Genomic DNA, 144,179 nt, shown 5'->3' on the forward strand with positions numbered 1-144,179 from the left:
CATTCAGTGCAATGTTCAGGCCACATACCAGTGTGCACTGCCCACTACAGAGATCACTCAGCTTAATAAATTCTGTTCTCTGTAGCAGAGAACCAATATTATTTGCTTCCATAAATCTTGTTGAGTGTTTAATTCCCACCAGACTCATCAGCCTAAATCCTGCAGGCTGATGGGGTTGGGCACCAGCACCCCTTGGTGGCTGCAGACAGGTATGGCTGGGAATGTGCCCCAAGAGAGAAGGAGCAGGGGAAGGTGAGGAAAACTTGACAGACTTTGTTTAAACAAATCGTTTTCTCTTGGCTCCTGAGATCCCATTGTATGGTCCCAGTGGTGGCAGGGGGAGTGCAGGACGATCTTCCACATTCTCTATGAGGTTCACGTTGACTGTCTAGCCACAGGGGCTGTGCAACTCCAGTAACACACACCCTTCCTCGGCAACTTTAGCAATTACATAAATCTGAACTCCAGAATATGAAAACTTTTCCCCTTTCTGCATTTTAGTTTTCTGAATTAACAGAGATAAGAACTGCCAGCCCATTATCTTCTTTTCTTCCCATCTTTTTTATTTGTTTTTCCCCAGTGGCACATGTTGCTGCTTCCACGTACATTGCATGGCATACCTTATTTCCTGTGCTGACTCCACCAACCACCTGTCTGCTTCCTGTCACGCTTTCCTGCTCCCCAGTTAAAATCATTCCTCCTCATATCTCCCTCTACCAGTCATCCCTTTGAATGCATCAAGTAAATACTGACTACCCCCTCAAGTTTTTGGAAGGCAGAACTGCTTGAAAATGAAAACAAGCGGTTTGTGTATGCAGGCACACATTGACAAAGAAAACAGGAAACTGTAATGTTTCGGTCTGTTTTAGCTAGCTAAAAGAGTTGGTTGAACTCTGTTTTCCTCATCCCCTTCTCTTTCCTAAGAGATTTCCTCTAAGACCATTTTTGTCTCTTTCTTAGATATTCTTTTCACTCCCACAGAACAGTTGCTCTTTTCCCCTCAATGTGTTCCACTCCTGGCCCTCATCTAAACATGCTGTATAATCCTACATATATAAAGACCACCTTCTGTGTAGTCTTTTCACTCATACCTCACCCCTTTTCTTGCTACTTTTCTCCATAGCACTCTGCCCTGAAATACCACTTTACCTGTATCATAAACACAGCTGTTTATATTGGTTTGTTGCTGGAGCAATTGCTACTCACAAGCTCAGCTACCAATGCAAGCTGAGTGGCTGTATATCAGGGGTTCAGAGAAGCCTTTTTTTTTTCCTTCCCATTTTACTTGTAACAAAACACAGGTTTCTCCTGAGCATTGCCAGGAGAGGATAGCAGCAGAGGACTTTGTGTCTTTGACCCAGCTGGAAAGCCAGGCTCTTTGCCCACACTCTTCAGACAATGGTAATACCAGAGGAGAAATTATTTTGTTCTCCCTGTACACAACAACAGGACAGTACATAAATGTTAGGGAATGGATGTATGGTCTATTTGGCTTCTTGAATTCAGACCAGCAAAATTATTCATATGGTGTGCTAAACCTATGGTTGCCATGGGGCATCTGGAGGCAGATTGCTAGTCACTCAATTTGTGATAATAATTTTTCTTTGTGCAACATTACTACATATGCAGTGTAGAAATACTTGGTAAGATTGAAGTTGAAAAGTGGAAACCCATTATCTTTCAGGAAAAGTTGAATCAAGCCTCAGTATTACCTTAGCCCAGTTAAAAACATTTCTTTACACAAATCTTTATCTGATGACAGAACGCAAGGTGATGGATGAAATAAGGTGTATTTTAGTATCTATTTCTAAGTAATGCATTGAAGGCCAGAAGGTGGTTCAGGTAGCAAAACCAAGTCTTGTAGAAGAGATGGCTTTGACGTAGTTTACAGCTTTCAGGTGGTAAGACTCTGAGCTATGCCTAGTTGCAAATGATCCTATCTATAAGCTTTACAGTCCAAACCAGTTTAAGAAAGACCCTGCTTGCAGTAATTAAATGACAAGGTTTTCCTCAAGGACGGCTGGGCCACAAACACCAGTGGTTGCACAGAGTCAGCCTTTGAGGTTGATTTAGCAGTAGCCAGGGATAGCAGGGCTGATGGTGCCACAATCGTCCTCTATGGCTCTGATGGACTTCCGCGGACGGACAAGCCTGGGGCAACGCAAGTGGACAGCTGCTGCTGGGCACCGTGCTAACGCCACGACCCATGACGGATCAGTCAGAACTTGCAAAACACCTCAGGACCGGCCGCACAGGTGGCGCAAGGAGCTGCAGCCGGAGCCCGAAACCGAGGTGCCCGGCCCCGCCACGCCCCTCCAACACCCCCCACAGGCCAAAGGCCCTACCAACCCGGGAGCTCCAGCACGCCCCGACTCTGCTTATGCTTCAGCTCACGCTTCTGCTCACGCCCCTGCGTGCGCTCCTGCCCGCACCCGTACACGTCACGGGCCCGCGAAACATGATTGGCAGAGAATCTGAAGAGACCTTTCATTGGCTTATGGACTGCCACTGACTCCGCCGCCTTTACCCTCTCCCGTCGGCGAGGCAGAGCTGTCAGAGATGTTTACACAGTGTTTACACTATGGAGATTGTCCCCGCCTCCCGGCAGCCCTCATTGGCTGAAGAATGGGGACATTGCGACCCCATTGGCTGACAGAGGACAGTCTAATTTCTCATTATCAAGGTTGTCGCCGGCGTGTCCTCATTGGTGAAGGAGGACAGACCGCGTTGTTCTGACTGGTGGAATAGAGAGGCCCGCCCCCCTCCCGCGCAGGGCAGAGGACGTAGGTGCTAGCGCTGGCGGTGCTTGGCAGTTGTTGGTGGTCGGTTGCTGTTGCGGCATGTCGGCGCTGACGCTCCTGTGCGCGGTAGTGGCGCTGCTTCTGGCGGTCGGCAGGGCCATCCCGCCGCCGGAGGAGGCAGCGCGCATGGCGCGCTTCGTGCTGCACAACTGCGACTGGGGCGCGCTGGCCACGCTCTCCGCGCAGGAGGGGCTGCGCGGCCGCCCGTTCGCTAACATCTTCTCCCTCAGCGACGGGCCCCCCGGGCCATTCAGCGGCAGCGGCGTCCCCTACCTTTACCTGACCGATATGGAGATCTCCGTGCAGGACCTGGAGGTGAGCGGCAGCAGCCGGACCGCGGGCAGCGCCGCCTCAGGCAACTGCGAGGAGGGGTTTCTCCCCTTAAGCAAGCTCATGGGGGCTGGGGGCGGCGAGGGGAGGAGGGGTGCGACGCTGCAAAATCGGTTCTAGTCTCTAATAAAAGAGACGTGTAACTTGCAAGTAAGCAGGTTACTCATGTAATGTCCTGTTTTTCATGGTTGCCTACACGTTCTTTTCCCAGTAGAAAGTGGTGGTTGGAATTTCCTTTTGTAGGAGTCAGGATTTACACCAGCTTTTTCTGAATGCAGTGTTATGGCATTAACTGACTGTTCCATGGGCATTAGATCACTTGTGAGCTCTGAAGACAGTTATTGGACCTTGAGCATCTAAACATAGGCATTGCTGTCTGTGTTGACGCTCCGTAGGCCTCTGTCCTGGTTTAAGACGCCCGTTCTCACGAGCAAGCCCCTCTCTACACAGACAGGAGGAGAAGTAACACAAGAAAACCCACAAATCCTGGTTTGAGACAAGGAGTGTTTAATGAAATCATAGGAGTACAGATACCTTGGCCTGTTTCTCAGAAAAGCATAGTAAAAGCAGCAGCAGCAGCACATGTCAGCAATAAAACAACTACAAACTGATGGGCAGCCCAGCAGAAAAGACCGACTAGGAAGTTCCTGCTGGTCATGACCTGAAAAATTGCTAAACAGCACTTTGAGGAAGTGGCTGAAGCTTCCAGACACACTGACCAGAGAAATGAGGAGCCACAGAATATTTAAGCAGGGGGGAAAAAATCACTTAAAAAAAAACCACTAAAAATATTAAAAGGACTAGAAAGTGACAGTGTGAGATGTGAGCAAAGAGGGCTTCTGCACAGGTGACTGAAGGAATAGTATTTGACTTTCCAGAGTTTACCATAAACACAAGAGTGTAACGAAGCAGCAGACTGGTAAACTGAGGCTCTGAGTATGTGTAATTGGTTGTGTCTCAGATCTTTTGCTTGGTGTGGTAAAAAGAGAGTTGGCTAAAAAGTCAGGGAAATAGTAATTGTATGCCTTCTTTATTAGAATGTTTTGTTGTCGTTCTAGTACCTATTACAATAGTAGTAGAGCAAACACAAGACTTAAATAATGGATTTTTTTTCAGGCTTTATTTTATGGTAAATGGTTTTTATTTGTTTCCTGCCAGAGTTTAGGTTGTTACATTAAAATACTTCAATTATGTATCCAACTGCTGCAGAAAGGTGAATATATCTTGTACAGTATCTCTTTCTTCACTCCAGCTACAGCCTTTTGTTTCAGGAGTAATGTAAAAATTCTAGTATAAACTGCTAATTAGCATTTTCCTTCAGAAGATTCTTCAACAGATTCTTACTCTGCTGTTTCAGGGCAGAAACATTGGACTGTGATAGTCACATGCAAAGGAGACATCTGATAAGAGATGGTGCTGAATAATCATGAGTCAGCTTTTTTTTTTTTTTTTTTTTTTTTTTTTTTTTTTTTTTTTTAGTTAAGCAGCTTCCTATCTGTCAGGTGGTTCCTGTTTCATCAGTTCAGTGGTACTCTGTGTAGTGTTTTAGGTGACTTTTGGGAGTTTCTTTTTGAGATGAACTTTTCTTGTGACGTTTCTCAAGCACATGAATCTTGTTTACTGAACTTCAGTCTGTGATGTTCAGCAGTAGGTAATCCTGCTTCGCACCAATACTTTTAAGGCTATGTTCACCAAATTAGTTTGGAAAAACAATTTGCTACACATTATTTAATTCTTAAAGTTAGGTGACTTACTTAAATAATCATATAATCATAATCAAATAAAACCTAACTTTAAAAATTAGCTTTAAACTTCAAAAGAGCTGATAATTTTGTGGGCAGCCAGGAGGCTTGTTTTGATGGTGAGAGCATGTGGATTTTAAGTAATTTGAATGTGAAATACCTAGGCCACATATTGAATTCAGAGGAGTGCTGTTTTGTGAGGTGGCCTTTTATGCTAACAGACTTCAGCATACTTGTAAACTGGGCTTGCTTTCATATTCAGAGCTCATCTAAATACGCTTTCAGATGTAGCTAGAAAAAGATGATGACAGCTTTTTTCTTTTTATCAGTAATACTGAGCTGAATAAAGTACCAAGAGCTGAAAATACAGTAGGCATGACTTTTTTTTGCAGAAGTATGTAAAGCTGTTATGTTACTTGCATTTCAGATCAATTCCAGTGCCTCCTTGACTGTGTCTTTGGCACAGACTCCTTACTGCAAGAAGCACAAATATGATCCCCAGAATCCCCTCTGTGCTCACATAATCTTCTGTGGGAGTATTGTAAAGGTAAGTAGCTGAAATTTGACTGTCATGGTTTAGCCCCAGCTGCAGTGTGGCATATGTGCTTCCAAAACGTTATTGAAGTAAATATTAACCTGAGCTATAAAGTTACAGGTAGTAGAGAGAGAAAAAGTGCATTGTTATTACCTGCAGGTGCAGAGGAGGTAAAATTGCACCTAAAACATTGCCTGGTAGTAATTCATCAAGAATCCATCCTGTGTTTTGAGTTGTTGAAAGACTTAATCTTCTGTTGATAAAACACATTTTAGCTCATGCTTGCTATAAAAGCATCCTTTTGATTTAATATTAAAATCAACTACCTTGTAGTTTTGTCTCTCATGACTGAAGATGCGTAGACTACTACAGTAATGAGTCCTTTGAGACAAGACATGGCTAAACTGGAAAGAGCACACTATAGTCAGCAGGGCTTTTTTTTTTTTTTTTGCTAAAATATAGTTAAGTGACAAGATATCTTACTGTAATATTTTGCTGTTCATTGTTTAGGTGAATGATTCAGAAGCAGACTTGGCAAAAAAAGCGTTATTCAGTCGCCACCCTGAGATGGAAAGTTGGCCTAAGGATCATAATTGGTTCTTTGCCAAATTCAACATCACCAATATTTGGGTCCTGGACTACTTCGGTGGATTGAAAATTGTGACACCAGAAGAATATTACAGTGTCAAGCCTTAGTAAGTACTTCAGTTTTGCATGCTTAACTCTCCTTATATTCAGAACTTGTAAAACTTCTTATTGCTATCAGTATATATTATCTGTCTTTGTTTTCTGTACACATTTTTGTTTTTTCCCTAAGTAGTATCCTGGATGCAGTGTCTGAAATCATAAGATATGTCTGAGTAGCAGATACATCTATTTAACAATATCAAGTATAGTATCTGTAGAACCATCTGTGGTTAACTGCTTAAATATTTTTTGGGGGGAGAAAGGACTCCTATACAGTGGACACAGACACTGTCCTCTGAATTAATTGAGACGGATTATAGTTTGTCTTAATAGTTACAAGTAGTGACACTATTCAGCATCTATGAAGCTGTATTGATGGGATTGCAACAGTACTACTTATTTTCAAAACAAAGTTGCTTTTGAATCTGTCATTATAATATTGAAGTATAGATAATTTGTGTTCTATTGTCTATATAAAACTGTCTCCAAATTCCCAAATAGATTTTAGTGCAGTCAACACTTAACATTCAATTTCACTTTTATTCTTACTCTTTGTAGGTGGAAGATCCTTGGTGATGCTGAGATACGAACAAATTGCACTGCCTGTTTCATGAAAGATTTATTTTCAGTGTGTCGTAGAGCTGAATTAATAATGCAAAAAAAAAAATCAAACACTTTGCATTTTTAATGAGCTTGTAAAACCCTTCTGAAGCAAATGTAAGTTCTGACTAAATGGCACTACTTCAATCATGTCATAGTAAAAAACCTTTGTGCATAAGCCTAACAAAATTTTAGTCATTGGACATGATTCTGGAAAGATGTCTCTCTTGACAGTCTGCATTCAGAAACACTGTTTACTGGAAACTAAATTAGTCCAGTTCTAAACCTTTCAATGCCTTAATGAAATAACACTTGTGTAAACACTCTCCAGTTGTATTTCTAATACCATTTTAGTTTAGATCTTTATGGCAAAATATTACAGGACTGTGGAATGTAAAGCATTGATTGTGTTGCCATGGCAAATAATATGCTGAGTTCCCAAATTCTGTTAAGAATTTTCTTTGCATGCCAATACACTCCCTTGTTTGAAATACTTTTTTGTTGCTACCTGTATTGAATGTGGTACCAAATATGATTGTGTTTCTTCAAACTGTACCTATACCTTGTAAGTTCTGTACTTGTACCTCATGGTATATCTTCAGCTGGCAGTGGTTCCATACTATGAGTCTTTAATAGAAGCTGTGTGGTAATACTTAAAGTATTTGACTTCAGTGTAAGAATAGCAGCTTATAGATTCAATGAGAATGTTGTAAAGGGTTAATGTTTTCTGAGTAGGATTCTGAAATCTTCAGCTTTGTTAGTCTGATCAAATGGCAATACATCAGATTTTATCAACCTCAGCACTAGAATCAAGCAGATTTTTGGATTTAGAAGCCTTAAACAGCAGTTTGGGGTTAGTAATCCAAAGGTGGTAAAGAATCAATAGTGCATGACAGTATGATTGTTGACTTGTAGAGAATGCAGATTAATGAAAAGTGTGCATAATTATTTCTGTTAAGTCACACACAACCAGAAAAAACAAACACCTTTTTATAACCTCTCTCATCTCCCTTGTGCTAAGTTCACAAATATCCAAAAGCAGTTGTGAACAAGCTGATTTTTTACAATGGACAAATTGTAACTTTTGTCCAAATATTACAAATTCCAATTGCAATAGTATGTGAGACTTCATATTCCTTAGAAGCAGATCCAAATATAGAACAGTGGAATTCGTTGTATCAAATTATCTCTGCATCTCGACATCATTATTATATCACTGCTTTTCTTAAACACTGGAATGATTTATAAAAGTATTTTCATGTATCTTACCAAGTTGACCTCTGCAAGAGGGGAAGAAAGGTACTTGATACTTTATCAAACCCATTCTGTTCTACTATTTGAAAATTAATTTAGGATCAAAAATGTACAGTATGGGAACAATTTATGTTGAACAGATGACATTAAATATGAAAATGGAAGATATTTAAGGCATAAATATTAAATGTCACTCTAATTTCTAATGTGTGAGACTGATGCTGGGGTTTTGTTACAATAAAAGTATTTTTTGACAAGTGCTGTTGTGTTATTTATTGCTTGCTCAAGAATATTTCTTTTCCCTCACACTGTTTCACACAAGCCTTTTCTTTTCAGAGTTCCTATTTTATTGTTCATTGCCCTGGAGTCTGTCATGCTTGCTAGAATAAATGGTGAAAAACTCCCTCCCTGGATGAAATAGACATCTTTGTGTTTCACTTTCTTTTCTAATGAAATAAAACATAAAATAATAACAGGGCAGTTTATGACTAGGACTTCTGTATTGCTAAATAACTGTATGATCAGGAGTCAGGTGTTCAGCCATTCCCAGCAAATTACGCCTCCATCTTGTGTTAATGGTTACTGAGGAAAACAAACATCATTCTGAATGTCCCTCCCTTCCTTCTTCCCTCAGCTCTTATTGCTGAGAATGAGGTCCTAGGGTCTGGGATATCTCTTTGGTCAGTTGGGGCTGTCTGGCTCTGTTCTATCCCAAATCCTAGCGCACCCCCAGACTCCTTGCTTGTAGGGCAGGGTGAAAAGCCGAACAGGTCTTGACATTGTGTAAACAATAAATAAAACGTTGGTGTGTTATCAACACTGTTTTTGTCAAAAATGCAAAACACAGCCACAAACAAGCTACTATAAAAAAAATTATCCCAGTCAATACACCACCTTCAAAAGAATCATTTGAATGTTTGGTAGAGAATAAAGCTATTTTTTTTTGGTTTGTTTCTGGTTGTCTTGTTGGATTTTATGTTCCCGTTAGTACCAGTTCCCAAGACCTTACTGATTGGATGTCGAAGGGCTTATTTTGTTAACAATTAACCTTAAATATATTTGTAATAATGCTGTTGCAATGTATTGAGAACAGTTTTAGATATCCAAATCTTTTTTACATTTGAAATTTGAGAGGACCCCTCCATGTGTTTCTTTTGGAAAGTGGCAAACAACAGAACGGTTAAACACAGCTGGATTTGAGGGTTAATGGGAGAAGAATTACCTGGAGTTGTGTCTATGCATCTTATTGAACTCACAGATAAAGAAATTTTTATATGTAGAAATGGAATGTAAAGCACACTAGGGTATCAATCATACTAAACATCTGTCAGTTTTTCTCCCTTAGTAATAGGTGTAAATGTTAATACCACTAACTGAAGAAAGTCATCAGCTTTTGTCCTGTTTTTCTTCACACCTTTTCTTCTCCCTGGTCTCACTTTTGTTGTATCAGGCTCATTCATTAGGAATTCACTTAGGAGCATGTTTCCTTTTTTCTGCTACCTAGAAGAAAGACTGTACCATGGAATATGAGAGGCCGAGTATAAGAAATTAAACCAGCTGTAAACAATGAATCAATGTTTTGACATCTGCTTATGTGTATTCTCTATCATGGCATGCTTGACATATCTAAGCATATAAACAGTAATTAAGGTGCTCTCCGTACCCAGGAAGTTAAGTGTCTCCCTTCACAGATGTGTCTGAGACACAGGATAAGCTTGGGCACCTCAAGTCACATCTGTTAGCTGGAAATCCAATTAGGATAATCTCAGCCTGTCTCTGTAATGATATGGTCATGTTCTTCCTTTGTCTACTAATTTTGCTCATTGGCATCTTTGTGTTTCTACTTCTTTATTTTCAGTTTCTTGTGTTTTAATGTAAGACTTCTGTCCAGTAGGTTTCTTCTGACATGCTGCATCATTACGTATATCAGGTATTACTTCCATCCTTTATTCAATTGTCTGTAATTAATTTCTTAGCTATCTAATGTTACATCTGTGATGCTTGCAATAAAATAGAGGTAACTCGATTAGAATATTAGATTAGTACAAAAAGTATTGGTCATAACTTAATGGATTGGTTTGCTTTAAACATTTTTTTTCCTGAACGACAACAATCTGAAGATTCAAAACCCAATAAACTGTTATATTATTGTTGAACACAAGAGGGTGCCATAAACTTATGTTTGGGTTAATTGTTAACTGTTTAAGACAAAATTGGTTACTGAGTTCATCATAATGCAAAGATGCTGGACAATCATACAACAGGGGCTACGATATGAACAAATTATTTCTATGTAGTGCTTTACATTATGAATGCTCTGCTCCATAAACACAGCAGCCTGCTAGCTGCTGAGAAAGAAGCATTCGTTATTTTTTTGTGTTTTGTAATCGTTTTGGGCTATGGAGTGCTCAGAAGTAATAGCCATGAAAATGAGTTAAAGGTTTTTAAATTAGTATACTCTAGTAAAGGAAATGGAGACAGATACAAAACACCTCAGAACATCAGCTGCAAGCAGCTTCCTCCAGACCCGATAACAAGGTTTTTTTCTCTCAGTATTTACTGTAAGAATTCAAAGTGAGGGTGTTCTTATCACGATGGTGCTTTGGCTTGGTTTTAGCTGAATTTAACCACCTGGCTCTGCTTTCTAACATCCAGCAGCTAATTGACCTTGTTCTAGTTGGATTGTGTGCCCCCCAGCCCTTCCTCAGTCGTTTGGGTTGTCTGTGCAGAAGGACAGCCCTGCAGGTGTTTGGGTAGCGAAGCAGAGCTGAGAAAAACCTGCTTTAAAGTTTCTTCTGTTTGCCGAAGGGTTGTGCTAGAGCTCAAGCCCTTGCTGCTTGCCTAGTCTCATTGACTTGACCTTAAACCTGCCTTAACTATGATTGACCTTGATTGCTGTCACCCAGCTTGCTCTTCTTGTCCAGGTACTGTGGGAATGTGTATCTTGGTGGCAAAGCCACTGCCCTGCTGACCCTGCTGGCTCCTCTGCTCTGGTGGAGCATCTGCTCGTTGGTGCTCCCCAACAATTGTATTTTCCCTGCTGAGAAGCTTTTCATACAAAACTGTAACTGCTCCCAGGGCTTTTTGACGTAAGAACTGCTGTGTCTAGGGGCTTCTTCAGTGTTTCTGTGTTGAGTGTTATACTGTAATAAGATTAGAGTGTGAGACTCAGATTCTGGCTCCAGTGCTACTGCCACTGACTCAGGTTGCAACCTTACTCGTTTTGCACCCTTTCTTCTCCCTCTCCCCCCTCCCCCACTCTATAAAAATGTAAGTAGGTACCCCTTTGCAGGATTCATATAAAATACTTGTAAATCATCTTGATACCTTTACACAGGAGGAATGCTTTTCTAAAACCAAGGTGACTTCTGGTTGCTTCAGAGTATCTTGACAAAGCCATGCAGAGGTATGTGTGTGCAAACATGGAGAAAGGCAGATTTTGAGAAGTACTAGGTAGAATGTATGTAAATGACATTATTGATGTTTATAAATATGTAAAGGGTGAATGCCAAGAGGATGGAGCCAGGCTGTCCTTGGTGATGCCCAGTGATGGAACAGGGAGCAATGGGTAGAAGTTGAGGCATGGGAAGTTCCATGTAAATATAAGGAAAAATTTTTTCACTGTGAGGGAGATGGAACACTGGAACAGGCTGCGCAGGGAAGTTGTGGAGTCTCCCTCTCTGGAGATACTCAAAACCCGCCTGGATGCATTCCTTTGTGATCTGGTATAGGTGATCCCGCTCTGGCAGAGGGGTTGGACTAGATGATCTTTTGAGGTCCCTTCCAGCCCCTAACATTCTGTGATTCTGTGAAATGCATATGTAAGCGTGTATTTATGTGAAAACGTTGGCGATGCTTTGTATGTTTTATGGAATCTATTAAACATCACCCAGTATTAAAAAGTAACTGTTTCTAGATTGAAATGAAGAGATGGTTTAGAGAGAAGAAATAGAAAAGCAAAAGCAGCAGTATATGATTATATGATTACATGATTATATGAACCTATCATGGTTTTTCCTGTTGTCATTTAGCCAAAACCAGTTTCCTAATCAGGCCTGAACTGGATTTTTAAATTTCGTTGTAAATGCTTAAATGAACCTCAGTTCATTTCATTAAGGTTTTCCCTAGATGAGCATTTGAAAAACACAGAATAGTTATGTGTTAAGGATGAAGAGGGAAAGAAAATAAAGGAAATCAATACCTCTGGCAAGTATTTTAAAGTCTGGCTTCACAATACTTCTATATTCATGAAAGATGTAACTTTACCAATCAATTATAGTCTTTACCATGCAAGAAAGTACTAAAAGTGTTCTGTAATTAAAAGTGTCATGTCCAGAATGTGTGTTTAGTGCCAAAGTCCCAGATTTTTTTGTCCCTATGCTGTAATGTTGTCAAGGAAATTCACCCACAATTAACAGGTGAAAATCTTAAATATGGGAGAGTGATTAGCTTGACTTGAAAAGAACTATTGTGCTTTCTTCTTAAGACATGATATAAGCATCCTGAACTTTAAAAATAAATTAGGTCCAGAGAAGATCATAAAAAGGCTCCACTGGGCATGAAAGAATTGGACATTACAGATTCGGTAGCCCCAGAAGCGAGGGTGCTTCTGCTAACCTCTCCTTCATACATTTCCGAAACCCATGCTGCACTGAAAATTTTAAGACCACAGTGGGAATAGGGAACTGCTAGTCACAACCCCCCCACCCCATAAAGTAATGAATACGAATTGACTGCATCAGAGGCTGTTTATCATCTCCCATAGGGAACATACACTCATGGCTGTGTTTGCCTTTATGGTACTGCACAGCTGTCTGTTATTTTGATTTTTTGGGGGTTTTTTTGGGGGCTTTTTGGACGTGTTTGCTTTTGGTTTTTTGTGATGTTTGTTCGCTTGTTTGGGTTTGTGTGGGAGGGGTTTTTTGTGTTGTTTTTTTGGTGGATATGGCAGGGTTTCTATTAGCACAATGCACCTGCAAGGAGTGGCTTGAAAAAGTAGTATTTTCACAAACGGGAACAGTTGTAGCAAGACCTTCTCTTGTCTCCGTGATGGGAGTTGCAAAGCAAGACCAGTAGCTAAACACTGTTGTCTTTACAGCTCTCCAATTGCAGTGCTGGCAAAAGTGCAGGGCAGGGACTAATCCTCTAGGAATGCAGCAATTATCACTAAATAAGTATTAATTGCTGCATTCCAGGGGATTAGCACAGCTGAACCAAATTACAGCATAGTGAAGCTTCACTGTAAGGCACTACAGAGCACTGAAATGCATTGAAGAAATACAGAACTGTCAGTCCACAACATTTTGCCAGTAAAAATTATGGGCTTACACTCTGTAAACAGCAGACTTGTTCTTTTCAGTGTATTAGTCTACTGCATAAGCAGCATGCCTTGCTGGGGGCTACAGGTTGCTCACCAGAGAAAATTGTTGCTTACTTAACACCCATTATCTTTATGTGAACATCTCCTGAAAGTTATTTTAGTACTTGCTAAATTCTGGCATTAGAACTGTCACTCCCTACTGGATCAGGGGCATAACTCTGCAGCCTGTCTGGATTCTCCTATCACTGAAGCTGACTGGCTCTTTTATCAGGTGATGTAGAAATTAATTTGCTTGCAAGAACTAACTGAATCAAATAGGCTTAGGCAAACTGACGTGTTCTCAGCAGTGATAACTGCAAGCAAAGCTCTCTGTGGTAGCAATACATGAGCCAGAGGGCAGTGTGTATTTGCTTTTTAACCCTCTGCTTGACTATGGTGTATGTTTACTTTTAAAAAAAATTATTTCCTGTTAAAGCTGCAAACCCTGGTTTTTTTTCCTTTTTTTTTTTTTCCCAATAGTGCAGTCAAAGCATAACCAGTATGCATGAAAAGGGGATGTTCTGGGGCTGAATCAGCCCCTTGCATTACAGCTGTTTCAGGAGTTCTTGTGTCCAGAGAAAGAATGGTGTATTGATGCACAGAACCAATTGAATGCATACCTTGTCTATTTTATGAGAGATGTTATCTTTACAGATAATGAGCTGCACCTTAGCCAGAGTTAAACACAGCTGAGTTGTTCTTGGGGACCACTTCAATTCCCTGACCTATTCTCTTTCAGAAACCATAGATCAAATCTTGCAGTCTTACCAGTGCAGGTAATTTTTGAAATGCACTTTCCTCCACCTGTATGTTTAGATAAAGACTCAAGTTTAGCTGAGAGCTTTTCTTAACCCAGCAGGGAGGGTTTTATGTCTCCGTTGTGGCCTTGTCTGTATTGAGAAAAATAGCTGCTGGTTCAGCTGAGCTAGTGTTGGCATTCATTTCTAATCCAGTGTTAACAAAGTCCTTGTGATCTGACTGAAGGGAGTAAACTGAAACATCACTATGGTTTAAACCATTGGTAAAAATGCACATATGAGGTTGCCTAATGCACAAAGTGGGCAAGAACTGTGAAAGTCTTTACTGTGCTATGTAGTTTCTAGAGATGCAAAAGACCAAATAGGCTGGAAAGAAAGTGACATTCTAAGAAAATCATGTAATTGCAAGCTGTATGAGCATAGGAAAGTTTTTTCCTAGAGAAGGGACCAATTCCTTTCCATCTTTTTCTGTACTCCTTAAATGCATGTGATTTGCATCTCCCATGTGGTGTTTATTGTGAGAATAACTCATAATACAAGCATGACTGCTCTTTGGTATGCTTTCATTGTATTTAGATTGTAATTATAAGCTTGCCTTGTTTCAAAAACTGAGGGATGGGGAGGAGAGAATTTCTAGGGGCACTGTCATGCAAAGTCTTTTTCTGACTCTACCCATACTTCTAAATGAAGTCCATATACTCTATTTCTCTGACCTTTCCCTATCTAGACATCAAAACACACTGGCCCAACTGCTGTTCTCCCTGTGTGCCTACTCTTGCCATTAATCTCCTTTCCTTATACAGCTCTTCATTCTTTCTCCTTACCTTTGGCCTCAGCTCTTTATTCAAAGTGATAATTTGCTGGCTTTCTGCCGGAGGGAGAAGCTATGATCAATAACAGGAGGAGACAGGGGTCAGTGGAATAATGATGATCAGTACCATTTTTTCCTTGGAAAATACTGTTACCCAAAAATACCAGTAACTAGTGTGATATTATTTCTGCTTTTGAATAAGGTGTCAGTGAGATTTAGACAGCTCTCAATGGGAGAAGGGGTCTTTTTCCTCTTACAAATTCCTTATTTTAGCCAGCCTTCTGGTACACAGGGAGGTGGACAGAAAGGGCTTTATCCATTTTGTGTTGGAATATAAACTGTGTGCTTGACTACAGCCATTTCTGGAATTGATGACATCTCTTTCAGGTTCAATGCACCGTGGCTGTCATGGGCTGCGCTCTGTCTCCTGCCTGGTGGTGAGTCAAAGCCCACCACCAGGTAGAAGAGGGACAAAGGAAACCCTTTCCAAGGCTGTGGGAGAGTAGAGATTCAGCAGTACTATCTAGACATCACAGAATGGCATGCAGCACTAGGTGTTTGGCACTGGAGTAATACTAGTGTCTAATAATTTTGGTATTGACTGGCACAATATATAGTAATTATTAAATAAAAGGATAATACTATTTTATCAATGTATTAGCCTTCACTGCTCCAGACAGGAAGGTGACAAATTTCTTGGTCTCCTTCTTCCAAGAACTTCAATTTACTTTGCTTTCAAAAGGCTATAAATTCATACTTCTTGTATGAACAATAATTCTCACCCTGCCAGTTGTCTTCATAGTATTGGGAAATAGTTATCACCAATTACTTGTTGGGGATGCACATTCTTTTTTTTCTTTTTTCTTTCTTTCTTCCCCCCCCCCCCACCCTAGAATTAGTAATGGAAGAAAAATTAAATTACTCATTGACATAGTTGTGCTTCCTCTCAGCGTAAGTTCTGATCCTAAAGTGTATTAATAATATTACTATTGTGAATACTCATCAATCTTCTGTAGAGCTAGTTGTATTTTGATGGGAGGGACGCTGGTTTAGGCTCCAAGGTGTACCTAAGTATGTTTTCAAACATTTTTTAGTTCATGGTTGCCTAAAGGTACTTGCTGTTTCTATTAATAAAAGTGAAAAGTTTTATTCACATTTGAAAAGAGCACAATAATATGAGATTTCTTATAAAGAATGAGAGTTGGCATAACTCTGTCAAGTGGCATGATTTTCATATAAATGCTGTAATACTTTGCTGGAGAAATTATTCCTGTCTGGTATCTTCTTCTCAGGAAAATCTTCTTAAAAACTCCAGATTTCACCTTTCTTATGTTCATTATGTTGGATTTCTTTTCCCCTTTATTTGCTGTAAGTGGATCCTTTTATTAGCCGCTACTGCCTCTTAATAATAATAATAATGCAATTAGAAATGTTGAGGAGAAATTATCCCTAACCACACCTTGGCTCTCCTTTGCCTTTTTATGTGGTGGTTGGTTTGGTTTCTGTTTCATTGCTTTTAATAAAGAAAACGAACACACCAAAAAAAAAAACCCCAAACAACCCCCAGAACAAACAACTCCCAAATGTCCCTGGCTCCCATGGGTCTCTTTGAGTTCTAGTGCCTTGTTTTCCCTGTCTTCCTTAAGACTTAATTTCTTTATCTGTAAAAGCTTAACTACCCTGGCTTTAGCAAGACTAATTTGAAAAGCATTTTGAGGTCTTCAGGTAAAAGCAAAATTAAATTATTTAATATGGTTAACAGAAATCAGTTTCTTGTGTTTTTCCAGCTCATTTTATGAAGTGGTCTCCTGAGTGACATTTGCTCAGTTACTGCTAAAGAGTGCTTATTTTGTTGCCTGTGTGGATGTCCACCACTGCCTACGGAGCACTGCTTTAATGACACCTGATTTGATCACTAGCTTGGCTTCATAAGGAAACAAGTACTGTAATTCTTCTGGCTCAGCCTGCTGCTCACCACCACCCCAACCACTTTTGACCTGGGGGGTCAACATCAATTCAGCTAAACAAAGGAGCCTTAAACATAACCTGTTCTTACTCATGATTTTCTGTAGCTAGCTGCAGCAATCTTATTAGTTCCCTCAGAGCTGCAGAAAAACTGGGGCATTTTCACTTCGTACTGGGCTGCTGAGTTAGAGCGTACACATGCTACCTGGGGCCGTGTGCCCAGCTACCTGGCCTCACATAAATGGGCATAGGAGAACCAAGGGGGTGGCAGCAGTTTAGGGCAACATGAGAGGCACTGCAGTCATCATGCTGGATGGAGAATTTGGACCTGTGGGAAACCACGTTTCACCAGTACAGCTGCTGGTCAGACCTGCTTTGTTTTGAGTCACTCTGAAGATCATTTTAATGGGCACACCTACAATGTGGGGCTGAAAAGCTTTGCTAGCTCCCAGATCACAACTGCTTCCAAATCGCTCATTCAAGTCCTGAAGCGTGCTTGTCTGTCTCAGAATCTGTTACTAGAGGACAACTTCAAGCAGCAGGAAGGTTGAATCCTGTGGCTCACTCAGCAGGTAGGAGTGGCTTGAGTAGCTAGAAGCTGCCCAGCTTTGTTTCATGCAGTGTGAGGAGGAGGCACATGCTGTGGTATCCTGCAGAGATGACACAGGCCCTCCTTATGGGCTCTGGTGGCTCGAAGGCTCCAAATGGAGCTCCAAAATGGCTCCAGAGCACTACACATGCTGACGCTTTTCAAAACAGATAGCAATACATTCACTTCAAAAGACATCTCCATTTCATAGACAGGTACAACTGAAATGAGCCAGGCACGGCCAGCTTTGCTGGTGTTTTATGTCCTGTGGACAGTATCTGCAAGGGTGGGCAGAGCCCATCTCTCCATGATGCTGGCCAGCCTCATAATCCTGAGAGTGCAACCGCTTTCAATTGCTGATAGTAAGGACAAATTTCAATTAGATTTAGAAATGAACTTTATATCTTTACCAGTTTAACCAGCTACTTGTTCTAGAGTGACTATAACTTACAATTTTAAACTTTAAATTCATGCCACACTGTACACTGGGCGTAGTTTATATAGTAACTCTTTTGAAGTCATGCCAAATTTGATACCAGATATGTTTTTCTAGACCCCTTGTAGAGATCAGCATCTGCTGACTGGGATGGCCTAGGAATCATCAGACAAACAAAAAATACTCCACCAAAAAAAAAAAACGTCTTGCAGAGAGGAAAAGAAAAAAGTACAAAAGGAAACCCCAAACATCAATACCAAGAACATAAACCCCAACCCTCGGAGGCTTCTCGGCAGAGGAAGGCACGTGCTTTGGTGCCACTGCCAGCAGGTGGACTCCCAAAGCCCTCACAGGGGTTGGGCTTCCTGTGGGGCCAGCAGATGAGCAAAGTCCGTGGAGGTGACTCTTCTCCTAGCCTTCTGGCCTTCCACTCCCCAGCACCACCCGGGTTAGCAAGATGAAGTGCAGGAGGATTGCGATCTTTGCTGTCTGGCAGGCACAGCTCCCAGTCACAGGTAAGGCAGGCTTTTATTTTATGAGGAGCTGTTTTAAAGCTCTTTTGAGGAAAGCACACAGTATCTCTATTGTGGTTTCCCCACCATTTTGGTAGCTGGAGAGTATCTGTATGAGGACCTCAGCCATGTCTGTTCTCCTAATCACAGCTGGAATCATGGCTGCCTATGGACAAGGCAGCAGGACTCATTGTGTTTCATTGCCCTACAATAAAGAGACCATGTGGAGGGCTGGGAGGAGGTGACAGGGACAGCCGTCGGTGTCAGTATGGCCTCCTCTTCCCCTGCCAGACTGACTGCTGCAGCTGAACAACAACTCATCATTAAATAAGGCTCTCAGCCCTCACCTGGGAGGCTTTCATTGCAATTTAAAATTTAGAATAATGAAAATGTAGCCACTTGGAGTTATCTGTACAGAAAGACCTTTTAGTTAGGTAAAATCAGAGATGTGTTGTTCATAACAGCAAGTTGGTTTGCTGTAAACAGCATGCCCAGCAGGTTGGAAATAGGGGGCCGTAGGTTATGAGAAAATGGGTAGAGCCCTTTCCGTGATGTCTCTGCCTTCAGGCTTGCCTCTTCTAGGCAGTGTAAAATGAAATCATGTTTACTTTTACATACTTACTTGTGGTGATGTATACTCTGGTCCCACCTGGGCAGAAAGTGAAGTGGCTTTGGTATGCACTTATCTTCAAAAGTGATGTTAGTTTTAGGGGAGAGGAACGTTCATTTTAGTAGTATATCAAAAGAGCAACAAGATTCACATCCAGAGAAGACCCCAAACAAGGCCTGGATTTGGAGAAGTTAGTCAATACTAGTAGACCACACTTCAGCATGCATTAAAGCAAAATCCCTCTACAGCATACACCCTAACTGTAATTAAACACACCATCCTTACACTGAAGGGCTTTGGTGACGGTCACAGACTTTTTATTTGAAAGGTTTATGGAGAGTAGAGAAAGGGTTTTGCAGCCACATGCTAATGCTATAGAATAAGTTTTGTGCGTGTTGTTTCTGGAGGATTTTAAGCAGAGCTGTATTTTTTTGGTGGACATTCCTTCTGTTCATCTTCCATTCTTCCCCTTCTGATATATTGTGTACTAAAGTACAATATTTCTGGTACTTATATTTTTGTACTCTTACGTATACAGTGCTACAAAATTATGAAAATTACTTTACATAAAGGTATGTCCACAAAAAAATCTTTTTGCATTTTCTTCTTTTAATCTATCACACTTCAGGCTTCTATTTGTACTTTTTTAGCTGAAAATGTCCTTTGAAAATTACTTAATGCACTTTGCAGAGGAGCAAAGCTAGCCTTATAGGGGTCTCTGGTACAAAGCTCTTAAGGGTATTCACACACAGAAAGAATACATGGGATCAAATCTTGAACAGGCTACTCTGACTGTTGATTTGGAGATGCTTGCCTGTTGGTTTGAGGCAAAGTATTTTCTTATGGGATACCTGTAATAGTTCAAAGAATAGCAGTACTTAGCCTAAGAGTACAGATAGAGTAGAAGAAATGTAGCACAGAAGTTTCAGAATGATAAGGATGCAAAATACACAGTAAGAAAAATGGAGGATCACCATGAATTTAGTTCAAAGATGAGACCAAACAGATGGGGTTTTCAGCTCAGTAAGTAGTTTTAGAGATGGGCTACAAATTTTGATGTGGATTTTGAGTTATTGACACCAGACTACAAATTTCAGCATGCAAAACTTGGCCATCAAGCAGTTGCAGAGGGGAAGCCATGTCATACGTACATTGAGCTTTCTGAGTTCTCCTCTTCAAAGGTGCAAGTGTGTACATCTGAAAGTTTAGCTGAGGTCCTCCTATAAGTCCTCTGCTAAAAAGTGTGTAAAAATAATCTGAATTTCTGTGTAGATGTCTTTATTAATTATGTTATTTGTTGAGACATCAGAAGAATATTAAAAGACTTCCATTCAAATATTCACAATTAAAATGGCAAAAATCTCCATACTGTTTACAGTGCTTTTAATCTGAAGTATGACAGACTTCGATAGCAGTAAAACAGTACTGTGGGCAATACTGTAGAATTGCTCCATGTATATAAATAGATGTGTAAGAGTTCAAGGACAGCCTTCCTTGTTTTTCTCTTTTTCACAAAATCACTTTTCTCAGAATAGTCTGCTAAACAGAATTGGACAGTGTCCTGGTTTTTGCTAGCTGTGTGGAAGCTTAAATGTGTCGGCCTTTGACAAGATACTACTTGTGCAGTTTATTTTCACAATATTTTGCTGCTCTGCATACCTGTGTCTTCTGCCCATGGGGTGCCATGATGCCAGGAGCCTTTTTTTTATGGACAGGAAGATAAAATGATCAGGTCATGGGTCTTAGGGTTCATTTGTTCCTTGTTTGCCATCAGATAACTTTTCAGGTCCACAAACTACGAGATACATAAACTAAATGTTGTTTACAATCCTATTGGTGAAAACCAACAAAATACAGGCTATTTGGCTACCATCCTGATGTTCTCATATACTGTATTTAGTTCTCCTAGTTGAATTATTTGTAAACCTAGAGGGAAAAAAAAAAATCAGGACTTCATTTTATGTGTTTGGGGTTTTGGTTTTTTTTCCCCTTTTCTCCTGCCTGTTCACAATGTTTCATTAATAATTCATGAAAAAATTTTATGAACTGGCACATTAGTGAATGGAACAAAATGCAGGCAAGTGTAGCCTTTCTTTGTAAAGGGACATTTGCTGAGCTCTTGCAGCAATATATTCAATTATCTCATGCTTGTTATAGAGTAAGTGCTGTCTATCTGAACCCTTCCAAACAAAATTCCTAATGAGTGAAGTAACAATGATCACATTCAGTTTAGTTTTTCATCTGCATTAGATGAGAATTGTATACAAAATAGCGAAAGCTGTCTGAAAATAAATTTCTCCTGCACAAGTGTGTTCTTCTTAAGTAAGTCTATGTGGATAAAAATTCCAAAAGTGGTGGAAAAATAAGAGTTTCACTAGCAGTTTAAAGGGGATGAGAACTTGATTTATGAATGAATGTTTGTGAGGAATGCTTTTGTGAGGAATGCTTTTGAGAGCCATTTTATGTAATTCACACAAATTTGAATTGTGACTAGCATGAGTAAAACAATAAACAAGGAAAATTACATATATATATGTATGTACCTATATTTAAAAATATAAACAAACTAGTTGTTTCCTAACTATCTCCAAACTGTAACAAATCTCCCTTTAAAAAAAAGAAATAAAAACATATTGTTTGTGCAATTGTCAATATCCATCAAGTCCCCTTTCCCTCCTCTAGTTCATCCTATATTTGAATATCTATATTTTCTGTAGAACTATCAGCTATTCAAACAAGAAAACAGTACATTTTTAGGATGGCGTGAACAGAAGATACAAGTTCTTAAAAAGGCTTAAAATATGTATCCTGTTAAAGGTATCTACTTTTTCCATGTGCATGGGTACTCATAGGCGTATTGCTGATTTTCACTGTTCTTCTGATATGACTTCAGTCAGCTTCACTGCTGTCTCTTTTTTAGCATTAGGAGAACAATTTATGCTTTCACAGTCTGCAAGAAGCTGAAATTTTGCAGATTTTTCTCATTTGTACTGTTGTATAATAGAATATTTTGAGACTGGTTTTTAATATTATTTTTATTAATTAAATCCATTTCTTTAAAAAATATGTAGTATTTTTAGCTTTTAAAATATGACAGTCCAAATCAGATAATTTTTTTCCCAGAAAGCAATAAAGGCCTTTAAATCCACTTTGTTCTATGCAACTGATTTATAACTTCATATATAGCAGATAAAATGAGCAGGGAAATGAAAAGCTTAGTTTGCAGTTCTTCAGTCTACTCACTCAAATGCACAGGAGACAGTGGAAATGCATGTATTAGGTCACGTACAATGGATATATCCATCTTTGGAAAAGTTACAGTTACTGATGTGTAGTTCTTTCAGTCCTTCAACAATTTTTAGTTATTAAAAATAGAAGTGAAAACATCTAGCTCCTGAGCCTCAGAAAACACGAGCACTGCTGTCTATGGAAGTTCTGTTTAAGGGACTGAATCCATCTCAAGTTTTGAAACATATAGACTGGAAATATTTGAATCTCTACAAGTTTCCTCGGACTAAACTGTCGACCTTTAGAAGCCTTTTATGCATTTTCTTAATACTTCTTTACATGTCTGTTGAGTCTTACGAGAAGAACAGCAAGCCTGAAGTTTTCCATTTTCATGTGCTTTTGGTATGTATGTTAAATATGGCAAGCAGATTATGAAGCACAATGAATTGCTCCTCCTATTTGGCATATTTTTTCCATGGAATGTAATTGTAGTGAAAACTTCATCTGTAACCTGGCTTCTGAGTATCAGAACACTTTTTTCTTTGTTTCATTTTTAATTGAAGAAGAAGCCATAATGATAGCACAACTTACTGAAAGCTCAGATGGTACCAAATTAGAGTTTGGTGGAAACTGACAAAGGAAGAAGGTTGGAGAATTTTCAAGAAATGATTGCATAAACTGTAGTAGGACACATTGTATAAGTCTAGAGGCTGGCTAGTTGTCAACACTTGTGGGTTGTTGGTTTTTTGAGAAATCTTTCCATATATGAATTGTTTAAATTTACTGTTAATAAACTTTCCGATTTTCCTAGTCTGATTTTCTAGCTTGTAAAGGAAACCTTGAAAATGCAAGCCTGCACAGCTCCAGAAACAGAACAAACCAGCTACATAACTTATCTGTTACATTTGTTTCTTTTTAAGGCAGTTGCTATTTTGAGGGTATGATAGGCCAGCCTGTCTCAGGATGCTGCAGTGCTCATGGTTGGTGAGCACTGAAAATAGTCTCCTGGTCAAAGAGAAAAGCACACTTAGAAATAGACAACACAGAGAAGCTTTCCTAAAAGCATCAAAGTTGTAATTGTAAAAGCAAATCAATATATTTTTTATTATTTTATAATGAAATAAGATGCAATATCCAGGAAATTAGGGAATAATTTGGGTGGTGCTTTATTTAAAGTAATGTACACTGAACATTGAATAAAGGAAAGAGCTATGTGACTAAAACCCTCTTTTTCTTCTTAGAATTATAGAATCATAGAATCAGTCAGGGTTGGAAGGGACCACAAGGATCATCTAGTTCCACCCTCCTGCCATGGGTAGGGACACCTCACGCTAGATCATGCTGGCCAGAGCCTCATCCAGCCTGGCCTTAAACACCTCCAGGGATGGGGCCTCAACCACCTCCCTGGACAACCCATTCCAGACTCTCACCACTCTCATGGTGAAGAACTTCTTCCTCACCATCCAGTCTGAATCTCCCCACTTCCAGCTTTATTCCATTCCCCCTAGTCCTATCACTACCTATCATCCAAGTTTTATAATCAGTTTATTCCAACCAGGAGCATGGGTGTTTTGCATTCCTTTCCCTTAGAATGTTGTTCTCATTGACATGATGTATAAGCCTCAAATGAACAAACCCAAATAGCTATAAATATGCTTCCCAAATATTCAGTGTGTAAGTACACACTGTAAATTTATTCCAGTTCTCCATGGTGTATATCTCCTCAGAAAACAAACTGAGGCTCAGCAGGGACAAAACAGAAAAATGTCCAGTTTGGGTGGGAGCAAACCCTCATACTTGCACAGATGCTGCAAGTGAATTGAGGTTCTTTGTGGAAGCATCTGCAGTAGCAAGGCTCGAACTAATTAGGTATTTTGTTTGAAAAACATTTTGTATCCGTTAATAGAGAAATTCAGCTCAAAATAAAAGGTAACTTATGAAAATTTATTATTTATCAGATGATCTGAAGCAAGAGTTTGTTACAGTGTGCCAATGTCACTTTTTAAATGCTCTGGGCAAACATTCCCATGGAAGAGATTAACTGCCTCATGTTAGATACTGCATATTCCTAGTTTTCATCTGTTTGTTTTGTCATTCAGCGATAGCTCAGTTTTTGAATTACATCTTTTAAAAGCATAGATATAAAATTGGTTTCCTGGCCTGGAACATTACAGCTCATGATTAATACAGCTGTATTTTAAATCCTTATAAAGCCATAGAATTGCTGTAATATTAGACAATATTTTTAGTCTTATATTGGCAGGCTTCAGTCAGAGAATTCCACATCAGATCTTTGCTAGAAGTCTCTGCTGTGTTGGGATTTTTATTGCTTTCCATCCAGCCACATAAAACCAATTGCAAAGAAAGAGGTCTTACCAGAATTACATGGAGTCATCTCCTTTTCATTTTTTTCTCTCTCTCTCTCTTTCTCCCTCAGTGATGCAAATTTGCACGGTATCATCACTTTGTGCAAACAGGCAGGTGCGTTTCTGAAGATTGTAAAAGTAGAAGAAGGTCTTGCAAGTTGTATTAGGAATCATATTCTGAAGAAAGAAAGTTACAGAGAGAGAAAAATATATAATTAGTATCTTGCAAAAAAAAGTCTGACTTGCTTCAAGTATAGTTACTCTCCTCATAAAAGGTCTTGTAGCAAATTATTTTCTTCTGATATTTTTTAAAGGCTATTTGAATTCTACAGTTCTTTACGTAATAACTTACTGATAATTTTCAGAATTCATTTGCTATTTTATGTTATTTTATGATTTATTACTTGAAGGTATGATACATGACTGAGTTAGCGTGCACAGGTGAATTCATTCTGAAGGTTTTAGTCATTGCAAACATGAACTTGCTAAGGGAATTTACAATAAGAGATTTTCAGGACAAGGTGTATGGGAGTGGTGCTGTGTGAAGTAATGTAAGTATGTATTTCCCTGTTTATTTATTATCCCTTTTTCATATTTATTGGGAAATGTAAATATTCTTGCTATTAGTATTGGTTCAGCACTTAAGAGTCTATAGGCGTTTGAAGAGTTATATATGCAACATAACCAATGTAATCCATGTGCTAATTAACTGACTTTGGGGCTTATGCTAGCAATAGATTTGACCTTATGCCTGTTTATTATCTGCAATTTTTTCTTCTCATTTACTTGTAACATGCTTTTCATTGCAATGGGCTTCTAGTTCTTTCAGTCTCTCTCTGGACAGATAAATTTTCTGCCTAAGTTTTGCTAGGAGATTATTCTGATAAAGTGTAAAAATTAGATCTTTGCAAGTAAGCTTAAAGAGGAAAGTAAATGAGATAAACCCATCATTTTCAACAACTGTGCTCTGATTTCCCTTTTCCTGAGAAGGGGAGGGAGTAATACCCCCTATCATAAGCTGCCCAAAATTTAACTCCTTTAAACTATTGATCTTTTACATGTAAAACCAAACATTTGTGTGTTACGTGTGTGGCTATACCCAGCGGACCAGACAAGATAAGCAAAGTTAACCTATCAGGATCTCCAGCAGAAAGTCAAACACCATTCCAGTTCCTCTAAAAAATTATCATCCAATATATGCCATAAAGGCTTTCTGGAATTTAGTTTCTCAGAATTGGCGTCTAAAATGAAAAGAAAATATCTCTCTAAATCTCTTTCAATAAGTTTAGTTTAAATCATGCTTTGAGAAGGACCCAATCTCTCTTCTGTCTGAATAGGGAGATGGTGGGAGTTTTGCCTACACATGCACACCATGCTGTGTATGAGCAGTGAGCATTAGCAGCCATAGCACAGTGCCATAACCTGGTCGATGTGGGTCAAGGCACACATGGGAGGTTGTGGACAGCAGGCAAGTCATAAAATGCACTCACTTGAAAGCTTAAACCACTCATGGAGTAATTGCTTTTCTATCCCTAATTTTGGCAGCTATCTTTCTGCATCAAGCTCCATGTACTTTGCTGAGAATACGGATTTCTTTCTCCATTGCAAAATAGAAACACTTTTATTGAAAATAGCTTAACATTCTCCATTTTCTTTACACAGAATGTTTGCGAGAGAACTTGGAGTAACTTTTTTTAAAGCGACTGCTTCACAATGCTGTCTTAGATGTGCTCTAAAGTTCTGATGAAGACTGCTTGTAACTTCAAAATTATGGCCTATCCCCAAAAGTCTGGAAATAACTATGGATCTTCAAGTTCTTTTTTGGAGGAGTTTTGCTTAAATAGAATGAAATATGAACAGTTATATGTAGTGGATTCAATACTGTTTTTCCTGAGGATGCATTTTGATAACATCTCCAATTGTTTCTCCTTGACTTAAATGTTAAAAATAAGGGAGTCTCTCACAAAATTACTTCTCTCTTTACTTTGCTTTGAATTCTCTCTAAATTTCAAATGTCTGTACTATTGATGTGAACTAGGCAGAACTGGAATTTTTCCTCTCCTGTCTATTCATGCAGCTAAATTAATCTCTTTCTTCCGATAACTCAGATGCTATTTTACTACTTGCCTTAAAACCCAGCAGCACTATAATGCATATATACAGTTGCTGCTGTTGGCTGTGTCTTCTGGCAGAAGAGCAGCAGCAGATTTTCAGGCTTGAGACAACTTTTTTCTTTCTTTCTTTTTTTTTTAATATATATATAACTTTCTTAAAGAAGTTACAGATATGAACCTACAGCCCTATCTTAATGTGACATCTTTTCCATGGTGTTTTTATCTGATTTTATCTTTCTCAGCTGCAAAGAAGTAGCTAACAGGTTTGCTGCCTTTCTCTCTTGCTCTTCTTTTTATGTCTTGGGCCATCTGTCTGTCTGTTAGGTATGATGGCTTTAGTAGAGCAACTACCAGGTTTTAAATAGAGCTTAAAGGGAAGCAACTTTCTGGAAAACTTTGCAAGACTTTAATTTTTTTTTCCTTCTTGTGTCCTACTAGGGCAAACGAAACCCCTTCCAAAGTATTTCTGTGAGACACTAAAGTCTGTGAGCAATTAGTGTTTTGTCTATGAAAAGAGAGAAACCCAGAGTCAAGTCCTTATTCTATCTGACTCAGAACAGGAGTTTGAACAAGACTTCTACATGCTAAGCCATTTGAGAGGCTCTCACTGGGTTTCAGGAGAAATTCTAGTAGGAGTCTAGAAGCATTCCCTAATTAATGTGCCATCAGAAATTGTACTGGGAAGTGTTTCTGAAAAAACGAGTAAAACATATGCAGCAAACAAATCAACAACAAAAAAAACCCCCAAAACCAGCAACAAAAAAACCCCAACCAAAATCAAAAAAACAACAGAAAGCCCCAAACCAAAGAAAACAAAAATAAAAATAAAACCCCCAAAACCACCACCACCAAAATTCTCAACTTCAGTTGTAATATTTTATAGAGTCCAGGTAACCCTTTACAGTAAATTAATGAATTACATGTATCTAAGATTTTTCTGCTTCCACTCTTTCAAAAACTGTTGTACTCCTGTGTGCAGTTTAGTAACAACTGTGTGAGACTGTCTGCAAAATGAGGCATAGAGGTGGTGCTGTTTTCTTGTGGATATGGGTACATAAGAATAACATCAATATGACTATTTACAGTATGTGCTTATATAGTGGTGATTCTGCCACTTTTGATACTATATGTAATTGTACAGGAATGGAAAATTTAGAAGGTCCTAGGCTACTAAATCTTACAGGTATGCAGGGATTTGAGGGAGTCACCAACATAAAATACAATCAGAAGAGGCAATCTGAGAAAGCTCAGCACATGCACCAACCTTTCTTGAAGAGAAGGATTATCTGAAGCCAGAAAGAAGGTATTTAAAAAGATTTGGCAAGTAGCTTCACCTCTATACATGTTGTCTACATGCTGTAATTGTAATGTGGGGATGGTATTTCATTTCTGTCAAACTTTCCCCTTCTAACTAGGTCATGTCAGTTTTTCAGTAAAGGCTACTTGTTTAAACGGACCTAAATTAGATTTAAATTAGTGATCTTGTTTAGGCAGCTCCCCAGCACTGTCAGCAGGAGTTTTACTTCAGGCAAGCTGCTTGGGCATCTAACAAAGTGCTCAGCCAGATTTTTGTAGTTCACACAATTATCTGTGCAAGAGGAATATGCTGTTGTCAGTCATATGAAAACCAATTTACTGATGGTTTTTGTGAGCTGCTGCTGCTGCTTTCTTAATGACTGCAGTATATACAAACATTTTAGAAAGAAAATGTTTCTACTTCCATGTCTTTGAGTTCAGTGAGGTCCTCGCCTCCTTTGAATGTTCAAGGTCATACTGTAATTAAAACATAGTAGTGTTCAGCTTCATCCATAATTAGAAGGTATTTTACACTGAAAAAGGATAATGCCTCTAGCTGTACTTTCTAGCTGTTATTAATTAATTTGCAGGTATAAATTATTTCACAAAGTGGTTTTAAAAAAATCTGCAGTTAAATAATATTTAATTCCTGAACCAGTTTTGTTTTGAAGTTTTCTTTTTCAGTGTGTTTCTGTTTAACTCCTTACTATCTTGTTTCATCATACTTCTGAATATTTTTTTAAGTATCCTCTGGTGCATTTCAATCTGATTAAGATTGCCATTAAGATATTACGGAAAATCAATATGAATGGAATATGAAGTTTTTAAATTGGGAAGTTTGAACTTTGGGGTCTGGTCTGGAGGATTTGTAGATAATTCTACAATTTCCATCATCTTCACTGCTCTACTACTCACTCTTTTAGCTGGTGTTAACTTTGAATTGCTTATCTGGTTGTTGATATAGAAATAAAACTGAAAATGTTCATACAGATGGTCCCAAAGACTACATTCTATTTAGGTATTTGATATATCAACAAAGAGGACTGTTTGCCCACTTTGGTATTTTAAAAACTGAGATCTACTGACTATCCTTTAGGTCCCTCCAGTGTAACGTATTTTATGTACAGGGGATTAGAAAAATGTGTCTAATTCGCTGCTGCATTCATATTGACTGTTACTGCTTACAGGACAGCTTTCATTTGCATTGGGAAAATGGCCAATATTTTTCATTCATTTATCATTATAGGTTCAATTGGTGAGAGAAACAAAAATAAAAGCTGAGTTATGGATGTGCTGAGTTATGAGTCTTCCTGAAATGGAGAGAGAGAGAGGGAAAACTCGTGTCCTGTACAGATGTGTGTTGTTTCACACTTACAAACCATCTTGAGCTCTTAGAAAATGCGCTCTAGAGATGAAGAACATTTATTGTGCTCCATGCAATGTATTCATGCTGTCACTCTTCATGCTGGTAACAGCTCTTAACGTGATGATGGGATTTAAGCTGGTTATCATCAAGTGTTGTTGTTTAGAGACAGCAGTCTTGGGATCACAAATGTATTTGAACAATTTTTCTTGCCACCTTTCACTCCCATGAGAACACTTGTGCTAGGACTTGATGATTGTAATGTCTAAATATCTCATTTAGACTAATTAAAACATACATTATTTCAAATGGAAATAGTGCTTCTTATTTCAGTAGATGTAGTAGATGTTGAAGTTCAGCTCTCATCTGTCTGTCTTCCTATAACTGCATGCTGCTTTTCTCACAGGTAGCTCCTGGCTACTGAGGACTTGTCCTGTGCATTAACTATTAACCAGGCATCAAGGCAAGAATTTCCTTTGGGGATTGACTGCAGTTTATTTGCTCAGTATACGTAGCCTTTTTTGCCTTAGGCACTGAACAGAGAACCTTCATCGTGAACTCCCAAGTTTTTGGTGTCTGAGGAGCGAAGTTGCCTAAGGGGAGCTATGCTTCAGCAGAGCTTTTGTTCAGGGTATTTTGGCTTATAAGCAGTAATATCTGTAATGTGGCTTGGAAATTGCTCAGCACATGGCACTTGCCTATTATCTGTGTCATATGTGAGAACCAGAGGGATGTGAGCTTGCCTGAAAGATACTTCAGATTTTTTTCCTAAGCCTTCAGGATTCTTGAACCTGGGAAGGAATAAGAGAAAGTGTGACATATTTGACAATAGAACCCTAAAGTCAAGTGGCACTTTGAATAAAGTTTATGTATAACTCATTAAAATATTCCATCTTCAACATCTATATGTAGCATGTAAAAGAACACCCACTTGCTCATTTATGTAGAGGATTTGAGACAAGTGATGACTGCTGCCTAAAAATACACTGGGAGGAGAGAAGATGAAATGATATTGAGTGCACAGTATAAAAAATAGCTATAAGCTGGTTGCTGAATTACTTCAGGGAGGTCAGAAGAAAGATTCACACAATCAAAATAGTTTTGGTATAGGTTATTCTTGGGGCAAAGAGGGTAGAAAATTAATTCTTACTTGAGAGCAGTTTATTGAGTTTATGGAATGGACTTTTTCAGATGGCTGACTGTAGGATCAAAAGTTTGCCAAGGAGACCTTCCTCAGTTCTTTGTTCTTATTTGTGTATTTGTGAGGTACATGAGAATACCCAATGTTTAAGCAACCATATTGCAGACATGTTTGTGCTATGTAAGTTAATCACTAAATACAAACACAGATGCTATTGACATTACACAAGTGTATGCACAGAGATAGAGGACAGAAATGCTTGAATGTGTTTGTAAGCATGTGTTAGAAGCAGATCACAGAATGGTAGGGGTTGTAAGGGACCTCCAGAGATCATCGAGTCCAACCCCCCTGCCAAAGCAGGATCGCCTAGGGCAAGCCGCACAAGAACACATCCAGGTGGGTTTTGAAAGTCTCCAAAGAAGGAGACTCTACAACCTCTGTGGGCAGCCTATTCCAATGCTCTGCCACCCTCACCATAAAGAAGCATCTCCTCATGTTGAGGTGAAACCTCCTGTCTTTGGGCTTGTATCCACTGTTCCTTGTCCTATCACTGGGCACTACCAAAAAGAGGCTGGCACCTTCATCTTGATACCCACCCCTCAGATATTTATAGATGCCTCTCAGTCTTCTCCTCTCAAGACTAAACAGCCCTGGGTGTCCCAGATCTGTGCAAACCCAGTAAGTTCATAAGTGCTATTGGTATAGTAGCATTAAAATGTGCTTCACTTCCGTTATTGAAGCCATTTCAAAATGCAGATTTAATAGTGATCAAGGATGATCTTTAGCAAGTGTTTGTTTACCACTGTATACACACATATTAAAATTACAAAATCTGTTTATAGTCTTTCATCTTGTATTAGATGAACAGCAATTTTCTGTGAGTAAGTGAAGTTCTACCATTGCAAACATGCAGCCCAAGGTGCAGGGGAATAATGTTTCCTCAGCAGGTGCCAGGAATAATGGAATATTTGGTTTTTAATCTTGAAATTAGTACTGCAAAGGCAGTGAGTGCTTTTGCTGTTGGGGCTTTCTCTGTTTCTGTCCTACACCCTTTCCCTTGCTAAGTACTACCTGGATTTTGTCTTGGTAAGCAGGAGGTACGGATATATATTTCTAGTTACTTACTTTCCACTCAGTGACATATGAGATTTATTGTCATTTCTGTAATAGTAAAGACTGCTATTAAGTGGTTTGACAATCCATATGAAAATCAGAAAATCCAGAAATTTGAATTCATAGATACATAATTTGTCTTTCTCTGGCTATAGTCTGTGTTTAGCCCTGGATGTTCTCCTACACACACGTATATAATGTCTTGTACATGTCAGTCATTCCCAGGTATCCTTCCAACCTGACATGCTGAACTTACAACCCAGTTTTTACTTGAAGTCTCTTTATGAATGAGCAAAACAAACTTCTTTTCTTTGATGATATGTGTATATATTAAAGATGTATCTGACTCAACTTTCCAGTATGAACCCACAATTCCAGTATTTAATCTGTCTGCTAGTTTACAAATGCCTTATTCATCATTTCTTAGCAGGAAGTCTTGTAAACCCTGTTTGTGTTCTTATTTTTCATTCATATTACTTATTCACTTGCTATTTTTTAATACAAATCTGAGATCATGGTAACCTTATCCATGAACCTCAATAAAACAACAATTAAAGAAAAAAAATTGAGGTATATGAGTATTAAAATGATATACAGCTTTTAAGTGATCCACAGGAGATTTTTCTTGGGTGTCACAAATACTAATGAAATGTGAAATACTGTTTGATAACATCCAGTTTGACTTGATCTGTGAGGCATAATTATTGAAAAATATGGTCAGATGTAATAAAGTTGTCTAATATATATTTTCAAAAAGGCTTTTTGTATGTGTCTGCCACTTTTTATAATCACAGTGTAGAACGCTAAGGGCTAGCAAACTTCCTGGCTTTAAGATACTGAATTTGTTGAATAACAAAACCTGGCTAAGAGTGATGCCTTTTGATATTATTTTTGAGAAATGTATAATCTCCTTCCTTTGAGAAAGCTTTGAAAGAGAACAAAATTCTCTCTCTGTGTATGGTCAGATTTACTTTATTACCTCGGAAAGAAAGATTGGATAATAAAAATACAAAGAATCAAAACAGCATTCCTCAGACCCCATAACAAGAATTTAGAATAGAACAAAATTGTTGTTATTGAGGATAAAATGGTGATTTGCTCACTGGATTTTCTGATTCAGATAATACTCGTATAATCTAGTGAGGTACATTCAATAAAGGGTATATTTTAGATGAGAAGAATATGTGAAACTGGTTATAGAAGGAATTAATTTCTTCTTCTAAAACTACATCTATCCCTTCCTGTCTCCAACTGTTCATTTGTTTGGTGTGGAAGTAGTTTTGTTGTTTTTTTTTTTTTATTATGGTTGCCTTCATGTGTCTGACTCTCTAGAATCTAATGCTGTATTTCAGTAGCAATTTATTTTTAGTGGTGAAAACAATAATAAAAAAAGTAATGGGTTAAACCTACTGCTGCTTCAGGAGAATGTAAAACTGAGAGTGCAGAAAGGAATAGTATAGAGTGCTTTAATGGAATTGTGAGATACAGTATTTTTTCCCCCCTATATATTCCTTTTATATACAGGCTCTCTGAACTGTCAGTGGTGTGGGAAGAGCAATGGTAGCTGCAACTAAATTTTTTAAAAGGGCTTTTTAGCAGCCTTCTTGCTTGAATTCATCAAATGTTAACAAAGATTAATATGTTTAATTTCTGAATTTTTGTTGTGGATGACCTTCGTTAGCCAGCTTACAAGAATGAACATAATGCAACTCTGGTATGCAGGCTCTAAAACTGACACCAGCCCACAGTTTTATGAGTCATAAGAAGTCTGAAGTCTCTAGCATAGCAAGAAGTGCCACTGCAATTACCATTAAATACATACAACTTGTCTATTGAATTAAAAATGAAAAAAATAACATAATGGGTTTTTTTGATACTACTTCAATAAAATGTTCAATTTTAAGACAGAAGATACCTAAGCAGTTGATTACAATCATGGCAATTCTGTTGACTCTAGAAAGGAGTTGATGGGTTGATTTCTTAGGGGAAAAATAAGTCAAGACAGGAAACCATTAAACCAGCACCATACATCTACTTGACTGTATCGAGACACACTGAACTACAAGGAGGGAAACAAGTGCCATGTTGTTCAGTGTGCGAGATGTTGCCTTCACACCCAGCATCATGTATCATGTTGCACTTAGTCTGTGATGGCTAATGGACTCTGACCTCAGCAAGCAACACCTCAGCAAGTACCAGTGTTGCAATATGAATGGGAAATTTCCTAAAAACCTCACTCTCTTGTGAAAGCAGACAGAAAGAAGCCACTGTGCCAAATTAATTAAGCTATGCTGCAGAATCAGCTTTTTTGGTATTAGTCATTACAGTGTGGCTAACACGTTTTGGTCCTGCAGAGTAGACAGGACTTTGAATTGTCTTCACCTTGTCCCTGAATTATGTGATGGCATTTTGTTATGGTTGGGCTCTACCATGACTTGGGAATGTTGCTTAACACCATTCAAACTGCAGAATAAACTGTGATTTTATCAGGGTTGAGCAAATAGTACCTTCTCTTCCAGTGCAGACTTCTTTGATCTTTTCATTAATCAGCACTTAGTACTAATTACATTACTGTCATTAACCTATTGATTTTTTTTAAATTCAAAGTGCTCCATAAGCATTAACAGGTCCTCACAATACTCTTCTGTAGTAGTGTGTTCCTGTAATTTCTATTCTACTAGGGAAAATTCAAGGCACAAAATGGTTAATTGCCTTTCAGAATGTGTCTGGCATAGCCAGCAATAGAACATCCAATTGCTGTTAGCTATAGTATGTTTCCATGTTCAAATTCAAGATGGATTAATAGAATGGAAGACTAGACTAAAGTGAACGAGAAACTATGTATGAAAAAGTGTATTTCAGGACCCTTGTTGATAAGTTTTCAGCCAAAGCAAGGGGAACTTGTTTCACCTGGTTATTTGTGAATGAAAACAGCTATATAAAGAGAAACCCATGTTAAGATAAGAGAAGTATCTCTACACGAGCTGTTGCAGCAAGAATGAAAAGGACTGGAAGATAAACGTAGTGCTGAATCATGTCATAGAAAAGTTGTAACATACCCTATCTTTAAACCCACCAAATTTAAAAACAAACTAAAAACTGTTAGCCAACCCAAAATCTGATTGATAGATAAGTGCCAAGTCTAACATACAATGATCCAGCATAGCAGTATGATGCAGAACATAATTAAAATCCATTCAGTGCTTAATAACAGGATGCGGAAATGTCCACACAAGACTCCAAAAGGACAAGTGCTAGCATTTAGGTTAAGACAGAAAGAACATTGAGAAAGGGATGTCTGTCTTGACATCAGGTACAAGATTTGAGGCTGTTTGTTAAAAAAATAATATATTTCTATGGTACTGCCATTATTACTGGGAATGCTAAAGATGTGCTGGAAACCACAAGAGTAAAGCGGCAGGATTTCTCTTTGGCAACCATTTGTTGTACAGAAACAGCAAAATTGGCTTTTCCCTGAAAGGGCTGGACATTAACAGCTGACATTAGAAAGGGTTCAAGATAAAAATAACCACAAAAACCTTGCCATGAACATGTTCTTCTGTAGCAAAATGACAAGTTGTTGTGTTTATGGCCAGAAGGGAAATCTTTTTTTTTGAGTCTGTTTTTCTTTTGAAATGGCAATGCTGCACCTGCTGCATTAAAGAATTCAGTGGAAGGGAACCGTATCAATTAACCTTGTTGACTTATTTCTTATTTCTGGCACCATTTTAGCAGAGAAGCATGTTTTGTTTCAAGTAGAATACATATGAGGAGCTGTAATAAGATCTTGAGTTCCCAGGGCATTGCTGTGAGACTGGATAGAGTGTCTGCGTCAACCCAGATGTCCTAGGATTAGTCCTGGGTAGCAAGCCCTCAGCAGGGCTGCTACTGTTCTTTGCAAAACAGCACGATGATGACCGTTTGACTACCTTAACGTTTTGGCATCTGTAACTGAAAAGGTATGGAAATTCAAAATAGCAGGTGTTTCCCAAGGTGTTGGAAAGGAGTAGGGAGAGTGGGAGGAGGAGGAGCCACCATAAATTTTCTCCAGACAAAGAAGCTGAAAATGTTTTGAGTACTTCAATTGTGGGCTTGTCAAGCTAAGTTAATGCAAGAACCAGAAAGGCTTTCAGGAAGGCTCTGTGTGGGAGCAGAAAATGAAACACAGTAAGGCCACGGTCTTCAAATTCATGCAACAAGTAAATTCAATAATGTCCTGCTGTCTGAAGTTGTGCTGTTAGTTTGCCTCATACAGAAAAATCATGGTGATTCTCATGCTGCTGGGTGTCATATGATGCTGTCGCATGCCCTTTCCCATTTGTGGTGGTTTGGGATCCAGGATTGTCACTAATCTGCCACATGAACTTCAGACAGCCACTGTCTCTTTCTGTGCCTGTTGTCGGCTGTTCTTGCTTGTTGAGTTGGACTCTCTAATACCTCACAGAGCCCAGAAGCTAATGCAATAACTGAAGATAAGATTAAACAAAACCAAGTCTTTGCAGCACTGAGGTACATGCAGTCTTTTGGGGACAACTGCTGTATTGCAGGTATGCCTGTAACAGCACGAACAGTATCATCCAAAACTGTGATGACTGAGTCTGGAGCCCTCAAGAATAATGATTTATGATAGCAATCACATCTTGCTGTTGTTTTATGGGCACTGAACACTCATTAATGAGCAAAACATAATCCCCATAGTAAAGCAAGCTGCTATTGGGGTTTTGTATGAAGGTTAACCTGAATAGCTGAGTACCTCTGCCAAAAGGTCCCAGCTAATTTAAAAGAGAGCTCAGTCTGGTTTGGTTTTTGTTTTAAAATTTCTATCCATCTCCAGACACTGTGGGTTTTCTGTAAGAGCATCTTAGAAACTACGTTTCTTCCACGGCTGACTTGGTTGGGGCCAGAGAAATGTTTCAAAACTGGGGTTGACCCCTTTTGTTTTCAATGTCTCTTGCTCACAGCCTCTGACAAAACATGTTTCAAGCTGCTTTCCCCTCGGCTCAGCAGAAAATGTTAGTGCTGCTGATCTCTGTGACAGAGCAACGGGTGGCAAACAGCCTTGTCATTTCAATCAAAGCCACCCACACTTGTCATTAGATTTATCTAGGGTTAAACCGTTCATTACGCACCAGCCCAGGCTGCCCAGGGTAGCTGTTTTTCTTAATCTCTTGTCATAACTTGTAGGTTGTAGGCAGGAAAGAAAGCACCTGCTGGCTGAAGTGACAGTTTTATTCTAGGAACTGGAAACTCAACTGAAAGAAAAAAGAAACAATGGGGATGTGAAATACTGGGTGTGCAGTTCAGAAGTATAATGCATTTTGTAGAATTAAGAGCTTGTTTAAATGAAATTATATAGCATTTTTCATTCCCTCCTACTTTCTATATACCTGACTTTTTGCACATGTTTTTTTAGGTTCTTCTTGTTTATCCCACATGAAACTGCTTTCGAAGGGTTTTCCTTTTGTTAAGGAACTTTGCTGCTTTAATTGGAATATATTCAATAAAACTCATTACTAATTTCCATTCAGTTTTTAAATTTAAAAATGCAAATATTTAAGGATAGATGATGTAGACCCAGCTGGTATAGTCCATTTCACGTTGTAACAGCATAAGTCCAAAGACATCTTATTTTTATTTTTTTCTTGAAATGGCTCAGTGTGTTAACTGTCTCTGGACTGTAAACTTATTTTTCTTCATCTTGTCTCTATAGTATTAGGACATTATACAGCCCAATGCCTAATATCTTGGAAGCAGGAATCTTGTTTTGAGTCTGATACTGACTTGCTTTGCTTCCCACTTACCCTGCAGCTAAGTGGAAACAAAGATTTATTTATTTTTCATTAAGTACCGTGCTATTTGCAGTAGAAACCCTAGCTGTAGTCCTGGGAGACAGGTGCTCCCTCAGTAGCTAAGGGAGAAGAGAATAATTAGATTTTTGGTTTGTTCTCAGTTACTGGAAATAAAATGGGTAGGTTTGAGTTATTTTGAATAAATAAATTAGATTTTTTCATCTGATAAATCAAAATCTACAGGTGCATTAGACCTTTGATTAATTTTCATAGTCTGTTCAAGATTTAGTATATGTTTTATAACTTAAACTACCTAAATTCTGGTGATATGGCCAACTATTTGTTTCTACAGAATAACTTTTAGTGACTCAAACATCCTAAGCAATTTCAGTGACCCGAGCATTAAAACAATATACTCTGATACAGAGTGTTTTCTTATTTTTTTTCCTAGTTTATCCAACCCTGTATAGATAAAAGCAATATTCAAGGTACTAGATATATACATAATTGTATATTTTATTATCTTTATGTGTTACATATCTAGTCTATATTCAATAGATGCACTAATAAGATATAAAATGTTTCAGCATGCTGCATGCTAAAAATAAGCTTATTCTAATGTTGTTCCAAGAGAATATAGCAACACAAAGAAGGACATGGAACTGTTGGAGCAGGCCCAGAGAAGGGCCACAAGGATGATCAGAGGTCTGGAGCTGTTAGGTCAGCATTTGTACTCTATGATCTTAGAAGTTTTTTCCAGGTGAAAATGATTCTATGATCCTTTTGGAGACAGGTTGAGAGTGTTGAGAGTATGCAGCCTGGAGAGGGCTCTGGGAAGACCTTATAGCAGCCTTCCAGTATTTAAAGGGGGCCTACAGGATTGCTGGACTTTTTCCAAAGACATGTAGCGACAGGCTAGAGCGTAATGGCTTAAAATTGGAAGAAGGTAGACTTAGATTAGACATTAGGAAGAAATTCTTCACCATGAGGATGGTGAGGCACTAAAACAGGTTGTCCAGAGAAGTTGTGAAGGTTCCAAGCCTGGAAGCGTTCAAACCCAGTTAAGTGGGGTCTTGGACAACCTGGTCTAGCAGGAGGTGTCCCTGCCCATGCCAGGTGGTTGGAACTATATGATCTCTAAGGTCCCTTTGAACCCAAGCAATTCTATGATTAAGGGGAGAATCGTAGCTATGTTGGCCCAGTATCTTACCATTATATCATCCTCTTGATGAAAGAAATGATCCTGGGGAGCCTAGCTATGGTTCAGAGGCAAGATGCAATTCAAACACTGCTTTGACAGTGACCTCTAAGGTAAAAAGAGAAATGGCCTTGCTAAGATTTTGCTTACATAGATGAGGATGAGCACAGAATCCTAAGGAGAACTCTGGAGTCATCTCTTAAGGATTGTGGTGGTTGATTCTCACACACCATGAAGCTAAGATATCAGTACCTGCCTTGCAGGGAAGTAGGTAGGTTTGGATGGATGTATATGTTGTCAGCAGAACTGTCCACACCAGCGTTTGTTTTCCTCCCCTTTAACACTTTCTGTCCTCAGATGTTTCAGTTACTCATGCATTGGTTGCCCATAAATAATCCTTACTATTCCTTCACTGAATGCTAAATGGCATTGAACCACTACAGGGTCGGTTCTGTGTATGACAGAAGAATAGCGAACATGCTGCTAATACTTCAAGAACAGGAATAGCAGTGATCAATTCCAAACTTATTTGCCTGGTACCTCAGTGGGATGAAATTCTTCAGGATAAGTTCAACGGGAAAGACACAAGAGAGGAACATGTAAACTAAGCTAAAATGCCAAACAACTTTACAAAGACTGATTATGGGAACAGCTAAACTGATTACTCTTTAAAGGATTATTACTTGTCTTCTCATGGGAATGGTGGATTTATCTGGATCATTTTCCATGGTGTTACATGGAACACTGAGAAGGGAGTTTAGTATAGCTAAAGGGCACAGTAAAGTGTTTCCCAAGGAACTAGCAATGGGACATACTGAAGGTGAAAATTTGGGTCTGAAGAGACGATTAGGAAGTATCTTTAAAAATGGACATAATATTTAATGAGTGGCATAAAAAGTACAAGTGTGTGAAAATTTACTGATGACAAGCTAATAACACGTCTTTGACAGAGAAGCAGAATGTACCTATCAGAGTGGATTTCATAGGCTGGTAGTAATACAGAGAGGGCAGACATGCAATGGGAACGTACAAATTTCTGCCCTGTGCTTGTTAGGCACATAGTGGAGGAGAAGGACTAGCATATTGATTCTATGTGGTATCAGCAAAAAGAGCAGTGAGAGAGGCCCAATAAAAAGAGATTCAAGGATATAGTAAAAGCTGTATGTGTTATCAACTGACAGGATATTTTTATGACTGTATAAAACAGTGGCAAGACTGAATTTTGTGTTTTGATACAAAAAGAAAGAATGCAGCTAGAACAGATATGGGCGATTGCCCCTATGGGCTATTGCTACTAGGAGAATCAGAGAAGTGAAGAACCATTCGCACAGAGGAAGACTGATGGGCCTTGGCTTTCTTGGCCTCTGGTAGAACATAGCTACTCTTTCTGTAAACAAGTGCTTTTGTAAATGCACAAGAGGGAAGCTAGAGCGTGTTTCCTTTTCTCTGATACCATTGTCAGTTTAAAAGCTTTCTGCTTCTGTTCCAACCCTGTGGCAGAGCTGCCTGTGAGAGCATGGGGGACCAAAGCCATGCAGCAGGTAAATGGTAAAGATGGAAATGGACAGATCAGGGACAGACTAATGCATCTTAATGCGTATTAAAAAGAACTTACTAATGGTATCAAATATGAAACACTCAAGTATCATTGCTACAACAACACTGCATTCTACTGCTTAAGAGGGAGCAGGACAATTTCTTTTCAGTGTTGAAAACATAATAATTTTGCAGGAAAATGTGACTCTTGGAAGGAAGGTGATGGGTGGAAAATGATAGCTTGGCTTTGTGTCAGTGTGCCTGAGATTGACATTAATCCTTGCTTTGCTATCTGCATAACTAAACCCAGTCCTGAAAAAAAATATTTGCCCAGCTCTGTTTGTTAGAGAACTGTCAATGTGTCATATTTTTGTCAAGTATCCTATGCTTTTGTTTTTCTTAACTTTTGAGTGCAGCCTAAGTACTTGTTAACCTCGACCTTTTTTTTTTTAAAGGCCTGTAGGTTTGGCAGTTCAGTGGCTCTGCTGTTTCCAACACATCCCATCTAAATTTGCTTGTACCTTGCCAGTAGCCATATGCCTGTCTGCTTCTAAGAACTTTGTTTTGCCTATCTGTAGCAGGTACAAGTCGTTGCTGGGTATATAGCTTTAGAGGTTGTTGAATGCTTATTAATGGTCATCTGCACTGTCTCACCCTCATTGCACCCTGTGGTTTTTGATCTGAAACTTGCAGACATATTGATGAGCTAGAAGGATTTTCTGCAGTGGGAGGGGATGTACTGGCAAAGATGGTGACCGCAAAACTTACATGGAAGAAACGGCTAGTGCCAAGACCTGTTCAGTAAACATCTTTGAGTATTGGAGCATCACCAGCTTGTGACTCTAGGGTGCAGCTTGGGCAATGGAACATATGTAGATGTTTGCTGTTGCAAAGTTTCATGTATCATTGTAGTGAATTATAGCGAAGAGATGTCTTCTGGTATGATTCAGTAATGAGATTCCGAAACAGTGAGACTTAAAACTCTTTACTCTTTTAGGGAGTTAATTGGAAATCTTTTCTCTTTGATAAATATTTCTTTTTAAGAGTTTCATTACAAGAGCCAGAGGATTCTTTGATTTAGAAAAGGTTTATTATTTGACATTTTTATTAAAAAAAATTCATGAGAATTAAAACTGAAATATTTCATGTAAATGTACATGGTTTTATTTCTACATCTCATGTCTTAGGAAACCAAAAATCATAACAAAAATATTTTGATTTTTCAGAAAAAAAATCGATTGTAAGTTGTAGTTTCCTCTGAACAGTACTGAGTTGCTGTGCTTTATGAGCATTTAAGCAGAGAGACAGATCTTCTTTTGGTTTTGGTTTTTTTTTTCCTTCTTTTTTCTTTTTAATTTCTTCATGGATGCAAGTTAACACTGTGAAGTATTAAAACTGTATTTTTGCCACAAAATCTTGTTTCTTTAAAATAAAACCCACCACAATGTTAGCAATGAAAACATCATTTTTATTCATAGTGCACTGATAAATGTAGCTTAAACTTTATAGCGTGCATACTCAGCTAACAGTCTTGGGGCACCAGGAGGTATACATTTCCATCACTTAGAGTGACTTAGAGCACGCATAACATTTTCTTCAGAGTGCACTAGGACAAAATAATTCAACTATTCAGGGTTTTTGTGTAAGTTATTGGGTTCATCTTGAGGTTGAACCTCCAATTAGTTTACCAGTTTAAATTAGAACTTCAGTTTGCTACTTTCAGGAGGACGTAATCTGGGTCCTGGGCAGATTCGCTTCTAACCTAAATGAACATCTCAAGAATAAAATCTAACATGTTCTTATTTCTGTAAAGAGTAATGTTCTCATGGTAACATAGTATAAATACCAAGTGCAACACAGTTTGTGCTGACAATTGAAGACTTTAAAAGAAAGTGGAGGAATAATGCATGTTTTGGGGGTTTGGGTTTTGTTTGTTCGATGTTGTTTGGGGTTTTTTTAATCTATTAATTTTAAGTCCTTGTCTACACATCCATTAAAAAGTTAGTCCTTGTTATCACAAATGTTAACAGACTGTACCTTATGTAATTTAGGTGCTTCTTGTATCTTCTTGTTTTGTGATGCCCTGTAACTAACCTTTGATATCTGTGGCTCTGCTGTCTGTCAAATTTTTGGCTAGCACAGTGCAGTATTTTGAAGAAGAAAGGCAATACGTTCTCCCACTTTGGTTTCAGCTTATTAATTTCTTGGCTTCTGTGGCTGTGGTGACTGGGCTTTAACAAGTTTCCAGAAGTTAGGAATGTTATAAATAAACTCTCAGAAAAGGAAACAAAACAGCTGATTTTATAGCTCTTTTCTCCATACAGTTAAGATACTAAACACAATTCTTTGTAAAGCATCACACAAACTCTCCAGTAGCCTAAAATATCATATGCTGAGTTTATTTATTAACCTGAATTTCTTAGGCCTCTGGGGAATATATTTCTGACATGTTATTAATTTCTCACTTGTCTGAAACAGGTGGTAATTTTTCTTCAAATCTTGGCTACTAGGGTTCATGCAATTGCTGGTATCATTAGGGTTTTATTTTTCTTCAGAAAAATACATACACTCTCTTTTTAACTTCTCAATGACAAGAAGAACTTGAAAGAGTGGATGGCAAGGACTCTGTTTAGAAAGAAAACAGAGGATGCTGCTCTTTGTCATGATCTTGGGGTGTGAGGTTTGAACATAGTTTGTAGCGGTTTTGATTGCCTATGATAACACAATTATCACATAACTGATTGTTGAAATACATAATAGTGAATTAGGGTTAGCATATGTATGACAGTACTAACATGTGCATGTTGTTTTAAGCATTAACATTGGCAATGGCAGTGCCCAGCCCATATGCAAGAAAAAAATCACACTCTCACCTAGAAAATTAGAGATATTTGTCAGAGAGAACAGCCCAGTCACTTTTCATAAGCTGCATCCTCACCATGTGCCTTGGGCATTACCTGTTCCCTGGCTATACTGACATGCAATGTTTCCTGAGCTGGAAGCCAGACTTACCCACTGACTGGGGTGATTACTGCTAATAAGAACAGGATAGAAAATGCTGAACAGGACAAGTACTTTAATTTTTCCACTGTTTGTCTGCTTTGCCTAGGTCTCTTTCTTTAAATACAAGAGTCAAATTAGACATGAATTTGTAGTTCCTCTCCATTCAAGTGGAAAATATTTTATTGTCTCTTTTTATGAACCATTTAAAACTGACTACTCCTCCTTTCCACAGCTGCTTTCTTACTCCATCTTTTGCTGCTATTCAGCTTTTTAATCACCCTTCCCCAAACTCCTTCCACTCCTCTCTTACCAAACACTGATGTGCAAGGAGTCGTGTGACATGACAGTGGAATCAAATGTGACACAACAGTAAAGCCAAGCTAGATGCTGAAGGTGGTTTCACACCAGTGACAGGCACACTCTTCCAGTGAGGGGAAAGCGCCTTGCAGAAGGAAACCCCTGGGAAGGTGGGAGCCCTACCCTGAAGCCAGTTCCAAAGGCAGTGCTGCTTCCTCTGCAGTGTGGTCCCTGTCACTCTCCTGTTCGTGAGGAGGAAGGCAGGAAGGCTCTCCTGCAACGAGGCAAAGCAGGGCAGGTGACTTCCTTGTTAGTGAACCTTTTTTCCCTTTCACACGTCTGCCTGACTGAAAGCCACTGGTGTTACATGAGTGATTTGTTTGACTGAGCACCCTCAGTCAAATATATGCAATATATGGTAGTGCATTGCTTGCATGAAAGGGGAAGAGAGTGAGCGTGTTGGACCTGACTGAAGAGAAAATGACAATGGGTGAACCAAAAAGCTGGAAGTGCTCTTTGAAACTTACTAGTGTCACTGATTTAGCCGAGTCCTACAGCTCTGGAAGATAGTATCTGAGCACTATCCTATTATATCTCATTTCTTTCAGTGTACCTGTCACTGATTATCAATAGTCACTTCAGGAGCAGAATGATCTGAGGCAGCATAAATGCAAAATAATGGGCAAAATATGAAAACCAGTGTTGCTGAATTGAAAATATTGTCAAATAGTCAGCATAGAGTTTTATTTTGATTATTCCAACTCCACCACATGTTTGGAATGAAGGGGCTTCCTGAATAAGCAGGAAACCTTCAAAGGCAAGTATTTTCTGTTATTGCTGCATTTCTCATTGCAGTTAATATCAGAAGTATTGTGTATATGATGTATTTTTTGGTTACACAGAATTTGTGTTTCTTGGGAGAAAGATATAGCCTAAACTTTTAAGACTTGAATTTAAGTTTCTGGGTGTTTATTCTGAATCGCAGAAGCAGTGTTTTGTTGCTTGCTCATGGTAGCCAATACAGTATAATCCAGAGAGCACAAACAGGGCTTTTTTGCCCTTTGACATAGCAACTTGACTTAATTTTCCCTAAATCTAGAAAGTTAATTATTCAGATTGAAAGTTTCCAGTTGCTTATTATGAAGGAGTGGGAGTTGGCAAGAAATATTCAGAAAACTCATGCTACTATTCTCGGTGCCTCTTATTAAAGAAAGGGAGCAAGAATTCATGTATCAATGGTTACTCTATTTCGATGTGACTTTGGGTTTCCCTCTGGACATTTCATTTTTCAATTCCAGAGTCAAAGCTGCCTCATGAAAAAAGATCTGTATTTTGCCTTTCATGAAAGAAAATAAAAAAAGAAAAAGAAAAAACCCCATAACCTTGTAGCCCTCCATTTCTGTCAGGCAGTACTTGCACTTGTGCTGCCCTGTTAAAGGGCTCCCGCTGTGCAAGATCATTTAGTGTGGTTTTCTTCTCCAAGCTCCTGGGATGTGCTCAAAGCCAAACTCCTCAGCTCAGACAGCAGAGGTCCAGGACATTATATGTAAAAAAATTTGGCTCTCTCTGCTGTGCTCTCTAGGCATGTTTCATTTCATGGATGAATGCAACAGCTCCTGCAAGACAGCCATGTTTTGAAAACAACTAATCAACCCCTTGTCATCACAATCTTGCTTATAAGAAAACACCCCAAAACAAGCACTTCGGTACGTAAGATTTCATCATGTGTGTGTTGCTTTCAGGGCATTGAAAGGGCTTTCTTTGGAGACAGATTCTTAAAAGGAAACCCAGTCTCATGTGTATGCTGTGGAGTGGGCACTATGCCAAAAAAAACCCCAAACCCAAACCTGTGTAGACTTTTTCCAGGGTCTGACACTTGTCAGAGGTGGGATGTTGATCCCAGACATTACTTCTGCTTCTTGTATCAGTGAGGTCAGCTATTTGATCAGTTATGGCATTTCTCAGAAGAACACTTGCTTGCTCCAGCATCCCTAAAGTCTAGGTTTGGGAAAAGGATGTCTGTGACCCATATTTAAGGAAAATACTATGTTGGTATTGCCCTGGTTTAGTCAGGGTTCTCTGCACCCCCCCCACCCCCCATTCCCTCCTGTAAAAAGAGAGGCTGAAGAGCCCTGAAATTACAAAGCCATCTCCTACACGTACTTTGTTTTGAGGTAACGACTTCTAGCTCAGTTACAGCAGCGTTCAGCAAGTGCTGTCTCAGATGCACCTGGTATTGCCTGTCTTTGCTAACAAAAGCCTTAGATGTGTGTTTGCTGGGGCGGGTGTGTAGGGGGAGTAGATTCGTATCTGTCTAAGGGAAGCATAATTTCTCTTTTCAAAGAGGCTGGGGGGTGTGTGCGAGAGAGGGATCATGAGGTCTGTTTCAGCTGCAGCTTATAAGTGAAAGGGACTTGGTCAGCATGGATATTGTAGTTGCTGTCAAACTTGCCTCCCTCCCCCATGACTCTCTCTGAACATGGGAACAAATCTATGTATAAAGGATGTTCAAGATGTTTCATAATCAGCTTCATAGATAGGTCTTGGAAATACTGTGAGGGCTGCCAGAAATCAGTTGTCTTGAAAAAGGAAGAAAGGTTGAAGAAGTGGAATAGAAAAGAATTAATAAACCCAAACACATGACCCTACTGATTATTAACCAGATCCAAGTGGCAAAGAGAATGGAGATTTCTAGAAGCAGCCAGCCTGTGTTGTGGCAATGGAGCTTACTGCAGAAGATTGTACAGTGCTGGAGGTGATGCAGAGAGCAGGCTCTTTCTCTTGCTGACTCTGTGTCCTGCCTACTGGCAGGCAAAGGTAAACCAGAAAAATCATGGACAATCTGCAGGGCAAACAGTTCCTGAGGAGTTCCCAAAATGGCCTGGCTAGTCTGATGTTGGTGTCTTGTAGCATGATAGGGAGAGCTTCTGTCTGTTTCTGAGGCTACATGGGGATGTAGCAGTGAAGTGCTGGAGCAAGAAAACTGCTTTGATTTTCTGAAAGTGTGACACAAGCTCTGATTCATATGGTCTGCACTGAAACACAGATCTGATCCTTTCTGATCAAAGTACAACGTATCTAGAAGGGCAAAGAGAAGTCATAGTATCATGCAGTATCTACAGAGAGAAGCATATAATTCTTACTAAAATCCGGTAAAAGGACAATTAGTGGTCAGGATGGAAAGCTTGTAACAGAGAGGTGAGCAAGTCAGAAATGTGATTTATCTGTCTGCAAAGGATAATGAAGCCATTCTTTACTTAACTATGGCTATAAAGTTATTGTTAAAACCAGCCTGGAGAGTGTGTAGTATGCAATGCCTAGGGCTTTATTAAAGCAAGTGCTTTATTATAATTAGAAGTCCTGTTTTGTCTAACAGTGCAGAGTAATTTTAAAGAATAAGATAAAATAAAAATTAATGAAGTCACTTTAATGATTTTCTGTCCTTTTCCACTGTTAAGTTTGACTGTGCAAAATGCACTTTCTTGGCCGTTTGACAAGCGTTCAAGAAGTTTGTGCATTAGTTGTTTGGATAGGATCATTCTGATTTCAGCATATCATAATCTCCTCAATTCTTGTTCTAAAGATTTCAATTTCTGTGCAATCTAATAAGATTATAAATTATATTTTAAAATAAAATCAGACATGATTTTGCTAAAACTGCCAGGATTCCTCTCTTTCAATTTATAGCAGTGCATTTGTGATTCAGATAGAAATCATTATAAGAGTAATGCCAAATATTGTAAGCAGCATGCAGAACTGGCTTCTTTCACTTTTACAGTTCTGCTCAATAATAAAAATAAATACAATTCCTGACTGAAAGTAAGTATATAAATTTTGTTTCATCAGTAGCAAACTGAGTAATTATTGACCAAAATGGCTACACATTTTTTCCATGAAAATGCCACAACAGACCAGGCACAAAACATTTCTGTGGTGACTGGTCGAGTTGGTCAGGATTCCTGGAAGTCAAAAGAGTTCACAAGTTGACCCACATGTGTTAATAACTCTGGTTAGAGATTATTTATCAATTTCAGCATTGATAAGGAGCTGCATATGTGATAAAATTTAAACTGCTATATGCTAGCAGCACTTGATCATTCATCTACCCTGAGTTTGTAGCAGAGAAACATGATTAAAATTAGAAGCAAGTCTGTGTGCAAACATAGTCCCTTCACTAGAACTGCACTAACCTGCTAGAATAAATTCAAATAGCAAAGTTTATTTTGGTTTTAAAATATAATTTACTGACACTTCCCAAAAACCTGAAAGTACCTCTAAGTTTGAAATGTATTTGTTTATTTTTAATTTTAATTACTCAGTTACATCTTGAGTTATAAATTGGTCGTGCATGAATTCTAATTGTGCCTGATATCTGTTATTGGGTTATTCTGCAGATAGCATCACCAGTTTCAGAATTTAATGCAATCTCTTAAAAGATGCAGAAATACTAATCACTGAACAAGACTATCCATAGGGTATTTGTATGCCCATGAGAATTTTAAGTGAAGCAGGATATTGAGTGTGATATTTTACTTAGCATCACCGAGGTTATAAATCTCACCATAAACTGTCATTCATTTACCACTTCTAAAGAGCATAATAGTTATACGTAGGATTTGTTACATCTCTTTTTACCTTATATGCTACCAATATTATCATAGCTAATGCTGAAAATGTGATAGGGAAGAGAGAAGCTTGCTGCTTCCAAGCTAGTAAACTATGTGTTAAAACCACAGGGTGTGGATCACTGATTGTTAGCATGATAAAAGAATACCTGAGAAGACACTTCTCTGTCCGAGGTGATCGGACATTTTCTTTTTTTAGGGTCTTTAACTATTCTGATTACAAACTCTGGTGAGCAAGATACATAATGGTGGGGCACTGGAGTAGAACAAGGCTTGAAGAAGGCAAATTTGGCTTCAGGTGGCTTATGGCTCTAATTTAGTAAAATAAAATTATCTTGCATCTATGCAGTTTTGTTTATTATTATTTGTCTTTTGAAATTTTCTTTAGTGTTTTCTCCATCATATGAAATGTAATGGATTTATTTAATTTAAAATAATGTTTACTCTATAGCTATCAATGCAACTAGATCTCTCTCTATATATATTTAATTAAAATTAAAACCCAGTATGTAATCATGGATATTTTGTATTCTAGAAGTTTCAGGTGACTGCACAGAATCTGTAATGACTTTTTGTCGTGTCCAGGCTGACTGACATTGATTTTTGTGAACCAGTTTCATATTTTAAACAATATCAGTTAGAGCAGGTTACAAAGGCAGACTTCTTTTGTTTTGTGCACATGGACTATTCTCTTAGGCCTTTGTATCTTGTGCATGTGCTGTGGTTTTCTTCAGTGGAACTGTTTATGGAGTTAGATACTTACATTTGGTCCTGTGCAATGAACTGGACCATCTGGTCCTTCCTGCTTGTTTTTGCCTCATAGTAAATCATGCTCATGTAGCTCTCATAGTGGCCTTTGACTAAAACATTGCCTATTTTCATTGGTAAAAACCAAAGTAGAACTTTAGAGTGTCTTTGTATAACAATAAAACTGTTAAACGTGAAGGTTCAGAGGCAACTATTTTTGCCAACTTCTATGTAGCCATGTGAAAATGAATTGCTGAAAAAAATATAAAGTTACTCTGAAAGCAGGATGAAATGCAGCAAATACAAAGAAAAGAGTCACAAAAAGCTTAATTTTCTAGGAAAAAATATTATATATCATACTTCCAAAGATTAAATTTATTAAGGTAAAGGTTTCTTATAAAATGAATATTGTGTTAGAAAAAATATTTGCATCTATCTTTCAATTATTGTTTATCAGTAGATGTTTCTTGTGTGTCCTTGAAGGTACGACTGCGTCTGCTTTGGGACTAAACCACCACACTAGACCTATTCTCATTGAATTAAATGGCCTGCGCTAACTTCTGTTGCAATCAGTGATGTGGAGAATGCATTCACCCTATTACAGGATCTGATCTTTGGTGGGAAGAGCCATACATTTGCACTCACTTCTGTTTCTTCCTCCATTTGGATGCGATAAACCTGAATATAACCCTCTTGAGTGCTCTTGGTTTGAATAACTTTACTTTTTTGTCTGTAAAAACAGGATGACTTCTCCAAACGATTTTCAAGGGATAGATTGAAATAATTAATGCATATCTAATGGATAATTTGATGGGATAACGTTTTGTTTAATGGGTTCAATTCCATGCTTGCATATATAGAAAACCTCCATGGAGTCACAAATGAGGTACTACAAAGCACCTCAAAGCTGTATTTGTTATTCCCTCTTCCCCTCTGTCATATAAGGAATGCACACTAAATCCAGATGTGGGTGAAATACGGATCAATCAGAGCTAATCTCAAAAAAGCATTTGTAATAAGGGAGATCAGTGATTGGTTTTATAAAAGCCCAGGCGTCCTCTGGGCAGCCCAGCTGTGTGTTATGTATTTTAAATAGTACAGTACACAATGCACAGTTCTGTGACAAGAAGAAATATTAATGGACAGAAGTATTTTTGTGGAGACTACATAGCAAAGGTAAAGGCAATGCTAAGGATCTTTTTCACTTTTGAGAGAAAATTTATTTCCTGTGAGCATTTGATCATTTGGCAGTCTTTCACCCCATCCATCAGTTCTGTAACTGCACTTTTCAACATTCTGCTTCAAATAAAGCTTACCTAAGCTCCCAGTGTTATGAAAAATGGAGCCTTTGCATTCTAGCTTCTTCTTGGCTGCATGGAGAAAGTAAACAAATACAGTTTGCAGGCAGACTCTTTATCTGTCTGCACATCTCAGAGGCTTCCGATAAGGCTTTTTGTGGGGAGAGAGAAGGTGTTTAAAGAAAATATAATTTGAAAGTTTTTAATCCAGAAGTGGGTTAAAGACCTTAAAATAAACATGTTTTGTGAGATTAACAAGCAAGTAGATCAGTGCAGACGTAGTGCAATGCATAATTCTGCACTTACAAAATTATTCGGAGTGAGAAAAGTCAGAGAGAAGATAATATTCCCTCTTAAACGGCTGTTTCAGATAATGTGCTCTGAAACGCCAAGGGATGAACAGAATTGTTCTGTAAAATATATCCAGTAAGCATCTAAGAGCTATTTGTCTACATTAAGACACAAGGAATAAATGCAAGGAATCTAAATGCTCTAGAAATAGCTATGAAATTCCTCCAGGAAAACAAAAGAGAATACAATGATAAACAACAAAGTGCGGGTTCTGTCTGTGCTGTTTCTGTAAAATCTTTTTATCAAAAATCCCAGGGAGAAACCAATAGGGTAAATTCAGTGCTGTAGATTAATTTTGAGTAAATCACTGGTGGTAACTCACCTTTCTAGGTTCCTTATATTGATTTACATGACCTAGACAGAGCTTTTCAGCACGGAGCCTCTCTTCTGGTTTACAAAGTGTCATGAATGCTTCACAAATAAGATCAGTGTTGTAGATTATAGCAGTACATAAATTATCAGCTGTATTTCCTAATGACATCAATCTCACACAGCCAACGTCTTTATCAGCCTATTTCCACCAAATTTAGCAGAGGAGGAAAGGTTGCAATAAGCACTTCATTTTCTTCAACTGTCATGAGAACTGACCGCTGGATTGGGGAAGAAACTCGTGACTGCAGCACAAGCTCAGCAGGGATCTGTTTGGCTGGGTGATGGACATCCACAGCAAATACCACTGCTTGGCAAGGCTGTGTTGTACAACATGCAGAAGGGGTGGGAGGCTGGGAGAAGGTTTCAGTTGTGTTCAGAGACACTGGAATTCTTTTTGTACTGTAGGAATAAAAATGTTAGGAGGGGAGGAAGCAGAAATTTGCATTTGGGTATATAAAACACAGAATACAAACTAGTATGATGAGTGATTTCAACAGCCTTTTTTCCACTCCTCTTTGTGCTAATTTTGGGTGTCTGTAACTCACTTTGGTTTTGGTTTAATGTGAAAATACAGATCAGCTTCTGAAATCTCATCTTTATTATTATATGTGCTTGACAGTATAAAAATGTAGATTCTGCAGCTTTCATTCTGGTGGACTTAAGTCTAACGCTAGTGCTCACTCCGGTGGATTGACTGTTCCTGTAGGCTATGGCCCTTTCTTTTGTTTAACAAAAGAGATCTTCAAAAATCCCATCTTAATGTTCAAATTCTTCTTCTGCCCTCCTGAAACTACCATATTCAAGAACTAAATGAAATCTCAGGATCTGTAGTGTGTTTCTATCGTCATCCCATCCGTATTTCAGCATGCAGAGCATGAGCCAATCAGTCATTAGGTGCTTGCAGGAATTGATGGAGCTTTCCTGGACAGGAGTGCAGAATTTAGCCTGTGCTTTTCAGATAAGCTGACTCAGAGCATTGCAATCTGTCACTAAAGCTTTGTGCAATATCATCTGAACCATTGCTAGCAAATGAACTCTGAAGTTGAGCCTCTTTGGAAGACAAGTTTATATCACAGACAATATCAGTCTGTGATATAAACCTAAACACAGAGTGGTTACCTGGACCATCAGCAACACAGAACACTGGAAAAAAAAAAGAAAACTAAAAAAATGAATGCTTCCTCAGCCTTCAATCCTGAGGATTTTCCACTTTATAAAAAAATGCAAATTTGCTACCCATATTATACATCAAGAATAGAAATTTTGCCTTATTTTTTTCCTAACTCTGCACCATTCCCTTGTTGCTTTTAACATCCTTACTGATTTTAGATAGCTTTGCCCAGAAGCTCTCCTATTCCCTTTCAATACAGCCATTCGTACAACCATTGAGCAATGGGAAAAAATAGTGTCAACACAATAGAAATTAACTAGCAGAGTAGATATCAGGAGTGACTGGAGAGTGCTTAACATCTGCAAAAATAGATTGATGGCTAACAGATGCCTCTGTTAATGCTTCTCATTTGTTAGTGGTGATGTAGAGATGTATTTCAATCTACATATTGTATTAAAACTAGGATTAATTTGACAAATTTTAACATTATTAGCATCCACTGTAGATATGAGCAAAGCATAAATGCTTACTTTCATCTCAGTCACAAACACTGACATAGGACAGTTCGAACTCCTACTGTAAATATATATGAAATTTTCTTTGTCATAAGAGTTTGGAGTCCTTTTTTCTTTTATTCCCTTGTTTTGCTTTTTTTCTACTAGTCTGCCTCTCAATAGAGAAGCAGTTAAGAAGGTACTAACTCCTAGTGTCTGAGATCTTGAGAGCACTTCAATATTTTAGTTAAAATATTACTTTAGTTATTCTCCTCTAATGGGTGGCAAAATAAACATATAATGTTAAGTCATTAGGGTAATTCTTTCCTTCTATTTCCCCCATCCCCCAACAGGAATGAATTGCTTCTTAACAGTCTCTAATTCAGTCAAAATCTTAATATCTACTGTTCCTACTTATGTCTGAGAAGGTATGCTTCAAAAGATTGCCGTTTCCTTTTTTTCTTATCCTGTAATACAGTCTGAGATAAGGTTTGCTAAAATTAGGTGTAGGCCCTCAGATGGCTTGTAATAAAATGTAGTGACAGAGGCATATCAGCCACAGTCGTGTCACTTGACAGAAGAGCACAGACCTCAGCAGTGAGGTGTTAATGGGATCATGAAGCCATGCCCCTGTGTCCCACTTGCAGATCCGTGACTAATGTACTTTCTTTTGAGCAGTGTTTTACTTTGCCATAGACTTTCAGCTGAACACGAAAATGCGAATGCTCTCGAATTAGAGGAAGAACGTTTCAGAGGTGGGAGAAGCAATTCCTTTTTTTTCTCAAGGGGAATTCCTGAGGAACTGTGGAGTTAGGGTTTGTTCTGAGACCCTTTACTGAAGGACATTGTCGAGGACCCAGGCAAAGTTTGTTTTGGTATTTCCATTTTGTGATAACTGGCTTGTTGGCTCTTTTTACCAAAGCCTGTGAAATGCTTAATGGTCAGAATGTTCTTTTTGGAGTGGAATATCCACCAATGGTATTATTATTGCTAAGCTCTGGTGAGCAATGCTGCCAAAAGCATATGCAGGGAATTAATATTAAACCAAATGCATAATCAGTCTTTCTCTTTACTCAGTATGTAATGGCTGCCTATGTATTTTCTGGCAGAGGCAGGACACAACACTCATGACTCTCCAGTAAGTGGCTCAGTACCAGGGGACTGAAGGTCTGCTCTGAAACCTCTCCCTCCCCAATGTGTGTAGTTATTACCACTAACACATGGAACCTCAGCCGTTGGGCCAGCATAACCTTCTTCCTGCCCGATAACCTGGTGCCACCACTGCCTCAGTTTTAACTGTTTATCTTCTTGACAACAAGGCTCACTAGTAATTTCTTCACCCTCAGAAGTCTTCTTGCAATTGGATTGCTTTACAGTGACATCCTGACGCTTTTCAAGTCTTTAAACAGTCTGCTTCCTGCTGTCCTGCTGGATGAGCTAAAGTAAATCTTGAAATATTTCTGCAGCTTTGCATGTCTACCTTCCTTATGATTCAGTCACAATGTTTGTCTGCTGAAAAACAGTATATGAGGAATATGTTGGAAAACTTGGAGGACAGTCACCTGGGTTTTGCAAGATGTTGCTATAGGCTTAACCTAATAAGTTTATGACTTTCATTATTAGGGATTTGATGCACTTCCTGACACTGTCTCTTCTGGTGTGGGTTAGATCTGGTAGTGTTAGTCAGCCTAGGTGGAAATTGATCATGGAAAACCAGTTTCATCCCAGCAGGATTACCTGTGGTGAGTGTGCAGTCCTAGCTTTGACTGTACATCAGGAATGGGTACTGTTGCAGCTTTGGTCCATGTTGACTGTATTACACAAGGAATTGCTCATGGGCGAACTTAGGCCTCTAAACAGCTTTGTAGTTTCAATTCTCCCTCCAGCACCTCCACCTTTAGCTTGCATTGTTGTCATGGAGAATTTTCCTGCTTTTCTTCTCTGATCAAGACAGTTGCAAATAGGATCAACCTGTGACAAAATAGCCCTGTTAAGCCTTTAGCTTGGCTTGTGCATCTCTGTGCTTAGTTTGACACCAGTGGTGAAATCAGAGTAGTCCTTCCCTGCATTAACACTGAGACAAGAAGAAACTGCACTGCTAAGTCTGTGCTTGCTGACTGACTCTGTGTATTTTGTGCACATATATTTCTATTACTTTATTAGTCAGCTTGTAGAAAGCCATTTCCTGCTAATAGTGATAGCCAGCATAAGCTCAATGACTTTTCAAAGTCTGAAACTAGGATAAAAGGGAGCAGGGGTTGCCTCATAAATATTCCAGTTGGGAACTCTTCTTAATGTTATCGGTATATTTCATTATTGGAGCCATCAGCAGTGAGCTAGCTGCAAGCTGTTTAGCATAACCATACTGCCACTGCTTTTTGTAAAGTCTAATTTAAAAGAGCTAATTTAGAGTGCTAGGGAAACCTCTGCAAGTCTGTGAGGTGCTCACTGAACAGAGATACATCTGATTGTGATCAACAGTTTCTTGTGGCATGTAGTCGGTCACTTTGGGATTCCTGGTGAACCAAGATATGTAAACTGAAGCAGCTCTCCATGGTGCACATTGGGTTGTAGAAGCTCAGCATGAAAAGGCTACCTAATGGCAAGTCAGTCTGGGGTGAATTTTGGGACAAAATTGGTAGGGGAAGGGTTAAGTGGCCTAGAAACAATTATTTGAATAATGAGTCTTGCCTCTTGGGACACAATACCAGTTTGGTTTGGACCCAAGAAAATTTACATCAAGGAACATCTTTTGCTAGTTAGATTTCCTTGATGAAGATCAGTCTAGTAAAAGCATATGTGTCTAATTTAAAACCCCTACAAAAGCTGAAAAAAATGCATGACTTTCATCTGTCACCTGAGCTTGTTCAATATCTAGTTTCTGCAGTCACCCTATGCATAGTTTGCTGTCGCTAGGAGGCAACATCAGGTTTGTTTCAGGAAAGCCCTTTCCACCAAATTCTTGCAAAACTGAGAAATGAAAGCAGTTGCTTTTTCTGAGAATGACTGACTGTTTTGATGAAGAAAGGAGTCCCCCTTCCAGAGATGAGCAAGGCACACCCCTGTTTCTAATGAGGCAGTGGAAAGATTTGGAGGGTGAAAGATTGCCTTATTTAATGATATGTTAAAAGTTAATCTTCACCTTCAGACTGGAAGGTAGACCATTTGTTGTTGTTCCCTGCATGCATCAGGTCCCCTTTCCACAAATTAGACAGCAGTTGAAGATCTTCCTGTCTTGTTCCTGTTGCAGCACCCTGGACTTTCCCTTAGAGTTTTATTTCTTGATGTGCTAGAAAAGATTTGGCACTTTGTAGCATTATAAGCTTCTCCTTCTTTTGAATCTATTTCTTCCTAAATAAATCAGAAGAAAACTTGCATTATTTTAACTTTGTGATAGTGCCTCCCTTCCTACTCCTAGTATAAGTTCACTTCTGGTACTGCTAGTAGGTGTATGGAGGAGTCATGAGGATCCTAAAGCATCTTAACTTGATCTCATGTTTCCATAGTGCTAACATTCTTTGCCATAAAAAAATGGAAGTTAATGACCTGAAATACTTTCCTTTTAAAAAATGTAATTATTTTGTCGGCACAGTGCCCAGTACTGTAACCTGAATCCTGATCATATCAGCAGTTTGCTCCTTGGCTTTAAATCTGAGGACAACAGCAAACCATAATGTTGAATGTCACTGACATGAGCTGTGCTTTTGGCCATGTTGTGTTTCATTAAATATGTAACAGTGTATTGGTGACAAATACAAGAGTCTTCCTCAGTGCTAAAGAAACTGATGATGAGTTTAAAAACAACAGCAACAACAAACCCAGTAATGTAAACAGCTTTTAACTTTCTTGTCAAGGCAACTGGCTGGTGTGAAAAGACAAACCTGGAAGCTTATTCAGGCAGCAAGCTCAATGGCATTTTGCTGTGGTAGGGCGGTTGTATCTTCTTGTGTTACAAGCCTGATGGCTTTCCTTTGTTGTCTCGATTTTGCAGATATTGTTGTGGGGAAGTTTTGTGATGAAGTGTTACTTGGTCCTGTAATCTTAATACTATTTAATGATCAACAGGGCTATCTTTAGTCTCCACATAAAGGGAGAAGCTTCCTGACTTGGCTTGATGCAAGAGATGTCTTTCCTTCACTCATTTGTGTTAACTGCCTACCATGCCAGTTAATACATCTGACCAGTTAATACATCTAACCCGTTAATATGCCATGCCTGGTGCAATCCAGGTCTTTTCTTCCCTTAGTTGTTTTTGCTGAGATTTTTCCAGCAAAGTGCCCAGTCAGTGGCATGAAGGAGCCTCTTTCTGTGAGGGAGGATTTTGCCTCTGCTTCTTCAGTCTTGGAGCTTGTTTATTATTTGTAAGGATTATCTTTCATAATTTTATGTGGCTTTAGTCTGGACTGTTTTTTCAGATGCAAGCCTGTATGTACTTGAAGTGAAGCACCATGTAGAGTGCTCATCTCTCTTTCTTCTCTGAGCCCAGGCAGCTCCCTGGTGTTCAGCATCTTGTGGCAGTGAGGCAAGTTCCATTGTGCCCAGCATCTCCCTGCGTTTGACCTCTGCAAGTGCCTGATGTGCAGTGTGGTGGCAGCGGCAGCAGGTGGGTGGCTGGTGGCACACACAGGCAGCAGGTGGACACGTGGGTGGAGATAAACCCACAAGCATGTGCAGGAAATCTGGTGCTGGGCCTGAGCCAGGGGATTGAAACTGCTCTCCGAAACTGCACTGCACAGGGTGGGCTGCCACACAGCACTCTTGAGGCGAGCGCCTGCAGCAAGGCCTCCCTTGCTGGCCCCCAGGCTTCCTCTCCTCTGGTTACTGACGGTCTGTTGCTAGAGGGTTTTTTCTTGCTTGCTTGTCACTAGCAGCTGGTGTGAGCTGCCTTTAAAAAGGGCCACAGCAGGGTTTTGCAGGGGTGCTGACAGTGCTGCTTGGGGCTGTCATTGTGGAGCAGGTAGAGGAAAGTTTGCCAGCATGGAGTCTGGGCATGTGTGTGCACAAACAAGAGTGCTTGGCCATAGAAGAAGCAGGGCTGCATTGCTGAGTGGCAGGAGAGGGGGAAGTGGAACAGAAACCCAGGCTTTGGAAGGAGGAGGGGTTAGCAAGAACCTTCTCAACAATAGAAGCCCAGTTTGAGGAAAAAAATCTCAAATGCAGTGGCAGGCACTGGGGATTTGGGATTGAGACTGGGTGGCAACCTTGTAACGGAATGTAGCGCATCTCTAACTGATGCAGTCTCCTTTCCTGCCACCTCATTTGCTATGGCTCTGTCAGTCCTTACTCAGCCTGTGTCAGCTCCTTGTACAAAGCATTTCATAGCTTCTCTACAAACTTCTAAACAAATTTTAAAATGCTTACTGTTGTAAGTTGCATTGTTTGTTTCTGGTGATCTCTGAGTCATCCCCACTGTGCAACTGGAGATCTGACCGGGCAGTTACTTGCATAAGAGCATGTGATGAGCATAAGTGAGAACTTCCTAATTGTTATTTCTTCAGAGCTTGCTTCCCTCCCAAGCAAGAGCACAACTTTGACCTCATCATTAAGCCCCCTGGCATTTGTGTACCTAGATGTCAACTTGTAACTCCTTTTTGATGCCTAAAGAGAGAGGTACTGCTTGTATGAGCCACAATCAAGCTGTAAGCTTGACATCATTTACAATGCAACATTACCGTATCCTCACTGGCCTGTGACTTGACATTAGCTGTGCCATGTGTCTGTACTTAAGACATCTTGCTTTAAAACCCTGCTGTATCTACTGAACTACTCAGAACCAGTGAATCACTGAAATACGAATATTAAAAAGATTCTGTGGAACTTGTTGTGGACACTGGGTAATTAAGAGAGCAGGAATTTTCAGTGGAATGTCTGTTATTTGTGCTTTGCTCTGCATGAGGCAGCTGAGGGTCACTGCTCCCTCGAGCCTTGCAGGCTTGGCTCTGCCCATCAGCAGCCCATCCACTGCAGTGACATGGACTTGGCTTCAGCCTCCCAAACCACAGCTCAGGGCCGATGAGGGTCAGAGAGAACATTTTGGTAGTACCTAAGGGACTGACCCTCTGTTTGTGCTTGTTCTGCAGTAACCCCCTCCTCAAGTGATCTAAAACCCTAAACTGATCCTGTTCACATAAATGGATGCTAACCTTTTTAACTGCTTTGTATTTCTGATGGTTGTTTCCACAGACTTTTCTCAGTTTCTAATCTGGAAAGCTGTTGCAAAGGTTACTGTTTAGAAAGTGCTTTGTACCCCTGTTTGTGTTTTGTTGGTTTAAAAAAAATGTATCAAGGAAGAGACATGAACTTGGTTTGCTTCTAGACACTGGATTTTACCATTGTCTTGGTATATTTTTTTTCCAGGAACTATCACAGACAGACTATATTTGGCAGAGTTTCCCTCACTGAAGCGTTTTGACCTATTGCCCGGGATGCTGAAGGCCACGCTGCCCCAGATAAGCACGATGCAGGCACTTTCTTAGCTCTGCAGTCAGCCAAAGTTGACCATGGTTGACACAGAGCCTCAGCTCTTGACTCTTCCATAGTTCTCTGCGTCTCCTACTCTAGCTCTTCCTGGTCTAGGGAGTTTATATTAGTGCTAGAGAAATACTGAACTTGAGATAACAGTGCAAATATGCTCTGCTTTGGTACAAGAGGATGGGAATCAGGCGAGGATCCCCAAAGCCTTCTTCAGCAGCATCTCAGATGCCCCTAAGCTTCCTGGCTCTGTGCTGGGCTGCTTGCCTTCCTTGGATTATATTTTTGATCTCTGCACAGCCCTGGAAAGCCCTGAGCTGCTTCTGGATACATCTGGCTTGAGGTCAGGGTACTCTGGGGCAGATTGCTGCACTGTGTGAAAGCACCTGAATTACTGCCAGAAACAAATTGCCTCTGGATGTGGTACAGCTACGCTGCCGAATGCTGCGCTTCAGCTACCAAGTCCAATGTGCTTCAAGCTGGTTTTGTGTTGAAACAACTCTGGCGTAAAATATTGTCCTATGGGTGTTGAGAAGAACAACTCTAGGAAGCTAATATCAGTTTTTTTCTTGGCTTAACATACAATGTTGGGCAAATAACTTAATCTCTTTGTCTCTGTTTATCCCATGCATATCAGTTTTCCTAATTGTGAAAAAAAAAAAAAGTGTGGTAAAGGTTATTGTTTAAGAAGTGCTTTGAGCCTTATTTGTAAAATAATAGAAATAGGAGGGGAAGGAGGAAAAACATCTAAGATCTTAAATTATTTCCATGAATTCTTTTCTAAACACATGATTCGAAAAAAAAGAAGAAAAATAATGTGAACTCCTAGTTCAGGCAAGCAAACAAATCTGTTTGGAAATGTTGAGAGTTTTTTTCTCGCTGTGTTTGGCTGTCAGTGGGAACAGTGACAGCAGCGTCATCTGCTTGAGAACTGACAATTGTATTACTAAGCATCCACACATGGCTTTTTAGTCACACTTTATACAAACTGTACACTTGAGCAGTGCGACAAGTCACCATCACTAACTTTATTTCTGTGAAGGAGATTTCCTCCTGGTGGTGAGTGCATACTGCCTGGATGTCATCTGCAGCTTCCTTCTAATGAAGTGGTTAGCTGGGCCTGATGAGTCAGCTTGGTCCTGCTCCCGTTGTAGTAACTCAGTACCTTGAAGCACTGCTCCCGTTGTAGTAACTCAGTACCTTGAAGCACTGCACTGAGTGGTTCAACTTCCCTCCTTCACGTGTGGTAAATGAGAGTTGCCATACTTTGCTCGCCTTTGGGAGGAGAGGAATCATACCAATTCTTTTCAATTTATCTTCATTGAACGTTTCACAGGCTTTCAATCATTCTTGTCTTTCTCTTTTGAACTCCTTCCAATTCTCTTTGCAAAACACATCTCAGATTGATTTTTAGGTATTTTTGTTTTTAAATTATTATGTTTTAATACCTATGGAATACAGCTTTTCCTTTGGGCATGGACCTTGAACTGCGTTAGGTCTGTAGTTACATAGGCTTCTTGACCTGAATTGCTTTGATTTTTAAAAACTTTTTTTAGCTACATGTGTGAACTTACGACATCTTTATCAACTGATCCAGGTGCAGTTTCATCAGTTTCAGCTGCTGAAAATCAACAATATCACTGTGCCCAGCTTCATATGGTCAGAGTATAAATATATGCAGTGTTGACTGGGATACGAATGTCAGCATCTTCTGAGTAACAATTTGGTGGAGCTCTCAATTAGGGTAGTGGTAGATTTTTCTCCCTCAGGAAAATTTTTGCACTTCTATTAAAAAACAAAAATAAAACAATCTCCTATGGATGATCAGAAAGAAGCAGCTAGCTGAGGTTCCTGTGCAAAGAATTCAGGTTTAAAACCTCCTTCTCAAACCGAAAGCACATCAGGATGTCTCATGGCTGTCCCCCTGTCATATGAGGTTGAACATTTGTCTCTTCTGTCCATAGTTCCCTTCTCTTGGCTAATGGTCTCCAAAATCCCCAAACTGGGAGCCCAAGAGAACCCTCAGAGAGAAGACACTGCGGTTTTGCAATTACATTATATAACCTGGGGCATGAGGGTGCATCTACAAATTCTTCTTTTGAACAGAGTAACGATTTCAGCCTGGAACTCCAGCCAGCTATGGTGGTGTCAGTCCTTACAATCAACACAAAATTTTGTCCTGAGAACCCCTCCCCTAAAGTTTTGTCAAAATTGACATATTTTCTCACACACATGCAAGTTTGATGAAAGAATCCTTAACCAGGCCCAGTAATTAATCTGTGCAGGAGATGCTGCTGGGCTTTCCCAGAAAAACACTGTCAGGCTTTCTTGTGTAACTGCTGTGCTATTGATCCTTGTCATCTCCCTGCAGATCCAGTGCTTACTCCCTGGCCCCACCCTGCGAGCTGCAGGGAGCAGGGCTTGGACTCTGTGGGTTGAAGACTGTGGGTAAAACGTCCTGTATTACTTGAGGAGGGCTGCAAACCTTTCTGCCTTGGAGATAATCTAACTCATGGACAGCCTGGTATAAATGACCCTTGTTTAGAGAGAGGTTTGGACCTCCACTGATCCCTTCTGAACTAATTAATCCTGTGATTGCTATTCAGACCTCTATCTTCTTTGCAAATGGACAGGCTTTCTCTTATACTGGACATTTTTTTCATGAAGCACTGTGCCATGTTTATGCCATCAAGCACCCAGTGATACAGCCTTGTTTGTTGATGTGTCTGATGTTTCTGTCCAGATGCTGTAACAGTTCTTGGACTGACAGACCCGAGACTCTGCTATTTACTGGATGGATTCCTCTTCATTTACGCAGTCATCATAACAGCCCTTTTTGTGAAAGCAAAGGTCAGTCTACCAAAACATGGATGCATTTGGGCTTTGGTGGTGTAAACAAGTTTGGCTTGGCTGGAACATGGGAGTGGAGAGGAAACATGTCCCTTATGTCTCTTAGAATTAGACCTTTTTTTTTTCTTTCTTTTTTTCTTCCTTAAACTTTTAGCCTTTTCAGTGCCAGCCTGAGCAGTCTGGAAGATTTCTCAATGAGGGCTCACAAATGGAGGAGAAGAAACTATATGAGAATGTTTTGATGCTACAGTCATGGATGCAGTCAGAAATTCTGGATAGTGTAGCTGTGAAATGTCTTATCAACAGTAATGTAGTTCCTGCTGCTGTTTTTTCATTGGAAAGAGTGTAGGGGATACACAGAAAATTCAGGATAAAAGTCAGGCTTACAAAAGGAGTATTAAAATGTTTCATGAAGTCAGACATCTTTGATAGTACAAGTAGAGGAGTCAGGGTGACAGAACGGGCACAACTTCACAGACTATTGCTACCATCCAGCAGCTCTTCAGCATCTAGGGAGATACTTAGTGGCCTTTAGTGCACTTTCATAGAGGACAACAATGTAATGCAATAGAGTTATGTACACTTCCAGACGGAGGACATGGCCAGTGCACATGAAGATTTAGGCTCTGTTGCAAAAAACATGGGTTAGATGTTTGGTAAATTACTAGTTCCACCTCAGGCTCAGAAATGGTAATGGCACTTTCATGGGGAAAGGGGTGGAGCAGATAATTTATAATTACTACAAACGTGATTTTAAAAAAATAAAGTCAAGTTTATCCTATGCCTAAATACAAACCTAAGTAGAAAGTTACTTTTAATAAAGAAACTAACATATGCTAATGACTGAAGAATGCTAAAGCAATGCAGAATGTAGTTTGACACTTTTTAAAAAAAAGAATGGCACACAGGGTAGCTGATCTCACTGACATGAAAATGTCCCCCTGTGAAAGTTTGGCTTAGCAATTGACTGCTCATAAATATTGTGAGGAGCAGAGCCAAAGAGCAGCTACAGAAGGGAAATCCTTTGTCTGCTCACTAGTTGCCACTCATGCCAACTTACCACAGCCCTGCAAGCAAGGTGCCAAGGGACAGAGGAATCCCCCACACCTTCTGAAGCTAAGGGCACCCAGGAGCTTTGCTGGCAGCATTTTTGTTGGAGGACTCGGGAAGTGCTTTCGGTTGTTAGCAGCCCCGGATAGCCATTTTTTCTTAACACAGGCTGCAAGGATTATTTTATAGCCTGATGAAGCTACCTTCAATAGAACAGGATTATGATATGCACAGAGTAGGAATACAAAAGCAGTGGGGGCAGGAACACCCCTCCCATCCCCCTGCCACAGATACTTTGAATAGTATTTACCTGTATTATGTGCCAGTAAAATGACCTGGCTGCTGAGAGCAACCCAACATGTGCCAGTGCAGCAGTGACTTGTATTGCCTGCAGCCCGCCTGGTGCCACAGGTTGTCCACTTGTGGGTTACTCTGTTTCTGGTGAGAGTAACTTGTAGGAAAGAGGGAACAAAGGGACCGAAGGTAGCTACTGTCTCTCTCTCACAGTATGGTCTTCCTTCCAGCTTAGCCGGGCCTCTGAACCACCAATGCAGCCAGGCCTGGATGATGTGTATAATGTAAGTAACTACTGGGTTTCACCCTTCTGGGCACTTATAGCTAGTGAATTGCCTGTGGATCAGAAAAACTTTGGATGACCCAGCTATACCCAAGTGTGTTGGGTGCCACAAGCCACACAAGTGTGCAGCACAGCAGTTGTAAAGAGGAAAGATAAAACCTGACAAGGGCAGCTTCTGTTGTCACTTCTCTGGATGGATGCTAGATAGATATATGTGCTGTAGGTTCCTAAAGTGATCTGAGCTGAAGGTATAGCAGGAACCCAGCCCATTGTAGACTCAGTGCTTGGTGTGCTGCACTGTCACACACCTGTGAGAGCTCCCTGTGTGTGCAGCCACCGGGTTGTTATATGTCATTTGCACACTCCAAGTTCTTGCCTAGTCCTCTGCAGTTGCCTTGCAGCTCTTGACAATCCTCAGGCAACTCACAGACACGCACCACTTGTGTTGCTGATGTTAATTGATGTGGGCTGTGGAAAGGGCAAACGCCCAGAAATGCTGCATTGCTGGCTGGGCAATTGTAGCTCTTGTATCATTAAGTGTGTGAAGCCTGAGTCATCACAGCCCAGCTGTCTGTGTCCCTGAGGTCTCCCCTGTCACCCTGCAGTGAGCTGTTGATCATACCAGAGATGTCTGCTGTGCTGTGACTGTAGCTGACATCTTTAAGCAGTGAGAGAGGACAGAGGCAAGATCCTGCCTGTCCTTCCTAGCTAAATTGCTCACTCATAGCAGCATTGAACTCCAGCTAATTTTGCTATCTTGTTTGTCTTTTTATTTTAATTCTTTTCTCTCATGCTTTTGACCATAACCACATCCTGTGGTGAGCTCTACTTCTTAACTATATAAACACTAATGCATTAACAAGTGATGCCTGTCACCTTTTCAGCAGCACTCTGTGTCCTTTGTCCTCCTCCAAACTAACCTTTCCCAGCTGAGAAACATGTTGAGCACAAAATTTCTGTAACTTTTTCATGCAAATTTAGATGAGCTGCTCTGCAAGAAAAATCAAGCTCTTGAACCTTCATTCACCAGTGGGTGAGAAATCATGAAAGAGCCCTTCCTCCTCACACTCCCTCATTTAAATTAATTTCTACTTAAGAAAGGTTCTTGATGCAATGGCTTGCACATTTGTGCTGCACAGCCCACTCTGTCATTTTCATGCCTTAGTCATAGATATTTTTGTTGACAGTTGCATTAAGGGGTAAAAGTAATTTCTAGCTCAGTTACTGTACTCATGAAATTGGACACCAGGATGGATTCCCTTTCTTTCTCTGTGATAAGCCAAGATCTAATTTCTTATGATCATAACATACTTCGCTGCTTCTTGCTTTCTTGTGTCAGAAACTGTCTCGTGGACACAGAGATGAATATGATGTTTTGGGGCCAAAGCGAGGTGCAGACCCTGAGCTCGGTGGGAGACACCAGGTAACTTTCTCCTACACATTCACCTCTTTTAATCTGTTTCCTTTCTTCTGATGTCTAACTGCCATTTAGACATGCAGGCAGGGCATTTGCTAAGCACGAGTGTGTTCATGGAGAGGGAAGGGCAAAAATCTGTGTAGTAAGGACAGGATCTTTGATCTTTGCCCCCTTGCATCTCCAACCCAACACTTTATGGAGGGCTCGCAGCCACCTAGAATAGGAAGTGACACCCAGCCTTGAGGCGGATGTGGAACAGGCAAGGCAGAAGTGGGTGTTTCATGAGAGCTCCCTGCATGTGATGCCACCAGACAAGTGCCAACAAAGTAAAGCAGCAGACAGAAGAACTGCTTCTGCAGCAGAGGCCCAAGAGATTTTAAGGAAAAGAGAGTGGAAGCCTTCTGTGTCAGCATGTGGGGCTTGCCTATGGGTGGCAGCTGTAGGGAATGAGCAGTGAAGCGCTAAGTTTTATCAATTTTAACAAAGCCTTTTGGGTAGAGACAAGATGGACTGTAATGGGCATGGCATGTCCATAGAGCTGCAGCTGTCTGTGCCTTAGAGCAAGTGTACATACACATAGAAGGTGGTGGGGGATGCTGGTAGTGCAACATGTTGGCAAATTTCTTCTTTTGTTTTACAGCAGAGGAGAAAGAACCCACAGGACACCGTCTACACTGTGAGTAAAAAGAGCAGGAGGGAGAGGAGAGATGGCTCCAAATAGGAATTTCATGCAGACTCTTTTTCACCCTATCCAGTTTCAGCTTTGGTTCAAATTTATCAGCTGCTTTCAAATACTTCTCTTTCCTTCTACACACCCCCTTTTTCGCTAGAAAATGTCTGCTCTCTTCTCCATGATAGGAGAAAAGCACTTGACTGCCTGGGCAGATGGGGAAAAGAATTTGGATGAAGATGCCTACCCATACCTTTATGTTAGACGTTAGAAACTAGCAAATCTTCATCGCATATGGCTGATGTTATGTGCCTGTTCTTCAGCCTCTCTGACAAAGGCCCAGTGCCAGTGCATCTGAGTGTGACTACTTGATTTAATTGATTTAGTTCTGGGTGAATGTGTCGTTCTGTGCTCCAAAGGATAGGTAGTGCTCATGCCTTAACTCAGGTCTTTCAGGTTGTTCAATGTTTGCTGAGAAAAGAGATTGTTTCCAAGACTGGTGTTCATTGTTATTGAGTAAGATGATCTGTTCACATCTGGTCATAAGCACTTGGAAACTCTTTTCCCCAATGGAAGAAGGAAGAGTTCCTCTCTCTTAATCTTCACCCAGTAGCATCAGACTTCTTTTTTCATTGGGCCTGAGCTGCATGTTCAGGTTCATCTCCTGAATAAATACTGTTTAAAGCTTTCTTTGGAAAAGGTTGTAGCATGTGGTGCCAGTCTAGATAAATGACTTGGTTGAGGGTAGAATTATATTCATTTGAGTGTTTGGAGATGGGGTGGTATTGATATGCTAAGCAGAACTGATCACATATAACACCTGCTTAAATGCACATCAGTCAAATCTCACAATTGTCCCCTCTGCTTTGCAATATATATAAGCTTTGGAGGCAGGGCAGCCCTTAGCTTGGGGTGCAATAACCTAGGGGCTGGCTTGGCTTTTCTAGTAACATGCTGACACTTTTCCCCTCTGTGCTTGCAGTCACTGCAGAAGGACAAGATGGGTGAGGCATACAGTGAAATCGGAATGAAGGGAGAGGTGAGTCCTGCTCTTCTTCCTATCCTACTAAAAGCTTGGGATGAAAAACTTTTCATTGCCACTCCCTTTCAGCATAGGCCCAGCTGTGCATAGCTGCCTTGCACAAAGAAGTCCCCATGCTGCACGGCATCTACAGGCACAGCTGAGACCAGTTACCTATTTCCTGCAGTAACCACCATGTTCGGTGCATCAGTAAATAAAATGTGTAGCTATGGTATTAGAGTAGCCAGAAAAGAAGATGGAGATCAGACAGCAAGCTTTGTCCCATCAGTGTTAGTAACAGCTCATACACCAGCAGTTCCCCTTGGGTGGATGGAATAATGTCAAGGGAAAATATTTCAGCTTTTGGAGAGAAAAGTTCTGACAGCTGCCCGAGCTGAGGAGGCAGAGGGTGTGATACAGGTGAGGAATAGCTGAAGGAAATACCTGGTTTCAAGCACAGCAACATCTATGGCTCAACAATTCTTGCATGTTCCTCCAGAAGAATTTAGAGATGGAGATTCACAGTTTCCCCTCTACAGGGTGTAGAGGCTGATCTGCTTTATAGGCACGCACAAGCAAGCCTTTGCAAGCTCCTCTTTGTGCCTGTCTTCAGACAAGTAATGGGGGAAACATTCTCCTTCCTCCACCTTCACTCTCAAATGTTTCAGAAGGAACACATTAGTTATGTCTCAAGCTAGCAGCAAATGGGTAGTTTCAGCTCTGTGCACAAACTGCTGGGGGATGGCAACGTCTGTTGAAAACAAACCGTCTGGGCACACTGTTTATGGCAAAATGAAAAATTGCTGTGACCTACACGTGTTCTATTTTATGTCAGTGTCATATGTATGACCTTTCATTTCCTTCTGAAACATGGAAGAGGGGCATTTCAAAGCAGTGTTTAGTGCTGAGAAATGCTGAAGCAACAGCAACATTTAATCCCCTTCCCTTTTTTATTCTAGTGCCTGCCCTCTGCCATAGCCAAGCTCTCTTTACAAGCTATGGGTGTATACAGTCACATCATGTTTTTATGAATGTTTCTGTTATGGGGCAGCAGGAACACTAAGCCCTTTGCCTCATTCTACATATCTGAGAATTTGACAGGCTGCTGTGATTCCAGTTGTGGCAGGCACTATTCCTGCCACACATTGGTGGTATAATCAGTGCTCTGCTGCAGCAGGGTGGTTATGACAAGCTATGGGCTTGATGTACCAACCTCTGTAAGCTCTGATGTCCCTGGTTCTCACCCGGACATCACACTCTCATTCACAACATGGCTGCTGTGCCTGGAGGCTCTCTGCAACTCTGGGAATGCAGCAGCAAGTGGGTTCAAGGAAAGGTTTTTCTTTGTACCTGGCTGGTCTGAGTGTCCTTGTTCCTGTGTTCCATTTGTACCATGACAGTCCCAATACTTATTTTACTGAAGTCGGCGTGACTTTGTCCTCAGACTCCTCTATCTGCCTAGAGATCTTACAAATGTGTGCTGGGGAATTTACTTACTTACTTATCCACGTCTGTTCAGTAGAGAGCAGAGTCCCTCAGATACCAGCTGGCATGCAGCAACTCAAAAAATACAGCTCCATTTCTTCCAGGTGTGCTTCAGCTCATAAAGCAGTTGGTGTCTATGGGAACGCTGCTGAATCTCTATATGCACAGTAAATCAAAGAAATAGCAGCATTATAACAGTAGGACAGGAAAATATGTCAGCAAGCCAAAATAATTGCCTTTTATTTCTAGTCCTTGCTCTTTTCTCCTTCACGGCCCTTGCAGCATATCTGGGCTGGTCCAAACTTAGCAGATACCTCCTGTGCAGAGGATATCCAGGTCAAGCACGGCTGCTGACCCTGAGTACAAGATGGGGCAAGTCAGGGGTTTCTTTCCTTTGGCATAATCAGGAATGCACCCATTAACCTATGCTTGTTTTTCTTTCCCAAAGCAGCAGAGGCGCCGAGGCAAAGGGAACGAAGGTGTCTACCAGGTAGGTAACACATCCAGCATCTCATCTATCTTCATGGCTTACTTGTAGCCTGTAGTTACTGCACTGCACAGCTTTCAAAGCACCTTTCTGAGGATAGCTACTCAGAATGAGGTACAGACCACACTGCTGGTACTTTGATAAAGTGGCTGCACATTCCAAATGCAACTGGCAGGAGCACCTGTTTAGCTGCTCTGGTAGGAACCATTTCTACAGTCCTACATCTTGGAGGGCCACCTTTTGACTGTGGCAGATGATGCATACAGTTCTGTTTTGGATTTTTTATTACTTAAATGGAAACCTTCAGGTTGCCAAACAGCTGTGACAACTCTAAGCACCACTCACTACAGTGCACAGAGGTTCAGCCCACCTCACTACAGTGTACAGAGCATGAACTGGTCTGCACCTCCAGTCCCTTGGTGCAGTGGGTGAGTTCAGTGTTGCACACAAAATGGAGGACAAGGAGTCCATCATCAAGGCCTTATTTGAGCTACTAGGCATAACTGTTCCAAAATGCATTTTTCTTTCTCTATATTGCCACATAACATAGAATATCAAAATGACAAAAATAAAATATATATTAAAGTTTTTCTGCTGCAGCATATGTTAGGCCCCAAAACTGAGCCCTGAGGAACACCACTTGTGACCAGCTGTCAAATGGGTTTAATTCCATTCACCACCACTCTCTGGGCCCGGTCATCCAGTTTTTTCAACCAGCAAAGTGCCTGCCCATCCAAGCCGGGAGCAGCCTCATCCTTGACCCCTACATCCCCCCCTGGATTAAACAAAGGACAGAGATTCTCCTTAGTCCACCTTTTGTTGCTAATATATTTGTAGAAGGATTTCCTGCTCTCTTTAGCAGCTGAAGCCAAATCAATTTCCAGTTGGGCTTTGCCCCTTCTAGCTTTCTCCCTGCACAGTCTCATGATAACCTTGTAGTCTTCCTGAGTGCCCTGCTTCTTTTCCAATGACCACAGACTCTCTTTTTTCTCTCTAAGCAGCAACCAAATTTCTCTATTCAGCCACTCTGGCCTTCTTTCCCTGCTGACTTGTCTTTCAGCACATGGGAACAGACTGTTCCTCTGCCTTTAAGACTTCCCTCTTGAGCAGTGTCCAGCCTTCCTGGACACTGGCCTTTCAAGACTGCCTCCCAAGGGATTGTGTCAATCAGTCTCTGAAAGAAACCAAAGGATGTGTAGCTAGTGGCATCTTTCTTCAACACCTGCTCTACTGAGACAGTCACAGTCAGCTGATAAGAAGCATGATCTTGTCAATGTACTCAGTATGTCACTAAATATTCATAAGCAGAGGAGTGGAGGGTAGCTAAAAGTTTTACAAACAGGCACCATGTCTTGGAAGTCCCAGTTAAACTCCACTCTGGCAGCCTCCTGGGCTGACTTGTGACTACCACATTTCCTTCTATCCCAGTCTTGAAGTTGTGGGTTCCAGAGCAGCAGGGATCTGTAAGACCTGTTACAGGCGACTTACCACCACCAGAGCATACTGGCAGGAGAAGAGTGTGAGGGAATCCTTTCCCGTGTGTCTCACTGCCAGTTTACCCAGAGTTGCATCTGACTTGCCTTCCAAATCAAAGAGGAGTCCAAAGTTAATTATTTAATGTCTGTTCATTTAGCTTGAAAAATTCACTCTAGCAGCAGTTAGCTCTTAAGAATATGCAAATAAAAAAGCACTCTAAAGATCTGGTAACTGGTTAGGATGAGTTGCTGTAGTCATACATTCACAACTGTTACTCAGGATGCAGCTTGCCTTTAGGCAATGGGTAATTATCGACACTATACAAAGACTACAGAATCACTCATGAGTGAAAACCTCTCTTGGAGGAAAACCAAACCAAAACAAAAAATTAGAATTACACTACTGGGCCCATGCCACCCTGTTCCTGACCAGTCATCTAGGGAGAATGAAGCACTCATGCCCATAGCTCACCTGTTTTTCTCTTTTTCAGGGACTCAGTACAGCGACCAAGGACACTTACGATGCTCTTCAAATGCAGCCTTTGCCCCCTCGCTAGGGTGAGAGTCACAGAAAAGATGGGCAAGAGAGAGGCTCACCTGATTTGGGGAGGGGAGGAGGGAAAGCCACCTTCATTCAAAACAATGCAACAACTTGTTTTGGTTGGTGCACAGAGGGAGTATGTCTGGACTTGGTCATCCCCTCTCCCATCTGCTGAATCAGGAACCTGCAATCCTTAGCTGTTAAAATGTACATATTTGTAAAGTTCTTTCCATTAAGAGTGACTATTAGGCTGATTTTTGTAAGCTCTGTGTTGCAGGACCAGACCACACCAAACACAGCTGTTTTCATAGCTCTTACTTGCCTTCCAAGGGTATTGAGATATGGCTTCATTGTATTTAAAGAACTTGTAAAGATAAGGCTCTAATTACTTGCTTCCTGTAGTATTTATCTTAAAGACTATTTGACACAGGCCAGCTAAACATTTTTGCTTTAGATTTAATTTTTAAAAACTGTTTTAGTGAAGGGCAAGTTTTTTCTTTAATTGTAAAAACTGATGTGATGTTACTGTAGTGAGGACAAAGGCTGAAAGCCAGTTTTGCAATACAAACAAAATGAGCACAAAGCTGCATGAAAAGATCAGGCAGTGCCCACTCATCCAGCACCTGGAGATAAATAAGGTAACCTGCATGACAGACTTTTCAGAAGGAAAAAGATAGCCCCGTTCAAATGAAAACAAGGAGCATGGTCTCTGATAAAGACTGCAACACTGGAAAAGCCAAAAAAAAAACCCCACCCCGGAGAATCCCATCTGCCTGAAGGGTTTGACTGTAACATCTGCTCCCTTACATTTGCAACTACCACTGCAGAACAGGCTCCCCTTGTTGGGTTGGTAATTCTAATGTCAGAAACAGACCAAAAGGCAAAGTAAATGCAGTTTCCAAACCATCATCAGGTTTAAAAAATGGTGACTCCAAAGAGACCCTCGTTCAATAATGTAATGCATGTTTGATGAACTAATAAAGTTAGCATCAAAGATGTCTCTGTGTGTGTGTGCAGTGAACACCTGTGGGAACACCATAAGCTCATTTAGCTGGCACAATCAGGCCAGCTAGACCAGTTTACACCCAGCAGTGCTATCTCCAGGGTAAACTAAGGAGGATGGAATTCCAACAGAAGCTTCTAAATGCATTCTGGAAGGTCGAATGGGATGCTGGAAAAATGCTGTATGCCCAAGTATAAAAGGGACAATTGCTTTCTGCTGCATCTGAAGCCTGTAAACAACTCAGCATGGACACAAACAGCCCAGCAAACAAAAAAGTATTTTAACCCAGGTCAGGAGCTCACTAGCTCATTCAGCCAGTCCCAACAGAGGGAGCAGAGCTCAAGCAAAACGGTGGAAACAAAAGCTGCCACTGTGGGCATTTGTCCAGGTGAGGTCACCTATTTTGTTCTTAAGGGATTGGGTTAGCAGCAGATATTCTTGCTGAAATTGCTCCAATGTAAATGCCAAGGCTAGGCCTAGCTTCTTAAGCAGTAAAGCTGTAATGGCAGTAGGTGCTTCTAGCTTTTGAAGACTATTTTAAAGACACCAAACTAGTGCGAACCAATGTAAACTGAGCCATCCTATTGTAATGGGTAAAACACCCATGCATGGCAAGGAATATTTCTTGTGAACAATTTCCTAGATCCCTTATTGTTCTTCTGCAATGAACTGGGTGTTATCTCTGCTGTGCTAACTACAGTAAAGTGTCTACTGCAAATCACTTTTGTTCTTGATGCAAGGACAAAGAGTACTGAAAATAGCTTTTTATAAAATCTTGATAACTATATTTGCAAGATGCAGCAGTCAAAGTTTGGGCAGTCATAAAATAGCTACTAAACAGTGGGGAAGAAATTCTTAAGGGAACCCCCCCACACACCTTTAAGCTCTTTATATATAAATGGATCTTGATTTCAAAAAGCATTCATCGTTTTGGGGATACTCACTGTAGGTGTGAGCTGAGTCTTCTCTTTGCCCTCAGGGAACAACTGAAGCAGTTATTTCTTTTAGGAGAGGAGCTGATAATGTAGAACAAAAGATTCAAGCAGAGTGCAAAAAGTCCTGAGCTCCCCTCGTTTTGACAAGATGAAAGAACAATCTTCTGGCCCAGTTTGATGCACCAGGTGAAGGGTAACCGGCCATCTCCTGACACATTTAAAAAACTACAAACAAGTCCATACATGTTAAAACACTTGGAAAATGGTTTAATGATGTTTACAACAGAAATGAACTGTACAATTACAGTAAGTTTAATATATATAAAAAATTACAGCAGACAAATGCATCTACACAAAATCTACCTTTTCAATTCTGATTTACTGTAATCTACACAATCTCTCAATGCCTCCAGCTATCTGTAGGCAACCACTGGGAAAATAATAATAATAATAATTATAACAATAAAGCACATCTTTTAAAGAGACAGCATTTTGCCTTCCTCCTCACCCCTAGTGTGATCAGCAAGGTCTTGAAATGTGTGGGACTCACATTTCAGTCTCAAGAAAAGCTTGGGTTGTGTTTGGGTATGGGCACGCCCATATGGCCCTTGATTTCAAGTGTTCTGCTGACCTGAAGTGTATAAATGCAGTACATGAGGAAGGAGAAGAGAACAAAACCTCCCAGCCAGTGTAAGCAGGCAGCTGCACAGAGTAGTGAAACCATCAGATTGAAAACTCGTCTGGTTTAGAAGCAAAGCATAAAGGGACTGCCCAGACGCTACAGAGAGGCACAAATCCTCATCCCTCTGCAAACCGTTGCCAGATTTAGAAGAAAGGGCTTGTTTCTCAGCTCCCGATTCTTCACACAAAGGCTTAGTTTTCAAACTGATGAGTTAATTTTTATTTTTTTTAAATGAAATTTAAGCTAATTCCTCTTTGGCCCATCCCTTAAAAACAGTGAAAACCCCTTTACACAGAGAAAGAACCTCAGGTCAACAGGGAAAATAAAAAAACATGCTGTCTCTTTAAAAAGAAAGAAAGAATCCCAGTTGGGAGCAGCCGTCAGTGAAAAATGCAATCCAAATTGGCGGTCTGGTGAAAATTCCTCACGGAATATTATGTACAGTTTAAAAACCCTTAGTTGTCTTGTTTTTTGGTATTTTTTTTGGGGTTTTTTGTTTTGTTTTGGTTTTTTTTTCATTTATTTATGAACACCTAGGCAGTGAAAACTGTTATGTTAATACATACATAGACACACCCAAAACATACAAAAATACTATTATTTCAAACTACTAAGAATAGGACAAGTTCAGTTATCTCCATGCTATGACTTTAAGAGCATTACACTGAAACAAACAAGAATTTAAACGACAAATTTTTAATATCCCAGAAATATACCAAAATATACATCTAAGCTTTGGAATTACTGAGGTTAGACTAATGCAAGTGCTGGGTAATCGTACTTAATACACAAGTCTAAGGTTCTGCAGGAAAGAAATTATCTTTGGTATCTGCATCAGGCTAATAATATTAACATTTGGATTTTGCTTTGGGATAGAGCTTGTATGACCCTAGAACCAAACACCCCCCAATCAACTGAGATTAAAAAGATCCATGTAAAAAGTTCCTCCATTTGCAATCCCCCCCCCTTTAAAGTTAAAAAGTCACAGGCATCTACCTAGCATAAAAGGTTGAGAAATACAATGCATAGTTGCACAGTGGTGCTGCAAAAATAAAAGAAATCTAGAAAAAAGGAACTAGAGGAGAAATGAAAAGCTGCTGCTTCTTCTTCTTTCAGGGATTTCTCACAACAGGACAGCCTCTTCCAAGCAGTGATGGGGTGGGGGGGTGGGGGAAGGGGGGGAAGCTCAGAAGTGCACCTCAGCGTGTATTAATCAACATCACCCAGCCCCCAAAGGGTTAAAGCACCCAGCAGAGCAGCCAGTCCTGCACCCAAGTCTTCAGCTCCTCAACCCACCTGTGAAGCCCCCAGCTAGCCACCTCCCAGAGCCTTCTCAGATTTTGCTCTGGGACAGCGAGTTTCTTCCCAGGGTGTTTTAGAGGCTGGGCCTAGGGCAGTGCCCCCTCACCTGGGGCCAGTGCCCTGGGCTAGTTCCTCAAAGCTGGCAGATGGCAGAGACCCTCAACTGGCCAGGCCAGCCTCACAGATGGGCTTGGTGCTGAAGATGCTCTTTGTCTTTGGTTTGTTTGTTTGTTTTGAGTTTATACAATCATTAGGAAATCTTTGGTTTTGGCTGGAAATTTTAAAAGAACAAAACAAAACAAAGAAACCGCCCCCTCCCGACTTATAGCAGCCACCGTGACCTGACAAAGCTTCTCTTTCCCATGGGGGTAGGGGAACTACATTCAAATAAAGATGGACCGGGTTAAGGATGCAGCTTCTGGCCAGGCTGGGCAGCAGGGAAGGAATACAGGATTGTCAAATAATAAAGAAGAAAATTAAATATTTGTAGATTTATTTTTTCTTTTTTTTTTTTTTTTGGTCATGTTAAGAAGTGAGTAGCGTGTATGCAGCACTGGTCTGGGAGTGCCTCCAGGCCCTGGAGTTCAGCACAGCCATGTGGCTGCTGCCCCAGGGTGGGGAAAGGCAGCCTGGGCCACCCTTTTCCATGGAGAGTGGAAGGGGGGGGAGAATTGTGTGGATATTTCACAGACTAACCAAGAGGACCCCCTTGTAACCAAAGGAATAAGATAAGATTGCAATTTGCCCTCACTTTGCAGTAGCTTTTAAGCAGCGACATTCGTTAGGGGGTCACTCCCCAGGTTGCAGGTCACGGGGTGCTATAGGCCAGAGTTCAGTGTTAATCAAAGGAGGGAGGGCAGACTTGGCAACTCTGTAGGGTTTGGAGAAAGTTAAAGCAAGTTACTCAGTTACGAGTTAGAAATGAGGTATACGACAGCTCCTGTACCTGTGGCGGATAAACACCCCACACCTACTCACACCTAGCCTTAGATACTACCAGAGGAAGGAAATGGAACAACAGCACTGGCGGGGACGAAGAAGCTACTGCCTGGGTCCTTCCCACACAACACTGGCATGTGAGGCGCCCCATGGGGACCAGTGCTGCTCCAGAGCTCTTTCAAACCACCCATAGGCAGCTCTGCAGCAATCCCTTCCTTTCCCTTCACCGTTTTGCGGGGAGGCCCAGTCCAGCTCCCTGGGAACTCATGAGGAGCGGTGCTGATCTTCAAGTCTTTCACATTGTGTTTTCCTCTCGGACTCGCTCAGGTGCAGGGAGCACCAGGGTCACAGAGGCCAACACGCGCAGAGTGAATGGGGGAAGAACTATAGGTTTTGTCTCAACTGCCTTGTTCTCAGGACACTGTCATGGGTGCTCTTGCTCATAAATTGTTTCTCAAGGGGGTTGTGTGATTCCCACAATCTGCCCCTTGGCATGCTGTTTCCAATGTCTTAGATTCCTTCTGTTTAAGAATTTCTGATTTCTGTAGCACCACAACATGCCAGCAAGTCCATACACAACATTACCAACATTCAGGGAATAGGGTTTAAGTATCTGCTGTTATAAAATTCAGCAAAGGCAGTACAAATCCTGAAATGGGGCCTGCAAGACATAAGAGAATTTTGGGAAGAAAGGGGAAGCTGATGTGATAAATTAAGTATCTTACGGTTTTATGTAAAACTCTGCCAGAGAATATTCACCAGCAGACTGACACAGTTTTAAGACAGATCAGCATTTTGGTCTGAGCTGCTTGACAATGTCCTGTTTGGTAAGAGAGATGAAATAAGGCAGAGGGGGTATGTTCCAGTTCTGGGGCTGAGCCTCAGCAGCACTAAGGAACGCCGAAGGGTATCATCTTCCCTTGCCTCCCACAAGCTGTTTCATTTCCTTCCTCAGATTTGTTTTTCCTTAAAGCACACCTTGTTTTCCACTTCTTTTGTTCCAAGTGCTCTTTTCTTTGAGAAGTCATTTCTTCAATATCCCTATTACCTATCTATAAATCTAACTAGCTCTTTGAAAAGTCACACAATATTAATACCACTTTTACATAATGTCAGAACAACAATTCTATTAGTAAAGCTTTCAGTGAAGTTCTGTAACCCGATTGGTGTCTGGAGGAAGAGTAGCTGGACAACCCACCTCACCCCTTCCTCCCTCCCTCCCTGTCTTCACAAGAGCTCACCAAGTTCACTGATAAAACAACCCAGCCCCACAGCACAATACATGAACATGTACAAGGCTGCTTTGGGGAGCGAAGAACGGAGTCTTCAAGGTCCCCTGCTTAAGAGAAAGACCATAAGCTAAAGCTGTTGAACAGACTCTCACCTTGGACTACACTGCTTCCATATTCAAAGGAAAGAAACAGTTTTCCCTGACTGTATCCCAATATCAGCCTAAGACCTGCAGCATCGGGCAAGCTCCACACACAGCTTGTCTTCACAGAGCCAAAACCACTCTATGCAGAAAAGGTGGGAGTACCCACAAGAGATGAGGTCATTACAGAAAGGGACACTGACCCAAAGCTCAGCAAAACACCACCCAGCTTTTGCTCTTACCCGCTCCAAGAACAGCAGAGCTGACAACGTATCAGTGCCTTTGGTTCCCTATGAGGCCACTGGGAATTCTCCCACCCCAGTGGAGTTGAGCTCCTTTAGAAATCCACCTCTCGATCACTGCACACAGCCGGGCGCACACGCTTGCGCACACAGGCACTTGCACACATACCCACACACCCTGCTCCCCTCTTCCCTCACCCCACTGGCCTTGAAGGGAGATGAGAAGGGAGCCTCGGAGTCCAGATGGAGGAGGCTGCAACACCCTCCCAAGGCAAAAACCACTTGCTTTTCTTCTACTCCCACTGCAACACCAAGACATATGCCAGGAGAACGACCCACTCCCTCGCCAGCAACCCCTCAAAGCTCCTCTCCCATGACTGTCTCACAGTATTTCAACCCTTTCAGGCATACTAGCCAGGTGTTAGGAGTAGGTTAGCTTTCACTTCTGAGTTTGGTTTATTCTTTCATAGTTTTTGGTCTAGACAGGATTAGCATTGCTATTAGAAAAGGAAGTGTTTAAAAAGTTTTCCACCTACTATCAAGCACTACAAGCCCTACATTCAGTTACAAGACAAGGGGGATAAAAGGAACCTGTTTCACTTTTGCTCTCCCAGATAGATTAAAATGTGACAACCATTCTTCTCCCTCCCTGAAGTTAAATACAACGGACCAGTTCAGCTCTGGAGCAACTCAACTAACTGAAATGAATTTATCCCAGCTAGGTTGATTCTAACCCAGTACAGCCATCTTCTTTCCCCCGAGCCTCCCAAATACGTGTTGCCTCATCTTCAGATCCCAGTGAAGGGTAAAGAAAGGCTGAGAGGGAGGGAAGTGTGCGCACACTCAAAAGGACCCTGAACAGCAACCTAATCAGTAACCTGCATACCACCACGTGCTGTGCTGCAGATTAGACCACAGATAAACCAACCAAACAACAATCCCAAACCCAGGAGCGACAAAATGTTTCCTTTGGCAAGACACATACAAGGAAAAAAATTCATGAGCAAACATTTTCCTTCTAACACAGTCAACTCCCTTCTCTGCCCCCAACATCCACCCACCCCCACCCAACCCTATAAAGTTGTAACCTATAAACAGGATCTCAAATACATACAGCATAATCATGTTTATCAATCATAATAAACATCAGTTCAACTAAACTCTACAGCTAGAATTATTTCCACTATTTATAAAGTTTGCTTTTCTTTTCTGATTTTTCAGTTTAAAACCAGTTCTGCGACAATGCTAAGCTATGCTGAGGTATTTTATGAAGGTGCCAGAAGCCAGCTGCTACCCACAAGTATTGTTCTCAGAGCTGTATGGTGCTACCTTTTGCTGGGGAAAGACAGGGGAAGGAAGAAGGAGGGAAAGAGGAAGAGGGAGGGGGCCCAGATTATTCCAGTTAAAGACAGTTCTTAGCAGGGTATCACAGATGGAGCTAAAAGTAGCTCCAAGACAAAGCCCAGTAGCTTCAGTTTTAGCAATTTGGTCAGAAGAGAAGTACCTGATACATTCTACACACTTACCCGATTTTTCTACTCAAGTAAAAAGTGACATTTTAAGAAACTGCAAACTGTAAGTCAATAACTTGACAAAGTCTCTCCCTGTCAAAAATCGTAAGATATTTTAAGGGTCTCACTGCTGGAAAGAAAAGAAAGACTCATGAGCAGCAACAAAAGTGAGATTTAATGACTGAAAAGGGTAGAACTTCTGCAAGATATGTATTTTGAATTCTGTACTGCTATAGTATTTTAGAAAGGGATGGAGAAGTAGAAGGTATTGGCTGCAAAAATAGAAAAGGAATTTGAGCTGGCTATATGAGGACTGATGACCATAAACCCAGCGTGGGGCAGTAGGCTAGCTTACTCCTTTGGTAACACTCTATTCTAGGCAACAGTCAGGTGTACATCCAATAGGTATACCCAGGCCCTGTAGCTAAACATCATTTAATCATTCCAGGCAGAACAGGAATAGGAAATAGTGACTCTTAATAAAGTTAAAGTGGCAATATTTTAAACTTCTGGTTTAAAACCAGCCATCACTGAAAGTTTGGACAAGATAAACTATTTTTCTGTCCAAAAACACTCTAATGGCTTGTCTCTCTAAGATGATTCTGTAAATTCTTACCTACAAAAATATTGATTGATATATAAAGGAAATTACATGTTGTTTTGGTTTAGGGTATTCCGCTCTACCTGTTACAAAGAAAGAGAGAATGTCTGCTGTAGAGAATATTCCTCTGTTGGAATGTGCTCAGAGTTAAGGAATTAACACTGCTGACTCCTTCAGTAACTCAGCTATAGTAACATGCTGAGCCAAAGCACACTGCAAGGCTTGCACAGATGACATTTAAATATTAGAATGAACCAAAACATAATGTTATAGTTCAAAGAGAAGTTAAAAAAAAAAAAAAAAAAAAAAGACGACGATACTTTTTTCTACTCACACAATTGTTGCCCATGGAGGTGCATGGAATATTTTCTCTAACATGTTTTGGTAAAAGTCATTCTCTTCCTGCCCCCTGAGCAAAAGTGGTTATTTCTGTGGTTTGGGTGGGGGTTTTGTGGTGCATGTTTTGTTTTCATTTTGTTTGTATTTTTGTCTATTTAAAAAAATCAATTATTCTAAAAGAATTTGGCAAGATACAAAAAATCTGAAGTATACAATTTTTGTCAACATTTCATGCTCACCTAATGCAAAATTAAAATAAGGCAGTGGATTGTTCTTGCTCAAACAAAAAAGCTATCACACTATAAGAGAACATTTGTTCACTTGTGCTAAGATCAGCAGACAACTTCTTTGCTCAGCATTGGCATCCTCTTTATTAACCTAAAAGGTGAAAAAGTCAATCAGTAACTCCAAATACCTCACAAGCTATATTGTTTCCCCTGGAAAATCCCTTTGTCAGCATGTTCATTTAAAGATAAAATTCAAACTTGAAGCTTCTGATGTCCTGAAACGTCTCTAGTACGAGCCATCAGATTATGTGTCTTCCTCTTAATGCTCTGGCATTCAGTTTTCTTATAGAAGATAATCTCACTAGCACTCAAAACAAGATTACTGAGCAATAGCAATAGCAGCAGCACATTCCTGCATGAAGATGCAACTAACTTTCAAGTATGTTCTGCTTGCTGGTTCAGCTGATTACAGCTTTCCCATTCACGGTAAAGTGACTTTTCCAATCCAGTTTAACTTGTGTTTCAACAACTATTTATTGAAGCAGAGGACCTTAAGAAGTAGCAGAGCAATGATCACAAGTTACCCCCAAAACCAAAAAAACTGAAGTAACACTAGCCTATGGGCTGGAAAAAAAAAAACAAACTCTTAAAAATCAGATACTTGTATATGAAATAAGCATGATATCTCCCCAACAGTTTGTTGAGTGCATGCACACACACACTGTCTCAGAACACCATGATAAAAATGTACTTACACTAAGACATACTACACAGTAACTCAGAAACAGAACAAATCCTCTTAAGATTTGAATAGATGCGACTCTTGCAAGCAACTGTATCTCTCTCTACATTCTATGTGCTGTTCATGAATCATTCTTTAGTGATTATGGAGAGTGTTCTGAGGAGATCAAGTGTGCTAAAGCCAAACTGGAACAGATTTTTCTCAGCATCAGAAAAAACTTCATCACCAGCCTACAACAGCTCATCCTGAAGCCATTTCCTAAATTGTCCTTAACCCTTCGGGCGTATGTATATTTGTGTCTCTGTAAATCTCTTGTTTTTTGAGAGCCAACTGTCCTTGGCTATAACGAAAGAGTTTTTCACCTTCTCTTTTCCTACACATGTACTATGGCGTGCTTGCTTGCGACTATAAAGAACAACCCACACAGACGTGGAGCTCTGAAAATGAGATGCTATTATCCTTTTCAAAGGTGCTGTGAAAGTCTTTCTGATCATATTTACTAGATCTGTATACAATTGTGATGCATCTGAGAAGAGACAATATATTTCTGCTGTCAGCATGATTATGATTTAGAAAGAAACTTCTGCTAAATTCTAGTACATGATCGCACATTCCTTTCATGCTGTGAAGCAGTGGAGGTGCTCTAACTAGGCAGATGTACACCCACTGCCAATCTGATTTTTTCTGTCTTTCATCTAAACACCAGAGGTAGCCAGCACCCAGATAAAACACTGATAGGGATCAAAATAAGCTCCCAGTCACTGGGATGTTTTAGGACAATGAATCAGAGGCTACTGATGCTGGATGTCCTGGGATATGTGCTGTCTGGGTATTATGTCAGCTTCTGCAAGAAAAGACAAGTCCTTTCTGGATATGTGGCTACTCTTGAGTATCCAGTTTCTCTCGGAAAGAGACTTGCTAAGAAATTGAAGATCCCTGGAATCTGGGCCCCAGAGGGGGTGACAGGGTAGAAAGCAGGAGGGTAAGGGGGTATAAGGTGCTCACACCAAAGCCATGTGACCAATGCAAAGGTAGTCAGGAAAAAAAAGCAGATTTTTATAATAAATAAACCATCCAAGCTGCATTAGTGTTCCAGATATGTACTCAACAAGACCCTCTCCCAACCACAAACCAGCAAGAATGGGACATGAAAACTCATTCAAACCGCTAATGGCACAGTGTCTTCAAACTGTGGAGAGAGAATTTTCTACTGATTTAAGGCCCACCTTTCTTTGTTTCCTGGATATATGAAAGGATCATGCTCCCCCACACCACCACAAAACCCTTAGGGAATAGAGGATACACTGGAGAAAACACCAGTAGTATGTTCCCTTTACCAAAACAAGCTTCCTGATAAACTCTATTTTTGCACAGGCTTGAAAGTAAGCAGGAACTTTCAGAGTCAAGAATGAATGTTACAGCTGCAGTTTTCCCCCCGTCCTCTTACTTCACTGAATACAAGTCCCAGGGACTTGCTATGGCCTCCAGACCAACACAGTGAGTACCAGCATCTCCTCTTCCACTTCTCAGCCTCCCTGAAGCTCACCCAGCAATACCTTTTGCTGCTCTAAACCCACTACTGTGGGCCATTTCCATTTCTGCAGTACTACTCATAATCCTAAAAGTCTCCTGTACAGCCTGAAGTAATCGAAACACATCAAAACCACATAGATTTATCCATACTGGTGGGATGAGGGCGGGACCTGTTGTCTTAACATTCCCCTTACATTGCCATTCTATTTACACATCAAATGAAAGAAAACAAAATCAAGTTAAGAGTCTGCCCCAAGGATAACACAAATTACCAACAAAAAACAAACAAAAAATTAAAAACAAGCAGCAACTTTTATATAAAATTAATAAAAACAAAAGACAAATGAAAAAGAAATTGTCAGTAGCATCTATCGCCTCTCTGCATCTGAACTGCACTTATACAAACTAGTCCATCAGTACAGCAGCTTGCTAGAAATTGACTTTGGTTCAAGCTTAGTTTTAAAAAAATAAAACATAAAAAAAAAATCAAAAACTCATTAGAAAAGGTGGACGGACATTTGTTACATTTCCCTGCTTGCAGTTCACTAGTTTTGAAGTTTTAGGGATGACTGGTTTAAATATTCAGTAGAACAGGAAGGAGGAGAATGAAGAGATGAACAGAGCAAAAACGTGGCGGGGGTCGGGGGGAGATATAAGGGGTTCTGCCACTTGAGTGCAAATGTAAATCCCACATGCTCAGGTCACAAACCAAAGCATATGTAGCGTTTAAAGTTGCTGCCTTATGGATCTTGGATGAGAAACTCCAGGATCCCCCTGAATCATCAACAAAACGAACATAGCTGCATCGGCTCATTATTTTAGGACACTCTGGTGACAAAAGGGGGTGGGAGTTGGGGAAAGGGACTCGTTGAATACCCTTGCTAGATGAAAAGTGATGCAATTTTATACACACGGCAGAAACCTTTAAATCCATTGGGAATGGAAAGTTCAAAGTGAACTGCATTGCAGTGATCCAGTTTTCTCTTTTTAAAAATCTTTTTTTTTTTTTGGTTCAGATACTAGATTGTATATTTAAGAATGTACAAATCTAAAACTTCTGTACAGTTTGCTACTCTTCCTCATCCATGTAAACATCCTTTGCTACATGGAGCAGAATTAATCTTCAAAAGATCATTACAGTAGCAGACAAGCCTTCACACTCTGCTCAGAGATGCTTATTGCTGATTTTCACATTGCTAGCAGCATCACAACTCAGAGACCACATGAGATCACACAGGTACGTGCGAAGCGTGAGCCAGTGCGATCGTGTGGGCATAAAGACTGGCCACTTCTGTCCACTTATGCTGGCTTCTGTCTTTTGCTGCCAGAATCACTTTTTTACCAGAAAGCTTTTCTAAGATAAAATGGCAGAAGCATCATAATTAAGGGAAAAGGAACATTGGTATGGATAGGGAGAATCTCACCTTTGTTAATCCTGTAACAATTCACCTGGCTGGAATCCAGGACTGTAAATGCTACTTTACATACTGCCAACGAGTGTTGGTAACCTGACATTTCAAAAATATTTGTGTGAGCTCTTAACAGCAAATATCCAATCAACAGAACAGAAGAGCCATCCCTATGACACACAATCTAGACTCAGGAGGTCAAATTCCACTCCCTGAAGTAGAAAGAAATCATGCATGCAATGTGAACAGCACAATTTGGCCATTTTGCCTAAATAATTGAGAGCAGGAGAACTGCAGCTCAGAACGAATTCCTACCTCTGCTTAAAAAGCATAGACCCGCCTGGAAGTTTGCACACAATGATCTCTACTGCCACACTGAGCTTCCTGCACACATAATGAACATAAATTATTCTGACCTCCACAATAACCATTAGACAAATTCAAGGATGAGGAAACTGTTCAGAATGTTCCCAGAAGATTAGGACAGAAAGTCTATTTGTGCTCCATTCTTTCTCTCCACCCTCCCCCTCTCCCCCCCATGGCATGGGAGCTCACTGAAAATAATTCAGGAGCAAAGACAAATGCGTCCGAACTATATATATAAAAATAATAATAATAATAATAATAATAATCATAATAATAGAGATATACCAGTAATACAGGCCTGCCTAAATTGTACCAGTTAAGAAAGGAACCCCCAACATGATTGATAAGATTATAAACACCTTGTATGACATAACGGCCTGTACAACAGACCCATAAAATGATAATTAAAAAAGAAAGATATTTAGACCAAAAAGAAAGAAGAAATCCCCTTCCTATGTTTGCGTTGATAACCCACCTTAACTTGTCATTGTAACTGCTGGAAATGATAAGTAGTCCTTTCAATTTTTTTGTGTTTGTTTTCTTTCTTTCTTTCTTTTTTTTTCTTTTTTTTTGTGGTTTTGTTTGGTTTGGTTTTTTTGTTGTTTTCGATTTTTGTTGGGTTTTTTTTTTTTACATTTTTGGTTAGAAAGTTCTCCGATTCCATGAAGTAATCCTGAAAAGACAGTGTTTGTTATAAAATTAGGCAAATGTCTGTCCCAGCTTTAAATCCTTCCTGTTTTGCTTTATTTTTGTATATTTTTCCTTGTCTCCCTTGTCCCCAGCAACACGGTGAGAGGATGCCCATCACATTTTCAGTTTATAAACCCCGCTGGCAACCAATCCCACCACACAGTGAAACAGGCTGCTGGCAGCACAGCTCAGCCCAGCTCACTGTGCCTTGGAGGCAGTAGTGGTGGTGGATGTGGCCCCACTCGCAGAGGCCACTGTGAGGAGAGAGTTCTGGATGGACTCAGCTGAGGTGGAGGTGGCATGAAGGCTGGCGACTGGTCCAGAGGCCCCTGCGGAGGCTGCAGCTGCAGAGACCAAGCTAACTGGGTTGCTGGTGAGCAGAGAAAGGTTCTGAGGGTTCAGGAACAGAGGGGCAGTTACGATGTTAGGAGTACCTCCAGCATTGGCAAACACCAAGTTTCCAGTTGCATCCAGCGATGTTATTGGAAGAGAGCCACCAGATGCAAGAGCTAAAAAAAAGGGAAAATTTGAGCAGGAAGGAGATAACTTTACCAGTAAGCAATAATGCAAAATGTGCCTAAAGTGACCAGTCTCTGCATTTTCCTTTCTCTGATGTGCTGCTCTCTATACCACTAATGACAGTCATCTCAGCACGTGTTGGCCTTTTTTTTTTTTTTTTTTTACCAAACAGCCCTTTATGCAGAGTGGACACAACCTTGCACATACTAAAATGCCTCTGCCATCTGCCCCTAAACTAATTTCATCATGCCTTTCCACAGATCTTTAAGCAGAATACTGGTTTCTGTTTCCTGCCACAGAGAACCTGAACATTCACCCAACCTGTATTGGAAAGGGTTGAGATGAGCATTGACAAGAAATGACAGCTACCACAAGATGAAGAAGGTCATGTAACCTTGAGCATAATATTTCAAATGTTGACATACAACCACTGCTACAACTTACTGGTCTACAGGGTTCTGCAGTCTGCCTCAGATTATGATCTCCAAACTTTAGCTGTGACACTTTACAGAAGGGCTCTTTTTTGTACCCAGGAGAAAAAGATCTGTTAAGCCAGTTTAGAGGGTAATTGTATATGTAGGTTAGTTAACTCTTTAGGCACTTGCACCATCTAGCTTTAACAGATGGCAGACTGAACTGAGAACAATTCTTGCTAAAGTCAGTGGAAACTTATGGCTGTGTGGCACTTCCAGAACAAAACTTTACTCCTCTGATATAAGGATTTATGGATACTTTGGGAGGTAGGTTGCTTTTTGTGGGTTCATTTTAAAATAGACATGAGGACAAGAATTCAGGATCAAGACCTGCTCTAAACTAGTGTCCTAAACAAGACCTCAAAACAGCTCAACTCCACTCAAGCTTATGCTAGAACAACTATACAAAGGAAATCTCTAACCTGCTAGAGATATATGCCAACATGGGGAGGACAACAAAATAAATTCCAGATCATATTCAATATCTTAAACATCTCCTGTATATCATGCACAGCTCCTTTCTGAAATTGTACCTGCTCTTATTTCCATGATACATAATACATACTTGCACATTTAAATTTTGTAAAATCCTTATTCCTATAATATCTATGCCCAGTGTCAGGGAGTCAGTGTTCTTTTTTGTAGAGAAAAGCAAAGCATGTAACCTGATGCTGTCTGACAGAGATGTATTATAAGGAACATTACTGACCTTGAATAGTTGCCAGCGTACTGTTGCTCATCAGGGCTGGGCTGAGAGCACCACCTAATGTCCCTGGATTGAGACTGAGTAAGGCACCTCTGCAGGAAGCAAGATTGTGGAAGAAGAAAAGAAACAAAGACAATTTTCATTATTTTAGTATTTTTTCTTCATAATGCCTTGAGTAGACATTGCCTTTCACCTGTGTGATTAATGACATGCCTGAAGTACAGGCACTCTAAAAACATGACTTGTATTGATTGTTACTGTAAAATAGTCTTGTAAAATATTTTGGGGAAACTGTCACTTGTTAGAAAGTTATAACCATCTCTCAAATTCAGATAAGAAATGCCAATCAAGAGAAACTGAAGAAAAAGTAATCTCTCAAGAGCAACATTTTAAAAACTAAAACTTCAGCAATACATCATTATGCATCTTTTACAGCTTCTTGCTCATGATGGAGAAATGAAAACAGAGATGTCAAATGAGTCTAGCCTAGCTCTCCATTTTACAATTAGTAGAACAGATTCTGCAGAGTTGCAGCTCTTAAACTAAGCTCTGCAGTGGGATGGATGACTTATGATAACAACATTGCTGCAACACAACTTTTCATCTGTAAAATGAAAATGATAGTGGTGTACATTGATGGGAATGGCCAATTACCATCTATAAGTAAACCTTTGCAGTTTGAGATAAATGATGCTAGATTCACCAAGTGAGCTACCAGAAAGTAGTGATACATAAAAGCAATTTATCCCAAGAATTCTCCTTCCCTATTCTGTCATCTCATCTAAAACGGTGTGAAAAATCCATTCTTACCCAGCTGCAAACTGTGAGGATGCCATCAAGCCTGGGTTTAGTCCTGCTGCAGCAGCCATGGCAGCAAGACTTGCATTTCCAGGCAACTGTGCAGCTCCTTGTAATGCAGCTGCTGCTGCTGTTTGCAACCCTGATGCCGTTACCATCACCTGGCTAGTCCCAAGAGGGGAGGACAAGGGAGTGGAGGTTGTCTGTGTTGTGCTGGTCTCACTGGCACTGGATGCCTCTGAAATGGAGGCTGAGGCAGAAGGGGAAGGACTCAGAGAGGGTGATGTCACCGCTGAAGAAGATGGAGGTGCTGTTGAAATCACTGTTGCTGTGTTATTGGAGGTGGTTTCTGTTGTGCCTAGAAGATTAATTCTGGTTAAATCAGTAACAGGTATGACTGAACAGAAACCACTACACACCTGAACTGAAACGCACATCCAATTGAAAAGGGAGACACACATTTCTGTAGGACCAAGAAGCACCAAGAGTCCAAAATGAGAAGCCCACACAACAATGAAATGACACTTCCCAGCAGGAGGCTGAGCGGCTAGAGAAGCTAGCCATAGAATACAGCATATTTCATTCGTGCATCACCTGTGATTTTATTTCCAGAAAAGTCAATTGAATAGTCAAAAAGGCTGAAGTTTCTTAGTGAAGAAACAACAAGTGTCCTGGGGTACCAGTGACCAATACTGAATGATCTTTTGAAGAGTTTAAAAAGAGAAAATGGTAGAGAATAATGTGGAGGCAAGAGAAATAAGCCCTTACCTGTGACTGACAGACTAGTTACAGCAGGACTGGTCAAAGGGAGCACAGGATTGACAGTCAGGGTTGTAGCTGCACTACTAGTCACAAGGCTTGGCGTGGTTGCCACCTGGAGGCCAAAAAAGAATACAACTGCTCAACTGTTACAGGACAAGAGTTAGCTATTAGACTTGGATTTCTTTTTTCCCATCCTCAGCCAAGGAAGTTACCAGAGAAAACACTGCCTAAAAACCTAACTTTTTGTAATTCCCATTATTTTATCATTCAGTAGACCAATGATACCTTCTTTATTGGCAATATTTTTACTCTTAGTTTTTCAGTATTTGAAGGGATATATACATGACATGCGCACTGTCTCAGTTAGTCCTCCTTCTCTGCCTCCTCACAAAGACAGCACCTTGTTTTAATACAGTCATTCCTATAGAAAAAGTTTTACTCAACCAAACTATAAACTCTATTTTGGTAAATTTCCTTGCATCAGAGAAGGATCTCTGAATTCTAAAATATCCAAATTTTACTTGTGGACAGCTTATTACAAGAATACTACAATAAACTGAGGACATTACAGATAAAAACACCAAGTATTTAAGACTGGAAGAACTATCTAATGAGGAAAAATGAAATATAAAACGGACTTTTTATGTCCAATATTTAAAGGCTGTTATACATCAAAGAGAGAAATGAATCCTTCAGAATTGCCCAAGATAACACAGTCAAGGATATAAGCTACTATCTTCCTCCTTCCCCTTCTCTTACCTTAAGTTTATTATCAGAGAAACTCTTTCATGCTGCTTATCTTCTTATATGAAGGTCAAACACTTCATGCATTTTAAACAAGACTGGGGCAACTGAGACAGCTCTAAAAGCTTTCTGCCCATCTCAAATAATGTATGAAATAAAGAAGAACTAGCTATATAGTACACTTCCTGCTAATGCAGCCCAGACATCATATCTGTCACCTATCCTGTGAACAGTTAAGGCCAAGGTCACAATCTGTATTTCAGGGCACTAGATGACCTGGAATTAATACAGCTAACCCTGTGGTTACAATGTCTGACTTCAGCCAGTGGCAAAGTGCCATCAAAAGAACATTCGCTTCCAGTCCTGTGTCAGAGCCATACTATTTGTCAGGCCAGGCTACAAAAGTCAGATTAGTTATCTAGCCATACTGAAAATTCAGCATTGTTCTTCACATAGTTAATCTGCACTCCTACTAGCAAACTAAGCCTATGGACACATTATCTCTAGAGCTGTCACTAGGAATCAACAATGCATATAGCCAGTAAAGGCTGGGGGAGTGGCAGGGCAGTAGTATTTGGGCTGTAGCAGAGTCTTAAGAACAGTTTACAATGAGTGAAAATGTTTAGTGAAATATCACTGAAAAAATGGAGACTGTGGTTAACATGTCACAGAATCACAGAAACATTCAGGTTGGAAAAGACCCTCAGGATCACCAAGTCCAACCAATAACCCTACTCTACAAGGTTCACCCCTAAACCATATCCCCAAACACCACATTTAAATGACCTTTAAACACATCCAGGGTTGGTGACTCAACCACCTCCCTGGGCAGCACATTGCAATGCCAGACCACTCTTCCTGTGAAATTTTTTTTCCTAATGTCCAGTCTAAACTTACCCAGTTGTAACTTGTAGGCAATTTCCTTTTGTTCTATCACTAATTACCTGTGAGAAGAGACCAGCACCAGCCTCTCCACAACATCCTTTCAGGTAGTTGCGCAGAGCAATGAGGTCTCCCCCTCAGCCTTCTCTTTTCCAAACTAAACAGCCATGTCGATTCTTTACATACAATGGCAGTTTGTAATAAAAGGGAAATTTACATAGGAAAGCTTTTCTACATTGTAGTACTTGCATAGTTACTAAAATACACCATCATAAATCCCACTGTTCTGCTTTGGTGTGCAGCTTTGCTTTCCAATTGGGAAAAAAAAAAAAAACACCACAAAAATAGTAAGCACATTGAACACATCCTTTTCCCTGAAACAAAAGATTGCATGCACATGTCCTGAAGACAAGGATGAGGGGAAAGAATGACATGTCACCAAAATTAATGGTTTGATGAAGTACTGGAAGATTATTAGCTACTACAGTGATGAGGGTGGAATAAATACTACAAAAGGACAGCTACAGGCTACATAAATTCCACCACATTCCTATTAGCATAGATACTATGAAATCTAATAGCTACTGTTTCTATTTACGAAAACAGACCTCCATGGACATTGGTATCAAAGGAGCTGAAGGAACCTTGATGCATGTGTTTTGTTACTCTTATTTTCATGAAGTTTGTGTTTACCTGAGGCAAATACAAGTGTGGGAAATTAATTACATAAGTATTAGCTAAATTGTTCCTTTGTTCCAAGTCTTTTTAACACAAATCATTCCTGACTAAAAGTGACAACAATGGGATCACTGGATTTGTGCGACTTAAGTCTCTGAATGATGCACTTTGCTGCTGCTCATCTACTTAACAGAGCAGGCAAAATAAGAGGGAAGGGCTAGAGCTGTTATGCATTTTTTAATGACTATTATTTTACAAAAAAAATGGCTGGGTGAGAAATTCCAAGTAGAAAATGGGGTTACTATCTGGAATATATTCAAACCAGTAACCCCAACTGCAAATTCGCTAGTCAGAATATTTACTCATGAACTGACAAAATACCCAAACTGAAGGCCCAACTCATGCCTGACTTGTGTTATTTCACTTAGATAGTACGTGAGTAGGATATATAAAATGCAGTAAATATATGTTTATGAAAGCATGTCTGCTGTACTAAGGTGGTATAGCATGTGCAACTTTCAGTGAGCACCGTAGAACTCTCTCTCTTGGTAATCTTTGTCAACAGTGTTTCTTGATTCTTACCAATGAGGTTGGGCAGGGGAAAATTGCTTTGATGGGCGAGCTGCTGGTTCCACCACTGCTGGGTGGGTTGATCCTTTTCTCCTTCTGGCGCCGGTTACAGAACCAAACGCGGATCACCTCCTTCTCCATGTTCAGCTGGTCAGCTATCATGGTGATCTCATCCGAGGTAGGCTTTTGGTTCTGAGAAAAGGAAATGGTATTTGAAAAGCTGTGAAATTACTTCATGAAGCTTTACATTATAGTTGCTTCTTCAATAGGAAAAAATCTGTATGGGCCATTTGTAGCCAGAATGTGGTCAGCAGTACAGTAGATATTGACCAAAATAGATACTTCTGCTCTCATCTTCCTAGTTGCAGTAATATTTCTGCTAACAGCTGTGTTCCTCAGAGATGGGTGATGAAGATTAAGCTCACATGCTTTTTTTTGTGAGAAGGGGTCTGCCTTGTGAGTTAATCCTTCAAGAAATTCTAGACCTTGAGAAAGAAATCTTTCAGCATTTCTTGAAAAGCAATAGGAGAGATTAACTACAGCAGTAGCCAAACGAACCTCAAGTTGTCCTGATCTATAATGAAAGACAGGTAGGTTGAACAAAGTACTTAGAAAGGCTAAACCGCTCACACTTTCTGCTCAAACAGATGCACAAAGAGCCTAACGAGAGTAACATCAGCCAGAAAAAACTCTCACATTATGTATGTTAGACTGTTACCCTAATTATCCATCCTCAGAAAGAGTAATCTTTTTTCTTTTTTTTTTGGATGCAGAATATCAAACTTAGAGCTATGGCTTAGCATCTTAGAATGTCAAATAAGTGTTGGTGAACTGCAAAAAACAGTGAGGTTTTTTTGAGGTGTTCTGTTTTTTTGTGTAGAAGAGTAGATGCTGATGTGTGCTTCTTGGCACAGTCTTTGTATTCATCTGTTTAGTACAAACAATTTCTTAAATAGGACAGTAATGGATTGTTAAGCAAAGTTTCTTAATTTCTTTATAGGCTGAATAGAGCAACAAGATCACTGACCTCCAGGAAACTCTTCTCTAAGGCCACACGTATGTTGGTCTCTATGCTGGTGCGTTTCTTCCTCCTACGGTTCAAGCCTTCAATCCCCAGCCCTGGAGAATTCAGGGCACTTGGGCTGGAGAGAGTTGAATCAGATGAGAGGTTTTCTGAAAAATGAAAATAATACAAATCAGGAAATGTTATTTGAATGCAGTGCAGTCTAATGTAAATTTTCTTCACCTGTGCCAGGTATGTTAAAATTCACTCTGTTATCTACTCTGCACAGATAGAGGTTTCTGAAGATCACGTGTTCATCATTGTACTTGTAAATCACAACATATACTTGAAACTTCAAAACTACAGTAAGCCTAGAAGGTGCACTCCACTCCTATATGCTACCTTTCATGATTCCTATACAAAGTCTGCCTCCCCTATCTCATTCCACTCCATACATATTCACTGTAAGTCACAGTTTAATGACAGCTGATATCCATGAACCACAATTGTAAGTCACAGGCAATTATGAAAAAATCTGAGCGTCCTGAAATTTCTTTTACCTGCTCTGCAGTAAATTCATGGACAGCTCCACAGTGCCCAACCTTTTCTCTCTGGATATCTTATCACAGAATGTTAGGTGTTGGAAGGGATCTCAAAAGATCATCTAACCCAACCGCCCCACCAGAGCAGGATCACCTATACCAGATCACACAGGAACACATCCAGGCTGGTTTTGAATGTCTCCAGAGAGGGAAACACCACAACCCCCTGGGCAGCTTGTTCCAGTGTTCCATCACCCTTCACAGTGAAAAAAAAATTCTCCTCATGTTTACATGGAACTTCCTATGCCTCAACTTCCACCCACTGCCCCTTGTCCTGCCATTGGGCATCACCAAGAGCAGCCTGACTCCATCCTCTTGGCACTCACCCTTTACATATTTATTAATATTAATGAGGTCATCCCTTAGTCTCCTCTACTCCAAACTAAAGAGACCCAGCTCTCAGTCTCTCCTCATAAGAGAGGTGTTCCACTCCCTTAATAATTTTTATGGCTCTGCACTGGACTCTTTCAAGTAGCTCCCTGTCCTTCTTGAACTCAGGGGCCCAGAACTGGACGCAATATTTGAGATGTGGCCTCACCAGGGCAGAGTAGAGGGGGAAGAGAACCTCCCTTGACATACTAGCCACACCCGTTCTAATACACCCCAGAATTGCATTGGCCCTCTTGGCTACAAGAGCACATTGCTGGCTTATGGTCAACCTTCCATTCACTAGGACCCCCAGGTCCTTTTACCCTTCACTGCTGTCCAGCAGATCAGTCCCCAACCTATACTGATAGATGGGATTGTTCTTTCCAGGGTGCAAGACTCTACACTTGTCCTTGTTGAATTTCATTAAGTTCCTCCCTGTCCAGCTCTCCAGCCTAAGGCTCACTGAATGGCAGCACAACCTTCTAGTGTGTCAGCCACTCCACCCAGTTTTGTGTTCTCAGCAAACTTGCTGACAGTGCTCTCTGTTTCCTCATCCAGGTCACTGATGGAATATATTGAATAGCACTGGTCCCAGTACTGACACCCTGAGGGACCCCACCAGATACAGGCCTCTAACTAGACTCTGTCCCATCGACCACAACCCTCTTCTTTCCTTCAACCAGTTCACAATCCACCTCACTACCTGATCATCCAGATCACACTTCCTCAGTTTAGCTGCAAGGATGCTGTGGGAGATGGTGTCAAATGCTTTACTGAAATCAAGACAAACCACATCCACTGCTCTACCATCATCTATCCACCTGGTTACATCCTCATAAAAGGCTATTAGGTTGTTCAAACATGACTTCCCCTTGGTAAAGCCATGTTGACTGCTCCCACATCATTCAGCAGTGGGCCTACATTGCCTCTAGTGTTAGTTTTTCCTGCAGCAGTGTATCTGAAGAAACCCTTTCTGGTGTCCTTGACCTCCCTTGCAAGGTTGAATTCCAAGGAGGCCTTAGCTTTCCTAGTTGCCTCCCTACATCCTCTGACAACAGTTTCACACTCCTCCCAGGTAGCCAACCCCTCCCTTCCATGATCTGTAGACTCTCTTCCTTCCACCTGAGTTTGCTCAGCAGTTCCCTACCTAACCAGGCAGGTCTCCTGGCTCTCTTTCTCTTCTTGTTGGAATGCTCTGATCTTGAGTTTGGAAGAAGTGACCACAGAATCACAGAATCAACCAGGTTGGAAAAGACCTCAGGGATCATCAAGTCCAACCTATCACCTAACACCACCTCACAACTAAACCATGGCTCCAAGTGCCACATCCAATCTATTTTTGAACACCTCCAGGGAGTGACTCCACCACCTCCCCAGGCAGCCCATTCCAATGGCCAATGACTCTTTCTGTGAAGAATTTCTTCCTAACATCCAGCCTAAACCTCCCCTGGCACAGCTTGAGTCTGTGTCCTCTCATTCTATCACTGGTTGCCTGGGAGAAGAGACCAACCCCCACTGGGCTACAGCCTCCCTTCAGGTAGTTATAGACAGCAATAAGGTCTCCCCTGAGCCTCCTCCAGGCTACACAACCCCAGCTCCCTCAACTGCTCCTCACAGGGCTTGTGCTCCAGACCCCTCACCAGCTTTGTTGCCCTTCTCTGGACACGTTTGAGCAACTCAACATCTTTCCTGGATTGAGGGGCCCAGAACTGGACACAGTACTCAAGGTGTGGCCTAACCAGTGATGAGTACAGGGCAGAATGACTTCCCTGCTCCTGCTGGCCACACTATTCCTGATGCAGGTCAGGATGCCATTGGCTCTCTTGGCCACCTGGGCACACTGCTGGCTCATGTTCATCCAGCTGTCAATCAGTACCCCCAAGTCCCTTTCTGCCTGGCTGCTCTCCAGCCACTCTGTCCCCAGCCTGTAGCGCTGCCTGGGGTTGTTGTGGCCAAAGTGCAGAACCTGACACTTGGACTTGTTGAATGCCATCATGTTGGACTCTGCCCACCCATCCAGCCTGTCAAGGTCCCTTCCACAGAGCCCTCCTACCTTCTAACAGATAGACTCCTGCCCCCAGCTTGGTGTCATCTGCAAACTTGCTAATGGTGGACTCTATCTCCTTATCCAGATCATCAATAAAGATATTGAAGAGGATGGGGTCCAACACTGATCCCTGGGGGACACCACGAGTGACTGGATGTGGCACTGAGGTCAGGCTGTCAGGCCTGTAGTTTCCAGGATCCTCCATGTGGCCCTTCTTGTGCGTAGGCATCACATTGACCAGCTTCCAGTCATCTTGGACCTCTCCTGTGAGCCAGGACTGGTGGTAAATGATGGACAGCAGATTGGCAAGCTCATCTGCCAGTTCTCTCAGTACCCTAGGATGGATCCATTCCAGACCCATGGACTTGTAAGGACCCAGGTGGCTCAGCCGGCCTCCTCCTAGATTACAGGGGGATGGTACTGCTCCCTGACCCCATCTACCAGCTCAGAAGGCCCATTATCCTGAAGCCCTCCTGTCTTACTGTTGAAAACTGAGGCAAAGAAGGTATTTAGTACCTCTGCCATTTTCTCATCTGTAGTTACAATATTTCCTTCCATGTCCAATAAAGAGTGAATGAAGGTTCCTCTTGCCTCTCTTTTTACCATTAATATATTTATAAAAATCCTTTTTATTGTCTTTCACAGAAGTGGCAAGTTTTAAGTTCTAACTGGGCTTTTGCCTCTCTAATTTTTCTCCTACATGACCTAACAACATCCTTAAACTTATCCCAAGTTACCTCCCCCCCTTTCCAAAGGCAATATACCCTCTTTTTTTCACTTAATTCCTTCAAAAATGCTTGCCCATCCAGGCCAGTCGCCTCCCCCACCGGCTCATCTTTTGGCACATGGGCACAGCCTGTTCCTGTGCCTTCAAGAGTTCCTCTTTGAAGTAGGTCCAGCCATCCTGGACCTCTTTGTTCTTAAGGGCTGCTTCCCAAGGTACTCTCTGGGTTAGTTGCTTAAATAAGCTGAAGTCTGCCCTCTGGAAGTCCAAAGTAAGAGTTTTGTTGTGGTTCCTCCTTGTTTCCCTGCATATTGAAAACTCCACTATTTCATGACTGCTGCACTCTAGACAGCCTCCTACCATCACACCTCCCACCAGCCCTTCTCTATTTGAGAACAGCAGGTCAAGCAGGGCCTCACCCCTGGTAGGCTCACATAACAGCTGTGTCAAGAAGCTGTCCTCCATACACTCTAAGAAACCTTCTGGACTGCCTGCTCTCTGCTGTGTTAAGTTCCCAGTAGATACCTGGCAGGTTAAAGTCACCCACAGGAACAAGGGCTGGCGATCTTGAGACTACCTCCAGCTGTTTGTAGAATACTTCATCTACCTCTTCCATCCTGGTTGGGTGGTCTATAACAGACTCCAACCAAGATGTCAGTTTTGTTAGCCATCCCTCTGATCTTAACCCATCTTCCGTTCATCCTTAACCTCAAGCTCTGTGGTGTTGAGAGATTCCCTATTATGCAGGGCCACCCCTCCTCCTCTTCTCCCTCACCTGTCTCGCTTAAAGAGCTTATAACCATCCAGTGCAGTTCTCCAGTCCTGTGAGTCATCCCACCACGTTTCTGCAATGGCGACTACACTATTGTTTTCCTGGTGTACCAAGGCCTCCAGTTCCTCTTGTTTGTTACCCATACTGCATGCATTGGTGTACATGCACTTCAGCCGGGCTGCTGATTTCACCACTGACTCTAGTTTACCACCCTGTCTCTTCTCTGGAGAGTCTGGTTTCATCACCTTCCCCCTTCAAACCTAGTTTAAAGCCTTATCAATAAGCCCTGCCAACTCATGGGCCAGAACCTTTTGCCCTTGAATATTAACCAACTATCACGGGCCCCTTTGCCTTCTAGTACCCTGTCCCACGAGGTTTCCCCTAGCAATTGCCTGAAAAGGCCAAAGTTGGCCCTGATGAAGTCCAAGGTGGAGATCCTGCTTGATATTCTGTTCCTACCACACAAGATCCTGAACTCCACCATCTCATGATCATTACAGACAAGGCAGCCCTCAACCTTCACCGCTTCAACCAGATCCTCCTTGTTAGTGAGTATGAGGTCCAGCAGCACTAGATGGATCATCCATCATTTGCATCAGGAAGTTATCAATGCACTAGAGGAACCTTCTGGACTGTGGATGGCTGGCTGAGTAGGCCTTCCAGCAAGTATCTGGGTAGTATCTGATTATCTTAGCAGATACTCAGTGTTGTGCAGTTCTACCAAAGGGCCTACACAGCTAGCACCTCCCCCTCCTTCACTTGACTAGGTCTCTAGCTGTCAAGCCCTAATCCAGTCTTTTTTGGTTCCAGAACAGTGAAGAGAGAATACACTGGACTCCACTTGGTAGCAGTGCAAAATAACCATCAAGCAGGTTCCAGCAAGGAATTTAAACAAAATGGTAAACTATGGCTGGAAGTCCCTCACTGCAGTGGAGTCTGTGGCTAAGAAGAAGCTGTCAAAGTTTACAATGTCTAAGATCATTCTAGTACACTCAAATGGGCAAGTACATTCAGTTCACTACTTTCTACATTATTTTTTGTTCTGTAATGGTAACCATAAATATGCTGAAACCCCTCTCCATTCTGAAAACCCTACACAATGAGCTGAGTTATGTAATATTACATTCTCCAACGCTCCAATATAATGTAATTGAAAGGATCACAGGTATGATTCTCCTGCCTGCTTTTACTTAAAAGCAGCCTTTCAAGTAATTTGAATCTTTTTCCAAAGGTTTTCATGAAAACTGAATCAAAGCCAAAGAAAATGGTTCTCAATTTACAGGCTGTGAAGGCCGCTGACACTGTTTACCATCCTTAACTTTACAGACCCAAGCATTTCTCCAGCCTAGCGCAAAAAGCAAACTTTGACACTCGTTGAAGCACTAGTGTCACCCATTGCTGCTGGAAGGTCTAGGGTCCATTTGACTGTGGACTAGAGTACTCAGTTTGAAGACCTTTATGTTTTCTATCACAGATCTAAATTACCTGAAGATAACATCCCTGTCAGCACAACAACAGAATGACAATTCCTTGTTTCAGTGCAGGACAAATTTTCAATTCTGCATCCAATTAATTTCAAGATTTCAGAGAATACTGTTGGTGAGACCTTTATGTTGGCACACACCATCCCTGCCATCTGTTTAGCACATCCATGAGTTTTGTACTACGTACAGTTGTATGCTTAGAAGAAAAAACTGGCTGACAGCACTTTCTATCCTAAGGCCTAGCACCAACATCCAAGCTCCTTTTGCTGGTGAAAAACAAAAAACCAACCAACCAACCCAAACCAAAACAAACACTACCAACACAGCCATCACAAATTACATCCTAGGAAAAAGTAATTCTGGAAGGAAAAAGCACAACCTAATCCACTTTTCTATGGGGAGAAAGAGAGTGTTTATATGGACCTTTGGAGAGAAGTGAAAACAATGCACACAGGGTTGTGGGAGGAAGTGAATGCAACGAGCTCTGTCTACTGAAACAACAAACCATGCAACTCTATGACACATCTGAAAAAGAAAGCTAGAAAGGATTAGAAGTTATATGCATTAACATACATGAAGAAGGAAAACCATGACACATTATTCCTCACTCTAAGCAATTATTCAGCTGGCTGCAGAACGTATGGACCCTTTTCCTACACACTTATCTGTTGCATGGACAAAGCCTAGAGGCTTCATAAAACCATAAGGGCACAAACGAAGCAGTTTTACAGGGTTCTTCAAAATCCTACTGATTTTGGTAGGCTGGTGAAGAAATACACAGACTCATTCACCTGCATCATTGAGCCACTTTTCCAGAAGTGGCTTTAACTTGCACATGTTCTTAAAGCTGAGGTTCAAGGCTTCAAAGCGAGAGATGGTAGTTTGGCTGAAGTCATTTCCATAGAGTTTGCCCATAGCGAGCCCAACATCACCCTGGACAAAGAAAGAGAAAAAAGGAATTCACTAACATAGGCACTTCCAAAGCAAGGAATCCTGTTACATTCTTGTATTCTCTTAGTGACTCCACTGCTTCATGGGATTTCAGTCTCACAGAAACTTGCTTAGCGCTACCAGGATTGAGGCTAATGGAAATAATCATAAAGAAATGTCAAACTTCATTCAGTTTAACCATGTCACTCTTTCAAGGAAATCCCTGATGTTTTCTCATCTTAGCATTATCACTGAGCAGAACATTCCACTGAACATTAGCTTGTATTTTTTTCTCAGTTCTTTAAAATAAGTAAAGGCCAAACTCTTTTTAGGAGCATATTTAAGTATATGCATATTTCACACCAAAGAAGAAAAGTTCAAGTAAGCAGAAAAGCAATGAATTCATGTTCTTAAATTAGTAGGAAATACTCTTTAAAAGATGTCTGCAAACATATATCATGTTTAAATTGATGCAAAAATATTGTCATCTGAACTTCTATTATCTTCTGAGGTTCAAACCAAACTTCTCCCCACAGATAAATGTTTCAGAGCAGACATGAAGTTGAACCACTTCAAATAATGACTAACTGTAGTTTTTACTACCATTACCCATCTGCTAAAAATGTATTCATGAGATTTGCGGACTGATCTTCATCTATTTACATCTGTCATTGCTTTTCAAAACTCAGTTTTAGTTAGCTTTCAGATATTCTGCTTATTCTAATATATATATATATATATATATATATACACACACATATACTTTTACACAGTTCACACGTAGAAATTCCATTCTTTTTTGTGGCCATTAAAACACCATAATGTTTTCTTGTTTTGTTTTAAGGCTGGAAGGTACTGCCCTTTGAAAAAATTTAATTATTTTTAAAGTATGCTCTTTGGTCTAAAGTAGATAATTTAGTTTTACTTTTTAACACAACCCTCCCACCAAAGGTCTAGAAGAAGAGACTGAAAAACTTGAGCATAGTTAGTGGAGTTTAATTGCAAGAGGGTTAGATGGATAGTGCATAAAACTTGATTTCTTTCATTTTAAGGTCAGACCCACAACCACATCTTGATGCAAGCATACTAAACATACTAAAAGCATGCACAGTGGCCATATACAAGCGAGGAAGAAAAAAACCTTTGGTAAGCTAAGTAAATCATGCAGGTTGCATAAAAAAAGCAATTTCTTTCCTAGAAAAAGATGAGAACAATTGGTTTGTATGCCCTTCAATCAGAGGAGATGTGGGAACTCACATTTATATGCCAGATTTCACATTTATACTTCTACACATATGATAGGATACCATGTATTTTAAAAGTGCCAAATCATTCCAAGAGAAGTAACATGGATACTCTACAGGGTTTATGTGAACTGTTCTAGAGATAAGTTGATTTATATCTTGGCAGAAAAGAGCCATGAAATTTGCTCCAGTCCCTCAACTAAATTAATTCTGGAATCTACGCTGTTCACAGGATCACAGGATGTTAGGGGTTGGAAGTTTGAGTCCAATCCCCTGCCAGAGCAGGTCCGTATCATCTAGTGCAGATCACACAGGAATGCATCCAGACAGGTCTCGAAAGTTTCCAGAGAAGGAGATTCCAACAACCTCTCTGGGGAGGCTGTTCCAGTGCTCTGTGACCCTTACAGTAAAGAAGTTCCTTCTCACATTGAGGTGGAACTTCCTGTGCTGTAGTTCACATCCATTGCCCCTTGTCCTACCGCAGGGTGCAACTGAGAAGAAGCTGTCCCTTCCTTCCTCATACTCAACCCTCATATATTTATATACATTTATTAGATCCCCTCTCAGTCTTCTCTTCCGCAGACTAAAAAGCCTCAAGTCTCTCAGCCTTTCCTCATAAGGCACATGCTCCAGTCCCTTAATCATCTTTGTGGCCCTCTGATGGACTCTCTCAAGTAGATTCCTGTCCCTCTTGAACTGGGAAGCCCAGAACTAGACGGAATATTCCAGGTGGGGCCTCACTAGGGCAGTGTAGAGGGGGAGGAGAACCTCCCTTGATCTGCTGGACACACTCTTCTTAATGCACCCCAGGATCCCATTGGCCTTCTTGGCCACAATGGCACATTGCTGTCCCATGGATAACTTGTTGTCCACCAGGACTCCCAGGTCCTTCTCCATGGGGCTGCTCTCTAGCATATCACCTCCTAACCTGTACTGGTGCAGTTTATTATTCCTTCCCAGGTGCAGGACTCTGCACTTATCCTTGTTGCACCTCATTAGGTTCCTCTCTGCCCAGCTCTCCAGTCTGTCTGGGTCTCACTGAATGGCTGCACAGCCTTCAGGTGTATCAGCCAAGCCTCCCAGCTTGGTATCGTCAGCAAACTTGCTGAGCAGACACTCTGTCTGCCTGTCCCATCATCAATGTCATTGATAAAGATGTTGAACAGGACTGGACCCAGCACTGATCCCTGAGGGACTCCACTAGCTACAGCTCTCCAGCTGGAGTCTGCACCGCTGATCACCACTCTTTGCACTCTACTGCATAACTAGTTCTTAATCCATCTGTTGTTCTATCCCACACCTCCTGAGCTTGCTCACAAGGATGTTAGGGGAGACATTGCCAAGAGCCTTGCTAAGGGTCAAGGCAGACTACAATCACTGGCCTCCCTGCATCTATCCATTCAGTTACGACTCACAGAACGCTATCAGATTTGTCAAGCATGATTTCCCCTTGATAAATCCATGCCAACTACACCTGGGAACCACCTTCTCTTCCGAGTGCCTAGAGGTGATCTCCAGAATGAGTTGCTCCATGGTTTTTCCAGGGATGGAGGTGAGGCTGACTGGCCTACAGTTTCCTGTTCTTACTAACATTTTCAGTCCAATTTAAAATGAATAGTTAACCATTTCTTTGTCAATAGTTTTCAGTGTCAAAAGGTGGCAGCATTTCAGCTGCAGGCAAAGGAATATATATAATATTATATAATAATATATAATATAGGGATGAAAATTTTATATATTGGGGTATGGGCTACTGAAAGGATGGATGGAAAAGGATAAAGGCACTTTTTATACATCTACTCTGCTCTGTACGTAGAATGAAGCTCTGGTACTAAACTGAAACTGATTATAAGGTACATCACTGTTGTGTGTACTAGTCTGTTAAGAAGAGATAATGCCTTTTACAGAGTAAAAATAACATTGTCAAAAACATTCATTCTCATAGCTTGAACTTGTATGGAGCAATTAGTTAAACACTGCAATAATGCAAAGGTGCAATGTATATGTCCATTGTGTCTCTGTATGTCAAACATGGAGACATTTTTAAGAAAAAAATTAAATGAAAGTATATAAATCCATCATCCACTTTTCAGAGTGGGGGAAGAGACAAAGCATCTGAAATTCAAAACCTGTTACATTGTTCACAAGCTGGAATGCAGTGAGTGATTAGTTTGCCATGCAAACTAAATCTTACAATTATTTTTTGAAAGGCAGGGGTGGTGTGAATCTGAGAAAGCTTACAGTACCACTGGAAATATTTGTTTTTCTCTGAGAGGTAATCTATTTATCTAACTACAGGAAAACAAAGTAATAGGGTCTCTAATTATCATCCAATTATGTAGAAGTTACCAGAACTGCTTATACACATACAAACTACATCAAAGTAGGACAGCAATGATTAAATACAATTTTACCACCTTTGTCTCAAGATTCCTTTGTTTAAGCTCAAATGCAAATGCTCAACTCTAAGCCTGAGCAGACGTGTCCATTTTTCCTCACCATGAATATTCAAAACTGGTTCAGCAAATAAGGGTTAACTCATAACTTAAAAAATCTAGTTGAACCTTTTTAATCATCTCACAGCAGGGCAGACTAACTGTTATAGACTAAAGAACTACATGAACCTCCTCTGCCAGGCTGTAGGGAAGCTATTGTATTCTATTCTATTCTATTCTGTTCTGCTCTATTCAAGCTTTTGTGTGTGTCCATCACTCGTATTTCTGTGCCTCCCTCTAGTGGAAAGAAGGAAGGAAAGGAGGCACACATGGAAGTAAAATGCACTTCGTTATATTAAGAACATTCTGTTCTTGAGTTATAATTAACATGTTCCCAGAACTTTCACAACAACCTTGATTTTTCAAACATTTAGGACTTTGCTGGAAAAATAAATCTGACTTTAGCACATACTTTCAGCTAGAGTAGATGTACTTATTCCAGGAGGAAACAGGGGACAAATGTTATGTTGGATTGACTGCTCTGACCTTGTTTTTTGTATGCTACTTCTCCCAGCAAAAACATGTCTATGGTTACCACAGACTTCTGCCAAAAGTAACTGTACCTAGAGAGATACGCTAATTTTGCAGGAAAAAAAAAAATGTGTTATTAATAATGTCTCTTGGATCCAAGCAGCATTTCCCTTCAACAGAAAAAAATGAACATACAAATGCACTTTGTATTTTTGATTCCATTCCTTATTCAACCATTTTCACTAAGTTCAACATTACTTTTCTTCTGCAATATGTGCATTTCTGAGCTTTTAAGGAAACCAAAACAAACCACAATTCCAGTTCACTTATCTAAGGAGAAAACTTCAAATGTTACATTCTTTTCAGGTTTTGTTTAGGAGCCTTAATACAAGTATTAAATATAGAAATCATTGATGTTTAATAGGAAAATATACTTGAGAGAGAAAATCCCTTTAACATCCAAAGGAGCTCCACAGTTGTGCTATACTTTTTAAACACACAGAGCAGCTAATTGTGCTCTATGATTTTTTGGAACTTTGTACTTCTGAAGGCAGCTTTAAAGTGCTTTGTCCCATTCATTTTACACCCTATAGAATGAATAGTGCACATGCAATGACATCTGGAGCTGGCAAATGCACATACCTGCTGGGAAAATGGCTATGCTTTAAAACCAACAGGGAACTAAGGAGGATGTATGACTTTTTCTATTATTTCTTAGAAATCCCCTACATAAAGGCCAGAGCATAACCCTTATTTAAGAAGATTCTTCCAGGAAAGGTGGAATTGCAGTCTCCCTCCAGACTTGAAAGATGAGACCTCAGATTCCACACTGGTAGGCACTAAGGTACACAGTCTCACCTGAGTGAATCCAAGTTTGATCCGTCTTTGTTTGAAAGTCTTGGCAAACTGCTCAAGCTCCTCAAGGTCACTGGGCTCCTCCAAGCTGGGAGTGTCGATTCGCTTTGGTGTTGACTGGCTCTGTGGAAGTGGCTGAATGGGGGTTGCTGCTATTGTGCGTGTTGGGGTTGCTGGCTATTAAGACAGAGAGCAAGGAATAGATGGAAACCGGATTCAAAAGAATAATCAGCGAAAATTAAATTCAAAAAACGTATGTGAGGTTTCTGTGGGAAAGATCAACGAATCTGACATTTCCAGCAATCTGAAAGTTCCTCCAATTTATTTACATTCCTCTCAAGAACAAGTAATCACAATTCAGAAAACTACATTAGTATGACAGCCTTTTAAAGGCTCTGTCAGAACCAATTAAAGAAAAGTAAGAGGTGTTCAATGCAGCAGATAACCAAAAGCTTTTACTTGCTTCAGAAGCTTCTCAAAGAAAGACTGAACATTCTTACTTGATGTAGTTCTAGCATTTACAGACAGCTTGGCATTCATCCCCTTTTAATAATTTTTAAATTGAGTTTATTGCTTGTGTGAGGTAGAAGATTGTCATCAGCCCAAAAGATTCAAGTCTTCTATTTAATCTTGGCACATACAGGTGCAGCAAACATGGCAAGCTAGCTCTAACATTGTCCCTTGTGACTGAGGTCAGGATCTCTTAACTCCATTACTTGAGAAATAATCATAGAATCAGTCAGGGTTGGAAGGGACCACAAGGATCATCTAGTTCCAACCCCCCTTGGGACTGTGAAGGACACCTCACACTAGATCAGGCTGGCCAGAGCTTCATCCAGCCTGGCCTTAAACACCTCCAAGGATGGGGTCTCAACCACCTCCCTGGACAACCCATTCCAGGGTCTTACCACTCTCATGGTGAAGAACTTCTTCCTCATGTCCAGCCTGAATCTCCCCACTTCCAGCTTTATTCCATTCCCCCTAGTCCTATTACTATCTGATATCCTAAAAAGTCCCTCCCCAGCTTTCTTGCAGGCCCCCTTCAGATACTGGAAGGCCACAATAAGGTCACCTCCGAGCCTTCTTTTTAATGTGATAATATATGATCTTTCTAGGATTGCAGATGTATGTGCCACTATAAAGGGTTTTAATATTTTTTAATTTACATTAAACATAGCGGGTAATTACTGCAATACATCTTTACTGACTTCAGCACCTTTATATAATTTATTTTCTTTTTGTAGTATAAACTTTAGTAGGGAGTCATACTGCTTGCTCAGGTATGAACTACAGAGATGAGACAAATACACTTTTTGACATGGTGCATTAAAAATGCTATAGGTGATATAATAGAAAATACAGCCTTCTACAACTCGATAAGACTCAAACCATCTTATTATAGACTAAAAAGTTCTTATATGTAGCCAAGTTGGTAAGAAGATACTGTATGTTACATGGTATTTGAGAAACAGCTTGCAGTCCTGTAACTGAACTGCAGAGCAAAACCCAGAGTAAAGCAAAACTAAATTTGCAGGCATATGCAACCTTAAAATTGCTTATGTTAGTCTGAAAGCTTAATTCTAGAACTTTAGAACTTTAATACTTTAAGATACATCTATCAGAATATTTTAATGTATTTCTAACATTCTCTTCACTTTCACAGAAGGCAACTGGCAATGACTTATCAACAATAGGAAAACAACTAGGCTACAATAATGATAGATCACCACTGCAACCTTTAGAAAAAAAGATACTTGACAACAATCCTCCTTTTCAGCTTCCTAGGTAGCCCACACCTTGCTTCTCTCATTTTCACAAATTAGTAGGTTGTCCAAGAAGGCCTTAGAAGAAATCAAATTATGCTTTAGTGCCCTTGAACTCAAGATATTTAGAATTCAGAATGTTAAAGGCATGAAAAGAGGCACGTTAGGGCAGAAACTACAAAACTGAAGTTACTGATACTGAATCTATCTACAAAGAGAAGCTCACAATTACAGCTAGAGTATCTACTCCGGAAACTAGCACAAAGTTAGTTTGAATCCTTCTAAAGAAAGTCATGAACTGTTGAAATAAGCCTTACCTGCGAGGCAAGGGTGATGCTTGGCTGAGACTGCAGGAGGTTGGCTTGGCTTTGCTGAGGTAGTTGCGTTAAGAGATTCTGCGCTTGCAGGAGACCTGGGAGAGAGAAAAGGGTGGGTTTGGTTTGTCATTTTAAAAAGGCTAAAACATAAAATGACATGAAACAAGGTTCTTGCCAGCCAAACAATAAAAGCTACAAAAATATTGAGATGCTAGCCTTCATTTCATTTCATACATTCATGCTTTGGGATTTTCAGTTCAAAATCCCCTTGTATTTTCCCAAAGTACAGGTGGTGACAGAAGGGTAAAAGAAAAGTCTGTATTAGTCCCCTCTGTAGAAAGTTTGTAATGATCAAAGTTATCCCAGTTCTGTGTGCAGGAATCATTTATTCTCCCTTTCAGTTTGCAGATTTTGGGTATACATCTTCCTGCAAGGAACTAATGACCAAGAATTAGGGAACCATAAAAATAACCAACTGAATACTCATCAGACCAAATCCAACACCTGAATACTAATAAAGTCTATGTATTTGACTCCTTGATCACCTTTGTTCCTCTCCATATCACCTCATTCCAGGTGCCTAACAAGAAGGCAACTTTCTCTGTCAAACTTAGGCAGACCATGTAAGAAGACAAAATAAGCCTGCATAACATCCTTCTGGTTGAAATAAAGAAGGAATGTTCTCAAAAAGATTAGGTAAGGTACTGACCATTGCTTAAGTTGTACAAATAGAATAAACATTACACTAAATGTATGAAATGTCTTGATACTATGGAAAGATCACAACATTAAAGAACAGCTGGGACTGATGCAACCAATATACACAATATGCTGTCATTCTTTAAGTAAATCCTTTTACAGCCCACTACTAGTTGTATGCTTTATTAAACGTATTAGGAAATTGAGATATAGCTTTACAGCTACATATTTTAACTAGAAACTATCTGATTTTATTTAGACTTTTTTTTTCTCCTAATACTGAAGTTTATATATTTTAAAGGAGTAAGAATCTTGACAAAGATATACCTACAGTTAGTCAACTCCCTCAATTTTATTGTGGAAAATATTTCTATTATTCTTGGGTAACTCCTAGTTATGACTATCAACTTTTCCTATAATAATTTAAGAACCTAATAAACCTACTTAATAGGCATCTCCGATAATTAAGTTTCCAAAACCAGGGAGGAACAATGGCCCAACAGATGAACACTATGGTCACTTGGAGGACAAAACACCAAGTACCACTTAAATTCTGTAATTTGAGTTTGACATGGTCTGTTCCGGCTCATCAGCTGACCAATAAATCACAGCACATGACTGACAGCCAGTTACCTTTTAGCAGAATACAGGTCAGGGACACAAAAATTTTGCACTTCATAAATACCAAGTAAGAAATTGGATGTTCTATGCAAGATTAAGGAGATATGAAAAGGCAGATTACTTGGTTTAGCAGGGATAGAGTTAATTTTCTACATAGTAAATGGTGTGGGGCTGTGATTTGGATTTGTGTTGGAATAAGTGTTGGTAATTCAGGGATGTTTTATTTACTGCTGAGCAGTGGTAACAGAGTCACCCCAGTGAGTACGCTGGAGGTGCACAGGGGGGACAACTGACTCCAGGGATATTCCATACAATATACTCAGCATATAAAACAGAGGAAAGGAGGAGGAGAGAGGTGAGGGCAAATGCACATGCTACAGCATTTTGTCTTCCTAAGTCACGGTTGTGCATGATGGAGCCCTGCTTTCCTGGAAATGGCTGAACACCTGCCTGCTGGTGGAAAGTAGTGAATTAATTCCTTGTTTTACTTTGCATGCATGTGTGGCTTTTGCTTTGCCTACTAAACTGTCTTTATCTCAACACGTGTTTTCCCATGTTTACTCCTCCAATTCTCTCCCCCATCCCACCTGGGGGAGAGAGGGAGCAAGCGAGCAATCGTGTGGTGCTTGGTTACCAGCTGGGGTTAAATCACATCAAATGAGAAGGATGGAGAAAATGTATCCTCTATGAGGGATACACAACTACAGAACTGTCTTCTGACAGGATATTACAGTTATTTTGTTTTTTTTTTTCCCCTCCACAGTGTGTTCAATATGTAGTTTAAATAGAACATGTTGCTATGAAAATGCCCAAGACTTACAGAATATAACCAGCTGCTTACACAACATAATAGCACAGCACAAACAACTATGTAAATTTGCCTTGCACCACATAATCAACATGTTCCAGCTGTGTTTTTGAAAAGCCACAGCAAGGGAGCTGATCAGCTTAAGGAACTTCCAAGACAACTACCTACTACTATTACACAGTGCTTTATGCAATCCAAACATTTGGTTCATTTGGAAGATGATTTCAGCTGCCCAGATGTAAATATTAATTAGTGAACAGTCATCTCTAAGTGAAGAGGCCTTGCCCTTCATTTAGTGACAGTGAATTTTACCTGACAACTTAAAAGAGAAAGGAGGAAGCTGTTAAACTGCCATTATCGAGTAGCAGACTAACAATGTAATAAAAAATTGGCAGCTGAGTGACCATACTAGTCCACTGGTAACACCATCCAATCATAAGTTACTGACTCATCTTTTGACTAATCAGAGTAATTAGGACCATCCTTTTGTCCTAAAAACACCCCAAAGAACGCTTTTCTGGCAGTAATGCTTTCACTGAAGAGCACAAGATCACTGCACTCTCCCTCATTTTATTCTCACTTATCTATTCTGAAATAATTATCATTGAAGGACAGTATAAAATAGTCTGAATATGCTTAATCAGCTTGGTTTTTAATTATCTTCTTTGAGAAATACTGATACAACGCATCTCAGGCAGAAACTGGAGTAAGAATGAGCTAATTGAACCTGCAAAGGACTGAAGTAGTGATCATTGGTGATGGGGAAAGCAGCTGAACTATTTTGGCAATTTAATGGCTTTTCAGACAGTTGCCATGCACACACTTTGGGGGTCTTGTTGGCTTCCACAGGAGGACAGCTACAGCTCTGTTCTTTTCAGACATGACTTACACTAGTCTAAATAAGCTTCACTTTTGTGGGTTGGTTTGTTGTTTTTTATTTTCTTTGGTGGTTGGTTTTCTGAGAAGAAATTGCTGGTTCCTACTTCAGGTGACTTAACTTACAGGGCACATTGCACAGCTTTCCAAATACAGGGTAAGTCCAAAACCTTTAGTCAACAGCTGAGATATTGGTACTTCGAACTTTGCTGTTTCTTTATGGACTCATACTGGCATCAACATAGTTTAACATCTTTATGGGTTAATTGCCTAGCTTACTGTGGGACAGAAATGCAGACTGATAGAGTAGCTTTGAGACCAAGGTCATTCACAACCAGCAGGAGTTTGTGTTAAATGAAGACCTGTGAAGCTGACCTGCCAACAGCTGAAGGAGGGAGACAAGACAGCAGCCCTCTTTTGGCTAAAACTGATGAAGCAAGGCTAAAGTAACAAAAACACCAAACTTCAAGGCAGATTTTGAAGGTCAGAGTGCCCACACAAAAACCTTGGCCTATTTTACTGCAATTTAAAAAAAGTTAATACTCGTCAGCACACTACTGAACCAAACTGTGTACATGCTAAATATATGCTATGTTACTCACTTCCCAAATCATGATAAATGTCACCCAGAAGGCAGTTACAGCCAGGGGTTAGGGTATAAAACACACAAGAGGAACATCTCTTAGCATGAAGGAGCATAGCACCAGGGCCAGTAGCAAGAGGTGGTGGTGCAGAAGGAGCAGTTGGGAAGGAAAGACTGAGGGACTGTCAATGGGCTGCACTCCTTTTCCTCCATCCAAGACTGGGAGAATTGCACCTTCAGTACACAACTTTTACTGCATTTTTATTATATAATGAAGCTACTGCAAAGGTTTGTGTCTCTGACTGTATCAGATGTTACCCAGGCTTTACTACCCTGAGATCATCTTGCAGTGAGTGTATTTATCACCAGCAATCCTGAATCTGTTGGAGCTGGTGCTTTAATAAATTAATTAGTTTTAACTTTCTGAACCTGTGTCAGTGCAAGTTCTAATTGGGCACTGGAAAAAGAGGAGAACGTTCATTTTGCCAAATAGATCCAGTAAGAGTCCTGGGGCTCCGAGACAGGCAGACATTAGGATCTTATCTTTGGCTACAACAATCTTTATTACCAATAAGGCTGATATATTCTCAGCACTTCTGGGGACAGTGTCAAATGCAGGTCAACAGACCAGAGATATGGTTTAGTGTTGACCCTTCAGTACTAGGTCAAAGGTTGGACTGGATGATCTTCCAGGTCTCTTTCAACCAGGTATGTTCTGTGAGCTTGCACAATCTACATCCTTAGAGATGTTCAAATTCAACTGGCCAAGCCACTGAGCAGTCTGCTGTAACTGGATGTATTTTGAGCAATACTACATGATCTCTAGAGATCCCTTCCAACCCACAAGATGTTTTTGTATCTACAAGAAATATTGTACTTGTATACCTAACTTAATAGGGGTAGTATTTCTAACCCTCTTTGGGGTCTGGGACCCCAGTGGTGTTACTGCATTAAAGACATACAAATCAGCTACACAACAATCCATAAGAATGACTGCATAGAGGTATGATAAAAGTCTGATACTTGATAGGTATTTGATTTATTTTTTTAATAGTTAAAGTAAATGCATCTACCATTATCCAGGACTTTTCCTGTAATGCCTATGAATAGCATGAATAATGGTCAAAGCCAAAAAAATCTCTTCGTGTCAGTCAACAGTCCCCAAGGACGGATCTAGGGTTCTGTTTTTACTGTCCAAATTTAAACAAAAGCTAAAACAAACATTCAAGTGCAGATTTTTTCTGTATAATTTTAAAAGATTTGGCCCAGAAGCATAACACATAATCCATCCCTAACTGATCTCCCAAAAGAGTGAATTTTTCAAAGAGCTTGACTGCTTTTTCTCTGTCAAAGCTGTTCATCTTCTCACACACATATCCTGGAAGTTAGTTTGCAGCCATTACAGTGTCATAATTTGATCAACTGGGAACAACTGAAAGAGAAGAAGGAAGGTATCACATCACACATTATATATAGTGTCATTTGATAATGTCGTTGATGGCTGTTGGTGCAACACAACTTATGGGCACTCTGGTGTACTTCATTTTATCAAGTCCAGATCTTCTGAAATGGCGACTTATAGTTGGAATTGGAATCCAACACAGAAGAAAAAGTAGTAACTTATATGGTCCTACAGACCTGTTCCACTGGGACCTTAAGCTGCTGCACCTTGTGCAGTATTCATGGACCCTTTAAGATCAGTTGAAAAACATAATGCAAACGTGCAGTTGGTGAACTGCAGTTTTGAAGTGCACTAAGTAATCCATGCAAAGGTGCTACCACACTACTTCAATTTAAGTGAACATCTTTACCCATTGATGCCATTTGGATGGCTAGAAGCAAAGGCTATACTTCAGAGACGACAGTAAATAATAAGCATTTAATTCCTATCTTGGTCATGAGTATTTGCAACACAGGGAAAAGAGTCACCATTTGAATCACTTCTTCCAAGCTCTCCCCTCTTATCTGGGGAATGAGTTTGAGTCAGCTACATTTCACCCAACTGCTGTGTCAGTAAATATGCTGTCCTTCATTGTCTCTTGACAATGAAGAGCTGGGTTTCCTCATCATAGCGAGGGTTCAAAGCACTTTCACCTGGTTCCCACAGCATATTACCATCAAAGTGAGGAGGAGTCCTGTAAGGGCCACACAGGTACACAATCTCAGATGAGGTATTTGTCCATTACAAATTCAATGCATCTGAGGCAACTTCAGGCATCTCATCTATCCTCACACTGGGTAAGGGAGGTGCATTCTGGTTCAGCACAGGCCAGCACGGTAGGTACCAACACATTCAATATCCGCTATCCTGTTTTAAAAGCGTGTTTGGTTTGGGTTGTTTTGCTTTGTTTTGTTCTTTTTTTAATGATACAAGTGAAGTCTCAAAGTCTGTAGGACAAGTATGTGTGAAGAGAAAGGACTAGATTTGACCTGCTATCATCATCCCGTGTTAAATTTTTACAATAAACAAGTGAACTAATAAACAAAGTCTTTAATAAGAAACAGTAATAATTTCAGAACAGGTAGGTCTAGTTTTGATGTTGGAAGCTAATTATTAGCTTCTCCTCCACAATTTTTCTTTCTGGATACTTTATTTGTAAGTACTACTTCTAAACCTCCCTGCCAAAAAGATGCAGTGTTTTCTCATACCCTAGCTTCTGTTTGCTAGATTAATTTAAAGGAAATATAGCACCATTTCCCCTCTCCATTCACATTTTTATCAATATGATTTTTCCTGGCAATACCTCATGAGCAGAAAGGCAAACTGTCATCTGATGAGGGCAATATTTTTAAGCAGCAGCTATAATTGTAGTAAAGGATGTTGAATTGATTATTCTAGAGACAGATCTACTAGATACAACAGGTATTAAAAAACTGTACAAGGTACTACTTTCCTGCTGTGACTTTAACAATAATATGGGGATAACAATTGCTCCAAATAAGAAATTGTTTCAAATTTCTATTTCCATTCAATCTTCTGCATATCTGCTGAGGCTTGAAAAAATTCCTTCAGTTATGATGGTACCTATTACAAGTCATGAAAACAGGAACTTCGCAATGTGTTTCACATAAGCCACTGAATAAACAGAAATCATGTGGAAAAGGAAGATGACTATGTTAGACATATGGCAGTAGATTTATGGGGAGAATTTCACATCTGCTGCTGTGATCTATGAGTGAGGAAGAAAGACAGAAGAATAATATCCTGATTCTTGGTATTTTAGGTACTGAATTTTCTAAAGTTTTCAGTTGTATCAACCGCTTCCAAGAATCTAAGTATGACTGCTGATAAGCGCATTACTCTGCATACCATCGCCTCTTCAAGTAAAGTTTTTCTCCACAAAATGTTTATGTATGCAACGATTGTGTTGTTCACTTACGTCCCTCAAAACTGTTCTCTTGTATTAAAAACGTTTCTCATTTACATGACTACATGCCGTATGTAGTCTGTAAAGCAATACATGTCTTCCAGAATACATGATCTATAAATCTGAATTTTGATTTTAGTTATTAAATGCATACCTATACATAAAGCTGCAAACAGTACCAATGAGGTATCCAAAAAAAAAAAAGAAAAGAAAAATCTGAATGTTGCTGGTTTTAAAAAAAGCTCTATGCTTCAGAACATTTATTATTTTATGAAGTTGACTAATGGAGCTATAGGACAAGAACAACATGGGGAAAAAGTCAGCTGCAGCAGCAAATAACAAAATAAAAATACACACTTTCTCAATCTTTCTCATAAATAACAACATACTGTTTGAGATCTTCTAACAATAACCATGAAATACTGCAAAAAGCCAAACCAAAAAATGAGATAAGGGGTATTATGGCATACAAGTTGCTTTATCATTGGGTGCTTGTGAAGAAAATTAGATCCATTCAAGCATTTCAGTTTGGAAGGTTGTCACACACTAATGGCTTATGGTCAGAACACAGAATATAAATCTTCCTACATTTTTGTGCTATTCAGTTGTCCAGGCTGCACATTACCAGTAAAACATGGTGTTTCTACACACACTGCGTCACTGATGAGAGCAATATGCAGGTCTTAAATCGCAGCAAAGAAATAATTTTCAGAGAAGGCCCTTGACAAAGGTACCATGAAAACCTCTTCTGGTAGTTATTCTACTTCAAAAGATTTTAAACAACCAAAAAGCCTTCCTTACTTTCTATAAAGCAAACAATTAATTTTGAATGATGACTATAATTTGCTTGTTAGTTTCTTTTTCGTGAAGCATCTTCAGAAATTTTAGAAAAAACAGTAGAAGTCAGCTGAAAAAATGAAGGCAGATATTAATACAAGTGAGTTTTTCAAAACAATACTTTGTGCTTGCTGTTTCCTTAGAAGAAATTATATTAATAAAAAAGGCCTCCTATTTTAAAGAACCTTTGAACAAATTTTGGTGAAGTTTGATTTCTTATAAAAGAATGTTAAGCTTACAAGTTCTGCTTCGTTTTAAGAAACAAGTGCATCACTAATGCCTCCATGAACAGCCTTTTAACTGCTTTATACCCATGCTGGTATAAAAGCTCTCCTAAATCAAGTGTTGTTAAAGGAAAATTAATTTTGGTTAACCTTTTATTCAAATGTGAGACCATTCATACAGTGAGAGCACTTTGGCATAAAGAAAACCAGTTCTATCCAAGTCATAGTATACAAAAAGGAATGATGCATGAAATTGAAGGGAACAGAAGAAAAGGAGGTACACAGAGCTACTTTATAGAACAGCCAGGCTCTGGAGGACTCTTCAAGCACAACAGAATTTGCCTTCTGAGCAAGAATCTTTGGATTTCCAGGCTTGAACAACTGAGTTCATGTAGAAAAGCAAGGAAAAGGACCATTGGACTGTATCAGCATAAGAGGCCATGGCTAAATGCAGTTTTCTGTGAGTATCAACAATAAGGACAGTGATGTATTGCAACTTGATTGCATTAGTTTTTAGAGCAAAGTTCCTCTACAACATCTTAAGTGGTCTGGCATGCTACCACCTGCCACTGCCTTTGTTTGCCTTTAGCATGTAAGCTGTACCCAGTGTACAGCCAAAATACTATATCCAAAAGTTGTTATACAAAAGCAAGAATTCTAGGTTTTTCCCCAAGATGTAATTATTATTTCAGTTTATGACAACATTCCCTGTACCCTCTTTAGACTTAAGGATTTTTTTAGTCTCCCACAAAGAGTATTGATTTTACAATCTTTTTCCAGTCTTAGAATTCTGTAGCCCTTTTAGCACTGACCTAATACTGATAAGATGTATCCCCTCTTCCAGGCCTCTACATCCTGTCTTTGAGTTTGAGAGAGCTGTATTCTCCAAATTCTCCCATTAGGCTTACTTCTTGAGAGCCTGACCCAGAAAATTCAGGCCTTGATGCCAACAGAAGTTCCCGTGACGTGATCTCTAGATCAGTCCTCTTGAGTAGTGAGCTATACAAACTTTGAAAAGGCTGAGGTTTAACACTCAGAAAGGGACAACCTTTTAGAGTCTTCTAACTGCAGTACTGTTATGTCTCCTAACTTCAACAGCTAATGAAGGTGTACAAACCACCTTAGTTTCATCTTCTCTAAACAGCTGCCAAGAAGCACTTACCCTGCTGCCCCTGCGGTGTTTGTGAGATGATGAACTGTGCTGGCTGCAAGTTGGTTGTTGGATGCACCAACACAAACTGTTGCAGGTTGAGATTCTGCTGCTGAAGCTGCTGCAAGTGCTGCAAATCCTTAAGGAAACAGGGAAGGGGAAAAAAAAAAAAACACACCAAAAAAAATAGAGGGGGAATAAAAAAAACCAAACCAACACAACCCAAACATCACGAACCAAACAAAAAACAAAGGAAAAAGAAAAAGAAAGAGCTGTGTGTTAGACATTTAAGTCAGCTGTGACTCTCAATGTACCTACATTTTCTATCAATCAGTCACCTTCCAACATTTAGGGACAAAAGTGGATGTTCAACAGCAATCCTGCTACTGAAAAATCCTTTAGCCTGGCAATTTCAATTTCACTGTCCTTCACAAAACCAAACAAAAACTGTTTACCAAATAACCCATAAAAATATTTCTGTTCCTGCTTTAAAACAAACAAACAAACCCCCCCCCAATCTCTCTCCCCACTAAATGCAGTTTTCAAATACTTCAGACTTATCAGAACCTGGAATTCTCAGACTTATTTCTTGAGCATGTAACTCCACTAAAAAATTCATTGTTGACAAATCAAGCTTATTTGCTGGGAACTATTTTTGTTTATAACATTGTAATCAGCAATAAGAAAGTAAGAAAAAGACATATTCCTAGTATGTACTCTGGTTGTGCAGGTCAAATCTCAGCAAGCAGTTTGCTCAAATATTAAATAAATATATTTGATTAGTACTGAAGCAAAATACAATAAGCTTAATAAACATGGCTATAATTAAAGGTTAAAAGGAATAACCCAAAACACTACACTATTGTAGATCCCTTCTTTTATGTATTTAAATCATACTGAACTATTAATTTTCTATAATTAACTGAATGATCTCAACGTAAATGCTAAGCTCTGAGAAACTGAATCATCAAGAAAAATCACAGAATCATAGAATTGTTAAGAGTTGGAAGGGACCTCAAGGATAACCTAGTTTCCAACCCCCCCTGCTATGGGCAGGGACACCTCCCACTACATCAGGTTTCTCAGAGCCACATCCAACCTGGCCTTAAAAATCTCCAAGGATGGGGCTTCCACCTCCCCCCAACCCCTGCATCATGGGCAACCTGTTCTGGGGTCTCACCACCCTCATGGTAAAGAACTTGATTCATAACATCCAATCTGAATCTACCCTATTTTTGTTCCATTCCCCCTAGTCCTGCCATTACCTGACACCCTAAAAAGTCCCTCACCATCTTTCTTGTAGCCCCCCTTAAGATACTAGAAGGCCACAATAAGGTCCTCCTCTTCTCTTCTCCAGACTGAAGTCACAACACTCTCAGTCTGTCCTCATAGGAGAGGTGCTCCAGCCCTGCTTCAACAGCCTGATTAGCTGGAGAATAAAAACACAAAGAACTACTTAAAAATATTCCCCCCAAAGCAGCTTTTTTTCTTTCCATCTTCTCCGAACAGAACAGCAACAGGAGTAACTGAAAAGTGAAAACTTATATACAATGTGAAACTAGCCAACATACAAGATAATCTATGAAAACCATCCATACACACGTGTAAAATCTTCCCATCTTTCTGAGAACAAGCTGTTTTGAAATGCCCACCAAGCAGGTGGATTAAGGCCTGAAATATTTTCCACACTTACAACCTCCCATTAAACAAGCCAAACCAACCAAACATAAAACCTCCAAAAACTCCATTTCTGTTAAGTAACTCAGATAACAGGGTAGCTTTTTGCAGATAGACTCTTACAGAATCATAGCATCAACCAGGTTGGAATAAACCTCCAAGATCACCCAGCCCTATCCAATCAACTAGACCATGGCACTAAGTGCCTCATCCAGTCTTCTCCTGAACATCTCCAGGGATGGTGACTCCACCACCTCCCTGGGCGGCCCATTCCAATGGGCATTCACTCTCTCTGTGAAGAACTTCCTCCTAATATCCAGTCTGTATCTCCCCTGGGTCTATACCTCTCTTCTGGGTCAAACTGTGTCAGGTGTTATTAACGTCATTTTGCTCCTAAACAGTGCTCTGTCTGTCTGTTTGAATGGAGATTGCATTTTAACATACCTCATAGAATCATTTAGGCTGGAAAAGATCTCCAAAATCATCAAGCCCAAACATTAGAGGTCTTCTCCAACCAAAACAAGTCTAAGAATAATCTAACACTACCAAGTCGAGCACTACACCATGTCCCTAAGCATCACATCTACACATCTTTTAAATACTTCCAGACATAACAATTCATTCACTTCCCTGGACAGCCTGTTCTAGTGCTTTCAGTGAAGAAATTTTTCCTAATGTCCAATTTTAAACATCCCCCAGCACAACTTGAGGCCATTTCCTCTTGTCCTATTATTTGTTGCTTGGGAGAAGAGACCAACATCCCCCTTGCTACAACCTCCTTTCAGGTAATTCTAAAGAGATAAGGAAGGTCTCTCATAAGCCTCCTTTTCTCTAGACTAAATGGCTCCAGCTCCCTCAGCCACTCCTCATAGGACTTTTATGTCTAGGCCATTCACCAGCTTTGTTGCCCTTCTCTGGACCCATTCCAGAACCTCAATGTCTTTGTTGTAGCAAGAGGCCCAAAACTGAACACAATATTCAAGGTACAGTCTTGCCACTGCCAAGTAAAAGGGGGACAATCACTTCCCTAGTCCTGTTGATCACACTATTCCCGACAGAGGCCAGGAGGCTGTTGACATTGACCATCTGAGCACAGTACTGACTCATATTCAGCCAGCTGTCAATTAACACTCTGAGGTCCCTTCCACTGAGCAGCTTTTCAGCCACATTTTCTCAAATCTCTAAGCATTGGCATGGGGTTGATGTGACTCAGGTGCAGGACCCACCATTTGGCTTTGCTGAACCTCATACAACTGGCCTCAGCCCATCAGTCCAGACTGTCCACCTGTGACTACATTCGCCACCACTCTTTGGGTTTGGCCAGCCAGTCAATTTTTAACCCAGTAAAGAGTCCTTCCATCCAAGCCATGAACAGCCACCTTCCCCAGCAGCATGCTGTGGAACACAGTGTCAAAGGCTCTACTGAAATCCAGGTAGACTACATCCACAGCCTTTCTGTCATCTACTAAACACGTTACCTTGTCATAGAAGGAGATCAGGCTCACCAAGCAGGACCTGCCTTTCATGAACCCACAATGACTGGGCCTGATTGCCTGGCTGTCCTGTACATGCTGCATATAGCACTCAAGACCTGCTCCATGACTTTCCCTGGCTCCACGGTCCAACTGACATTTCTGTAGTTCTCCAGATCCTCCTGGCCATTCTTGTAGGTGTTATCCTTGCTAGCCTCCCTTCAATTGGGACCTCCTCAGTTAGCCACTTCCACCAGTTCTCACAGTAACAAACATATTAGAATTCAAGTGAGCCAGACTAACAAAGACCTGTTCCTTAAGGCCAGCCTCCATCCATTTTGACTGATGCAGGCTTCTGAGCACATGCACAAGCTGCTCAGCCAGCAGATGTGAAAGGCCACTGACTGCCAGCAGAAGAGATGGTGATGAAAAGTCAAGAGAGACTGTGATGGTTTGAAACTGTCTTTTTAATTTTTCTTTGCAAAGTTCAAGCAGAGAAAGTGAAAGAGTGTAAGTAAGTCACTATTGGGTGTAAGAAAAGCAAAACAGTGATTGTTGTAAACACTTCAATTGGATAGATAGAAATGTTTAAGAACTATTATTCAAAACAAAGTGGGGCACTCTGCACACTGCAGCGGGGGCAGCTTGCTAGGGTGTCTGGCTGCTGTTTCTTCTTCTCTTCTGGCTGAAGATAACACACTGACCTTGGCGAGCTAAGTTAACAACTTTCTGCTTTAGCTAACTTTGCTTTATGCCAGGGGGGCCTGGGGGGGAGGCCCCTTGGGAAAGGTCCCCTTTGGGGGAAAGTAAAGGGAGCTTGGTTGCGTTTTTCTATTGATTGTATGTATTTGTAAATGTTGTGAATTGTGTATATTTGTACATATTCATTGCATTTCATCATAGATTGTAGATTTTGCTTGTAAATACAGCTTTCATTCGCTTCCGGACTGAGCTAGCCTGGTTATTGTCGTGGGGGGGGGAATTTCAGCTCACACTGACACATTTTTATTTTTGGCGCCCAATGTGGGGCGATTGATTGCATGATTTATTCCTGCTCAACAAGAACAACTTTGCATTTGCACAATACAATCATTTGTAGAACACCGTTATCTGTCTATAACCTTATTTTAAAACTGTTAACTTAAGGCTTCAAATTTTCAACAATCTCTTTCTAGGGAAGAAGAGTGATAAGTGTCATGAGTGGAAACAAAGACTATGGACTAAAAAAAAATTGAGACCATAGGCATACACTATATGAAAATGACTACTTAACCTGCATTACAATGACACTAGCCATCATTCACTTAGGCAACTCAGTCGTGTTAAGTCACAAGCAGGCAGTGTGATAATATAGTAGTCATCACCGCATGGACTGACCAAGCAATAATCTAAGAAACGGAAAATTCCACTTTATAAAGGGGTAGTAAAATTTTTGAAAGTGCTCCCCAAGCAACAGAGTATTTTTTAAGTTTTTTAATAGTCCTGTTTGCTTTCAGAAAAAGTGACTAGTACTGCAATCATTCCTGTGAAATCCAGGCCAATTTCCTTCCTAAAGAAGCCAGGTAACCACTGCAATTTTCCCCAGAAACTCTATTTTTCTTCTGACTTCATATCATGAAGTTACACTGGTCAGAATTACTAAAACCCCTTAATTCTTGAGCCTAATGTGACATGGACATCCACTCATTTATTCCTTGATTTTTCAATGCTCTACTGGTTGTCTTTGCAGATTGAACAGACCATTCCAGAACACAGGGACTCATACTGAATCGGATGCAAAGACTAGATGCAGAAGAAAGAACAGGGCAAGCTGAATAAGGCTCTGAACACCAGGTGAAGCAAGGCTGAAGGATGAAGATAGAGGTGGATAAGAGAGAGCAGAAAGACAAAAGGAAGAGTTGGGAGAGCTTCCTTTTATTAAGGAAAAAGCAGGGACAGAAAGACAGACTGAGAACCTCCCCCCACCAAAAAGCAAACAAATGAACCCTCCCCAGATGACCAAGTAGATCTCAGATAATTTGAAGCACCACCACAGGAAATGAAGCTACATACAAGAAAGAATACAAAGAAACAGTGGCAGTGTATTTGTAAGATCAAAGGAGAAGAGCTTTTTGTTTAAGACTATAGTATTCCTAACACAGGGTACCCAGCTAAGACATGACAGTTCTTATCAGACTCTTACACTTTAATATGAGAAAACTGTTTTTAAATTGAGGCCTCAGGGATAACTGGTATAAGAAATCTTATTTTGTGCATCTGCCTTGATAAGTGGTATCTTGGCTGAGTCTTGTTTGAATAAAGAAATACAATTCTGTAATGCAGAATGGAAATGATACTTCTAAGGCTAATCACTCCTAAATAGTCCCACCAGCTCTACAAATTCATTTGAAATCCAACTTTATTTTCACCTTGGGAAACTTTTATTACTTAGGTAGTTGTAGCATTACAATAAATCTCTCAGTAGCAACCATGCAAACAACCCCAACACTGTTTTCCAACACAGATCTCCTTGGTGGTCTCAATGGTAAAATCTACATACTAGCATAAGCACATATAAAGAGCTGGAAAGACTTTTTGGGAAACATGCATGTCTTCTGGTGCTGCCTAACAATTTACAAAGATCAGAACAATTCAGCTCCTACCTTGGCAGGATAATTTGCCATATGCTTTTGTGTTGACACAAGGAAGTTTAGTTGGTTTTTACTTATTTTTTTAAATCATCTGAAGTTCTAAATTTAATGCCACTATCTCTAGATAGAATATCAGTACAAACTTAAACATCTCCATAATTTTTAAGTTCATATCTTATAAACACTGATTATGGAGCCTGAAAACAAGCGAAGTTTACAAAGAACTCCAAAACTTCATACAACAGTTAATAACAATTTAACATCACCTCAGTAGCAGCACTAACCCCTTATGTTAACTGCAGTGTATGTTAAAGAAGTCATGCTTGTGCGATTAGTTAATTAAAATAAACATGGTAATCCCCCTGCTGCAGAGACATGCTAGCTGATTATTCAAAAATTATCAATTAAAGCAAACATTCAGCTATTTGCGTAATCAGCTATATATTCACAATAGCAACACAAAGAAAGCTGAGTACTGTTTATAAATCCTTGTCAAGATGGATCAAAAAGCATGGTGCTGCACCCACCTATGCACCTAGGTGGTAAAAGTTTTTCACAAAATGTCAAATTACATCCAACACCTGCTCAAATTATGCCTGGCACTTTCATCAAGAGCAGAAGCTAACAAGATTCAGCCAAGCTACATGTATATACTTGGAATAACCTACCCTAAAAGTAAGTGATAGTAGATTCAAACATTTAAGTACAAAAAGGTTAAATTTTCCGTTTGTGCCCCTTGTGCTACAAATACACATTATATGGTGCCAAGTACATGATCACATACTATGTTTTATGGAGTCTTCAGCTTATTCACAGTTTATTCATTATTTTAATGCCCTGCACTTTACTGAAGCAGACCTTGCCATCTTAAGATGCACACTTGGAAGACAAGAGGCACATGTGCACGGATCATTTCCAATTAGGTTCAGAGACACACAGTATCAAATGGGAACTCTGTGACAGATGCATGGAGAGATGTTAGAAACTAGCCATCAGCATTCTTGACAATGACATTTTCCATTTTATTCTTGAAATCTGTCTGTATTGTTGAACATAGAGAAAGCCTTAACAAATCAGAGGGTCATGGTGGTTTTCTTGCATGCTACATCCCTGAAGTGGGACTCTTTCTAGCAAAGGCTAGAAGAGTCACATGACTCATCATAGTGCACTAAAAGGCTCTGCATGAGGGGTCAGTAGGCAGCATCAGTACTGGTCTTTCAAATATGATATGGCATCACTCCAGCCTCTTTAAAGATAACCAGATAGGTCAGAACGTTTAGACCAATACCACAGAAGTTTGCCATTTTAGCTAATAAAACTAATAGCACAACTGGGCTGCTATTCAGCTAGCGGACAAACACAATAAAGGAACACCAACAAATTCCACAGATAACTGTAACATTTCCATTCTTAATTATCTTTTATCCTCACTTTTCAGATACTTCATCCTAGTTGAATCCAAATGCAAATAGTCTGAATAGAAAGCAGCAGACAGTCTTAAAGAACCTGATCACTGTAAGAAGCTGCAACTTTGGATATTACATACCCAGTATACTTTGGACAGCTAGACTAATCAAACTGAAATACTGCCTACCGAGAACTTAAATCTATGGAAAGATGACCTCAGCGTCATCAACACAAGCGCCTACTATAAGTACTCAGGATGCCTATGCTTGTACATTCGCTTACCCATGTCTGGAAGTCTAAGGAGTTCCTGCAGTATATATGTTAATCAGAGCATCAGTGGCACTGCATTCCCACACTGAATTAAGCCAATCCTGGAAGACCCAGGAAGATCTTTGCTGCTTCTGGTTAAGCAAAACTTCCTTGGCAAGCAGATCTCCAGAATCAATAGGTCTTTAGCAGCAGACCATAAAACCGGGTAGATTCTGACACCAGATTCATTGTGGCAAGTTTTTCCCCAGACACAAAAGAGTCCCCATTCTTTGTAAATGAACTTGGTGCATTAAACACCAAGCCAAAACAGCACAAAAATGTGTCAAGTCAAACTGCCTTTCTTTAGCTCCTATTATTTTGCTCTTGGGATCTAACAAGCATCCTTTGTGATACACAGGTATCCCCTCCCACTCACACAGGTTTTGACAAATGTCCTTGCTAGGAGCACCTTTCTATAACCCTTTATCTCCATTCTCAAGCCAACTGCAAGGAGAAAAATCCAGAAAATACAGCATCTGGTCATACACTGGAACAAACTCAGAAACCCTGTGGAACTGATGACCATCTGGTATGCGTTCTTTGCTAAAACTATCAACTTCAACCTCATCAGCTAAGGACACATGAGGAAAGACTAATAGTACTATAGAAACTCACTGAATAAGGAATAAAAGTATTGTTTCAATGATGCAATTAGTCAAATCTCCTTATTTTCCACCCTCTCAAGCCTCAAGGCTCACCTGTGCAATCTGTATTGGCTGAGATAGAGGGATCTGCGTCATCGGTGTTGCAGCAGAGGCCGAGATGGTGGCACCAGCAGCGCTGTGCTGCTGGCTGGCTGAATGCTGCACTGCAGCCGCCAGCAACTGTGCCTGCGCCTGTTGTAGCAATAACTGTTGCTGGGCTGGCGTCAACGTGAGCTACAAATAATTAGAAAACACAGCCATTAATAATGGAAAGAGCTACTTCAGCTACAAAATCATTAGCTTTCTCATTACTAGTTGTATTAACTAGACATTCCTTGAACTATTACTACAGTTCAGCCTTTAACTAGCCAATGACTCTGGCCTTAAGTAAGGACAACTGTCTACCCAACTCAGTGTAGGAACCAATCTACCACAGACCTGACATAAACCAACCCACATGAATGCAAATGTTTGCACCTACTGGAACCCACATAACCTAACTTTACTGAAGTTTTCTTCACAATCCTACCAAGAAGTTCAGGGAAAAGGTAATCAAATAGCGAGCAGAAGAAAAGAATCAATATTGTTAGGATTTGAAAGGAAATTTACACCCAGCAGAACACAAGTGATTAGCCAGATGAATTAGAAGCAGGAATGTTGGCTATGGCTACTGAACAAACTGATAACACCCCAGCTGCTTCACATTAGCATGAAACCCTGCCATATTCCATCATTTCCATTATACCCTAAGATATAAGTAAAGAACATGAGCGCCATTTGTTTCTCTCCAAGTCTCCCCCCATCTGCCTTTTTTTTTAATAGAGTTGGCAAGTTTACATCCCTTTCCTTTCCCAAACATGCATTATCTCTGTGAAACAGGTTGCAGTCACCTCTCCTCCACATGTAAATGAATCTTGACGCCCATATTTACTACAATCCATATGTACCTGGAGTTTTGAATGTTTCACTACTGCAATCAATCATAGATTCAAACCAACCCATATTTTTTTAAAATTAGAAAAATAGTAAAATATGCTAGGCATTAGTAACATAGTAAAATATGCTAGGCATTAGTAACATAGTAAAATATGCTAGGCATTAGTAACATAGTAAAAGTCTCACTTTTAGAGCTTTCATTGTAATTAACCAAGAACTACACAGGACATTTACACACTAGCATCCAAGAAGACCTAACGATTGAACATGAAATTAAGTTGTCACTTCATTTAAGCATAGAGATGACCTAACCTAATACTTCGTATCATAAATACATTGTTGGAGCAACTGCCCTAAATTCCTTATTAGCATGCAAACTCTTAAAACTGCAAAGTGGATTACATGGAGGCAAACTCTTTAATCAAACCAGCCCATTCACAAAATTTGCTCTTAAATAACTGAAAGCATTCACAATAATTCAGAAATACCAGTAATCCTAGAACAACTTATTCCATATTTATTCCCTTGCAATTAATGCAATTAAAAAAAAAAAAATCAAAACTGGTAGGCTAAAACAGACAGGTTGAATAGGCTAAAGGCAAGTACTAAAATAGCTACTAAAAAACAAATGTGTTTGAGAAGAGGAAGAATTTGTGTCAGCAGTTCCTATGAGTTTTGTTCTTCACCCAGCTATCTGATAAGATTTAGTCTCATGCTCCCAAGTTTCATGTTGCCAAAAAAAAAAAATTCTTTTATGACACTGACTTTATTTGTACATGCACCAGTTTCTAATTTCATTGTACAACCAAGACAGATGCTGAGAACAGAGAGAAATATTTTTTATTAAGCAAACACTTTGCAACAAACCTCAAAGATCAAAAGTTTGGGTTTTTTATATGAAGATATTTTCTGTCTCATCTTTCACTCACGTTTCCTCCTGTGTTAAAGGAAATGACAATAACCTTCACTGAGCTCTGCAGGGACTGCTGTAGATACTGCAATCATTTGCCAGAAAGGAGGTTTACTGCAGTATACTTGGGTAAATCTTACCCCAGTGATCTGTCCTCCGGCCAGCATGAGCTGGGTCTGGGGTATGGCCGCCTGCACTGAAGGCTGCTGGGAAGGCTGGCTTGGCTGCTGAGAGTCCCCAGATTCTTCATTAGATTTAGACTAGTCAAAAAAAAAAAAAACAAAAACCAAACAACTCTTTATAGTGTAAAACAGATGTTAATGTATAACGCTATCTCAACACTGCACAATAAAAATCTTTCATCTGCATACAAAAAGCCCTTGGGTTTATTTTAAGAGTGTGTTTAAGCAATGGCTCTATATGCTAGGATTGCTCAAACATGTCTATAGGTAATTCAGTTTAAACAAAACAAAAAGACTCCCAGGTCCTTTGTAACTCTTTGGCATTATTTTCAGATCTCATTTAATTTTACACAATGCAAAAGAAGCTGACACTACCTTTCACCACAAAGAAAGAAAAGGTTGTTAAAATTATTCACTGTCTAAAATCCTGAACAATGGGACAAGGGAAAGAAGATTGTTTCCCTTTTTTATCTGCATGCTGCACCCCTAAGTCGTCATACTGTTGGCTTGTATGAAACTGGTTTGAGAAATTCTCACAGGTTTATCTACCTACAGCAAAATACATAATATACATATTACTTTTAAATAATCGAAGTTAAAATTTATTTAATTGAATGCTGATTCATTTAAAATATGTGGGGGGGTTGGAATTTGTGTGTGTGGTTTTGTTTTCTTGGTTTCTTTTAAATAAGAAATTGTGAAGACATGAGGGAGGAAATGCAAGTGCATGAAGAGGGTTGAGGGAGTTTTATGATAATTAAAACTTGTTATGCAGAACATTAAAATTCTGCATAGATTTGCATATTTTCCACCACCTGTTTTAGGGACTGCAGAGCAGGCTAATTAACATAAAGGCTCTGATTAATTCTGCCAGTCATTGAGCGATAATTACAGCGCAGGACTGTAAACATTCTGCACTAGAGATACAGCCTGTTTGCCAACATCTCTCTCAGGGATGGAGGTTTACCATGGCAACCAAAGCAATTTTCTGCCTCCTTCCTCTTAGAAAGGAAGGTCACTATACCTTCTCTTCTTTCCAAATTGTTATTATGTATAAGTGGGTCCACATTCTACTGCATTTCATGTAATGCATTACCTACATCCTTTAATAACAGGCAACACTGAAACCAGTTTTCAATAAAACTGCATCCCTTGCCCCTTAATATAGTACTGAGAGGAAGTGGCACGTTAACTGATACACTGAAGGGTTCAGTATCATAAAACAAGTTGGCAAGTTTTGTTCTCTCTCACACATTAAACAATTACTCCGACTTATTTTGAAATCACTGTATTATTTACACAAGCAATCTACACTACCCATATTACATAGTTAATGTTATAATCCTGTATTCAGCTACCAGAAAGTCAGCACAAATCGTGAGTACTTGCTATGTTTAAAATCACGAAATAAATGGAAGAATATTAAATAATCCTGGGGTTTTATAGCACCTGACTGAAATTCAGTATAAAGTTAAATTCACTGCATGTTTTACACAACTCCAATTTCTGAATGCTTATAATTGTCAACCTGATTTACAGTTGTAAAACTATTATTCATTCCTACCTATTCACTTGCAAGACCACTATGAATGAAAAACCAGAGTAATATATCATAGGTTAAAAACTTAATGGGACCATAACAGATTGGAATGAGAGAAGGACAAGCAGCAGAAGGAAACTGTCTTTACCTGTACATTTAAGGACTGAGCAGCAGCCTGTAAACTTGTTCCAGCGAGCTGGACCTACAATACAGTGCAGATATGGAAATAAAATGCTGTAGAATCCACAGAAAACTTTGATGTAAGAATAAAACCAAATTAAAAAAAATAAATCAAAAACCCTCAAACAAAACACCAAGGCAAGTAACTCCCCACCAGTACCCCTCAAAAGAAGAAAAAACTCTGCCAAGAACAATGCATGCCTCTCTAACACCTGAAACAGCGAAACAGGGTGTTTTTCAGCTCCAGGCTGAAAAAAAAAAAATCTGTAAGACTCTTCCACAGTGTTATTTGTCTACTTCTTGCTGAAATTATTCCTGCTTAGGGATCTAGATATTATCATGAAATTGAGTTGACAGAGCATTTTAGGACAGACAGGCTATTTCTATCCCTGTTCAAAAAAATCTGAGCTTCAGGGGAAGGTATTAAGCTCAACTCATCATCATTCTTCTAATATTTCAGAATGGTTCTTATCCCAAATATGTACACTGCATTCACCTGCTTACTTATATGACAAGGAGCAATCACCTGCATAGCACAAAACCCACAGCATAAACACTTTTCCTCAAATCAACCCGTTCAAGTATTTTCAGTCTTCAGCCACTGAAAAGAAGATCTCAATACAGAGGACTAGAGACACTTTACAGAGGTTGTATTGATTCAGGTATACTCAAAACTCGAATTCAATGTTTGTGATTAAAAGGTCCAGAGAAATTTTTGTGGGTTTGCAGTGGAAAAAAAAAATGAACGCTTCAGCAAGTAAAATTTCTACAGTGGGTTTTTTTTTTTTTTTTCCATCTCTGGTAAGAATTTTCTGTGTAAAACAAGCACTAAATTTTCATTTATTGAAGATGTATTTAATCAGTCTCGTCATGTTTTTGCCACCACTACTATTATAAAGAAGGAATGCTATATGATTAATTTCTACCACTTTCAAAGGTCATAGTTACAGCTGTAGCTCTGGTCATCTTTGAAAACCACTGCTCATTTGAAAACTAGGCTAGACATAAGGATACAATAAAGCACAGCAAAATGTAACACTCTTGCCTCCATAAAAAGATGTCCCCACATAATATACATCACAAAACAGAGTCCACACATCTGCAAGTATACAAAGGAGAATTTTAAATTGCAGTACATGAAATTAATAACTGAATATTCAAGCAGGCAGCCCTTAAGAGTCACCTTGGAAATACTTCCTGCCACTTTAGATGAAAGTACTAGACTTACTAAGCACGTTCTACACCTAAGCAAACAATCCTGGAAAAGTTTGTCCTTATCACAAGCAAAATATAATTAGTTGATGTAATCTGAGCTTTTAATAGGAATTAACAGCAGAGAATAAACTAAACAATAACAGCCTGCCATCCAAAATATACTCAGAAATAATACTTCTAAAATTATATAATAATCAAACACCACATAAAAGATTACAAAGGCATTCCACTCAGGTACCAACATTCCAACCAATATTCCTGAAAACACTTTTGGAATGCAATTACAACACCCCTCCTATCACACAAACGTTTTCTAATTAGAAATTAAACTGTTCCTGAATGTTGCCTACAACCTAGTATTTTCTATTAGTCTGGAGAAAAGCACTGTGTGTTAAGGCTGAAAAACACCCACTAACATCAACCACACAAGAAGAGGACAGTTTGACAATAGATTCCCACACACTCACAGGTGCATAAAAGAATAGCTGAGATTTTCCTTTTGAACTGGAGTTTCGAGAAATGAATCACACTTTATTAAATACGATGTTATAAAGACCCTGACAAGTGTTTAAATAAATACAATTTCAAGGCAAGATAAAGCACTGTGCTAAATGCAATTACTGTCTTGGATCAACCTATATAACAAAACAAAGACTAAACCATGAAGTTCTGCAGAGCAGCTTTGTGTGTCCATGTTAAACACATACTGACAAGCCATGAAAACTAGTCAGCTTCTCTCCACATAAAGGCATCCTACAACAGCCTGTTGCTGAAGCAAATTCAAAAAGTGGCACTCCCTAGGTCCTATGTAACCCAATGTACTAGGAAAATTGTAATTATGTGCCATGTAAAATGTTCCATACAATACAGCGGCAATTCAGAGCTCTTAAAAGAGGGCATAAAAGCTTCAGTACGTCAATTACACCACAATAACTGTGCAACCTCAGACCTCAAGCATTCAAGGTCAGCCAATTAGATACAGCATTTTAAACTTTAACTTGGTGCTGAGGAATAAAAAGAAATTAGGACATTTGTTTTCACACATCAAGTATGAACACAAAAAAACTATACCCTTATACTTCACTTCACCTAGGGATGCCCCATTTTGCTTGAGCCTACATCCGAAGTTCAGCTTTGATTTCCTAAATACAGCAGCAGCAGAACAGAGGGATAATAGTAGAAACCTGAATATCATCTGACAAACAGGTCCTTAAAATAACTTTAAAAAAATATTAAAAACTCACAAACCATATATACTTAGTAGGTACAATCATTTTGTACTTCTAGTTAACATGTAAAAACTTGAAAGACCAAAGGTAGTGCTGACGACCATTGAATGCAGTTCTATTTTTTTAACTAAATAGTGACGGTTTCAGAACCTTTGCAGTTATTGGGTCAATACACAGAATCACAGAATGATAGAGGCTGGAATGAACCTCCAGAAATCATCTAATCCAACCCCACTGCCAGAGCAGGTTCACCTAGAAAAAGGCTGCAGAGGACCGCATTTAGGCAGGTTTTGAATGACTCCAAAAATGGAGACTCTACCACCTCTCCAGGCAGCCTGTTGCAGTGCTCTACTACCCTCAAAGGGAAGAAGTTCCTCCCCATTTTCAGACAATTTCCTGAGTTCAAGTCTGCGCCTGTTAACTCCCATCCTGTCACTTGGCATCACTGAAGGGAGGCTGGCCCCACTCTCCTGACACCCACTGTTTAAGTATTTATAAAAGTATTGATAAGATACTCCCTCAGTCTTCTCTTGTCTTGGGACTTGAGAGAGTCCCAAAAAAAAAGCCCCAAGTCCACACCTCAACCTTTCTTCATAAGAGAGATGTTCTCGTCCCCTAATCATCTTCGTAGTCCTTTGCTATACCCTTTCAAGAACTTCCCTCTCCTTCTGAAACTGGGGAGCTCAGAACTGGACACAGTAGTCCAGATGAGGCCTCACCAGGGCATAGGAGAAGGGGAGGATAATCTCCCTCAACCTGCTTATCACACTTTGCGCGATGCACCCCAGGACGCCATTGGCCTTCTTGGCCACAATGGCATGTTGCTGGCTCAGGGTCATCTTATTGTCTACCAGTACTCCCAGGTCTTTTTCCACAGAGCTGCTTTCCAGTCCTTTAACAAATACAATCTTCTAACAAAAACAGTAAATTTTACCTTGCCTTCCCACTTGGTATATCTATTAAGGTTTTTAAGATATTTATTTTTAATTCAATACTTCAGGCATTCTCAACTCAGAATCACAGAATCATTCACATTGGAAAAGACCCTTGGGATTATGAAGTCCAACCATTAAACCTACTCTACAAAACCATTAAACCATAACCCCAAGCACTAGATCTAAATGAGCTTTAACACATCCAGGGTTGGTGACCCAAACACCTCCTTGAGAAGCCTATTCCAATGTCTGACCGTTCTTACCATGAAAAAAAAAAAAATTCCTGATGTCCAGTTCAAACCTGCACTGCTGCAGTTTGAGGGCCATTCCCTCTTGTTCTATTGCTAATTATCTGTGAGAAGAGACCAGCATCAACTTCTCTAACATCCTTTCAGGTAGTTGTAGAGAGCCATGAGGTCTCCCCTCAGCCTCCTCTTTTCCACATCAATTTCTTACATGCAATGGCAGTTTGTCATAAAAGGGAAATTTACATAGGAAAGCTTTCCCAAATTGTAGTAAACTTGCATGGTTACTAAAACACACCATCACAAATCCCACTGTTCTGCTTTGGTGTGCAGCTTCTTCAAAGTAAACAGCCCCAGCTCCTTCAGTCAGTCTTCATAAGATTTTTTTCTTCAGGCCCTTCACTAGTTTTGTTGCCCTCCTCTGCACTCACTCCAGCACTATCAATCTCTCTCTGGTACTGAGGTGCCCAAAATTCGACACAATACTCAAGGTGTGGCCTCACCAGTACTGAGTACAGGAAGACAATCACATCCTTACTCCTGCTGGACACAGCATTTCTAATACAAGCCAGGATGCCAGTGGCTTTCTTGGCCACCTGGGCACACGGCTTGCTCATATTCAGCCACGTATCTATTATAGCTCCCACCTCCCTTTCTGCCAGACAGCTTTCCAGCCACACTTCCCTAAGCTTGCAGCATTGCAGGACCTCGCATTTGGCCTTATTGAAACTCAAACCATTAACATTGACCCATCAATCCAATCTATCCAAGTCTCTCTGTAGAGCCTCCATACCCTTGTGCAGATGAGCAGTCCCACCCAATTCGGTGTTGTCTGCAAACTTACTAATGACACTGTCTTCATCAAGATCATCAACAAAGATGTTAAACAGAAGCAGTCTCAATATTGAGCCCTGAGGAACACCACTTATGCCTGCTGCCAGGTGGATTTAACTCCACTGACCACCATTCTTTGGGCCCATTCACCCAACCAGTGCTTTATACAGAAGAGTGTGTGCTCATCCAAGCCATGAGCAGCCAGTTTGTCCACAAGAATTCTGTGGGAAATAGTGTCAAAGGCTTTTGAAAAGTCTAGGTAGACAACATCCACAGCCTTTCCCTCATCCAATAGTTGGGTCAGATTGTCATAGAAGATCAGGTTGCTGACTGGGCCTGATCCCCTGATAGTCATCTATGTGGCATGTAATGGCACTTGAGATGACTTGCTCCATGACCTTTCCCAGTACTGAGGTCAGACTGACGGGTCTACAGCTTCCCAGATCCTCCTTTCTTCCTTTCTTATAGATAGGTGCTACATTTGCTACCCTCCAATCAATTGGGACCTCCCCAGTTAGCCAGGACTTCAGGTAACTAAAGTAAGCACATGCGCCAACTCCTTCAGCACCCTTGGGTGTAGCCCATCCAACCCCATATACTTATGTGCATCTCAATGCTGTAGCAGTTCACTCTTTCATTGTGATGACCTCATTCAGCATCCCCTCCCTGTCTCATAGCTCATGAGTCTGACTGTCCAGGCAACAGCTAGTTCCAGTGCTAAAGACTGAGACAAAGCAGGCACTGAGCACCTCAGTCTTTTCCTCATCTTTAGTCACTGTTTCCCTCCGCATCCAATAAAATGGAGATTTTTCCCTAGTTGTTTTCCTTTTGTTGTTAATGAATTTATAGAAACATTTTTTATTGTTCTTAACAGCTGTAGCTAGGTTGAGCTCTAGCTGTGCTTTTCCTCTCCTAATTCTCTCCCTACATAGCTTCACTACATCTTTATAGCCCTCATGAGAGACCTGTCCCCTCTCCCTTTTGTTCTCAAGGTCCAGCCAAAGGTCCCTAATTGAGCCAGGCCAGAATCCTCTCCTGCCAACTCGTTTTTAAGCATGCAGGGACAGCCTGCTCCTGTGCCTTTAAGACTTCATTCTCAAAGTATGTCCAGCCTTCCTGGATTCCTGTATCATTCAGGGAGGCCTTTCAAGGGAGTTTGTCAATCAGTTTCTTGAACAGGCCAAAGTCTGTCCTCTAGAAATCCAAGGTAGCAGTTTTATTAATCCCTCTCCTTGTTTCCCCAAGGACTGAAAACAGTCATCTCATGATCACTGTGTGCTAGACAGCTCCCACCTTTACTTTCCCCACAAGTTTTCCCCATGTTCACAAGAAGCAGGTCCAAGAGAACACCTTCCCTAATTGGCTCTCTCACCAGTGTGTTAGAAAGTTATCTTTCACACTCTGCAGGAACCTCCAGGACTGTTTTCTCTCTGGTGTATTGTATTTTCAGCAGACATCTTGGAAGTTGAAGTTCCTCATGAGAACAAGGGGTAGCAATTGTGAAACCTCTCTCAGTTGCTTATAAAAAATGTCATCTACCTCTTCATCCTGTTTGGGTGGTCTAGAACAGATTCCCACCATGGTATCAGTCTTGCTGGCCTTACTCCTGATTCTTACCCATAAGGACTCAACCCTATCATCACCTCCAATATAATTCGTATGATTTCATATGTCTCCCTAACATAGAGGGCTACATCTCCACCACTTCTTCCTTGCCTATCCCTTCTGAAAAGTTGGTATCCATCGATTGCAGCACTCCAGATGCAGCACTCCACTTGTTCCAACAATTTTCCATGATGGCTACTGCTCAACTCACCAAAAAGGGGTTTTCTAGTTCCCCCAAATAGGTCTCACCCTATCTTGCTGTTTTCTGCAGCTTAATGTGAGTGACACAATAAAGACTTTTCCCCATCCAAGCTATTTAAGCATGTCATCTACCCATACGTTCCTTTACATGACTACCCATCATTCACAGAAAGCAAACATAAAACATACAAGAGCAGCTGCCTTCATACCTGCCCAAGTCTCCCATGCTTTGAAATGGGTATTCTCTTACCTGATGAAGGTGCCCAAGGAAGGCCTGGGCCTGGGCTGTAGAGATTGGTCCTCCAACAGGCACAGGCTGCTTTTGAAAGTCCAGGCCATTTGTTTGTGTGCCTGGTGAAAAAAAAAATATCAAAAAGTATTTACTTTAGTACTTCTATGAAATGGGATAAGAATATTCTCAAGTCTCCTGCTATTCTCTCAATACCATGTAACAAAAATACTCTGAGCGTAACAAGAACTGACATTTCTTATTGAAGGGGGGTGGGGATGGAAAGCAATGTCACTTCCAGACTTTGATAATACAGGATTTGTCAGCTGAAGAAAATCAGCATCATATTTTCTTTAGCTTACCTGTTCTATGCACACTATCAAAACCTTCTTCTTCTATGGTTTGAGAGCCAAATGTGTGCATGCTGCTAAGGTTGAATTGAGTTTCCATTCTTCATGCACTCTACCCAGCAGCTGAAGACTATCTTTGAGTTCAGACAGTAGCAAGAACAAGGTTCACACAAAGGTACCTTTATTAAAGTAAAATAATACTTAATGAAAACATGAGTACTGTATATACATAGCAGCTATGGGCCATGGCTCTACTCTTTTGATGAGAGGTATCTCCACATTTCCATGAACGTTTGTGTGGAGCTCTCGTTACACAAGATAACTGCCTAACCTGCTCTCACCAACTTTCATACGACTAAAACCAAATTATTTTCTGATATTTTTGTTGTCTTCTCCCTAAACATCTAAGATGACAATGAAAACTCCAAAACTATCCCCAAATAATCCGGATGAGAGAAGAACAAACAAACAAAAAAATCCACGAAAAATATACAGAATTCACTTTTGCTAAGAGAAACAACTAAAAACTTTTAAGACTCATTCTATGGGATTATAAAATAAATAATCTCATTCTATGAGATTATAAAAATGAACATTAGGGATTATGAACAAGTGGCTTTGTATGTTGGGTATTACTACCTACACTGGGTAACCACAAGAAGAAAGATTCTAAATGTATCCAGTTGGGTGGAATTCATAGAACAAATGATGTAATCTTAAAAATTGTGTGACTGAAATTAAGTAAAACCAGCTTTAGACTTGTATGTTTAATCTTTATGACAATTAGATTTTGTTCAGTGTCTATGGACAGGTGTTCAAGTAACTCCTTCGAAATTCTTTCCATCTACATTTCTCTAAAAGAGAAATGTAAAAGAGAGTTGAAGTTGTAAAACATACAACCTCCTCATTTAAGCAGATACTTTGAACCAGTCTTCAACCTGTGGTTAGGGACACCTCTCAAAAAAACCCAAAACAAATCCAAACAAACAACCAACCAACCAACCACAAAAAAACCCCAAAAACAAAGAACCCAAAATGGATAATAAGACTATTGTAAAGGCAGATACTTCCAATTGGAAACTTGCAGGGGAGTTAAAAGGAAAAAACAAACAACAAAAACCCTACACCACCACAAAAATCCCACAAACCATTTCTGAGAGGACTAGTTGGAAGCCTCACCTTAAATAAACAGGTGAACCTGTTTTAGTTAATTATGTTAAAAAAAAAAACTCAAATCATGCTAACATCTTAAACAAGCACTGCTCATGTGCATGTGTACAGAAAAAGCTCTGGTTAAGATTTCTGCTGACTCTTAGTATAGGAATTTGAAAGCTGCCTCTTAGGGTTGATAGTTTTGAACAAACCAGTTTTATGACTGAGGTTAAAAATCTCCCAAAAAATAGTTTAGAAGGATACTGAGAGAAAACAACATTTTCTTTAAATTCAACCTTGAAAGACTCCAACTCCCTTCTCTTCATGTCTTCCAAAACCAAATTTGCAGAAAAACCCTAAACCACACTTGTTCACTCTCTGTTCTACTTGCACTGTAAGCTTTCTTTGGCATTTGGAAGTGTAATGTCTCTTCCCCTTCAGATGCAGCCTTAGTTTTGGAAGAAATGTCACCGAAGAGGCTTGCATTTATCACAAGCCATCTACATCTTCTAAAGAACTGCACATAATTAGTTTGAGTCTAGCATATGAGAGGCCTTGCTGTTAAGGTGCTCATAAGGATGCAGCATTATAATTCCACAATTGTGGAAACCAAGAAATCTGACAAAGAGACTGGAAAACAGAGCTGTCAGAAACAACACCAGGACATGGCAAGGACATGAAAAGATGAGAATGCCACTTCTGCTCAGTTAAATGCAAAAAACTCATGGTGATTAATAAATGTGGCAGATGCAATCGTAAGTATTGCGATTTTAACAATCCCAAACACATGCTTTTCCTATCTTCATCCCAGCTCCTGTAACTGTTAGAGCTGACCTAACAGCTCACCAACATCAAAAACACCAGTGTCATGCCAGAATGACAAGTACCAGGACGTCTCGAATGCAGATTAGTTTATGCTGTCTTGGAATTCTACCTACAGAGAGTAAAGACACGACAAAACGGAGCAGTCAAGAGAACACTGCTCCTACAATCTGCAGAACAACTTACTCTCCAAATCAAGATCATCAGACTTCAGTCTAAGCATGAGAAGTGAGTAGTAGTACGACTAGTGAGAAACTACAGGTATGGGGAAACGTAGAGTAAGGTGCAATAAAGGACTCAGGAAGTGAAAGCAGACAAAGGTTTCAAAACTAACAAGTATATGCACTGTACTCTGGGAGACATCTCCCAACATCAGGAGCACATTTCCCCATCTTTCTCTGCATGAATTGAGAGATATACCCAATACTCAAATTGCTGATTCCTTGTCCACATTACTAGTAAGAAGTTCAGCATTGATACTTTCCATGAATTTAAGCAGATAAAGAATATGTCGTGGTCCCTCTCCCACTTGCCTATAGACTTTCATCTTATCGAAACTGGAAAAATCAGTCTCTGGAAATAAAGCACATAAACAAAGAATTTTTAGAATCCTTCCAAATGATACACTTATGAAAATTATTTTGCTGCTATGTCGATGCCTATCATAATACAAGAGTTTCCATAGACATCATAATCTTGGTTTTCACAGTACTGCATTCACACAAGCTTTAAAAATATATACATTGAACAGATTGTTTTGGAAAAATTCATGCTGCAACCTATAAAAAGGAAATCAAAAGAGCTATCCTTTTACTGTAAGATACTCTTATCTTTTTTTTTTTGCTCCAGTAGATACTAAGTAGACTGTCCACCCACAACTGAAGGTTGGAAAAGAGTTGTGTAATTCTGCAAAACTGGTGACCAGTTGATCCATAAGACTGTAAGAAAACAACCATCCAATGACTCTTGGACTTACAAAGAATTTTCTTGTAGTTGTTTCATTCTTTTGAAATGTGGGTTGCTTTTTCACGTGCTTAAAAGGGGAGATGATTTAGCAAAATAATAAGTTAAAATCTGTTTAAGGCATTTTATTGTGACTGTTACATTCAAGGGACTTGACTGCATTCCCTAAGTAGAGTTAGAAATACAAAGCTTTATTAACTTCAATGAAACTTAGCATGAGTAATCTGTGATACAATAGTTAAGTCATCTTTACCAGTAGCAAATGCATTTTTTCCTTGACAACACTAGTTCTGCCAAATGTAAATTCCATGCAGTACAGTATTTTCTCTTAAAACTTTCAAGCTGCATAAGCTTACCACTGTTTAAAACAGGAATGACACAAGCACTCACTGAGATTTTAAAAGACAAACTAGTAGTGCTTACACAGTAGACTCAAGTTATTTACAAAGGTCACTGCAAGACAGTTACAAAAATGACAACTCTTGAGTGTTTATAAAAATAATCTTTAAGCATTTTGCTTCAGAGCCTACACTCCCCTTGCAATCAACAGCACTTGAGTGCCTTAGCATCTGAGCTGAAGGTTGACTACTTCTCACTATGTATGCATAGAGCCCAGAACCATAATCAAAGTACTCTGATCAGAAGACCAAAATTACATTCCGTGAGTATTACTTTCAGGATTTAACATCTACCAGTTGACTAATGCAGCTGATGCTTGGGCCTCCAAAGAAGGTCACAAATGTGACTAATCAACTGCCTCCAGTGGTTTCAAGTACCACATTTTAAACCAAAGCAATGACTGCAGAATGGAGGGTCTTCACAACTTTGCATTATCTAAAATGTCAGGCAACAAAACCGAGAGGAATGACCGGGAACAAACTGCAGGAACATTTGCAAAAGGTCCAAACACAAACTTGTGTAGTAACCAACCCTATTATTAACCCCCCTTTGTGATGAAAGCACCTACATGCAGTTGTACAATCCATCAATTTACTTATACCACAATACCTTCATACCTTCACACTGATGAAGAATTTGTCTAGGAGAGTAGAGCCAGGGTTCTGTTGAAGCAGATGCAATGCTTCTATGACAACAGACTACCTTTGAATAAATCAAGTTCTTCCCTTTAACAACTCATTTGAGGTGAAATTGCTAGTTAAAGCTGCCCTAAAGGCTGTGCATTAGGAACGCACTCTTTGGAGAAAGCACACAGAGCAGGAAGTCTGAATTTTCTAAGAGGTTTACACACACCTAGCTACAAGAATTCTAGAGGGATATTTAACACCGTCCTCCTCTTGATGCTGTTCATAACTATGAGATATTTACTACCCATATGTTTTTTAAAATAATGTTTTCTGTCATTCTAAAACAGTATTAAATACAAAATAAATAATTTTTGTACAAAAAAAGAATTGACACCTCTCCTATTACAAATATAGGGGAAATTGTAAAAACAGAGATGCCAGTAACAAAACACACATTAGTGAGTGAGCAGGATTCACTCTGATTGACTCTATGCATTGGCAGAAAATGTCCAGTCTCTCAGATCAGTATCAGGAACATTCAGTCACTTTAAGCTGTACTAATGCCTTGCACACAGAATAAGGAGAAAGTAGCACAAAATTAAAAAATATTCTTAATTTCAACACAGTTCAATAACAAGAGTTTTATTTTAAACCCTGGAACAAAGAGGAAGAGAAATAATTTTCCTCATACAAGGTAACTAGACTTCTCTCAAAGCTATTCAAACCTCAGAGAAGATTCTGAGCTAGGTTAAACTATTTACTTTCCACTTTGAACTGTCACTTTTCTGGATACCATAATGAACATTAGATTACCTCTAGAAAGGAATTAAAGCATGATAATATGACCGAGTTGTAGTGGCTTAACAAGCTTCTTTAATGGATTGGAACTTGGCCCCATCTAAGGATGTGCCAAAAGGCACATTTGCCCTGACACAAAGGCAGTCAAATTTCAATGTTCTGTTCCGATACATGAAGAAATTACAGAAAAACCAACTAACATTTTATTTATTTTTCAAATGTTGAGAAATCATCTATTCTCCTTTGGTCATGTTGTTGAGAACTGTTGTGAGAGCTTGAATGAAATCCAAAATGGAAATGAGATCAGGCAGTGGCCTGCATCTCTGCCAGGGAAAAATTCAACCCAAACAAATTATGAAGTTAGAGGTATTGCAGGTATGCTCTGCAAGTCAAAAAATGAGACTATTCATAGAGAGCTAGTGCCACCAGACCTTTCAGAACATCAGAAACTTTACAGATAGAGCAAGTGAGGAAGTGGGATCTACATAAAAAGTGTAGGCAGTGCTCTGATACAGTAGGTGTGAATAATGGCCTGCATATAGTAGGATTAATGGCAAGACTCTAAAAGCAGTAGATGTGTATAGGGAGGTTGCTTTGTTTTGCTTTAATTTCCTGTAAAATGGTAAAGAGATTTTGCTTTTAATTTCTGTTCAATTCCATCAGCAAACATCTGTGCGCTGATTCATCTTTTCTTACCTGTGTTTCCATCCCCACTCTCCATGGATGGTTTACTGTTTTCTGACGGATTGTTCATTCTTGAGTCTGCATTAAAACAGAAATAAAGATAAAATAATATGGAGGGTGGGGAAACAACCAACAAATCTAGTCACACCCTCTTTTCCAAGGGAAGTATAGAACATGAAAAATTTGATATGTACTTTACCCTAATCCATATTATAACACAGAAACAATGATCAACATTAGAAAATAATACTCTATCTTCCACAAATATTGTTCCAAGATTTGTTTATTCCCATATGCTGAAATATGGTGCTAAGGAAATGAAAGACAGCATGATGGAAGGCGAAGATAGGCAAGAACTTAATTTTTAGTACAAAGAAAGTCATAGAACCAAAAAGGAGAGGAAAAAAAAAAACCAAACAATCATGTCTAACCACCATGGCCCGCATTATTCTTGTGTTGGTCTTTCCCCCTCCCCCCCCCCCCCCAGTAAGAGAAAGGAAATTCAGTCATAACTCAATAGATGCTATTTTTCTAATACTGCATTTTTATTTTACAGGAATGGAACTGATACTGTTATTTTATATTTTCTATGTATTCATGCAAAACCATACAAATTAAAGTAATTTCTCTTCTTTCTCCCTTTAGGTACATCTATGGAAAAGTCCACTCTTGGCTTCAAAGTCTGTCAGCTGTGCAATGAGAGGGCCTCTTCAGATAACAGAATAGTTCTCTTATGTAGAAATCTATACAGATGTTCTATGTACAGCATCAGCTCTCCAGCTTATTACCTCCCAATTCCTTGCTACCAACCTCAGTGTAACACATTTTCACAAACTAAAAGACAGATCAGTTCATAAAATGAAGCATAAGCAAATCCTTCAGCACGTTCTTCCATCCCCATAAGCAGTGAAGTGCAAGTTCAGTTAGTGCAGAAGGAGCCCTTTACTCCAAGATTTTCTCTTGGCTAGGTGCTTAAAAGGTTACCTTTCTCATGTACTTTCATCAAAGCAATTATTTCCAAAATACCAACTGGCTAAAGAAGACTATTGTAACGGCATTAACTACTGCATCACTTCCCCAGATATTTCTAAGAATGCCCAGACACATTGCTGCTTGGCAGTCTATAAGAGTTGGAAATGAGAAGCTAGTCTACTGCTGTGTACTATCACCTGCTCCTGCCCAAAGATCAGTGCTACCCTCAGGCTATCAGTACTGAGGCGACAGCAGCAGAGGAACACAAGCACAAGTCAGGAGGAACAAAGCACATTGACAGGGCCTGAATGAAAACAGGAATAAAGTCTGGGTGGGAGTACAGGTGGGAGGGAGGTACTTAGAAATGTAACGTGTGAGAAAAAAAGGTAAGCAACAGCAACCTTGGAAAAATTCCAATAAGCAGTTAGGAAGTACAACACAAAACATACCAATATTTTAAAAACAAATGTAATTCTCCTTGTAAACAACTGCTGCAGCTGAACCTAGTTGGGCCTAGCCTAGATAACCCAGAGGAATGTAAGAAATAACAATCTTCCCTCTCCAGAGCCTCAACTGCTCCCAGAAAGTTCCTATGCCTAAGCTTAAATCTTTCAAGCATCAGTCACATGTAAGTGAGAGTTAACCTATCAATGCTACTCTTAGTACAGAGTCAGACATGGATTAAACTGCTTTTTGAAAGGGGGAGCGACTGAAGAAACTTTCCGACAGCACACTGCTTGCCCATGCTTTAGCAAAAGGCTGCAAGTTCTGCCCTGTTTCTCACAACATCTGCTCAGCAGACTGAAGCTACAGGTTCATAATCTTGAAAAACAGAGCTCTGCTAGGGTTGCAGATACAGAACCTATTGCTTCCTGGCTCCTTACTTTTAATTTTCCACAACTGAATAGTATGAGCCACACTCTACGAACGGAACACAAGTTCCACTGACTGCACAGAAATTGTTGAAGTGTCCCTCTGTACTAATGGATCTTTGTGTAAAACAAAATGTGTTTCTATCTAGAAGTTGCACGTATCTTAAATTGTCTTGATTGTGGCACCACACACTGGAAGTGATTATAGATAACACTCATTCATTAAATAGTATTAGTTCCTTCCTTGACACAAAATTGGCTACTGAAATAAGTGTAGGTTGAGAGAACACTGAGTGGGAGACTTCATCGTGGACACAACCACAGAGTCCTCATCCCGTAAGAAAAGCAGCAAAAGGGGCTTAGAAGTCAAATATATTTGGTTGTGGAAACTAGGCTAACTCGTGGGGCTAATGGGCACAAGACCTATTTTTTTTAGCCCACAGTGCAAGGATAGACAGAAATCACAACAGTATTTACCACAGAAAGGAAGAGCAAAGGTTGAAGATTGCTTCTCAATAACATGGGAACCATTCACTGAAACACTTCAGAAAGCTCTGTCAAAGAAAACTACACAGGGTCTCCCCTGCTAGCATGTTGCAGAAACTGAAGTATTAGAGCCACCATGAAGGTTACTAATGATCAAATAAACAAAACACAGAGGGGGACACAACAGTCCTATGCACAGAACTCCAAGCAACATATTGACTGTTCCCACTAGATGGGACCATGGGACCCGACGGATACACCCAGGGGTACTGAGAGAACTGGCAGATGAGGTTGCTAAACCACTCTCTATTATATTTCAAAAGTCCTGGCAGTCTGGGGAAGTCCCCACTGACTGGAAAAGGGGAAACATTACTCCCATTTTCAAAAAGGGTAAGAAGGAAGAACCAGGGAACTACAGGCCAGTCAGTCTCACCTCTGTGCCTGGTAAGATCATGGAGCAGATGCTCCTGGAGGCACTACTGAGACAGAAGAATAATGAAGAGGTGATTGGGTACAGTCAGCATGGCTTCACCAAGGGCAAATCCTGCCTGACAAACCTGGTGGCCTTCTATGACAAGGTCACAACATTAATAGATGAGGGGAGAGCAACTGATGTCATTTACCTGGACCTGAGCAAAGCCTTCGACACTGTCCCACACCACATCCTGGTCTCCAAACTGGTGGCACATGGGTTTGATGGATGGACCATTCAGTGGATAAAGAACTGGCTTGATGGCTGCACCCAAAGAGTGGCTGTCAATGGCTCCATGTCCCAGTGGAGGCCAGGGACAAGCGGAGTCCCTTAGGGATCAGTCCTGGGACCAGTCTTGTTCAACATCTTTGTTGGTGACATGGACAGTGGCATTGAGTGCACCCTCAGCAAGTTTGCTGATGACACCAAGCTGTGTGGTGCAGCAGACACGCTGGAGGGAAAGGATGGCATCCAGAGGGACCTTGACAGGCTGGAGAGGTGGGCACAAGCCAACCTCATGAGGTTCAAAAAGACCAAGTGCAGGGTTCTGCATCTGGGTCGAGGCAATCCCAAGCACAAATCCAGGCTGGGCAGTGACTGGCTGGAAAGCTGCCATGAGGAGAGGGACTTGGGGGTGCTGGTGGATGAGAAGCTCAACATGAGCTGTCAATGTGCACTTGCAGCCCAGAAAGCCAACCAGATCCTGGGCTGCATCAAGAGAAGTGTGGCCAGCAGGTCAAGGGAGGTCATTCTTCCCCTCTACTCAGCTCTGATGAGACCCCACCTGGAGTACTGTGTCCAGTTCTGGAGCCCCTATTACAAGAGGGATATGGACATGCTGGAACGTGTCCAGAGAAGGGCCACCAGGATGATCAGAGGGCTGGAGCACCTCTCCTGTGAGGACAGACTGAAAGAGTTGGGGCTGTTCAGTCTGGAGAAAAGAAGGCTCCGAGGTGACCTTATTGTGGCCTTCCAGTATCTGAAGGGGCCCTACATGAAGGCTGGGGATGGACTTTTTAGGACATCAGGTAGTGATAGGACTAGGGGGAATGGAATAAAGCTGGAAGTGGGGAGATTCAGGCTGGACGTGAGGAAGAAGTTCTTCCCCATGAGAGTGGTGAGAGCCTGGAATGGGTTGTCCAGGGAGGTGGTTGGGGCCCCATCCCTGAAGGTGTTTAAGGCCAGGCTGGATGAGGCTCTGGCCAGCCTGATCTAGTGTGAGGTGTCCCTGCCCATGGCAGGGGGGTTGGAAATAGATGATCCTTGTGGTCCCTTCCAACCCTGACTGATTCTATGATTCTATGATGACAAGGCTCATACAGTAAAAATTCCTGCAGGACGAGCAAGCTTGCCCAGGACAGAGTTTTAACTGGACAGATCTCTTCTTATAAAGCAACCAAGACATGTTTTTTTGACAGGCTATGCTGCAAAATAAGTACTTTTAAGAAGGTTTTCAATATTTCCTAGTACTAAACATAGACATGAAGTTTCCTCAGCTACCAGACGCCTATCTAAATGAAGACTATTGTAAGATTCATCCCTCACAAAGACCTCAAACATTGGTATTGCAAAAAAGCAGCATCTTGCTAGTGCTGTTCAGGTCCAAACAAAGGATAGCATCCATTATTTCACTATATCTCATTCAATCTGTGGGCCTTCTGCATGTAAAGCATCAAGAACAATGACACTATTTCCATTGCAAATGGTACGATATACATCTAAAGAACAAAACTGCTACCAGCAAAACAGACACATATCTGCCAGATACTAAACCTACAGATTCATTATGCATCAAATAAAAAGATTCTTCAGTTTACAGATGTTTATGATTTCTGCTCTAAAGTTAAAAGAATAAACAAAGTGGGCCAACAGAAACACACTATAATGCCCTCACCTTCTCTTTATTTCTCTAGGTCTTTAAATAAAGGCCCTAGGCTACAACTTCTGCCAACATTATCTAGAAACACTCCACAGAAGGAAGGATCGAAAGTAGCAGGTGCATGATTGAAATCAAACTCTCAGGAGTGAATACATTCAGTACTGCTGCTTTGCTGGCACAGCTGAGGGTGCCACAAGGCAGTGCTGTGCCAAGCTTTCACACACCCCCAGTAATATTTCAAAGGTATTCAAAAGGAAGAAGCAGTGGATATTGGATCAAGCTCGAGTACTATGGGCTGTACATAGCCAGTAAAACCCAGAAAATCTTAACATGAAATACATTATTAACTATTTCCTTTCACCCATTAAAAACTGATCAATACTCCATCAGCAAAAGCAAAAATGATTCACTGACATGTATGAAAAAAAATTCAATGTGAATGAAAACACACCAAGAATTCCTTAGAAATTCAGTTATTGAAAATACTCATATTCAGATGCCTGCTTTAAAATTTTCTATCAAAAAATATATTCTTACTCTGACATGAGCTTATATAATGTATTATTAATAATAAAAATAATA

At 40.2% G+C, this 144,179-nt stretch overlaps 3 protein-coding genes across 4 annotated transcripts in view; 2 read left to right on the plus strand and 1 right to left on the minus strand.

Annotated features, from left to right (window-relative positions):
* The first annotated feature begins 2,699 nt into the window (after positions 1-2,699).
* On the plus strand, positions 2,700-8,217 carry CREG1 (cellular repressor of E1A stimulated genes 1). 2 transcript variants are annotated; one of them, XM_054382975.1, is made up of 4 exons: positions 2,702-3,116; positions 5,301-5,420; positions 5,919-6,103; positions 6,654-8,217. In XM_054382975.1, coding segments are annotated over exons 1-4 (582 nt in total). In that variant the 5' UTR covers positions 2,702-2,840; the 3' UTR covers positions 6,655-8,217. The 2 variants fall into 2 exon arrangements, with proteins under 2 accessions (XP_054238958.1, XP_054238950.1); XM_054382983.1 differs by lacking the exon at positions 6,654-8,217 and having other exon boundaries at positions 2,700-3,116; positions 5,919-6,104.
* Positions 8,218-17,127: 8,910 nt separating this feature from the next.
* CD247 (CD247 molecule) lies at positions 17,128-70,491 on the plus strand. Its single transcript, XM_054391315.1, is given in 10 exon segments — positions 17,128-17,205; positions 18,080-18,152; positions 18,155-18,382; positions 61,646-61,752; positions 63,327-63,380; positions 64,719-64,802; positions 65,437-65,472; positions 66,449-66,505; positions 68,421-68,462; positions 70,426-70,491. Coding segments are annotated over 10 exon segments (825 nt in total).
* A 14,075-nt stretch (positions 70,492-84,566) lies between these two features.
* The window catches only part of POU2F1 (POU class 2 homeobox 1), a 60,348-nt gene continuing 735 nt past the window's right edge, over positions 84,567-144,179 (minus strand). The window contains exons 2-16 of the mRNA XM_054381370.1: positions 138,929-138,994; positions 133,144-133,244; positions 126,598-126,651; positions 124,868-124,987; positions 122,936-123,115; positions 114,755-114,881; positions 105,577-105,671; positions 103,500-103,673; positions 98,293-98,434; positions 91,528-91,673; positions 90,513-90,692; positions 87,633-87,738; positions 86,877-87,222; positions 86,070-86,158; positions 84,567-84,877 (exon numbers count right to left, since the gene is read on the minus strand). Of these exons, the coding sequence (XP_054237345.1) occupies positions 84,567-84,877; positions 86,070-86,158; positions 86,877-87,222; positions 87,633-87,738; positions 90,513-90,692; positions 91,528-91,673; positions 98,293-98,434; positions 103,500-103,673; positions 105,577-105,671; positions 114,755-114,881; positions 122,936-123,115; positions 124,868-124,987; positions 126,598-126,651; positions 133,144-133,244; positions 138,929-138,994 (2,237 nt within the window). The remainder of the gene's footprint in view (positions 84,878-86,069; positions 86,159-86,876; positions 87,223-87,632; positions 87,739-90,512; positions 90,693-91,527; positions 91,674-98,292; positions 98,435-103,499; positions 103,674-105,576; positions 105,672-114,754; positions 114,882-122,935; positions 123,116-124,867; positions 124,988-126,597; positions 126,652-133,143; positions 133,245-138,928; positions 138,995-144,179) is intronic.

Source organism: Indicator indicator, chromosome 1, assembly GCF_027791375.1.
Source record: "Indicator indicator isolate 239-I01 chromosome 1, UM_Iind_1.1, whole genome shotgun sequence".
Taxonomy (NCBI): domain Eukaryota; kingdom Metazoa; phylum Chordata; class Aves; order Piciformes; family Indicatoridae; genus Indicator; species Indicator indicator.

What these genes read in the sequence shown, in the direction of transcription:
- CREG1 (XM_054382983.1), top strand. Translation starts at nt 2,841, where the DNA reads ATGTCGGCGCTGACGCTCCTGTGCGCGGTAGTGGCGCTGCTTCTGGCG. An exon ending in TCTCCGTGCAGGACCTGGAG is followed by an intron (nt 3,117 to 5,300) that starts GTGAGCGGCAGC and finishes CTTGCATTTCAG; the next exon opens with ATCAATTCCAGTGCCTCCTT. An exon ending in TCTGTGGGAGTATTGTAAAG is followed by an intron (nt 5,421 to 5,918) that starts GTAAGTAGCTGA and finishes TTCATTGTTTAG; the next exon opens with GTGAATGATTCAGAAGCAGA.